The sequence below is a fragment of the Streptopelia decaocto genome, assembly GCF_964273445.1.
Source record: "Streptopelia decaocto genome assembly, chromosome: 22".
In the NCBI taxonomy this organism is placed as follows: Eukaryota; Metazoa; Chordata; class Aves; order Columbiformes; family Columbidae; genus Streptopelia; species Streptopelia decaocto.
In genome coordinates this window covers 2,261,472-2,377,899 of record NC_138677.1, presented here as the reverse complement: position 1 = coordinate 2,377,899, position 116,428 = coordinate 2,261,472, and the positions used below count along the sequence as shown (strand labels likewise).

The window sequence follows — 116,428 nt, the reverse complement described above, 5'->3', positions numbered from 1 at the left end:
GGATCATCGAGTCCAACCATAACCCAACTCCAGCACTAACCCATGTCCTGAGAACCTCATGTCCGTCTGTCCAACCCTCCAGGGATGGTGACTCCAGCACTGCCCTGGGCAGCCTGTTCCAATGCCCCACAGCCCTTTGGGGAAGAAATTGTTCCCCAGATCCAACCTCAACCTCCCCTGGCGCAACTTGAGGCCGTTTCCTCTGCTCCTGGCGCTTGTTCCTGGGGAGCAGAGCCCAACCCCCCTGGCTCCAAGCTCCTTTCAGGCAGTTCAGAGATCAGAAGGTCTCCCCTCAGCTCCTGTTCTCCAGCTGAACCCCCCAGGTCCCTCAGCCGCTCCCATCACACTTGTGCTCCAGCCCCTCACCAGCTCTGTCACCTCTCAGGGTCTCAGGGTGGTCCACGCAGCTGCCTCTTTGGGACGGGGCAGTGGGGGTGGCTGTGGTGGGACAGTGTCACAAACCCCAGCACCACGGGCCAGATCCCGCTTCCTCTGTGAGCCGGAGCCCTTCGTCAGCCCTGGATGGGGGGCTGCCTGAGGGATGGGGCTGCGGCTCAGCCCCTGCACACAGGTGGGTCTCCAGGGTGACCCGACACCTCCACTTGCACCGCAGTTGCTCTGGTAGCACCAGCCGCCCTCCCGCGTTCCAACACTGGCATTAGTGACCTGGTCCTGAGCTTCCCCAAAGCTCGACTGCCGAGCGGAACACGCACCAGGGGCTGGAGCTGCCCCTGTGTGGCTGTCAGCACCCCAGAGCTTTTCACAGCTCATGTCTTGAGACCTGGGGTTGTGAAGGTGCGGAGGATGCAGCTGCCTTGACCTGCTCACTACAGTCCCTGAACCCCCTCTGCCGGCTGCCAAGCTCCAGAGCTGAGGGATGAAAGGCTGTTTCTGTGCACCACCCCAAAACCTGCCCGCTCAGCACAGCATGTTGGATTTCGGAAGGGAGTCCACATTTCCAAAGGGTGTTTTATTTCCAAAGCGTGTCTGGACTTCCCCAGGGCGCAGTCACAAGCGCAGCCCCGGGCTCCCCGTCCCAGCCTGGTTTGTCACCTTTGCCGGTACCGCTCATCCCCGGGGTCCCCATCCCAGCACAGGGCGCGTGGTTCTTGTGTCCGGCCAGTGACTAAAGGCCCTTGTGGGGACAGGGAACAGGAGCTGGGGAAGGTCCAACCCCAGGGCAGAAGGCGCCGTCCTGGGGCAGGGCAGAACCACAACCATCCGTGGAGCAGGATACTCCAGACTCCTGAGATTTCTAGTGCAGATACTGAAATGACAGCAAAAGTTTCTTCCAACAGCACAGAGCTTGTAATGAATGAGATACTTACAGGGGAAAAAAATTCACCACTGGTTTCAGTGCACTAATGACATTTTTCCCTTGGTTTATCTAAGTTACACTCATTTCTCCCTACAAAGGAGTAATTTGGGTATCGCATTGTGCTCCAGCTGTGATGGACACGCTCCTGTCTGAACGCACAGATTGCTGGTCCGGACAGATGCTCAGCCTGACCGATGGGAACCCTCTTGCACGGGGCGTCCCAGAGAGCTCAGCACCCAAACAAACGGTTTGGCCGCAGACTGAGCTGACACGCGACCGAACCTGCGTGAGCACAGCAGAAAATGACTGCAACCCAGTTCACATCTCCGCAGCCAGCGGGTCCGTTGGGTCTTGTCTCTGTGAGCAGGGGGGTTGCTCAGGGTGACCCTCCAGGCCAAGATCCCGACTCAGCCCGGCTTGGTAAGTGACTTTCTTGCACACATGGAACATTTAAGTCATGTACTGTAAGCTCACACAATTTTTATATCCCATACTGACTTTATGTCTAGTAAACGGTAGAGCATTGACCGCCAATCCACTTGTACTTACTCAATATTTTGGGATTTATTTATCAGAGCTCAATAAATTAACTACTCGATCAGATCTGCCCCAGTGATCGCTGACTCTTCCAACAACCTCCGGCCAGACCTCAATAATTAACTGAAAATGACAATTAACAGATCCAGTTCCAGGAACTGAGGCCATGAAGACAACCGCACAACAACCGCTCTTCAACAAAAGCTCATTTATTTCCTACCAGACTAAGTCAGTACAGTTTTGCTTTTAACATCAACGCGTCCTAGGCTCAACTTAACAAACGTTCAGGCAGTGACCTGTGCTGTGCGGATCGTACCTCGTTCTCCTGCCCCAAACTCCCCCCGGCAGGATTTCGGTCCTTTCAGTGATCGACACAGTTTCTCCGCTCTCTGCTGCATTCTCGTTCAGTTTCTCACATCATCTCACGACAATTTATGTGGTGCGATTTCCACGAGTAGGAAGAACACAGACATTTAAAATATCAGGGTATCTAGGCAAGGACAGCTGAATAAATTTAATCCACACATTATAAACGCGATGCTACAAGTGTTAAAACCCCGGATCTCCTGAGCCACATAATGCGACTGTTTCAGATCAGCAAATAAGTTACTTCTATTCCATACAGATTAAGAAATGCAGATAAACACCAAAGATTAAGAGCTGTCGAAAACGCAGAGGTCAACTAATAAGTCTAAAATACGCCAACCAAATTTCAAACCAAACCAGCGAAAAGACTGAACTTTAAGAAAACCCGAATTTCAGAACTTTGTGATACCTCCTCAAATTTTCAAGCGAGGGTATTAAAAACAAGGCTCATTATTTCAGATGCTGCACAACTTTTGAGAGGATCATCCTGTGTGCATGTCATATTTTGATTATGTTTAAATACTTTAAAACAGGTTCTTTTTTGTCTATTTTTCCCCCCAAGAGCACGCCCAAATGATTTGAAGACGTTTACTAACTTGCATGGTTTCACAACAGCGATTCTGCCATTCCAGTCATTCAGCAGAACCTGGTGCATCTCCCTTCCAAAACTCAGATTCTAAAATCTCAAATTCATAAATATTGATATTTTAAATATTTAATTTTACATGAATATTGGGTATTCTTAGCTTTTTTTTCCTCCTGTCTCCAGGTATTAGTTTGATAAGGAAACCATTTTTACATCACAATCTTCTCTGATACCGAGCGGACACCCCGTTACGACTCCAGTCTTTAAGAATCATTATTTTAAAACGTGCTTCCTAAAGCAAAACTAAAACAACTTATTGCAAGAGTTGTACACCAGGGTTCACCTGCCGAAATTAATTAACAACCAAGGTGTTATTTAAGTAATCTGATTATTTTTTAAGTTAACATTCACCAGTTTGCCTTTCCAACATAGCGACGCTGCCTGTCACGCCAACAGTTTAGAACCCAAGAGCCCTTAAAGCAAATGCAACTTTCTCAAGATACAGCTTTAAATAGGAATATTAGTCGTTCAAACTTTACAAGTAATTAAAAAGAATGAGCGTGTCACCTCTCGCACACACAGGCCGCAGGTTGGTTAGTGCTTGCTCGCCTCAGCGCGCTGGTTGATGCTGTTTTCACCCGGTTTTCCTTCCGGCTGCGCCGCTTCCTGAAGAGTTTTCTCCTGCTCCGGTTTCGCGGGCGGAGATTTCGGTAAGGTCATCTGGAACGCGCACCACAGAGTCGTCCGCGCTTTGCGCGTCGCTACGCTCATCTCTTTAATTGCCAAAGCGAGAGCAAACACGTCTGCGGGGAGGAAACGGCGTTTTAGTCGTTATTATATCACAGCGAGTCTGTTCATCAGGGATTAATTCACCTCAAACTGGCACAACTTGTAGGCTCTTTTAGAGTTGGATTTTGTGTCTGGCTCTTTGTAAGGTTATCAAAATTGAATCTAAGAAAGTTTTAGGCCCTTGTACAAAGAGTATATGGAATTTAGGTATTTATTTTCTGAAGCTCCTCGGCAGTGTCACCTGTCAGCAGGAGCTCTGGCTGTGCCGCTGTTCTGTGTTCACACACACCAAAGGCGTCTCCCCCGTCCTGTGCGAACCAAACGTTCCCAGCAGCGCCCCCAGACCCACCCGCCCACCCAGCGGATCCTTTGCCCATCTCACCACGAATTTCTTAAGCCAGGTGAAGGAACAGCTCGTTTATGGCATTTTATTAACGCCTACAGATGTGCAAAAATTTGCTAAAAGCCACTACTTTCAGCTCAAGAGAAGTGGTGCAGTGGTCCAATTATTCAACAGCACTTAGATAATACTTTGATTTCAATTCCAGCCTGTGTGTGAAGAACCAAATTCTTCTTTATCCCAGGTAGGGGCTGGTTTCTGTGAAACCCTTTGGGCCGTCCCTCCCGCCTCCTCCTGCTCCAGCTCCTCTGTCGCTCCCACAGCCAACCAGCTGGGTACAGAAAACTGATGGAGGTAATGCTGGAGAAAATCCACTTGTCCAATACAAATATCAGCCATCCAAAGTATTTGAGAAGGTAATTTGGACAGAAAACTCCAGAGAAATACAGGATAGAGCGGGAAGATGTGATTATAAGCTCCTGTGTATTCAAAATTCCAATTTCTGCACCAAAATTTGTGGAATCGGGAAGAGACCACAGGAATGGTGTCACATGGACTATCTAGAAGAAGCTAAGGAAGAAGCGACGTTCACATAACGTGTATCTCAAAGCTGCAAGAAGTGGTTGAAATTTGGGTCACTACCAGGTGAGGGGAAAACCCCCCAGTAATAAATTAGAATTGTTTTAAAGTCTCCAGCTGAATGCAGTGCCTTAGAGTTACAGACATTACAAAGGTCTTTGAAGATGATCTGTAACACTTACATCCTCCTCAAACTAAATCTAGGGCAGGCTCAGAGCAGAGCTCTGGTCAGGCAGCTCCATGGTTGGCTGGGTGATGGACGGCACTCCCTAAAACCCTTTTCCTGATCATTCTCTCTTCCAGAACTTCATTGGATTTTGTTTAAAACTTCCTGGGTAGAGGACACAGACAGGTCCTGTCTGGTAAGACAGATACCACGAGGTCTGACAGCTTCTCCTTCCCAAAGATCTTACTGGTGTGAAGCAGCAGCACCAGTAAAGCCGGCAACAATTATTTTCATGGGTTTTAACACACCCGCCCGCTCTGCTCTGAACAAGTCACATCATCTTCAATCCAGGTAAAGAGAAACAGGAATAAGGGTGAACAGGTGAAAAGAAAAATCGTTATAATGTATCTTTTGAGGTAAACTTGAGAATTAGAGAACCGTATGATGGGACACCGCAAAGGAGTAAAATAATCCATCAAATTCAGTTGCTGAAGGAGAGGCAGGAAGCGAACAGAATGAAGCTCTGAGAATTAAGCAAGTTTCCAACACAAAGCAGGTCAGAGCATCAACGACAGCAGAATTTATTCTTCTTCACATGTAGGAGGGGATCTGCCATTCTGCCCAAGCACTGGTGAAAGATTAAGCTGAATATTCTGCATATTTTGGGTACCATTAAGAATAAAACCATTCAAACCAGTATATTTTTGTGTATCCATCCCAAAGATTGTGTTTTATGTCGATTTAGGACAGAACATGCTTGAAGAGGAAATCCATCAATAACACAAGGCTGTCGAGTCACAGATGGCACCAAGTTCTACACAGAAATAGGGACAGAGCTGGAGGGTGACGGGAGCAGGAGTGGGAGGGATGGGGAGAAGAAAGAGGCAATAACGTAACATCATCTGCAGTCCCAAACTGCATCACAAAAGAAAACCCCACTCCCTTTTCATTGCTTTCTAACGTGTTAATTTAATAGATGCACTCCAACTTGATTTGACCCATTTATCTCTAAACCCCAGCTTTAGTGTCCTCTCAAAACCACCATCTACACCCCATACACTCCGCCTTCCTCACTGCTTTACACACTGAAATATAGAACTTTAATACAAAACCCCTCACACTTTATTTAACAGACTTGCGATACGTGTAGAATTTTTCAGCTATCTTAAGAAAGTACCTAAGTGTGGTTATACCTCTGTCATCCTGGCACCTGGGCGCTCCTTGCCTCTGCCGATTGGAAGCATTTACGATTTCATCCTTCCTACGCGACTGCACGACGTGAATCACCTCCAGGTGCTTCTCAAGAGCGGTGGAAATGTTGGCGTGAAGGGGAGAACTGCGAAGACGCTCCATTTTTCCCAGTAAAGTCACAACCTAATGAACATTTTACACGTTACAGGAGTTCAAACTACACTCAGCTAGACTTACAAGACAATTAACTAGATTAGAAGAAGAGATTAATGACAACCATTATTTCCTTTTGAGAACAGTTCATAAAGTTACAGTGGAAGGAGTTAAATTCTTACCTAGGATTTCTTCTTCTCCAAACCCAAAGCTGTAGGATACCTGGGTGTGCACAGCACAACAGCAAAGCTCAAACACCCAAACTTTAGCACACCCAGCTTACTAGTTAACAATGGATATATAAAGCTTTGAGACAACCGCCTAACAGGAGACGTTCCATGACAATTTGCATGGTGTGTGACCACCAAGAGGATTTAACTAGATGCTGCACACTATGAAGAGTTAATCCCGGATTCAGCCAGCTCAACTTCCACTTGAACTTTTGTACCAGTGTTTCTCTTTGGCCATCACTGAGCTTTTTGATGTTAGAATCCAGGTTCAACAGCCCCACTGTGCTCCTGAGCATCCCAAACGTTACTTTTTGGTTGCTACCTAACAAGTGTTTGAGGCTCCACACCCCGAAGTTTGGTTCCTCAAATGCCTAGAGAAGATTAAGCCCTTTTTAGGTGCAATTTTAAAGTACTAAGACAAGGACAGGCAAGCCACCTGATAGCGGAATAATCCTAACACTGTTCTTCTTTTGGCGTTCATAAAACAGTAGTTTAAAAAGCAAACACTGAGCCTACCAACACTTTTTTCACCCTACAAGCAAAATCAGGCAGTTGCAGACAGATTTCAGCCATGACTCTGTGGCTTAGTTCACCTGCATGAGGCCAATAGGAAAAGCTGCCGCTCGCACCCCTGCTGCTCACACCCCTGCCCAGGGCAGCTGAGCTCAGCTGTGCCAGCTCCTCCAAGAACCAGCATTTCCCAGAACAGCTGCTGCTTTAATCCCCTCGCAGGGACAGGCCTCAGCTCCGCGCTTCCAGCACATACTTCTCCTCCTGCAGCATGAACACACCAGCTCTCAGCCTCGGAAGAGCCCTATCAGCCCCGGCAGTCTCTGCTTGGTCCACCTGCTCTCTCTGCTCTCCCTCACAGAGTTCTGCACACGCTGCAGCTCCTGAAGCAGCACAATCCTGCACACAGAGCCACGGTGGCTCAGAACACACCAGGCACGCTCGCCCTACAGGCGAGGAAGAGGATCTGGTGGCCTCAGTTGTTGCCCTAACGGCTGTTCTGTGGCTGTCCTGGTTTTCCTCCCCTTCAGCTGGAGCTGCTCATGGTGATTGCTGTGAGCTGGCTCATGGGATGGTGTTCACAGACAAGCGTAGCCACTGATGCCTTTCTAGTTCTTTCACATCCTCCTTTGGGAGGAAGAGGATGCTTGAAACAGGCTGAACTGAGTGGATCTGGATTTATTAATGAGCTTGCCTTTGCACCGCACTGGCATTAGGGAGTAAATCTCCATCCTGATGGGTTGTCTATATCAGTAGATCTTACTGTGCAGAATCCAACCCAAGGGTAGAGGCCACAGGTCTGGAAGGGGGCCTGAATCTAGATGTCTGTCTTGCTGTACGAGTGGAGGTTAGAGCATGCTGGACTTTTTGTACACAGGCAACTTTCTGTTCATTTTTTGAAAGGCTGAGGGAGCTGGGGCTCTAATTGGAGGAGACTGAGGGGTGACCATTAATGTTTATAAATAAGAGTGAGTGTCATGAGGATGGAGTCAGGCTCTTCTCGGTGACAACCAGTGATAGGACAAGGGGCAATAGGTACAAACTGATTGGCTTAAGCAGCAAACTAATAACATAGAAATTCAGGCTGAAGTTGCAACAAATAACCATTCCGCATTAAAAAACCCACAAGATTCTCGAGCAAATATGTATCAAATTGATACAAACTTCCTTTTTTCCCCACAAATACCACCTCTAATAGGGTCTACAAATCTACAGTGAACATTTCTCCGCCAAGCTGGCAAGCACATTTTAGAGCTGTGCAAATGCTGGACTACACAACTGGATTCTGGTGTCTCAGGCAGGTTTTGTGCTGGGAACCCCAGTCCTGGCATGGCCGGTGTCACCGTGAGCCCCAGCGGTGCCGGGGTCTCCCTGGTAACAGCAGCAGCGAACCGGAGCTGTAGATACTCCAACAAGGACTGCTGAGATATTACTCCCTGCAGAGCATTTAAGAACAAAGCTATTTTGGGAAAAGCTGAACATATACTGAACTCTAAGTTCTGTGTGATAAGTTAAAAACAACCCCAAAACTATTAAGTCCTACAACTCACTCTGGCTTGTTCACGTAGCTGATCCACAATTAAGCGATCAACTCTTGAAGGGTTCGATGTCAGCCTTGGAATCGGAGTGTTGTTCGCACTGGAAACCTTTTTCCCTTGGAAATTCTTAGCGAGAGCTGATTCAGTCTGCAGGCAAACAAAAGAATTATCTCCTGAAGAATTTAAAGCTGCCAAATGAGCATTATTACAGAAACCAGAAAAAATATCAGATGTATTATTTCTTTCCCTTAGGGTTTTGGATTTTTTTTAAAGCAGATAATGAGGATTCAGGCATTTAGGATTTAATCATTTGGGAAGACAATCACCTGTTTGAAGTGAACAACCATTTTATTCAAAGCAGTTCAACTAAAGGAATTATGGAATAGAACGTGTTTCAGAAGCGCTATGTCTCCTCACACTCTGACTACAGCCTGTACTAATTTTGCCTGTAAATAAAATGAAGGCAAGTTAGAATTACAAGGCAAAAAAAATGAGCAAAGAGATGGGGACCTCACCCCCTAAATTAGAAGAAAATGGTTTAAGTCAGCAATTAACCTAAATTTTGTAGGGATATAACAACAGGAAGCTTTTTAAAAAATGTTGTTAAAATGAATAATATTTTATTCAGCCATCAGAAAATTACTTCGAAACCCGACTGCACGATTTCAAATTTCAATCTCCCCTTGTTGTTTTGTCACTCTGCAACAGCCCTACCAATATGTAGCTAAATCTATTTTTAATTTCTTGGATTGTCTTGCAGTGGGATCCTCATAGAACTGCGGCCTCATTTTCTCCACCACATCCCCGCCAACTCTTTCTCTGTCACATGTTTCTATGGAACCCTCAACATCCGTCTCCTCAATTCGAGCCCATACACAACTACCTGAAGCTTTTAGCTCAGGTGTTTTAATATTACCCTTCTTCAGCCTCCAATTCTGAGGGAAAAAAAGCCTCTTCAAATACATCTTAGTTTTAAACCTTCGGGGAAACAGGAGGTGAGAAAAACTCATTGAAAGAACTAAGAGTGTAGGGCTTAAGGAATTTAACTCATTATTGAAAGGATTAAAGTTTAGTCCTGATTCAAAATGTAACGACTGGATTTGCTTTCAAAGTTTCCAGATGCATTGTATTTATTGTGTTAAGAACCGTGGACCGTGGCTTTGTCAGTCACACAACACACCTTCTCCAGCCCCTACACAGGGACTGAAAAACTCACTGGATTCCTGCTTCAAATACAACTTTCAATACGTTAGTTGTGTTCCTGACCAGGCTACAAACATTCACACCTTCTGTTTTCACTCCCAAATATACAGGGAACTCCTAACTTTGAAGTCCTATTAAGCATTTCAATTCATAACAGTGAGAATTACCCACAATCTCTAACTGGACTGAGCAGGATGAGATCTACAGCAAATCTGTCACATGGCACGTTAATTCAGTTTATTATTTTATTTACCTTCTTTCTTTCCTTCTCCAGAGCTCTCCACTGCTCATAACATTCTTCTAGTCTAACATGAAGTTCGCTGGCAGGCGCACTACGGGTTTTAACTTGCCTTTGAAATCCAAACGCTGGGACAAAACCAGGGAAAGAACCGTCCCCATATATCTTATCGTTAAAATAGGGGTAGAAGCATTTTAAATCATCACGGGAGACCAAGTCCTGAGGCTCCATCAGCGGGACAACGGAACGGCCGAGCAGGCGAGCGGATCTGAGGGGGAACGTGCCGGAAGCGAGCTGCTGGTTCCGCCTGAAGTCGCCCATCATGCCGTTACTGGAAAAGCTGGGAGGCTGCAGGCAGGCAATGGGATTGACGGCGTTACTGTCCCCACCGCCCTGCCGCAGGTTCAGCTGAGCCTGAGACTCCGCTAAATCTTGATACACATTCTGCAACAACCCCTCGGCGTGTTTTTGTCCTTCCAGGTCGTAATGCTCGCTCTGCGGCTTCACTTGGAAACGGTGTTTGTTCATGTTTTCAAGGATCCCAAACTGCTGAGCTGAATAACTGTCACAGAAGCCATTTGGCTGCTTTAACTTCTTTTCACTTAAATACTCGATGAGGTTCTCTTCTTTGCCCCTGACCAGTGCTTCCATACAGGCCGCAGACCAAGCTCGTTCTGCAGCGTTATAACCAAAATCAAGACTTGAAAAAACTGAAGGATTATCCTGACAGTACTTGTGAAATAAATTACTATTTAAAGGGAAATTTGGTGACGAAAACGGAAAGAAATCATTAGAATGGCTGGAACTTTTTGGAAAAGCAGGTAAATGACTATTCAGTTTCAGCAAATGACTTGGGTTCTGAAATGGGACCGAAGCTACGGTTTTAGTTTGAAGGTTCATCCACGTTGGCCTCACGTTCGCACCTGCTGAAGGGTTTGCTGAGTTTGGCATTAACGGGAGGGATTTACAGTATTCAGAGTTCTGAAGATCGGCCTTGGAAAACTGCTGCTTCTCTGCACCATTTGCACAGTCACTATTCCCTGGACAAGCTGCAAAAGATTTTAGTCCATATTCAAATTTTTGCCCCAAATCCATGCAGAATGAAGCTTCATTTGCAAATTGTTTTTCTGCTAGAGGTCCTGCAGCCTTGGGAAATACAAAGTTTTGCTGATCGGAAATTGTGTCTTCTATTTTTTTCTGAGTTCCTGATTTAACCTGAAATAATTTAGTATAGGGTTCTGTGTCCAGAGACGGTGCCTCAATGGTTCCATTTACTAACTTTTTATTTTCTTGGAGGCTGCAGTTGGTGCTCTTGTTAGGCTTAGCTTTACTAGCATGAGAATATTCGGTGTATCTACTATAATCTGTGTTTTCGTTATATCTGTGAAACTGCGGAAGAAACGCTTCTGCCCGCTTTTGGTGCAACTGCACATCTGCTCCTTTGGGAAACACTTTCTCCCTTCCGTAAGAATAAGCATCGGCTCCCAAGTCTTTGATCACTTCTGAATACCCGACTTGGGGCGTAAAGGTGGTTTTTAGGTACGGATAGTTCTGATACACGGGTGTTGTCTTAATATTCTCACTAGTCTGCATGTTGCAGCAGTTGGCATGATCGTTCCTGGGAGGGTATAAACACTGCTCTTCAAGGTCTGTGCCGGTAAACCCACGATAACAGTCATCTACTTTTTGCTGTGATGTAAGATTTCCACTTGGCGAGTACTGTTTTTCAGCAGCAGACACAGATTCGCTACCATAAAACCCCTGTTGTGAGACAGCTCCGACAACCGGTCGTTTGGTTTCTGGCAACAGGTCGGGGTGGTCTGCGATCCTGCTCGCGTTCACGGGCCACACTGACTTCAAGCTGGAAGGGCAGCTCCTTGGAAAACAAGAAATACACCGTTAGATTCTCATCCATGGTGCTTCTCCTCCATTCCCAAATGCAGAAAAAGGTTTAAAAAGCCAGTTCTTTCCTAATCATTTCTCCTGATTGGTTCAAAGATGCCTTTTTATCCACTAGTGTCATCATCGCAGTTTCCCTTAACTAGATGAGAAAACCAATTCTGTCGTGTCTAAACCCACCCATACGGAACTACATCTGATGCCTTCACACCCCAAGTGATGTGTATGCACCAAATGATGGCCAGTCCCATCAAGAGATTTACCACCTGTCACCACCTGGTTAAGTAACAAGATAACTGTACTTCCCAAACTACCTGCAGCCTTTCCAAGCCCTGATACTCCTGACAAAACGCTGCTCTGTAGCACCTTATTGCTTCAGAACCGCCCGTGTTTTCCGCTGCCTTCCACTGCTTCCTGCAGGTCAACCAAGAATAAGCATCTCGGCACATTTCCTTTCCTTCCACTAATTACTGTGGATTAACACAGGACAAACAATCCCTGATTATCAAGGAAAACTGAAAGTGGACTAAGTAAAAAATAGAATTGTGCCTGAGAGCCATTCCAGTCACTGCCAAATTCGGCAGCGCTGAACAGAGAAATCCAACCGTACCTGTCTGAAGCAAAGGGATTAGTAAGATCTCTCTTGATCAAGACTCTCTCTACAGTTTTCCATCACCTCAACCATGTAACTCAGCCCACATACAAAAATCCTTGGAATTCTTTGGGAGAAGATGGAATAGCAGAGCAGGTGGGAACCTTGAGAACGGGATTCACTTTCCCATCCCTCAGAGCTCCAACACTCAGATTCCGGCAAAAAAAGCAAGTTCTTTAAGTATCCCAAGGATGCTGTACTGGAGCCCTTCTGTGCCAACTTATTATCACTATCTAATAGTTTCTAGAATATAGACATAATATATCTGACATTTACATATGCAAATATTGTTTTGGTAGCACTAACAAGAAGAAACATTCCTTTCACGTGGAATTCTTCTTTCCTGCCAGCTCAGGAAGGTGTGAAAGAGTACGATTTTGTGTTTCACGTATTCTTTATGTGAACTGAAATTAATTAAGAAAGAAACCTAAAGTCTGAATTCGTTCTTGATGTAAAAAGAATAGCCCAAGACATATATTCAAGATTATTAATTTGAACACGGCATTCCCACAATGCTTGTTAAGGACTTATTTAAAAATGCCAATTAAAAAGTCCTGTGAATACCAGAAAGCCAGAAGCTACCGTGTAATTTGAGTACCCAGAGAAAGGCTTTCAAGTATCACAAGCAGAATATGAGAAGATTAGGAAGAAGGAAGGGAAACTGTAAAAAGTGCAAGAACTTGCCAGCAGCAGATGCAAAGCTGAGTAACAGAACACGGACACAGAGCAGCGAGGGCAGTTCTGTCAGAGAACACCAGCAGCATTCACACTGCAACACACTCACCCCTCAGCGCAACACGGCTGTGGTTTCTCTTGTTCATCCAAGATGTTTGACACGAGTCCATATAAATCTGTTTCACTGCCATAATCATTCCTTTCAGGCTGAATCCTGAAAATGAGTTGTATATTAATTAAAACAATTATGCAAAATATTTCGTAAGTTAAATTAAACATCCGTCACCACACATGTTCTCTGCCTGTGTGTACCTGGACTTCACGTTGACCTGGGACACAGTGGGCTGCTTGGGATCGTCTCCATAGGTTGACCACGGCGTGTACAAAAGCGAAGTGTCCACCGGTGCAGAGAACTCAGATGTCGAAAGGGAAGAACTGTAGGTCTGAGGTAGCTCTACGCTTTCTTCATTCTGCATTTTATGTACAACAACGTGAAATTACATTTCGTCGTTCTGCATAGTTCGAACTGAGTTCACCCCGGGGTAACCAGGGCATGAGAACCAAGCAAGTCACATTCTTTTCACATGGTGCTGTAGGTAACTCCTGCTGTTGACCACTGCCCAGTGCATATACAAGTAAAAATTTCAGGCCACATCAGCCGAAAATGTCCGCACTAGTTTGTAATGATCAACAACAGGAGTCAGGAGACATCCCACATAACCAGTCATCACAGGTTATTTAAGCTTCTGAAGAAAACTTACATGCAATTCACAGAATCACAGAATCATTTCGATTGGAACAGACCCTCAGGATCATTGAGTCCAACCATAACCTAATTTAGCACTAACCCATGTCCCTGAGAACCTCGTTATATGTGTTTTAAACCCCTCCAGGGATGGTGACTCCATCACTGCCCTGGGCAGCCTGTCCCACTGCTTCACAACCCTCTCCAAGAAGAATTTTTCCTAATATCCAATCTGAACCTTCCAGAGGAAAAGTCTGCAACCCAGCTGAAGTGAAAAGGAGCGTTTACCTGTTTGGTTTAAACATGATATGCTTTCTGAGCTCTTAGTAAGTGAAAGAAATAACAGTGTTTTCACAGGGTTAGATGTTAAAGATACACGATATACCCCTTTATGAGCAAAGCAGTGTTGCAGCTACAGGAAGTGACACACAAACCCAAGTTTATCTCCCAGTAAGGCTTCTGCCTAACTACAGACAGGTCTTAACGTCCCAGTTCCCCATGTCTGTGAAATGCTTCTGTAAGCACAGAAAGATGCCCAGTTGCTGGACTGAAGGCCATGGAAGAGCCAAACCACACAAGTCTTGGATAAAGTAAGTAACAGGTCTGTTCTTGAACGTATTGGGATTGAGTTTTCATTTCAGTCTTTTATCTCATAGCCATAAACTTTCACCGAAAGGCAAAAAGGAAAAGACAGCCGACATACTTCACTGTCCTGGCATGTTCTGTGGGTCAGACCAAGAGCCCCCTGCTCAGCAGGCTGGTTTATACGAACGTTTGGACTCTATGGCTGGGATGTGCCACAGAAACACCTGTTACAATACCTAAGCTGTTGCTTCTGACTTCACAGTTTTGTAGAAATAGTAATTTGCTCCTCATTTTGTTTCCAGTTGTTTATGCTAACAGAAGAACAAAACATGGTGCAACACTCTAGTACTGAACACCACGTGTGGCTTCATCTGTGACTATTACAAAAAGTCACTGTCCTTTCTGCTGAACATTACGATGAAGATTGATTACTAATTAGGTAAATGTGGTGATTTATATTTGCCAGTATAATCAACCACTTAAGAAATATTTTGTGACCATTTTCATAGAATCATTTCTGTTGGAACAGACCCTCAGATTCATCGAGTCCTGCCATAACCCAACTCCAGCACTAACCCATGTCCCTGAGAACCTCATCTAAACGCCTTTTAAACCCCTCCAGGAAGGGTGACTTTACAAGCAACCCAAACTCTTGCACAGATATTAAAAATGTGTTTATAATCCACTGCACCTGTGATTTGTAGGAACCATAGAGTGAGCCAGAGCCTGTCATTACGTTGCTGAATGCATCTGTCAGCCTCCCGCTGGCTTCTGTGCCACTCCAGCAGCGACTGCCACCTCTGAATGCAACTTTAGGCTGTACAAGAGAAGGAAAAAAAAAAGTAGTAGGACATAAGTATACAATGAATCATAGAATGTCCTGAGCTGGAGGGACCCACAAGATCCTGGATTCCAACCCCTGTCCATGCACAGGACACCCCACAGGTCACCCCGTGTGTCTGAGGACGTCGTCCAGTCTCTTCTTGAACACTGTCAGGTTGGGGCCGTGACACCTCCCTGGGGAGCCTGTTCAGTGTCCAGCACCTCTGGGTGAAGAACCTTTTCCTCATGTCCCACTGACCCTCCCTGGCTCATCTTCTGCCGTTCCCTGGGCTCTGTCACTGTCACAGAGCAGAGCTCACCCTGCCCCTCCTGCTCCTGCTGAACCTGCAGCCCATGAGCTCTGCCCTCAGTCTGCTCTGCTCCAGCTGAACAAACCCAGGGACTCCAGCCGCTCCTCATACGGCTTCCCCTCCAAATCACTCACCAACTTCATAGCCTCCTCTGGGCACTCCCCAGTAGCTTTATCTCCTTTATCCCGTGTCCCCAGCCCTGCACACAGTGAATGCTCCAGCTGAGGCCTGAGCAGAGCGGGACAATCCCCTCCCTGCCCGGCTGGCCGTGCTGTGCTGGATGCACCAGGACACGGGTCCCTCTTGGCTCCAGGGACACTGGTGGCTCATGTTCAACTGGCCATCGACCAGAGCCCCCAGATCCCTCTCCATGGAGCTGCTCTCCAGCATCTCGTCCCCCAGTCTGTCTGTACAGCCGGGGCTGCCGTGTCCCAGGTGCAAAATCCAGCACTTGCCCTTGTTGAATTTCGTGTAGCTGGTGATTGCCCAGCTCTCCGATTTGTCCAGATCCCTCTGCAGGGTCTCTCTGCCCTCCAGAGTGTTGCCCCCAATTTGGTTTCATCAGCAAACTCGCTAAGCAATCCCTCAAGTCCTGAGTCTAAGTCATTTATACAGACACTGAAGAGCACTGGCCTTGAGATGGATCCCTGCAGAACCCACTGGCGACTGGTACACAGACTCACAGGTGCAGATTTTATATCAACTTTTAACTGCTTTAACACTTTAATTTACCTGTGGATTCTGCTCCATCGGAGTTTTTAAAGAATTATTTTTATGCATTGACATTAGAACATTTTCCTATTTATCCTTTGAGAAAAGCTTAATACAACGAACCACAAGAAATTCATTCACAAGCTGTTTGGAAACAGGGGAGGTTCAGCGGAAACCTGCATTCTCTCCATTTACACCAGGATGGAAGAAAACCAACCACAGAATGGTGACAATTATCATCCCTTTCACCACCATTTAACCTCCCACACATCACAGACACCTCTCCTCCCTTCAACACTGTTCCTACTGCATAATTTACATTACGTGAATGCACGTATGTGCATTTTCAGATTTCACGAGCTGGAATTCTGTCATAATACACACACTGGGAGCTATGGGGGAGATCCAACCCATTCTATAACTATGGGAGAAGCAACTTCCACCTGAGAAACGTCCATCTCCTCGCCAACCTGGACGTGCTCAGGAATAGGTGACCAGTGGGAGCGAGGAATGAAAAGAAACAAAAAGTTTGGTGTCTTCCCTTCTTCGGAAACACAAGGAAAATTTAGAGTTAAAATAAAATTGACTCGTTAAAAACCCTTCAGCTCACAAATAAGAAAAAGTGAAGTTATGCCCGTAATACTTAACATATCGCCACAGCAGCTCCTTTGAAATGCTTATTAAATTCAGAAGTTAGAGATTCACAGGACTAGTGTTCTAAAGTATTCTGAATGAACTCTCCTCTCTAAAAAGGTGTTTTTCTATAGCTGAGGAAGAAAACAGACCCAACACCCAGCACAATCTTCCTTCTAGTTTACACTGCAATTACATTGACCCAGTAACATCATTTTTTTCAGACACATTTTGCAGGTAACCGGACATGTAAAGTCAGAATTAGTGTGATGCAGAGCACTATTTTTCATATGAATTAGTTTTCTCCTCAGTTATCTCCTCATTCAGTAGCACTCATGTCATTTGTGATCTCAACGAGACAACCTACAGGTACAAGGAGCTCCTACAGGTTTGCGACACCCCCCAACCACCAAATGCTTCATTTATTCCCCAAACTGAATTTTTTCAGGACACTCACAAGTATTTTCCTCACACTTTGCACCTCAGTTCCACAGCCCCGCTACCACAGGACAGGCCCAACTCTGGGCGGCCCCACACGGGAGGTCGCGGCCGCAGGGGGCGGGGTGGGGGGGGGAAGGCGCAAAGCCTTCCTTGGCCTCAGCCCCCCGCGGTCACCGGCGCCTTGGCCAAGCTCCAACCGCCCGCTGTGTTCCTGACAGGAGGGGTTACCCAGCCCAGCGTGTCCCCAGCCCGTCTCTCACCTCCATGGGCGACCCCAGGCCGGCGGCGGCAGCTACCGGCGGCGCGCGGCCATGGCGGGCCGCTGAGGCGAGCGAGGCCGTTAGCCTCGCGCCGGGGGCAACGGCCGCCCCGCCCCGCGCTCTCTAGGGGATTGGCCAACGCCTCAGCCCGCCCAACCAATGAGAAGCCGCTCGGCCTCCTCGCACCTCCCCGCGCCGCGTGACCCGCTCTGTTCTCCACGCGGTTATTAGACACGGAGAGCCCGCAGCCAAGCTCGTGGCAATGGAGCGTTATTTCTATTGGCCGCTAGCGGGCAACACCTAGCCAATGAAAAATCACCTCGCTCGCCCCTCCCGCCAATGAGGAGCTGAAGAGGTGGTGTTCACCCGGAGACAGCGTCGGGACCATTAAAGCCCGCGGTTGCAGCGGGAGGGGTCGAGGTCGCTTTAATGGCGCAGGCTGCCCTCAGTGTCTGGTACTGGGCCCTCAGTTCCAGCAGGACAGGGAGCTGCTGGAGAGAGTCCAGCGCAGCCACCAAGATGCTGCAGGGAGTGGAGCATCTCCCGTGTGAGGAAAGGCTGAGGGAGCTGGGGCTCTGGAGCTGGACAAGAGGAGACTGAGGGGTGACCTCATTCATGGGGATCAATATGGAAAGGGGAGTGTCAGGAGGATGGAGCCAGGCTCTTCTGGTGACAACCAGGGACAGGACAAGGGGCAATGGGTGCAAACTGGAACACAGGAGGTTCCACTTAAATGTGAGAAGCAACTTGTTCCCGGTGAGGGTGGCAGAGCCTGGCCCAGGCTGCCCAGGGGGGTTGTGGAGTCTCCTTCTGTGCAGACATTCCAACCCGCCTGGACACCTTCCTGTGTAACCTCATCTGGGTGTTCCTGCTCCATGGGGGGATTGCACTGGATGAGCTTTCCAGGGCCCTTCCAACCCCTGACATTCTGGGATTCGGCTGCCACCCGTCCCTGTGCAGGGACAGGGCTGTCCGAGGCTGAACTGCCCCCATGCTCCACAGTCCTGTGCATGGCCCACAGGAGCAAATGAAACTCAGTTGCCCGTCCCCGGTGACAGAACAGGGCCCCGGCCTTGGACTGTGGTCAGACCTGCTGGTCCAAGCCCCCCCAGGAGCCAAGAGCCGGGGGTGACCCAGGGCCCTGGGTTGGAACGAGAAACTATAGGAAACCTGGTGGATGAGGGAGCCTGGTTGGAGCAGCAGCCTCCTTACATTCCCAGCCCTTGTTTCCTTGTCACCCTGCTGCTGCTTTACTCTGCTGAGTGTATGAATATCACTGTTTTCACTAAAAAGGCCTAAGGAAAACCATAAAGTGCTAAAACCAAACGATGCTTGTGTTTCCACTCCCCAAGCTGCTTTTACTGAATCTAGGAATACCACTTTTGTTGCCACCTCTGTATGGATAAAGGCAGTACACAGGTAATCAATGATAGAGGCGTAATTCTTTCAATGAACTGTGAGCATTTGTGTTGTGATTCTTTTATTTCCCTCCATTTGGGGACGTGACTGTTGTGTTTGGTTTGGGGAGCTTTGCTTTCCTTTGCTCTTTCCCCCCTTCCTTTGCTTTTTTCCCATTTATTTTCCCTGTTTTTTTTGATGGAACACAGGAACACAGCCAAGAGACTCCTCCAAAGCCACACAGCAAATTTGGGAAGCTCAGAGCAGTGAGAATCCCCCCCAAATTCCATCATTCAGCCAGAGGTCACTGCTGGGGATGCAGCAGCACCAGACTCCTCCAGGCCGGACGCCTTTGCTGGCTGCAGAGGAAAGAAAACACCCAAAACCAAGGGGTTCTGTGCAATATTTAACCACTTTTCAGAGACAGCGATTTCTGTTGGGGCAAAGACAGACAGACAAACTGCTCAGCTGTGGTGTGCGCAGGAAGAACATGGTCTCACCGGGAGAAACCGCATCCTTGCACTGTTTTGACCTGCCCACAACAGATTGAGGCATCGACCCGATTTATCTACCGAGTCCTGCGCTCACTCTCTGCACATCCGTGGCCTGACGCATCGACCGCTGCGATAAAGCGCCCACCTCCTGCTTTTCCACGAGCTCGACGTTCCCCTCGGGGTTCCAGCTGACGTCGTTACCTGTTCAAGGCAGCAAACCGGCAGTTAAAATCAATATTAATATTTTATTATGTTGCCAAAGCCCCGCGCGGGAAGCTGCTGTAACAGGTTGCTAATGCGCTAACGCTCGCTCCCTGGATTGATTTCCAGGCTGTTGCGGTCGGCTTTGGCGACAGTATTTGTGTGCACATACGCAGGCACGTTGCAAGAAGAGCCAGAGGGCACGAATGCGTTGCAAAGAGCAGGTTTTATTTTAGTTCCCTCTCTTCTGGGGGATCTCCGAGGTCGCACCTGAGCTCCCAGGCAGAGGTGACACCAGCAGGGACACAGATGCTGGTCAGTTCAGCCCTGCTGGAAGATCACTGGGCCTGCTGAGCTCGCCTGTATTTCAAGGCTTTGGGCAGGCGCAGCCTCCCGCTCTTTCTCACAACAAAGCAGGAATCTCATAGTGATAAGGTGCCCGGAGTTTCCCACAGGCCTGTGTTATCTAACACAGAGGTTCTGCTCATCAAGCACACAAGGTCAGTAAAACAATTAGTGTGATGTATGTGCTTTTTCTACGGACAGGTGCAAGTCACTTGAGCGTATTTACATTTAACCAACCTCCTTGCCAAATCTTCTGCTATATCCCCATACAGTATTGAACCCGGCTGTGGAGTGCGGCGTTTGCCGCCTCCCTCCCTCAGAACTGAAGACTGTAATTGGAATTTCTCCTGCAGAACGTTACACAGGGGGACACAGCTCTGTGAACAAGCTATTTCCATCTCTCCGCACCAGTGTGTCCAATATGATCTGTTGCTTTAAAGAGTGAAACACCGTTTTAACCCAACCCCAGGAGCAAGCGCCCATACGGCCCCATATCCCAGGTCTTGCTGCAAATGTTCTGGATGCGCTCGAGCACGACCAGGCTGCACCAGCTCCATGTAGCATCAGGAGCTGCGAGAGCAGAAAACACCCATGTTGGGAGTGAAGGGCTGGGAAGGGGCTTTGGGAGCCCCAAACCTGCCCTACCAAAGCATGGGGTGAACTCCAGACATTGATGTGTTGAGGGACCGGAGCAGCAGCTCTGAGCTCCCATCATCTGGCGCTCAGGCTTGCACACACCTGTAATTTGTAGCACACACCATAAAAACGTGCTATTAGTATAAACCTGCTGCTGTTGGGTGGAAAGCTACTCCCCAAAACAGGGTGAGCCATGGGGTGTGGTGCACACCCCACTTAGAGCAGCTTTTATATCGATGCACTGCCTGTTTGGGGCAGTACCACAGATTTAAACTCCCTTTTATCCCACAAAGCCTCACTGAGCGCTGTGGGGACCCTGCTCAGGGCCAAGAGGTGTCTCCAAGGCTGGACAGGCTGTGCCGATCCAGGGCCTCTCCCCACTCACAGAATCCCAGAATGTCAGGGGCTGGAAGGGCCCTGGAAAGCTCATCCAGTGCAATCCCCCCATGGAGCAGGAACACCCAGATGAGGTTACACAGGAAGGTGTCCAGGCGGGTTGGAATGTCTGCACAGAAGGAGACTCCACAACCCCCCTGGGCAGCCTGGGCCAGGCTCTGCCACCCTCACCACGAACAAGTTGCTTCTCACATTTAAGTGGAACCTCCTGTGTTCCAGTTTGCACCCATTGCCCCTTGTCCTGTCACTGGTTGTCACCAGAAGAGCCTGGCTCCATCCTCCTGACACTCCCCCTTTCCATCTTGATCCCCAGGAATGAGTCCCCCCTCAGTCTCCTCTTGTCCAGCTCCAGAGCCCCAGCTCCCTCAGCCTTTCCTCACACGGGAGATGCTCCACTCCCTGCAGCATCTTGGTGGCTGCGCTGGACTCTCTGCAGCAGTTCCCTGTCCTTCTGGAACTGAGGGGCCACAACTGGACACAAGATTCCAGGTGTGGTCTCCCCAGGGCAGAGCAGAGGGGCAGGAGAACCTCTCTGACCTACTGACCACCCCCTTCTAACCCACCCCAGGTACCATTGGCTTCCTGGCCACAAGGGCCCAGTGCTGGCTCATGGTCACCCTGCTGTCCCCAGGACCCCCAGGTCCCTTTCCCCTACGCTGCTCTCTAATAGGTCATTCCCCAACTTACACTGGAACCTGGGCTTGTTCCTGCCCAGATTCAAGACTCTACACTTGCCCTTGTTGTATTTAATTCAATTTCCCCCCGCCCATCTCTCCAGCCTGTCCAGGTCTCTGGGTGGCACTGACCCCTCACCCGCCCGGCTGAGCCCCACCCCTGCCCGCCGCCCCTTCCTCTGGACACAGCCTGACCCACCCCGCTCCCCGCCAGGAGAGCACCCAGTGTCGGAAGCCCCGCCCGGCTCTCCGGGCCGCCCCGCTGCGGTCAGGCCGCCTCCCGGCGCCGCCGGGCCCGTCACCGCCGGTCGTGAGCCCAGGACGTAGCCGCCTTAGGGAGAACGGCGGCACGGCCCAGCCAGCCAATCACAACAGCGTTCTCATCTGAACGCCCGCCCCTCCCCGCCGCTAGACCAATGAGCGGGCGGCATACCTGGGTGTTGCGGGTGGAGCCGCCAATCCGAGACCGCCGGCCGTGCAGGGGTGGGTCACCGCGTCCACTCAGGCGCTCGCCCCGCCCCCCCCCGCCGGCGCCTGTGCTGCACCGCCCCCTGGCGGCGGCGGGGCGGGACGTGTCTGCGGCAAGATGGCGGGGCGGGTAAGTGAGGGGGGAGCGGGGATCGATCCTTCCCGCCCTGCCCGGCTCCACCGCTGCCCCCTTCCCGCTTCTGCTCCCCGCTGGGCGCCGGGGTGGTTCGCTGGCTTCTCGCAGCTCCGTTGCCGGGGTGGTCGCTCAGCCCTGTGGGCGGTGCGCGGTCTCCCGAGGGTGCTGTGAGGCGGTGGTGGCTCCGGGTGTGCGTGGAGCCCTGAGGGTGCTTGAGGCTGAGGTGGCTGCTCTCCCTGTGGGGCGCGTTTTAGGGTCCCACGGGGGTGCTGTGGGGCAGGGTGGGGGTTCCCTCAGGAGCAGGGTGACCTCTCCCCGGGTGTGGGCTGGGGTTTGGGGTCCCCTGAGCCGCTGCAGCGGCCCTGCGGATGCAGGGCAGGGTTTTGGGGTGTCCTGGGGTGCTGTGAGGCCCTGGTGACCCGTTTCCCTGTGGGCTGTGTCACAGGGTCCCCTAGGGATCCTGCGAGGGTGGGGGGACCCCTTGGTGCCCCAGGTTAAGGGGTTCCCCGAGGCTGGGTGACCCCCTGGCCTCATGGGATGTGTGGCAGGATTTTGGGGTGTCCTAGGAGTGCTGTGGGGCCCCCTCGGTGCTGTAGGATGAGCTTCTAGGGATCCCTCAGGAGCCCCATGGGGCTGGGGTGACTGTGGGGTGTGGGACAGATGGTCACTCAGGGTGCTCTGAAGCCCCAGGGATCCCTCGGTACTGCTGCAGGATTTGGGGTTCCCTGAGGGTGCTGTGGGGCTGCAGTGGCCCTGGGGATGCAGGGCAGGATTTTGGGGTGTCCTGGGGGTGCTGTGAGGCTGTGGGGACCTCTCTGTGGGGATACTGTGAGGCTGTGGGGATCCTTGGTGCCCTGGGGCTCCCTGAGGGGCCTCCCCAAGGCTGGGTGACCCCTTGTTCTCATGGGGTGTACAGGACAATTTTGGGGTGTCCTGAGGGGGCTGTGGGGCTCCCTCGGTGCTGTGGGATGAGCTTCTAGGGATCCCTCAGGGATCCCCGTGGGGCTGGGGTGACCGTGGGGTGTGGGACAGGATCACGTGGTCATCTCAAGGTGCTCTGAAGCCCAAGGGATCCCTTGGTGCTGCTGCAGGATTTGGGGTTCCCCGAGGGTACCGTGGGGCTGCAGTGGCCCTGGGGGATGCAGGGCAGGATTTTGGGTGTCCTGGGGGTGCCGTGAGGCTGTGGGGACCCCTCTCACTGTGAGACAGGGTCTCCTAAGGATGCTGTCAGGTTGAGGGGACCCCTTGGTGCCCTGGGTTGTGGGGCAGGATTGTGCGGTTCCCTGAGGGGCCTCCCCAAGGCTGCGTGACCCCCTGTCCTCAAAAGGGGTGCGGGAGGGTTTTGGAGTCCCCTGGGGTGCTGTGAGGCCCTGGTGACCCCTCGATGCTATGGGGCAGGTTTGTTGGTTGTTTGAGACCCTGGAGACTCCTGCCCTGTGCTCAGCAGCACTGTGTCGTGATGTGCGTCCAAATTGTGTTAACACTCACCTTGTGCAGTGGTTTTATCCCATATTTATTTAAAAAAGGAAAAAATCCCTTATCAGTGACTGCTTAGATAACATCTGCAAGTGGCTAAAAGGCGTTAAGATGTGTAGGAACGGGTTTGTCTGTCAAATCACTTTTTGTATGTCCCCTCTGTTTTCAGGTGTCCATCTATACAAGTGCTGCAGATGCAGTTAAGGTTCCTCTTTGCTATCAGCTCAGTCATGCTCGTGAAAGTCACATTTTCCATTAATATCTGCTCCCGGTTGACATCTTCTGTCTTGGCCAAACAACTCAGTGATCGAGATTTTGGGAATAGGTTGTTTTTCTCCCAGTTTTCCGTGGTACGGTTTGTCTGGCGGCTGGAGCAGCAGATGGTGCAGTGGTGCGGTGCAGCGCCGAGGCATTTGGCCGGGTGATGAGCGGTGCGGCACAGGTGAGCAGATCTGCCCAACTGTCGCCTCTAAAATGCTGATTAATTGAGGAAAAAAACCCCATGTTTTTCAGTCTCTCTTATTGAGAGCTTTTCTGCTATCCCTGTGCCACATATGCACTCATACTTTCTCCCTCGCACCTTTTCTCTTTATCTCACCCTTTGCAGCAACCCAGGAGAGATCTGCGTGTTTTGACGAGTGTTTTTTTGTTGCCAGAAACGGGAGCCCCGTGCTTTTAGGATCATTTGAGCCATAACGGATGTCGTTCTGAGACTCCTTGTAGTCTAAACCCATCTGGCTGCAGTGCTCTTGTCTGACCCCGCGCTTGCCGGCCGATCCAGCGAGCCAGGTGGACAGAGAGAACTGTGTGTAGTTTGATGAGTTCATTGAGTGCTGGGAAGGCTTAAGGAGTGGTCGGAGTGCTGGAGGTGGAGACTGTGGGGAGGAAGGAGGGGGTTCGGCCCCAACTTTTTGCTGCTGCTGTGAGCTGTTGTGTATTAAACACCTGGAAAATTGTCCCTTTACTTGGCCAGCTTGGAAGCCTGGGGGAGGAAAGGGGAGATTCATGCAAATTTAAGAATAAGGCTGGAGCCTAATTGTCTCGTGATCTGGCAGTTTGACGGGGTGATGCTTTCCTTGGGTTACCAGGAAGCTTCTTTACTATTCAGTGTTTTCATGATTTACCTACAAATATAATTGTTGCGGAATTATCAGATTATTTAATGCTGTGAAGAGAGTTCTCAAGCAAGGCGCTTTGTGTCATTTTCTGAGCTCGATCCAATCCTTCAGTGTGTTGAATGCTGTTAATGTCAATTCAATTAACGAACAAGCTGCCTGCGCCCTCCAGCTTGCACGTGGGCTCCTGCGGTTGGGCTGCGGGGTCGGGGTGGGCAGGTGACAGCAGGCGGTTCGGATGTGACATCGGAGCCATCGTGTCCCTTGTCTGTGTAAATAAGGAGCAGTAGGAGGGAGGGTGGGGGTGTGTGATATCTCTGGGTGCAACAGGTAGGGCTGATACTGCAACACTGATGTTGTTCTGTTGTCAGCATCTTTAAAAGGTGCTTAAACCTGTAGAATTCGGAGAGGGAGCTTCGGTGATTCCTTCTGGCCTGAAAAAATGTCCTGCAATGCAATTTAGAGCCTGGCCTCTTTTATTAGACTCGTGTGATTTGATTTGTGCGTGTGCACTTTTACAGAGAGAAATAAATGGCTTCCCTGATGTAGAAGACAAAATCTCTAAACTTCTAGTAACGCTCTAAATAATTTAGGCAAATGCTAAGCCGAATCTTATTAATTGCCTCAATGCCATTTCAGGTATGTTACTCTACTCCCTTAATTGCACTGGAAGGGGAAGGAAGAGATGGTGATTAATGGTGATTGAAGTTTACAGGAAAAACAGTTTATGATGATTAGAAATAATGGCTGTTTCTGGTATAATTTATTCCGTATCTCTCTGCGTGGTGATCCCTGAGCACACAGACACAGCCCTAAGTCTTGCTGAGACATCAGCGCCTGCTGCAGAGAGGGAACGGACTTGATCCCCTGTACCAAGACTGGACCTCTGGAGGTTAATTGGTGCTGTCTGTACCTAATTGATTTGACCCTCATTAGGAATTAGTTCTCAAAGGGATGTAGAAAGGCCGGGTGGTTTCTCTGCCTTGTTCCAGCCGGTGTCGAGCTGTTAATCCTGAACGAGCTGCGTTTCTGCTGGTGCTGGACCAGACTGAAGAGCTCCGTACAGAAGCGACACAGGACGTGACTCAGAGCTGTGCTGCAGCCTCACTGCCGCCAGCTGGCAGGACGTTGGTCGGTCTGTCTGTCTGCAGAGAGGAAATTGTGCACACTGGATGTTGGTTTGGTAGTGCGGATATTGGTGACGATCCCTGTCAGACTGGTGGCTTTTTGTTTAAGGAATATTAAAGTTTTGCAATAGGTGCAGCTTAGAATCACAGAATCGTTTTGGTTGGAAAACCCTCAAGATCATTGAGTCCAACCGTTCCCCACCCCTGGCGCTGCCCCATGTCCTGAGAACCTCATGTCCGTCTGTCCAACCCTCCAGGGATGGTGACTCCAGCACTGCCCTGGGCAGCCTGTTCCAATGCCCCACAGCCCTTTGGGGAAGAAATTGTTCCCAGATCCAACCTCAACCTCCCCTGGCGCAACTTGAGGCCGTTTCCTCCCATCCTAACTTGTCTAACAGTTCATGATGATTAGCAAGAATTGCTGTTTATGTGGTATAACAACCTGAATTTTTCTTTATTCGCTATCTGGAACTCCTTTGGAGTGGTATTGCCGTTAACCCGGTGACAGGAGACACTCACCTGTTTGCTTCTCGAAAGAGATTCACCTCTGCGTGGGGTTGGAAATTGTTCTGGTTTCACTCAGGTACCAGCGTATGTTGCTTTACCTCACAGAACAGCTCCATCCCTCCTCAGAAGAGCTGTGACCTGAGCAGAAATGGCCCAAATTGCCCAATCTGCTGAAATGAGGTGTCACTGGGGGCACAGGCTGCGTCCCTCGGGGTTTCATGCTGCCGAAGACATTGCTGGACTAACGCCTGCTGCCTTTTGCTCCTTACGGTCAATCCTAAGGTGGTTTGTGTTACATACTTTATAATGATGAGGATTGGGTTGTATGTTTTTGGGTTAAACTGATAAAGCCTCATTGCTGGTACCATATGGCATCAGCCTTCATGGGCGCAGGCATCATCGGGAAACTAAAGGAACGTTTGTGAATCAACTCGGTTATTTCTTGCAGTGTGGGACTGGTCCTTCTATCATCACTTGTCTTTTTTTAGTCTTTCCTAATATGTTACACGAAGAAATAGGTTTTTAGCGACGTTCTAGGGAAGGGGGAGAAAATGAAGTCTGAACCTCGGTTTCTGAGATAATTTCTGCAATTGTGAAATCATTGCGAGTGGACTTGTGTCCTTCTTACAGGATTTCCGTGATACAAAAACCCACGCTGAATTATTTAGAATAAAATCCTGATGACTGTGCGAGTGTTTGTGGCCACGGGATATCTGACCTTGTCAGCTTTCATTAACTGCAATGGATTTCTTGGCTTAGTGTTGCAGAAGGAGCGTGTACCCAAAAAACACAACGCAAGAGGGAGATGTCAGTGCTACCTCCCATCTGTAAAACATCAAAGAATCCTCTGGAGGGTCACTTGAAATGTGAATTTCTTAAATACGTTGTTTTTTTGTTTGCTAATAGCACAGCAAGATCTTCTCTCTTCCCATCCCCTGTTCTGTGTCCGGTACCTCAGAGCACTGAGGTCACTGGGGAGCAGACCCTGTGCTTTAGGACATGTCCTTGGTAGAGATTTGAAGGATGTTCTGTCATAAAACCATCTCTGCTGGAGTCCACAGCCAACTAACCCTTAGAAAACAGTCAGACTTCTATTTCTCTAAATAGCTCACCGGGCCGGACATGCTTTTCAGTGGAATAAAATTATCCTTGATTTCTATCTTAACATGAAAATGTCAAAACAAAACCCAAGAACTAAAAATATTGATCCTTAGGATGTGATTTGTTGTTGATTTGATCCAGGTGGGAGCTGGTGGGTACAAGTGTGAGAGGGGACAAGCTTTGGGAAGCCCTGGAGCGGTGGCTGTGAGCAGCGTTGCAGTACTGGGGCCAATATTATTCAATATATTCATTAACGATTTAGACGAGGGAATAGAGTGTACTATCAGCAAGTTTGCTGATGACACCAAGCTGGGAGGAGTGGGTGACACTGGAAGCTGTGCTGCCATCAGAGACCTGGACAGGCTGGAGAGTTGGGCAGGAAAAACCTAATGAAATTTAACAAGGGAAAGTGTAGAGTCCTGCATCTGGGCAGGAACAATCCCAGGTTCCAGTATAGGTTGGGAAATTACATATTAGAGAGCAGCGTAGGGGAAAGGGACCTGGTGGTCCTGGGAACAGCAGGGTGACCATGAGCCAGCACTGGGCCCTTGTGGCCAGGAAGCCAATGGTACCTGGGGTGGATTACAAGGGGGTGGTCAGTAGATCGAGAGAGGTTCTCCTGCCCATCTACTCCGCCCTGGTGACACCACATCTGGAATATTGTGTCCAGTTCTGGGCCCTTCAGTTCCAGAAGGACAGGGAACTGCTGGAGACGGTCCAGCGTAGGGCAACGAAGATGATTAAGGGCGTGGAGCATCTCCCTTATGAAGAAAGGCTGAGGGAGCTGGGGCTCTTTAGTTTGGAGGAGACTGAGGGGTGACCTTATTAATGTTTATAAATATATAAAGGGTGAGTGCCATGAGGATGGAGCCAGGCTCTTCTCGGTGGCAAACAATGATAGGACAAGGGGTAATGGGATCAAGCTGGAACACAAGAGGTTCCGCTTAAATTTGAGAAAAAACTTCTTCTCAGTGAGGGTGGCAGAGCCTGGAACAGGCTGCCCGGGGAGGTTGTGGAGTCTCCTTCTCTGCAGACATTCAAACCTGCCTGGACATGTTCCTGTGCGACCTCACCTGGGTGTTCCTGCTCCATGGGGGGATTGGACTAGATGGTCTTTTGAGGTCCCTTCCAATCCCAAACATACTGTGATACTGTGATATAGTAAGCATAGTATGTTATGGGAAGGACGATGTTCAGAGAGATGTCAGGATGCTGCCTCCAATCAGGGAAGTTCTTTGGCGTAGACGGGAGTTTCGTGGCTGAAGTTCCATATCGCCCATCCTCACAAGTTCCTCTTGATCTCCAGGAGCTGGAGGGTTGTGTTGCAGATCTGTGAACAGATTCAATCAAAGAGCGTGGCCGCTACAGCGAATAGAGAAGGTTTCAGCACAGTGTCCGCCTGTTTAAGCCAACTGCTGATACTTGAGCGTGTTAAATCAAGGCTGGATGTGTCGTTCTGCCCTGGCCCTGCGCTGGGACGCTCCGTTTTGTGTATTTATGTCAGATGCTCCGTTCAGGAAGGTCAAGTGTCTGCACCACAGAAAGATTTAACGCGTTTCTGTCGTCTCCTGGGATGCAATAAAGCAGCGACCTCCTGTCAGAAAATCCGGAGTCATTCATGGCCTGGAGTTGTGTCAAGCGACATGATTTTTCTGTAGAAAATACAGAAGTATTTGCAAGGTGTTACAGCTTAAACATAAACCGCTTGTAACTGGGTAGCGTTTGGCACATGAGTTGGTGTCCTGAAGCAGTTTAGTGCCAGGCTCAGCCCAGCACAAGGCAAATTCCAAGTTTAAAGGGATATTTTTAATTGTGTCGCTGTTATTGGGTAACTTTTCTAAATTAATGGGAAGATAACTGTGTGTCCTCCCAGCCGCTGGGTCAGAACCCTGTGCCTTGTGTCCCCGGCGAACGTCTCAGTCGCGCCGCGTTTCATCCCTTTAAGCGTTCTTAAAACAGGTTTAGATGAGACATGACAAGCAGCAATTCCCTGTAATTAAACTGTTGATCATCTTGGCTCGTGGAAGAAATGTGAGACAACATCCGCTCCCAAAGTGGATGTGTTAATTACAAACGCACGTATTCTGGCTCGTTCTTGCTTAATTGGAAGGTGGAGTTGATGTTCACGCTGAAGTGTATGTCTTAACTGCACTGGGTAGGTGAGCATTTGAATTACAAAGCTCCCATTGCAGCCTTGGATTAATTTAGCTGTAGAGTTTGCAAACGAAGGGTGAGCAGCAGCCACCACCCCAAAAACCAATATCCTCCTTGCTAAGACGGGCACTTCCGTGCTGACAAAGTGGCTGTTATGGGCTGAGACGGAGCTAATTTCCAGATTAGCGCCCAGGCCCGTGAGGGGAGTGCGTCTGCTCTTATAAAGAAAATGGGAAATGTGTTAAGTGTATATTGTATGTAAGGACTGCCAGGGAGGGCTGATTGGTGTCTGTACTGTTGACCCAATATTGGGCTTGACCGACTTTGATGTGTCAATAACTGTTATCGGATGAGGAAATGAAGTTACTGGTGCTGCAGGCACAAAACAACATGGGAAGAATGTTCCCTGTTTCATTTCCACCCCCAGATGATTCTGGAGGTTTTCCCTTGCCCAAATTTTAAACTGTTTTGGCTTCTGTGCCGGCCAGTGGCACTGTGTTCACCTGGTGCCTGGGTGAGTGTGGAGGAGTGATTCCCTACAGCTTGTGTCCCAAATAGTGTGGCCCAGGGTGACCGTCCTGTGCTGTGACCTGGGGAGGACAAACCGCCAATCCTGGGGCAGTTCTGGGCCCCTCATGCAAAGAAAACCCTTGAGGTGCTGGAGCGAGTGGAGAGAAGGGAACGGAGCTGGTGAGGGGCTGGAGCACAAGTGTGATGGGAGCGGCTGAGGGAGCTGGGGGGTTCAGCTGGAGAACAGGAGCTGAGGGGAGACCTTCTGATCTCTGAACTGCCTGAAAGGAGCTTGGAGCCAGGGGGGGTCGGGCTCTGCTCCCCAGGAACAAGCGCCAGGAGCAGAGGAAACGGCCTCAAGTTGCGCCAGGGGAGGTTGAGGTTGGATGTGGGGAACAATTTCTTCCCCAAAGGGCTGTGGGGCATTGGAACAGGCTGCCCAGGGCAGTGCTGGAGTCACCATCCCTGGAGGGTTGGACAGACGGACATGAGGTTCTCAGGACATGGGGCAGTGCCAGGGGTGGGTTATGGTTGGACTCGATCATCTTGAGGGGCTTTACCAACCAAAATGATTCTGTAATTTGTACCTGGGGAAGCAGGCGTGCATCTCATCTGTGTTACTTGTCTGGACTCTGTATTGAGTCTGTCTTGCTCTTGGCTTGCTCAGAGTTCCCTGGCTTTTCAAAAATGCGAGTATTAATTAAGATTTTAGCTTTCCTAATGCATTCCTCCTTTAATGGGATAAGAAAATTGTGATTTATGAGCTCGTTCTGTAGAGAGGCTGCAGCTCCCTCCCCACAAGTATAAAAGCTTCCAGCCAAGCACACTGGAGGTCGGCCGGAGCCGCGGTGGTTGGTGTGTGTTGGGTCTCCTCTTGTACAAGTCGTGCTGCGGAACTTGGAGGATCTTTCTTCAGATGTTCAGAAAGACCTTTTGCAAACTAGTTACTGCTTTCGGATGATTTTTTCTTTTTTTTAGTTGTAGAAACCCAACTTCTAGAGTGTCTGTTGCTGAGACTCATCCCTGTTGTATCATGTTGTAATTCCTTTAACCGAATCCTTTCTTTAAATGAGTTTTGCTCGTCTTTACTGTTTCCCACTATATACTGTTACAGTGCCGGCTCCCTCCGCTGGTTCGGAATCCTTTCTTAACTGCCGGTCAGTGATCATTTTATACCAATTTCTCTGTCCTTTAGCACGGGGTTGTTTTTCAGCTCCGTAGTGTGTATTTAGAAAGTCATTATAATCCTCCGCGGGCTTTCCCTGTGCTGAGAGCTCCATTCGTCTCGCTCCACGCTGTTGCTGACCCAGCCGCCGGTGCTGGGTTTGCCAGCTGCGCGCAGCCCCCGTTTCCAGCTGTAATGGTCACCTCTGGTTCCGCTGTCACTTGGCCCTGTGGCTCTTCAGATATTGGCCGCGCTCTGTGCACGTCAGGAGCGTTGCCCTGGGTAATGTAGGGTCTCTGCATCATCATCAGCTCCCTGTTCACCTGCAGAGCTCCTTCTATATCATAATTCTTCCTTTCAGTAGTCGAACTAATGTTATTTGCAGACTTTTAGTGGTGAACGAGTGTTTGCCATCGAACGCTGTTGTGTCAACCGCGCTGCCACCAGCCCGGCTCACATCTTTGAGACCAAGACAACAAAGTTCCTGACTCTTGTGCAGGCTATAGTCCCTTGCAGGGGAGGACATCTTAAAGAGTAATGACAACAAAATCTATAATTTATGTTGTCCAACAGCTCCGCTGTGCAAAATTCAGAGGCAGCTCTGGAACAGTTTTGGAGAAGAACAAGGGACTATGGTAGGTGGAGAAAGGAAACGATGCCGTCTTTTCAGGGAGTAGTAGACGTCTCATCAAGGTATTCCCTGGCTAGGTATCGACCTGCTGGAAGGCAGGAGGGCTCTGCAGAGGGATCTGGATAGACTGGAAAAATGGGCTGATTCCAATGGGATGAAGTTCAACAAGGCCAAGTGCCGGGTCCTGCACTTTGGCCACAACAACCCCCTGCAGCGCTCCAGGCTGGGCACAGAGTGGCTGGAGAGCAGTCGGGCAGAAAGGGACCTGGGGGACTAATGGACAGGAAGCTCAACATGAGCCACCAGTGTGCCCAGGTGGCCAAGAAGGCCAATGGTGTCCTGTCCTGTATCCAAACCAGCGTGGTCAGCAGGACAAGGGCAGTGATCCTTCCCCTGTGCTCTGCATTGGGGAGGCCACACCTGGAGTGTTGTGTTCAGTTCTGGGCCCCTCAGTTCAGGAAAGAGATTGAAGTGCTGGAGCGGGTCCAGAGAAGAGCAACAAGACTGGGGAAGGGACTTGAACACAAGCCCTATGGGGAGAGGCTGAGGGAGCTGGGCTTGTTTAGTCTGGAGAAGAGGAGGCTTAGAGGTGAGCTCAGCACTCTCTAGAACTACCTGAAGGGCAGTTCTAGCCAGGGGGGGATTGGGCTCTTCTCCCAGGCATCAGCAATAGGACAAGGGGGCATGGGCTTCAACTCTGCCAGGGGAAATTGAGGCTGGAGATTAGAAAGCAATTCTGTGCAGAGAGAGTGGTCAGGATTGGAATGGCTGCCCAGGGAGGTGCTGGACTCACTGGCCCTGGAGGATTTTAAACTGAGATTGGACATGGCACTTAGTGCCGTGATCTAGTCAATGGGCTGGAGTTGGACCAAGGGTTGGACTGGATGATCTCTGAGGGCTTTTCCAACCCAGTCGATTCTGTGATTCTGTGATTTCATCTGCACCCAGAGTTCACACGTACAACAAAGATTTGGTGCTGGTGTTTTCCACCCATCAGCTGAGCCATTCAATATGTTTTATTTGGTTTAAGCCAAGACCATTTTTAGATGATCATTACAGGAGGAATATGGCAGCATAAGAGGTGAGCAGCCCCCACGTGCTTGCTTTTGCCTCTCTCTCTTCTGCATCACAGGTTAATGTCCCAGAGCTGAGCTGGGAGAATGTGTGATATGCCTCATCTCTTTGTATTTTAAGTCACTGTTGATGGTGCTGTGACGTTAACTGTGACAGCTTTGAAGGGACACAAATAATGGAGTTCTTGAAGTTCTGTTCTGTCTGGCGAGTTCTAGAGCTTGATCACCTCACACCTGGGGGACTGACATGTATGTTGCTCTAGCTAGATCTGGAAGTAATTGTCTGTTAGCTATATTTAAACAGTTATCAGTGCAAATGTTGGTTTAGTGTTCTCAAATATATGGGGAGTGTTCAGTGACATGTTATAGGTGCATCACACCTTGAGGTTTGCATCTAGACAAAGCCTAAGTGCTTATACAGAGACTAACGCAGTGAAGAGTTGATCTCAGCCAGAGCTTCTATGCTATTACATAAGAATAAAAAGAGCTAAAATGTCTAGAGAATAATAGAAAAATAGGCGTATTTGTGATCCTCTGATCTCACAGATGCCAGATGTGCTGACTTCGGAAAACTCTTCAAAGAGAGCTTAGTAAATACGGACTGAACTTTCTTTCCCACAATAACCCCTGCACAGGTTCTTTGCCCTCGTTGGGTGACGAAGCTTTAGGTTTGGTGGCCCCGTGGTGCTTGGTGGCTCTTCCAGCCGAGTTTGGATGTTTTTGGCCTGGGATTCGGTTCCTGTGCAGCTGGACTGGGCTCTGCAGAGCAAACTGGGCTTTCTGGTACCCAGAGCTGTCATGTTTTCCTAACACTCGTCTGCCAGCATCTGCACGACAGAAGTTATCACAGTATCACAGTATGTTTGGGATTGGAAGGGACCTCAAAAGCTCATCCAGTCCAATCCCCCTGCTGGAGCAGGAACACCCAGGTGAGGTCGCACAGGAACATGTCCAGGCGGGTTTTGAATGTCTGCAGAGAAGGAGACTCCACAACCCCCCTGGGCAGCCTGTTCCAGTGCTCTGTCACCCTTACTGAGAAGAAGTTTTTTCTCAAATTTAAGTGGAACCTCTTGTGTTCCAGCTTGATCCCATTACCCCTTGTCCTATCATTGTTTGCCACCGAGAAGAGCCTGGCTCCATCCCCATGGCACTCACCCTTTATATATTTATAAACATTAATAAGGTCCCCCCTTAGTCTCCTCTTCTCCAAACTAAAGAGACCCAGCTCCCTCAGCCTTTCTTCATAAGGGAGATGCTCCACTCCCTTAATCATCTTCGTTGCCCTACGCTGGACCCTCTCCAGCAGTTCCCTGTCCTTCTTGAACTGAGGGGCCCAGAACTGGACACAATATTCCAGATGGGGTCTCACCAGGGTGGAGTAGAGGGGCAGGAGGACCTCTCTCGATCTACTGACCAGCCCCTTCTAATCCACCCCAGGTACCATTGGCTTCCTGGCCACAAGGGCCCAGTGCTGGCTCATGGTCACCCTGCTGTCCCCAGGACCCCCAGGTCCCTTTCCCCTACACTGCTCTCTAATATGTCATTCCCCAACTTACATTGGAACCTGGGGTTGTTCCTGCCCAGATGCAGGACTCTACACTTGCCCTTGTTAAATTTCATTAGGTTATTCCCTGCCCAACTCTCCAGCCTGTCCAGGTCTCTGATGGCAGCACAGCCCTCCGGCGTGTCAGCCACTCCTCCCAGCTTGGTGTCATCAGCAAACTTGCTGATAGTACACTCAATTCCCTCGTCCAAGTCGTTAATGAATATATTGAATAATATTGGCCCCAGCACTGACCCCTGAGGCACTGCACTAGATACTGGCCTCCAACTAGACTCCGCACCATTGACTACCACGTGTCCTTATGCCTGTACATGTATATCTATATGTTTTACACAAATTTTAAACATAAAACACTAACAATTTGTCTGTAGAAACCCTGTAGGAATAGCACAGAACAAAACCGGCCTCAGCTTTAGAAGCTGTTCCATAATCTCCTGGGTAGGATTAGGAAATTAAATGAGCGGTTTTGGATGCAGAACATCCCTGCTGTAGCATGTAGCGGTTTAGCTGACAGGTAGCACTGCGCTTCAGTTCTGTACCCGACGTTCCTCCTGTGGGGTCTGCCTAATGGAAACATGTTTTTCTTCAGCTTTCTCTATCATCAGCTCTAACAATTCACTGATATTAAACGTATTTTTGTGCTGTGTGCTTGCCCACGCAACTATCTTGCATAGCGTACTATGTGTAATGTTCAAGAGATGTGATTATTCCTTCTCTTCCCCAGCAGCGCTTTGCTTTGGCTTCAGATGCTTGGCTTGAAATTCAAAAGGAGCGAAGGTGGCGTTTGTATGTGGGTATGAAATATCCAAATAACAGCGTTGTGTGCTGGCTGAGCTCTCCTGAAGTGCAAGGACAACTCTGTCATATTTCAGTGCAGGAACATGCAACTTAGAAAAGAAACCCCTGAAAGATCAGATGTTATGGTGATTGTTTCTGTTGTGAAGCTGCTTGTTCTTTGGGACAGCTTTTGTTTTGTAAAATATGTCAGTGGCGCTGGGCCTCCCGGTGCTGGGTTTTCGTGGTTCACATCAGCTCAGCAGCAGAGGAGTGGGGGCAATGCTATTGCTTCGTAGTAAATCCAAGCCGGGGTCTTCACGTTGTTCTTGCAGCACAGGGTTTGTCAGGGTGTGCTCTCACTTTTCCCTTGACAAACAGAAGAAATATTGGAGTTGATCTCTGCAGACGTGGATTTAGTAGCACGACACAGTCTCCCACAGCATCCTGGCTGCTAAACTGAGGGAGTGCGGTCTGGATGAGCGGGTACTGAGGTAACTGTGAACTGGCTGAAGGGAAGAAGCCAGAGAGTCGTGGTCAATGGGGCAGAGTCCAGTTGAGGCCTGTATCCAGTGCAGTGCCTCAGGGGGCAGTGCTGGGGCCGGTATTATTCAGATATTCATCAATGATTTGGACGAGGGAATAGAGTGACTGTCAGCAAGTTTGCTGATGACACCAAGCTGGGAGGAGTGGGTGACACTGGAAGCTGTGCTGCCATCAGAGACCTGGACAGGCTGGAGAGCTGGGCGGGGAAAAATGTAATGAAATAGAACAAGGGCAAGTGTAGAGTCTTGAATCTGGGCAGGAACAACCCCAGGTTCCAATGTAAGTTGGGGAATGACCTATTAGAGAGCAGCGTAGGGGAAAGGGACCTGGGGGTCCTGGGGACAGCAGGGTGACCATGAGCCAGCACTGGGCCCTTGTGGCCAGGAAGCCAATGGTACCTGGGGTGGGTTAGAAGGGGGTGGTCAGTAGGTCAGAGAGGTTCTCCTGCCCCTCTGCTCTGCCCTGGGGAGACCACACCTGGAATCTTGTGTCCAGTTGTGGCCCCTCAGTTCCAGCAGGACAGGGAACTGCTGCAGAGAGTCCAGCGCAGCCACCAAGATGCTGGAGGGAGTGGAGCATCTCCCGTGTGAGGAAAGGCTGAGGGAGCTGGGGCTCTGGAGCTGGACAAGAGGACACTGAGGGGGGACTCATGCCTGGGGATCAATATGGAAAGGGGGAGTGTCAGGAGGATGGAGCCAGGCTCTTCTGGTGACAACCAGTGACAGGACAAGGGGCAATGGGTGCAAACTGGAACACAGGAGGTTCCACTGAAAGATGAGAAGCAACTTGTTCCTGGTGAGTGTGGCAGAGCCTGGCCCAGGCTGCCCAGGGGGTTGTGGAGTCTCCTTCTGTGCAGACATTCCAACCCGCCTGGACACCTTCCTGTGTAACCTCATCTGGGTGTTCCTGCTCCATGGGGGGATTGCACTGGATGAGCTTTCCAGGGCCCTTCCAACCCCTGACGTTCTTGGATTCTGGGATGGGTGATGGCTGGTGGGCGCCTCTGTCTGAGGGTGCTGTAGGAACAAGATCCTGTCTTACATGTGGGGTCACCTGCCCAGAACTTTGCTGTTCTTGGAGTATCATTCTTGCATAAACCAGAACATGAACTGGAGGCAGGAAAGACTTTTTTTGCTACTTTCAGCCTAATATTGACTGTCCTGTGGAGATGGTCATAACCACAACCTGTGGCGATGTGTATGGGTCACCTCCAGAGCTGTGTGGACAGCGGGTAACTGTGGCAGGTGGTGTTTGCTGGAGCTGAGCTTCGTGTTGCCTTTGCCTAGTTGCTAACAGTAACCCGCTAGTTAGCTTAAAATTAGCTTCTGTTAATATACTTGAAGATTTCTTAGAAATATTCTTAAAGATAGAATCACTGAAACGTTTTGGTTGGAAAAGCCCCTCAGGATCATCGAGTCCAACCATAACCCAGCCCTGTCCCTTCCTCATGTCCTGAGAACCTCATGTCCGTCTGTCCAGCCCTCCAGGGATGGTGACTCCAGCACTGCCCTGGGCAGCCTGTTCCAATGCCCCACAGCCCTTTGGGGAAGAAATTGTTCCCAGATCCAACCTCAACCTCCCCTGGTGCCACTTGAGGCCGTTTCCTCTGGTCCCGACGTGTGATGTGCAAGGGGAGCGTTGGAGAGAAAAGAGGCTGCAGGTTCCAGGAGTCCTGGGAGGCTGAACTCAAAATGCAAGAGCTTGAAGTGTCCTTGGCAGAGCTACGGCTGCCGTGTGACATCTGTCCAGGCGCCGGTGGTGCACGGTGCAGCTTTGAACTGCTGCATTAGTGCCAGAAGAACTAATTCAGGAACAGCCAGCGCTGGTGTCCTGCTGGGACAGACAAGAGGAGGGTCCTGTGAGCCGCAGCACTGGGATGTATAGAATCGTAGAATCGTTTTGGATGGAAGAGACCCTCAAGATCGTGGAGTCCAACCGTTAACCCACCCCTGGCGCTTTTTCTCATGTTTGGTGCTGGCAGAGAACCCGCGTGAGCACTGGGGTGAGGAGAGGGAGAGGACACCCCTGCATTCACTGGGACAGGGTGTTCCTCCTGCTGGTCTGGGTGTTTTCTGCTTTAATCACCATCTCTTAAATGATCAGATTTCCTTAAGTTGTCCCGTGGGCACTCATGAAAACCCATGTCCATTGAGCCGTGTCCTTTTTGTGGTTTTAACACAATAAAGCTCGTGCAACAATCACCAAATAATTGGGGTTGATCTCCAGAGGTCCCTTCCAACCCCAGCCATTCTGTGGTTCTTGTATGAACTCTATTATGTTAAAAACCCTTCTGGATATTGATAATGTAGTGAAGTTCTGCAAAATGGAGCTTGAGGGGAGCATCACCCGCAGAGCACAGCACAGATTATAGACACCATCTGAAATGTTGGGAGTCGCCCACAGAGAAATGGGACTTGGCCAAGCAGAAGCAGCCACGTTATTGAACGTGTCTGGTACCCGAGGAGGTTTTGCTGTGTATCTGTCATAGCATGGAGTGCACAAGCAGCACGTGGTGCTGGATTTGAGAAATATTCTGTTATATTTATGCATTTCCTTAGAGCAAAGTTTGCACGTTCGCAGATGAGAGCAACGCAGGCGAACGCGCGAGGCGCTCGCTGGGAATGAAGAGGAAGCGATTTGTTATGGATTAAAAATGCAGCTGAGGACTAGTGCTGTAAAAAGGTTTAATCCGGGAGCTCTGCGTTTGGTTCTCGCCAGGAATATCCTGCATAATGCGTTTATCAGGGCATGCCCTTCAAAAAACTGTGCCCTTGCAAGTGAAGGAGAAATGATATAATGGTGAACGCCTTTTATTTTAATGTATGTGAAGCGCCCAAGAGGTTGTGTATCTCGGAATTCATATTTATTTTTATTACAAGAATATCTAATGGAGTCTCCGCTTCAGATTCAGGTGGATAAATCTGTATCAAGGCTGAAAATATCACATGTATCAGAGAATCCCAGAATGTCAGGGATCGGAAGGGCCCTGGAAAGCTCATCCAGTGCAATCCCCCCATGGAGCAGGAACACCCAGATGAGGTTACACAGGAAGGTGTCCAGGCGGGTTGGAATGTCTGCACAGAAGGAGACTCCACAACCCCCCTGGGCAGCCTGGGCCAGGCTCTGCCACCCTCACCAGGAACAAGTTGCTTCTCAAATTTAAGTGCAACCTCCTGTGTTCCAGTTTGCACCCATTGTCCCTTGTCCTGTCACTGGTTGTCACCAGAAGAGCCTGGCTCCATCCTCCTGACACTCCCCCTTTCCATATTGATCCCCAGGAATGAGTCCCCCCTCAGTCTCCTCTTGTCCAGCTCCAGAGCCCCAGCTCCCTCAGCCTTTCCTCACACGGGAGATGCTCCACTCCCTGCAGCATCTTGGTGGCTGCGCTGGACTCTCTGCAGCAGTTCCCTGTCCTGCTGGAACTGAGGGGCCACAGCTGGACACAAGATTCCAGGTGTGGTCTCCCCAGGGCAGAGCAGAGGGGCAGGAGAACCTCTCTGACCTACTGACCACATCATGGGAAACTGAGCATTATTGAGTAAAAATAATGAATTAGTCCTTCTCTAAATAGCAGGGACTCCAGGAGACTTACATTTCAACATGAAGAGTGGATTTGATGTATTTTCTCGGATTCTCGTCTCAAATGGCCGGGGGGTCGGGCAGAGGTTGGTGACTCGTGGGAAATCAGCGCGATGTGCGGTGGGATGGGAGCGGTTCCTGCTCCGCTGCTGGGATTCGAGGCTGTTTCAGGAGAAAATCCTTCCTGAATTGCTCTGGGCCACTGGTTGACCCTGACAAACAGTTTCTGTTGCAGCGCCGGCAAATCTGTATCTGACAAAGAAAATAGTTGTGCTTTGATGCTAAATATAACAGCCTGGAAGGTCAAGTCGAGCTTTCCTCCAAATTACATTCTGCAGCCTATAGCTATGACAGAGAAATCCTGACTTTTCCAGCCTTTTCGCTACTTCTGGGGGAATTTGGAACCCAATTTTCCCCCTTTTTTGTGGAATAATTCTGCAGAATCGGGGGGTCGGGGTGTGGGACGGGACTGGGGTTCCTCCCCATACCCCACATGCTGCGTCGTGACGGGACGGGGCAACCTGGGCCCAGAGCGGGGTTTGGGGATTTTAGCTGCTGATTCATGATAATAGTGGAGGGGAAAGAAAATAGAACAGATGGTGTTGAAATGGGATTGATCCTTTGACTTTAGGGACAAAAAAAAAAGGAAGGTGGAGAACACTCCCACAAAATTTGTTGCATTGATTTTTTTTTTTAATAGTGATAGGCTGGAAATGATAATTTAACTTAATTTTCTTCTGTTTGTTACTCATCCGTGATGTTTCCTATACTGTAGGAAATATTCTTTGCATCATGATGTTTCTTTTGAGAAGTTTTATAGAGAGATTCGGTGGAGCTGGAGAGCAGCTGAGATCAAACCTTCCTGCGCCTGCCAGCGCTGCCCTGGGCTGGGGGGTTTGACGTGTTTATACCCAGAATGGACCTGCTCCAATTTCAGTTTTCTGAGCAATATCAGGAAGAAGAGAAGTGACATCTTCATTCCACCCTCATTTCCCCACATAGTCTCTCTAAGCCAGCCCAGCAGGACACAGAACCCCAGGATCCCAGGCTGGCTGGGTTGCAGGATCCCTGTAGATCCCCAGCCCTGCTCACGCAGGGTCACAGAGCAGATCCCACAGGATCCCAGGGGGTTTGAATGTCTCAGAGAAGGAGACTCCACACCCGCTCTGGGCAGCCTGGGCCAGGCTCTGGCACCGCAAAGGAAAGAAGTTTCTCCTGGTGTTCAGATGGAGCCTCCTGTGTTTCAGTCTGTGCCCGTTGCCCCTCACCCTGGCGCTGGGCACCACTGAACAGAGTCTGGTCCATCCCGTGACACCCACCCTGAGATATTGATCCATTGAGCAGATCCCTCTCAGCTTCTCTTCTCCAGCTCCACAGCCCCAGCTCTCTCAGTGTCTCCCCATCACAAAGATGCTCCAGAGCCCTCAGCATCTTTGTGTCCCTCCCTGGACTCTCTGCAGTGGTTCCTTGTCCTTCTCAAACTGGGGAGCCCAGCACTGGCCCCCGTTGTGCAGATGTGGCCTCCCCAGGGCAGAGCAGAGGGGGAGGATTCCCCTCCCTGACCTGCTGCTCACACTCTTCCTCACACACCCCAGGTCCCATTGGCCTCTTGGCCACACGGGCACATTGGTGACTCATGGTCACCCTGTTGTTGACCAGAACTCCCAGGTCCCTCTGCAGAGCTGCTCCCAGCAGGTCCCCCAACCTGTGCTGGTGCTGGGGGTTGTTCCTCCCCAGGTGCAGGACCCTGCACTGGCCCTTGTTGGACTTCATCAGGTTCTTCTTGCCCAGTCCAGCCTGGCCAGGTCTCTGGATGGCAGCGCAGCCTCTGGGGTGTCACCCAGTCCTCCCAGTTTGGGATCAGCAGACTTGCTGGGGGTGCACTCGGTCTCTTCATCCAGGTCATTGATGAACAGGTTGAACAGGACTGGACCCAGTATTGACCCTGGGGATCCCCACTGACTATAGGACCCCAACCAGACTCTGCACAGTTGATCACAACCCTCTGGGCTCTGCCATCCAGCCACTTCATGACCCATCTCACCGCGCGCTCATCCTGAGCTTGTCCATGAGGATGCTGTGTGGGGTGGTGTGAAAAGCTGCCCAGGGTGGTAGTGGAACTGGGTTGTCTCTGGGCTGCTTTGCCTCACCAGCTTGCAAAATATCCCAGTATTTTGTTTCTCAGGAAGATGCGTCTCCCAGCGAACCCTTCGCTACCTGCTGGTGTGCGGCAGGGTGAGGGGGTGGCACAGGAGCACCGGGGTGCATAGATCATAGAATGATCCTGGTTGGAAAAGACCCTCCAGATGATGGAGTCCAACTGTTCCCCACCCCATGTCCTGAGAACCTCATGTCCGTCTGTCCAGCCCTCCAGGGATGGTGACTCCAGCACTGCCCTGGGCAGCCTGTTCAATGCCCCACAGCCCTTTGGGGAAGAAATTGTTCCCACATCCAACCTCAACCTCCCCTGGTGCAACTTGAGGCCGTTTCCTCTGCTCCTGGCGCTTGTTCCTGGGGAGCAGAGCCCGACCCCCCTGGCTCCAAGCTCCTTTCAGGCAGTTCAGAGATCAGGTCTCCCCTCAGCCTCATTAGTAACTTAACACTTGCCTTGCCGGCTTTTTCTAGGTGATTTTTAGGTATTTTTCCTAGATATGCTGGAAAATTGGAGGGATACAGGACTAAAGCACAGAGCTTTGGGTCCAAATATCGGCACCAAATAGAAGCATCTGGAAAAACGCTGAAGAGGGAGAGGAGCTTGTCCATGCAGCGACTGTGCTCCCCGAGTGCGTTAACGCTCGCGAGACCTATTTGTGCTTTATGGATTTCCAAAGGTTTGGAGGCTTTGCCTTTGTAAGCAAAAATAGGTTTGTATTTGATGGTTTCTTCTGTTTCGCAGCCTATGCAAGCGGCGAGATGTCCCACGGACGAGCTGTCGCTGACCAACTGCGCCGTGGTGAACGAGAAGGACTTTCCCTCTGGGCAGTAAGTGTGAATTCTCGCTCATTCAACTTGGAATCAAAAAGGAATTGTTTTCAAAATTTGCATGAAGGTGGAATGTAATTTGGGGTTTGGGAGGCTGAATACCATAGGTTATTAAAAAAACTTCTTTCGAGACCGAAACTTTAAATGTGCCTCTTTCTCAGAGCTGGAGAGACTAAAAACCAGTCAGTCTTTCTCTGAAGCTTTTCTCCTTGGGAACCGGATCTGCTTAAATAATGATAATTACTATTTTAATCGCTATTTTAATGCTGGACTTCAGGCCTTTTGTTTTGTTTTGCTGCTGTTCCTGTTACATACTTAGAATATTTGGACCATTTCAAGTAGATTTTTATCATTTAATTGTGTTACCGGGGGCATCTTCTCGCTTTCCCAGCATCTTGGAGTGAACGGAGTCAGCAGAAACTCTCGTTCTGGGGCTTTTTGTGCACAAGAACAAAACGGGAGGAAAACCAGAGTGTGGGCACAACAATTTGGATTCTTTAATTCCAGTTCAGTGGTGACTGATAGCAGCTGCCTTGGGGTTTTACTTTTGTGAAAAAGGTGGAAAACACATCAATTTTTCAGCTCAGCCCACACAGAAAGGCTTTGTATTAAAAGAAGGCTGTGCTGCCATCCAGAGACCTGGACAGGCTGGAGAGTTGGGCAGGGAAAAATGTAATGAAATAGAACAAGTGCAAGTGTAGAGTCTTGAATCTGGGCAGGAACAACCCCAGGTTCCAGTGTAAGTTGGGGAACGACCTATTAGAGAGCAGCGTAGGGGAAAGGGACCTGGGGGTCCTGGGGACAGCAGGGTGACCATGAGCCAGCACTTTGCCCTTGTGGCCAGGAAGCCAATGGTACCTGGGGTGGGTTAGAAGGGGGTGGTCAGTAGGTCAGAGAGGTTCTCCTGCCCCTCTGCTCTGCCCTGGGGAGACCACACCTGGAATCTTGTGTCCAGTTGTGGCCCCTCAGTTCCAGCAGGACAGGGAACTGCTGGAGAGAGTCCAGCACAGCCACCAAGATGCTGCAGGGAGTGGAGCATCTCCCGTGTGAGGAAAGGCTGAGGGAGCTGGGGCTCTGGAGCTGGACAAGAGGAGACTGAGGGGGGACTCATTCCTGGGGATCAATATGGAAAGGGGGAGTGTCAGGAGGATGGAGCCAGGCTCTTCTGGTGACAACCAGTGACAGGACAAGGGGCAATGGGTGCAAACTGGAACACAAGAGGTTCCACTTAAATTTGAGAAGCAACTTGTTCCCGGTGAGGGTGGCAGAGCCTGGCCCAGGCTGCCCAGGGGGGTTGTGGAGTCTCCTTCTGTGCAGACATTCCAACCCGCCTGGACACCTTCCTGTGTAACCTCATCTGGGTGTTCCTGCTCCATGGGGGATTGCACTGGATGAGCTTTCCAGGGCCCTTTCAACCCCTCACATTCTGGGATTCTGTGAAGCCAATTGAAATAATTAGTTTCCTTGCTTTGCTGCAACTGTATGGCAGCTCTTAAAGATTTCGACATGTAGATTGTGAACAGAAGGAATGAATGTAGCAGAAAGTGCAGCAGAAGGTTTGGGTTTGCAAAATGGGGAAAAAAAAGTTAAAAAAGATATTAAGTGATGCAGTTGGGGCCTTACCGTGAAATATCTGGCCTGGGTGGGTTCTGCTGGGGACGGAGAAGGAAGTGGCAGGGAGGGAGGGGACGATGTGATTTAAGACTTGATGCATTTTTTGCTGCCCTGGAGAGCTGTCCCGGCCCTTAGTGAGTGACTGAGCTTTAATAAAACACCAAAACAAAGAGAAAACACCTAAACCGACCTTAAATCAGCACAACTTTGGGAGTCAGAAGCAGCAAAAAGTATCTGCTTGCACAGAGCAGTGTCCTGGTCTCCTCCTATGATGTAGATTTTTTTTTTAAACTGATTCACTGCGAAAATACCTGAACATTGTACCTCATGCATTATAGAAATGTTAATTTCCTCAGATATGGATGTCCTGGGGACATGCAGCTTCCAGACCGACAGCACCAGCTGCTTCCCTTTCATCGCCTGTATGGAAGCGTGAGGAAGAAACATCCCGTAACTGGGGCTGATTCTCCCCGGGAGAGCTGCTTAGAAATCTAGAAATCTAGAAATCGGGGCTTGGAAAGAAAGCAGCGTATGTTTGGTTGCTATAAATCGCTTGGAGAAGTGGAAGGGTGCGGAGAAACCCAGCTGCTGAGGCTGCAGCGATTGTGCTGCATTGCAGATACGCCGGGCGGACGGGTCTCAGCTCCGCGGTCAGCGGGTTCGGTTCGTGCCGTCCCCACCGCGGCACAGGGTGTTCTGGTGGCGGTTACACGAAGGGCTTTGCCTTCACGCTTCCGTTTGGTGTGCGGCTGGGAGCTTGACCCCGGATCGGGGGGATGGCGCAGCCCCAGGGTGTCACTGTGCATCTTTTTCATGCTTCATTTTCTGCATCCTGCAAGTCGGGCAAGCGTGAGTCAGTGTTTTGTGCCGCGTGATGCAGTGTATTATTATAGTACCGTCTCGGTTTGATGAGTTACACTGACTTAAATTCCCATGACATCTCCCAGTGTATTTTGGAGCGAGAAACAAGTGCTGGAAACACCCAGGTGGGGAAGGGGACAAGTCCGGGAGGAAACCAGCACAGCTTATCTCAATTGCAATGATTTTTTTTATGTTGAGAGCTGACAAATTATTCTTTTATTCTGCCTTTCACGTGGAAAGACAATCCATCTTATCTCATGCCAGAAAAGGCTGTGAGGAGCCTTGCTGAATAATTTATATGCGTTTCCAAACGTGCACGTGGGGCACAACAACCCCATGGACGCTGCAGGCTGGGAAGAGCGGCTGGAAAAAGACCTGGGGGTGTTGGTGACAGCAGCTGAACATGAGCCAGCGTGTGCCCAGGTGGCCAAGAGGCCACAGGATCCTGGCTGGTACCAGCACTGGGGTGGCCAGCAGGCCCAGGGCAGCGACCGTCCCTGTGCTGGGACCTGGGGAGGACAGACCGCCAATGCTGGGGCAGTTCTGGGCCCTTCAGCTCAGGGCTCACAATGGCGGCACCAGAATCACCTCAGGGCTCAAAATGGCGGCACCAGGGGTGGTGGGATCACCTCAGTGCACAAAATGGTGGCGCCAGTGGCACCAAAATCACCTGAGGGCTCAAGAAAGAGCTTGAGGTGCTGGAGCGAGTGGAGAGAAGGGAACGGAGCTGGTGAGGGGCTGGGGCACAAGTGTGATGGGAGCGGCTGAGGGACCTGGGGGGTTCAGCTGGAGAACAGGAGCTGAGGGGAGACCTTCTGATCTCTGAACTGCCTGAAAGGAGCTTGGAGCCAGGGGGGTCGGGCTCTGCTCCCCAGGAACAAGCGCCAGGAGCAGAGGAAACGGCCTCAAGTTGCGCCAGGGGGGTTGAGGGTGGATCTGGGAACAATTTCTTCCCCAAGGGGCTGTGGGGCATTGGAACAGGCTGCCCAGGGCAGTGCTGGAGTCACCATCCCTGGAGGGCTGGACAGACGGACATGAGGTTCTCAGGACATGGGGCAGTCCTGGGGTGGGTAACGGTTGCACTTGATGAGCTTGAGGGTCTTTTCCAACCAAAATGATTCTGTGATTCTATGATTCACAAGTATGAAAACTAACGGACACCCAGGTTAAATTACCTGTTATTTTTTTCTGTCGGTTTGCTCAGCCTGGTCGGGGGATTTACCAGCCGTTTCCTGGGCCCTGTCAGGAGCTCTCCTCACGATCTGCCATCAGCTCTGCTGTGCTGCTCGTTGTTCCAGCCAAGGCTTTACATGTGTTAGAGCAGCTTCCCTTCCAGCTCTTGGGAGGTATCTGGCCCTGGTGACTCATTTTGTTCATTAATAAGCAGAAGCTGTTAATGAGGCTGAGATTTCCTCCCTGTGTCTTCATGAGCTCTCCCAGCTCCTTCCTGGGAAACATCAATGTAGGAAAATGCATTTAGTTTTTCCCGCTGTTGCCTTGTTTTGAACATTCTTATTACTCAGGTTGCTTACAGCTTGTTGAAAACCACCTGCTCCTGCGTCTTGGAGAAGAAACGTGGTTGTTCCTTTGCCTTTTGGAGACTTTTCTCAAAGAACCTCTCAGGATTTGACCTTTCCTAATCTTCCTCCTTGGCTGGAGATTTATTTCAGAAAGATATTTTTGAGCCAGACTTAGTGCACTGCCAGGATCCAGCTCCGTCTTAAGCAGCTTCGATCTTGGGTCTTTTTCTGGCTGACGAGTTGTTTCTAGTAGGATGTTATTTGTTATCCCGCGTATTTCCTGATGACATATTCCAGTAGCGTAACTGGGACTTAAATTTGCCTCCAGGCATGTTTGGTTAACGCTCTGCAACATAATACCTTCCTTTCCACTTGGTTGTATATTGATATTAACTGGAATTACTCAGGCTGATACACTCAGTGGTGAAAGCTCTTGATTTTAGTCCCGGCTTTCTGGGCAGCTGCTCTGGTTTATCTGCTACTCAGTTTAAAGTGGAACGTTCAGGGGAAGGATGGTCTCCCCAGACCTGCTGGTGACACTTTTCCTCCCGCAGCCGATGCCGTTGCCGTCTCTGCTGCAGGGACACGTTGCTGGCTCACGTTCGACTCCTTGTTCTCAGGTCCTTTTCTGCAGAGCCACGTTCCAGCCAGTTGGCTCCCAGCCTGTGCTGCTGCTCGGGGTTATTCCTCCCCAGTTGGAGGACTTTGCGTTTTCCTTTGTTGAACTCGCTGGGATTTGCATCAGTCCGTATCTCCCCCCTGTCCAAGTCGTTCTGAATGGCGGCACCATGAGCACCATAGAATCATCTCGGTTGGAACAGACCCTCAGGATCATCGAGTCCAACCATAACCCAACCCCATCACTAACCCGTGTCCCTGAGAACCTTGTCTGAACGCCTTTTAAACCCCTCCAGGGATGGTGACTCCAGCACTGCCCTGGGCAGCCTGTTCCAATGCCCCACAGCCCTTTGGGGAAGAAATTGTTCCCCACATCCAACCTCAACCTCCCCTGGCGCAACTTGAGGCCATTTTCTTATCATGGATAAGGATATAAGGCTACTGGAGAGTGTCCAGAGGAGGGACACCAATTTGGTGAAGGTTTGGAGGGGAAGCCGTGTGAGGAGCGGCTGCAGTCCCTGGGTTTGTTCAGCTGGAGCAGAGCAGACTGAGGGCAGAGCTCATGGGCTGCAGGTTCAGCAGGAGCAGGAGGGGCAGGGTGAGCTCTGCTCTGTGACAGTGACAGAGCCCAGGGAACGGCAGAAGATGAGCCAGGGAGGGTCAGTGGGACATGAGGAAAAGGTTCTTCACCCAGAGGTGCTGGACACTGAACAGGCTCCCCAGGGAGGTGTCACGGCCCCAACCTGACAGTGTTCAAGAAGAGACTGGACAACGTCCTCAGACACACGGGGTGACCTGTGGGGTGTCCTGTGCAGGGACAGGAGTTGGACTCCAGGATCCTGTGGGTCCCTCCAGCTCAGGACATTCCATGATTCCATGAATACATTCACTGCCAACGTGGGTGCCCAGGACCATGGGCCTTGTCTGGTGTCCCAGCTCATCTGTCCCTTTGGTTCTGGCCGTGGGGCAGAGGGGACACCCCAGGTCGCGTGAGCTGGTGGCTCCTGTACCCAGGGGTGTCAAAGCGCCCGCAGCTGAGAAGAAGAATGAGGTGGAAGCTGATTCCGCTGTCACCTCTGCCACCAGCGCACACAAATCCACCTGCCTTTGCTTTTGCTTTCTTACGCCAAAGGTGAATCCGCCTTTCACGTGGTCAGAGCTGCCCGGCGTAGTCTGGGGAGGACTTTGAGCAGCTTTGGAGCTTCTTTGTTTCTGACGGTTCAGCGTAGAGAGCGACAGGAGGCACGTGCAATTTGTTGTGATTTTATAACAGTTCTGACCTTCAGGTGCCATCTGAGCTGCCGGTCGCTGTTGGAGAGGAGGATCAGCCTCAGCGCTGAGGGGGTTTTATTTATATACAGAAATTCTGCTGCCATCAAACTTCTAAACTACACATTAAATCCTTGTGCAGACTTTGCAGCTGTTTCCTGTTGAAATCACCGCTGGGGTTTACTGCTTAGACTGGGGTAAAATATTAATGCTTTGGTGTTAGATGCTTGAGATACGAAACCAGAGTGGATTTTTAGGTACAGCAGCCTTGACCTTTATGCTTATAGTTTGGTTATCTCATGTTTGCATATTGTAATTCTTGAGGTAAGGGGAGTTATTAGTACAATTATCAGTACAAGGTAATTATTAGTACAGTGTCTTCAGGTCACGCTGTATCTCTGCTGGGCAGACTCCTGTGCACCAGCGTCGCGGTGCAGCTCTGAACCCTTTATTTTTGCTTTTATAGGACCAGATACGTTTTCTTCCTTTGAATTATCGCGGCGCCGGCAGCGATGCTCAATATCAGACTGAAATCCCCTTTGCTCTCTCTCCTAGACACGTCGTTGTGAAGACTTCTCCCAACCACAAGTACATTTTCACGCTGAGAACCCATCCCTCGGTTGTTCCTGGCAGCATCGCCTTCAGCTTGCCCCAGGTACCATTCATATATGGTTTAACTTACTGTTTCGCTATAGAATAAGGAAAATCTCTTCCAAGATCAGGCTTGAAGGTACCAATTCTGACCGGAGGGAGATGTCTGTATAAACGTATCCTACAGACTGATTTCTGACAGCAAAAATTCAAGGAGACTTTTACTATAGCTGAAGCAACTTGCTTTTATTGCTTCGATCTATTTGTAGCGCACAGTGGGATAAAAATACTAGAAAAGGTGTAAATCAACCTTTGAAAAATACACTAGAAACAAACTATTTCAGAAAGAAAAGCCAAAGCGGTGTCTGCTGTTCTTTGTGATTTGTATTGTTTCCGATTTCCTTGGACTTTAACAGGTTTTCTTTGCTATTCTGATCTTTTAAAACCCGCAGGAGTTCCATTGTTAGTGTTGCCAGATGGAAAGTGCAACACAATGCATTAAATAGATTGAACTTGTCTTCTCTTTCTTAATTAAGTTGAGTTATCACCTGTGAAGTGATGGTTAGAATAAATAACTGATACAATTAACTTGTAGATAGCAAAATGAACCTTGTGGCCTTTAACTGGCTTAGGCAGTGGGTCACAAAACGTAAAACTGCGACAACCACGGTCCCTGATTTAATGCTGTTGTAATTTCCTGCATGGAAATGGAGTCTCTGTATGTCTGGGCATAGGCCGCAAAACACCTTTTTGTTTCTTCACATCTTGTTCAAACGCAGATTTGTCCAGATCGATGGGTGAAGAGGATGTTGAGTGAGGCCCAAAAATGAAAAGCAGAAGATATTTGTATCATGAGGTTCATGTAGATGCATTTGTGGTCTGGGGTTGTTTTTGGTAGGTTCCAGTAGCTATTGTAGAGCCAGGAAAGCTCTTTTGCTACGACTGAGGTGGGTTGCTCACCCCTAAAAAGTGACTGTGGTGTTAAGTGTTAGAGCTGCTGGGAGGTGAGTGTTTTATTGCAGTATTCCTGGCACCGGGATTCAATTTCCAGTATTTCCCGAAGCCTTAAATATCTGAGACCCCAAGAAAGTCTGTTGTATGTTTATTATGCGCATGAGGTTCTTGACCACCTTCATTCCGTAGCAATCTCAGCTCTTAGGCCTAAAGACGAAAAGCTGTGACAAATGTTGAGTACTGCAGGGCCCAGAAGGTGATGGGCCGTGCAGCGGTGACAAACTTAGCAGAAAACACCCCCGTGAACACAGGAATTGAGCCACAGGGAGGATCCCAGCTGATCTCTCTGTGAAATTTGGTGATAGGCTTAACCTGGCGGGTTTAAACCCAGCCCAGGGTTTGCGGGAGCACCAGTGCCTGTCACCATTCCTGCGCCGGTGTCACCATTCCTGCGCCGGTGTCACCATTCCTGCGCCGGTGTCACCAGTGCCCGTCACCATTCCTGCGCCGGTGTCACCATTCCTGCGCCGGTGTCACCAGTGCCCGTCACCATTCCTGCGCCGGTGTCACCATTCCTGCGCCGGTGTCACCAGTGCCCGTCACCATTCCTGCACCAGTGTCACCATTCCTGCGCCGGTGTCACCAGTGCCCGTCACCATTCCTGCGCCGGTGTCACCATTCCTGCGCCGGTGTCACCAGTGCCCGTCACCATTCCTGCGCCGGTGTCACCATTCCTGCGCCGGTGTCACCAGTGCCCGTCACCATTCCTGCGCCGGTGTCACCATTCCTGCGCCGGTGTCACCAGTGCCCGTCACCATTCCTGCACCAGTGTCACCATTCCTGCGCCGGTGTCACCAGTGCCCGTCACCATTCCTGCACCAGTGTCACCATTCCTGCGCCGGTGTCACCAGTGCCCGTCACCATTCCTGCGCCGGTGTCACCATTCCTGCACTGGTGTCACCAGTGCCCGTCACCATTCCTGCGCCGGTGTCACCATTCCTGCACCGGTGTCACCAGTGCCCGTCACCATTCCTGCGCCGGTGTCACCATTCCTGCGCCGGTGTCACCAGTGCCCGTCACCATTCCTGCGCCGGTGTCACCATTCCTGCGCCGGTGTCACCAGTGCCCGTCACCATTCCTGCGCCGGTGTCACCATTCCTGCGCCGGTGTCACCAGTGCCCGTCACCATTCCTGCACCGGTGTCACCATTCCTGCGCCGGTGTCACCAGTGCCCGTCACCATTCCTGCACCAGTGTCACCATTCCTGCGCCGGTGTCACCAGTGCCCGTCACCATTCCTGCGCCGGTGTCACCAGTGCCCGGTGCATCAGGTACAGGCCAGTTTGGGTATCGTTTGCTAAAGACTTGGAGCATCCAGGGAAGGGGGAAGATTGTTCCTGGCCTTGCAGGTGAACAGTGAAAGTGGTAAAGTCTGAGATTAAATATGGAAACGTAACTTGTTTTCAGCCTCTTGGCAATACTGGTAAGTACACGTAGGAGTTCCTGCGCTGGGCTTTGGTTTCCAACAGGTTGCTCTCTGTTGTGCCAAGGGGATTATTTCCTTAAGCCTGACTTCTGTCTTGGACAATAAACATATTAGAGGGGGAGTAAAGGTCATTGTATTCCTTCTTTCTCACTTGTCCCTGCCAAATAAAAAGCCAAACATAAATGACCATAAAGTACAGCATTTCAAACGCGATCTTAACCCGAGCCTTGTGTAATGATACTTATATATTTTGTGTGATTCATGCCTCTCTAAGGCTCAGATATTTGAGAGACCATGAACAGTGGTGGGCCTGTCAGTCCCCGCCGGCCCGTCTGTAGCACAGGAGCCATTGGAGAAGGACCATTCTTCCAATATTCAAGCCAGAATTTTGCTATAGTAAAGGTCACAGATTTTCACATCACATCATTATTGAACCGTTTCTCACTTCTCTTGCGGTTCCGTGCTGCACAATCTATTTAGAGGAACCTGAAAGCACCTAAAGGATTCGAGCAGTTCCATTTTCACTAGTTCTATGAACAAGTTCTGGTTTCGGTAACATTATAACTTAAAGCACATTACAACAATTTCCAGCAACGAGTAGATAGATTGAAGCTTTTAAAATGCTGTGTGATCTGAGGTCAGAGAAAGGAATTGTTAATAGAAATCATTCCCCGTTTACTTGTTTCCTGTTAATTTGAGGGTCTCTGTAAGATCCTGTTCTGCCCTGTTCTGCCCTTTTTTTGCTGCTTTTCAGGGTTCTCATGGATGAGCCTGTTTTTCCGAGCGAGGATGCGACTCTGGGAGGGTATTTGTTCTAAAGTCTTTGTCTTGTTTTCGCAGAGAAAATGGGCTGGACTTTCCATCGGGCAGGAGATAGACGGTAAGTCAGACGGCAGCACGGTCACGATGTGTATTTATAAAAGCTGAATTCTCTGTTTCCACGCGGAAGTCAAACTGAATTGGAAAACTTAGATCTTCAGCCCTTCTTCAGGTAACGTGAGGCCCTCGTTAGCGAAAGGGAGTCGCTCTTGTGTCTGCAGGCATTCGGTCTTTTCGCATTTTCAGAACCTGGAGGATTATTTTGACTGTTACCGTCAGACATCTGCTGGTGCATGAGCACAGCTCTGTGTGCGGCATCAGTGTCCACATGCAGATAGAACCACAGAATCATTTTGGTTGGAAAAGCCCCTCAAGATGATCGAGTCCAACCATAACCCACCCCAGGCACTGCCCCATGTCCTGAGAACCTCATGTCCGTCTGTCCAACCCTCCAGGGATGGTGACTCCAGCACTGCCCTGGGCAGCCTGTTCCAATGCCCCACAGCCCTTTGGAGAAGAAATTGTTCCCAGATCCAACCTCAACCTCCCCTGGCGCAACCTGAGGCCGTTTCCTCTGCTCCTGGCGCTTGTTCCTTGATGTGAACACCTAACACGTCCTGGGCAGCTTGTTCTTGTGGCTTTGCAGAACATTTACCAGCTAACAGAAAACAGCTCTTGTCATCGGGGATGTTCTTGCCATCTATATTTGAGCGTTGAGACTGGGGAAGTTTTAGTGCTAAGAGTTGCCCGATGCAGCAGCGCGCTGGGATGGCTGGAGGGATGAGCTTTGTGAGCAGCGCTGATGTTTTCACTAATAACTGGTTAGAATGTTCTGTGTGACGCTTGATCCGTATTGAGTCTCATGTGTCTGTGGATCTTTTCCGTAGCGACAATTGGAGCGGCTCCGTTTGCCTCCGTGCACAGATCTTGCTTGGAAGCCGTTTCTTCTTGCTGGCTGCTTTTATTTCGTTTTTTAAACTGAAGAATCACCTGTAGACCCATAAATTAATTTGGTTCTCACCCTCGTTTGGTTGCTGATCAGTAACATGTGCCAACTGGCTTATAGAGAAATGCTCTTTGGTACCAAAGTTATTTGGGGAAATAAACACTATGTTCAGCGTGATAACTTGTTAGAGCAGATTTGGGGTTGTAATTGTACTAGACATTGCTACAAACTTAACGACTATGTGCAAACGTTATTAAAATAAATAACGCAGTAATTTTATGCAGGATGACTAAATGTCGCATGACTCCCTGCTGAGTACAAAGGATTCATAAAACTGTTGTGCAGGTAGGGAGAAGTATTCATAAAAGCAGTGATTCGCCAGGGTGCTCTCTTGGTCTTGTTCCCCTAATAATGTGAAAACTACGCTTTAAATGTCAGTTTAAACACAGTCACTGCTTGGTGGTGCAGAGCTGAGCGCGGCTGAGGCGCTGATCACAGTATCACAGTATGTTTGGGATTGGAAGGGACCTGGAAAGCTCATCCAGTCCAATCCCCCCATGGAGCAGGAACGCCCAGGTGAGGTCGCACAGGAACATGTCCAGGCGGGTTTTGAATGTCTGCAGAGAAGGAGACTCCACAACTTCCCTGGGCAGCCTGTTCCAGTGCTCTGTCACCCTCACTGAGAAGAAGTTTCTTCTCAAATTTAAGTGGAACCTCTTGTGTTCCACCTTGATCCCATTACCCCTTGTCCTATCATTGTTTGCCACAGAGAAGAGCCTGGCTCCATCCTCATGGCACTCACCCTTTATATATTTATAAACATTAATAAGGTCCCCCCTTAGTCTCTTCTTCTCCAAACTAAAGAGACCCAGCTCCCTCAGCCTTTCTTCATAAGGGAGATGCTCCACTCCCTTAATCATCTTCATTGCCCTACGCTGGACTCTCTCCAGCAGTTCCCTGTCCTTGTGGAACTGAGGGGCCACAACTGGACACAATATTCCAGATGTGGTGTCACCAGGGCGGAGTAGAGGGGAAGGAGAACCTCTCTCGATCTACTGACCACCCCCCTTCTAATACACCCCAGGATGCCATTGGCTTCCTGGCCACAAGGGGCTGAGGGCTCTGGAGCATCTTTGTGATGGGGAGACACTGAGAGAGCTGGGGCTGTGGAGCTGGAGAAGAGAAGCTGAGAGGGATCTGATCAATGGATCAATATCTCAGGGTGGGTGTCAGAGGATGGACCAGACTCTGTTCAGTGGTGCCCAACGCCAGGGTGAGGGGCAACGGGCACAGACTGAAACACAGGAGGCTCCATCTGAACACGAGGAGAAACTTCTTTCCTTTGCGGTGCCAGAGCCTGGCCCAGGCTGCCCAGAGCGGGTGTGGAGTCTCCTTCTCGGAGACATTCAAACCCCCTGGGATCCTGTGTGATCTGCTCTGTGACCCTGCGTGAGCAGGGCTGGGGATCTACAGGGATCCTGCAGCCCAACCAGCCTGGGATCCTGGGGTTCTGTGTCCTGCTGGGCTGGCTTAGAGAGACTATGTGGGGAAATGAGGGTGGAATGAAGATGTCACTTCTCTTCTTCCTGATATTGCTCAGAAAACTGAAATTGGAGCAGGTCCATTCTGGGTACAAACACGTCAAACCCCCCAGCCCAGGGCAGCGCTGGCAGGCGCAGGAAGGTTTAATCTCAGCTGCTCTCCAGCTCCACCGAATCTCTCTATAAAACTTCTCAAAAGAAACATCATGATGCAAAGAATATTTCCTACAGTATAGGAAACATCACGGATGAGTAACAAACAGAAGAAAATTAAGTTAAATTGTCATTTCCAGCCTATCACTATTGCATGAGCAGAGCTGGGCTGGGGATCTACAGAGATCCTGCAACCCAACCAGGCTGGGAGTTGGATTCTGCGATGCTTTTGGGCTTTCTGAAGCTGTCATCCAAACCCTTAGATGTAGATACAGCCTGGATGGTGTTTGAGCTGTTTTAAAAGAGTTTTCAAAGAGGTGCAGGCATTCCCAGTGGAGATACATGTGCTGTATCTTTGCTCTTGTAGGGAACATGGAAGCGTTGGAACAGGCTGCCCAGGGCAGTGCTGGAGTCACCATCCCTTCAGGGGTTTAAAAGGCGTTCAGACGAGGTTCTCAGGACATGGGTTAGTGCTGGAGTTGGGTTATGGTTGGACTCAATGATCCTGAGGGTCTCCTCCAACTGAAATGATTCTGTGGATGTTAGAGAAATAAGGATGTTCCCTATCAGAATGTTCTCTATCAGAAATAATATATTCAGTTTTATTAAGTACTCATTCAAAATGGAAGAACACATATTGCCAAACCTACAGCATGTTTAAAATATTAGGGGCTGACCTCACTGTTCTGAAATGCCCTTTTTTTTGTTGTTTTTTTTAACAGTTTCCTTATACACCTTCGACAAGGCCAAGCAGTGCATCGGCACCATGACCATCGAGATCGATTTTCTGCAGAAGAAGAGCATCGACTCCAACCCCTACGACACGGACAAGATGGCAGCGGAGTTCATCCAGCAGTTCAACAGCCAGGCCTTCTCCGTGGGCCAGCAGGTGCGGCTGCTTCTGATCCTAAAATGTCCCTAAGGACCGTGGGTGTGTTCATACTATTTTTCCTGTGCGTGAGATACTGAGGAATGTGTCAGTGCTGGCTCTGACAAAGGACGCCTGTGAGTAATAGGTAGAAATGGTTTATTGGGAGGATGGTTTATTTAGGAGCAGTTGAACCATTGTGACTTTCACTGGGGGGTTTAAAATCTTCCCTGTCTAAGTAGGGAAGGAAGGCCGGGCCCAGAGAGTGAATGGGGCTGCATCTGGCTGGCGACCGGTCACTAGTGGTGTCCCCCAGGGGTCAGTGTTGGGTCCAGTCCTGTTTAACATCTTTATTGCTGATTTAGATGAGGGGATTGAGACCATTGGGATCTTGGGGATCCCATTGACACCAAGTTGGGAGGGAGTGTGGACCTGCTGGAAGGCAGGAGGGCTCTGCAGAGGGATCTGGATAGACTGGAAAAATGGGCCGATTCCAATGGGATGAAGTTCAATAAAGCCAAGTGCCGGGTCCTGCACTTTGGCCACAACAACCCCCTGCAGCGCTCCAGGCTGGGCACAGAGTGGCTGGAGAGCAGCCAGGCAGAAAGGGACCTGGGGGACTCATGGACAGGAAGCTCAACATGAGCCACCAGTGTGCCCAGGTGGCCAAGAAGGCCAATGGTGTCCTGTCCTGTATCCAAACCAGTGTGGTCAGCAGGACAAGGGCAGTGATCCTGCCCTGTGCTCTGCACTGGGGAGGCCACACCTGGAGTGTTGTGTTCAGTTCTGGGCCCCTCAGGTCAGGAAAGAGATTGAAGTGCTGGAGCGGGTCCAGAGAAGAGCAACAAGACTGGGGAAGGGACTTGAACACAAGCCCTATGGGGAGAGGCTGAGGGAGCTGGGCTTGTTTAGTCTGGAGAAGAGGAGGCTCAGAGCTGAGCTCAGCACTCTCTAGAACTACCTGAAGGGCAGTTCTAGCCAGGTGGGGATTGGGCTCTTCTCCCAGGCATCAGCAATAGGACAAGGGGCCATGGGCTTCAACTCTGCCAGGGGAAATTGAGGCTGGAGATTAGAAAGCAATTCTGTGCAGAGAGAGTGGTCAGGATTGGAATGGCTGCCCAGGGAGGTGCTGGACTCACCGGCCCTGGAGGATTTTAAACTGAGATTGGACATGGCACTTAGTGCCATGATCTAGTGAATGGACTGGAGTTGGACCAAGGGTTGGACTGGATGATCTCTGAGGGCTTTTCCAACCCAGTCGATTGGGTGAAATTAACCTTTGTGAGGAGAATCCCGAGGTGTGAGAGCTGGCGGGTTCTCTCTGTTGTGCTTTGGGTGGATGTGAGCAGGGCAGCTCCTGCCATCTTCCTATAAGTGACTTTGGTTTTCCTTCTATAGAAGATCAAAACAAACACCAGTTTTAATGAATTCTCAGCAGCACCTTTTGAGTGCAGCCTATTTTATTGTAACATTTATCCCGTCAGTAAAACAGGCATGGAACATTTGACTTGGGGATTTCGGAATGCTGATGTCCCTATAATTAAGCCTTTTTAGCTCTGCAGCAGTTGGGCTTCTGCCTTTGCGAACATCTGCAATTTGCCATATTCTCAGGCCAGGTTTTGTCTCTCTCAGTAGTTTACAGGGTCTGAATCTTAAATCAGTTGAAGGTATCATCTTGCAGGAAAGAGATTGTGTAGGGCAGCCTGCGTTTCTGTGGGGTGCACCCAACTTCTCGTGCTGTTCGTGCTGCCCCTCGTTACTCTGGCACTGGTTTTGGGGTGTCCTTGTCAAACTGGAATGCAAAAGATGAGAAAGGTTTGAGCTGAATTGTTCTCCTTGCCTAACACCAATATTTCAAGTGAGAGGAAGATGTCGAGAGATGCTCTAGAACATTTAGGTGGGGAGAAAAGTGGGGGAAAGAGCAGCTTTTCTTGGAAGGAGAATTATGCTTTGAGTTTTTCCAACTGACTTCATGTTTTGCTACTTTTAATCTGTTACTCTTAAGTATGGGACACATAAAGGACACATTCAGTACACCAGACCAGGTAAAAACTGCGTGGGATTTGTTGGATGGGAAACCTCAGACCTCTTCAAATCTTAGTCGCCTTGTCAAAACCCTCTTTAGCTTTTGAATGATGTCAAATCCCCTTCTGCTTCTCCTTTCCACAGCTCGTGTTCAGCTTTAATGACAAACTCTTTGGCCTGTTGGTGAAGGACATGGAGGCCATGGACCCCAGCATTCTCAAAGGGGAGTCGGGAGCAAGCAAAAAGCAGAAGGTGGGTTTCTTTGCTCTTTGTCTTCCCCAGTTTGCACCCATTAAAGTGCAGAGCTGGGGAAGATAAAGACCAAAAGATAATCCTTGTATGTGCTAATTCATGGAAACATCCTCTCTTGAGCCTTTTGATTTGCCCAGTTTTGATTTTTCCATCTGTAGAAAGGACAGGATTTTATCACACAGTATCACAGTATTTTTATTTTCTTTTTTGCTTGCCACATCTCATTGAAATAAAATAATAAGTTGGTTTTGAACTAAACAAATAACTTTCAAAACCCAATTTCTTACACCTGATGAGCTTGTGCATTCAGTGATGTTTGTTTTAGAGGTGTTGGTAGTTCACATTCTTCCCAATTACTTTTGCAGTGGAGCTTTTGCTGCTGTTTCTCACCCTGTTAGATGTGCTTGGTGATACCTAAGGAACAATCTGAAGTTGAACCTAACAGCTTAATGTTATTGTTTCCCTCCCTTTGCAGATTGAGGTTGGTTTGGTTCTTGGAAACAGTCAAGTTGCCTTTGAAAAAGCGGAGAACTCCTCTCTCAATCTGATCGGTAAGTGCCACTGTATCCAAAGCCATAAACGATGTGTGAAGTTTCATAGAGTCATAGAATGTCCTGAGCTGGAGGGACCCACAGGATCCTGGATTCCAACCCCTGTCCCTGCACAGGACACCCCACAGGTCACCCCGTGTGTCTGAGGACGTTGTCCAGACTCTTCTTGAACACTGTCAGGTTGGGGCCGTGACACCTCCCTGGGGAGCCTGTTCAGTGTCCAGCACCTCTGGGTGAAGAACCTTTTCCTCATGTTGCACTGACCCTCCCTGGCTCATCTTCTGCCATTCCCTGTGGCCTGTCACTGCTTTTCAGCCCTCAGAGACTTTTACGCCTCGAAATCTGGTTTTCTGGTTACATGAGTTGACCTAATCCATTGAAAACTGCACCTCAACAGTGTCCCAGGTGTCTAAACCAGCAGATGACACGACTGGATGTGATCCCTTAGGAACCTGTCACACCCTGTAGAAAGCAGTTTGTAGATGCTCAAGACTCTTAAACATCCCCGTCCTCGCAGTGTGAAGCTCCACAGCTGTACCGGAGCAGTTCTGTGCGTTATCACCACATTTATCACCGCAGCGTATCTATAACAGACAGGGGTCTGAGTAGAAGAGCGTGACTGGGAGAGATTCCAACAACAGCAGATGGAGCCGGATGAGCAGAGGAGTTACCGTGCACCCCAGGCCTGGGCGAGAAAGGCACCATGGAACAGCAGCATCAGCAAACATCAGCAGCTCGTAAGAGCTGAAATATTTTGGCTCTTTAAACATCAGAAAATGGTATTTTCAGAGACGCTAACATGCCAACACCTCTTTAGGTAAATCTAATGAAAACCCCGTGGAAATAGGAAATTGAGAACTTTTTTGAAAGTGTAGTGAAAATTTCAGGGTGCAAAGCACCTGAAAATCCCGTCTCTAGCGAGATCTCTTCTTGAGGGCGAGGGGTCAGATCTGGACAGCACTGCAGCGTCCTTGGCTTCTCAGAGTCCTGCTCTTCAGGAACCAGTAACAACTACAAACCGTTTACACAGCAAGATCGTTAGCAAAACGATGAGCTTTCTTTTCAAGAGACAGTTTCTAAAACCTCAACAAACCGAATCTTGATGTGCAAAGACACCAGGGAACCATTGGTGCGTCCTGCTCTTTTTTCTTAGTTAACCTTTCCTCTCCTGTTCTCTCTCCTTGGGTCCGTGAGCTTTTGCTGCTGCTCTCGCACAGACAAGGGGGACAGGTGTCCAGTGGGCCTGCCCAGCTCACCTGAGCCCTCACTTGAGCTTTAATACTTGTTCTTGCAATGGGCTTCAAAGCACAGCTCTGCTTGGCTATGAACGCTCAGTACGCTGAGGATTTGGCACAGAAATAGAAGAGGTGAGCGGCCACTTGGGAGAGCGGGATTTGTCTCCCTCAGCGTTGCAGGAGCAGCAGAGGCTCCTCAGATGCTGAGGTTTGATGGTGCCCTCAAGTGCCGTCCTCCCTCAGACTGGGGCTGGGACTCTGTGGTCTGTTCTGTTCTGTTCTGCTTCACTCACTCCAAAAAACAGGGAGACATGAGGCTGTTGTGTCGCCACGTATCTCACGTCTTACACAGATGTTTTCATCTGGAAGTACAACCAGACATTGCACTGAAAACCCCCATCAGAGCTCCATGGGCTGAGCTGTACATGACTGTAATTAAGCATATTAACAAGGATGTGGGTTTTAAGAGCACCAGACACAGACAATTAGTTCACACCTGTGATTACAGCCCATTTGTTTTTTTTACTGTGTTTTGATGGGACAGCTTGAGGTGAGTGTCAACATAATCCAACTTATTGCATAGAGCAAGCAGGGATATTTCACTTAATTAATATCAGAACGATATAATGACCTGTGATCTTCCTCCTGGCGTGTGTAGGTGTGAAGAGTTGTCCTGTGCGAGAGATTGATGGGAAACAGGAGAGAGTTTTCTTGTGCTTGGATGCTGCCAGAAGGGGGGGGTGCAGGCTCAGCTCTGCAGGAACGTCTGGTCTCAGACTGGAGTGGAGAATGAGGCATAAATACACTGAAACAGGGAATCCACTGCTCAGGGACGGTAAATACACTGAAACAGGGAATCCACTGCTCAGGGACGGTAAATACACTGAAACAGGGAATCCACTGCTCAGGGTGGTAAATACACTGAAACAGGGAATCCACTGCTCAGGGTGGTAAATACACTGAAACAGGGAATCCACTGCTCTTGGTAAATACACTGAAACAGGGAATCCACTGCTCAGGGACGGTAAATACACTGAAACAGGGAATCCACTGCTCAGGGATGGTAAATGCACTGAAACAGGGAATCCACTGCTCAGGGTGGTAAATACACTGAAACAGGGAATCCACTGCTCAGGGACGGTAAATGCACTGAAACAGGGAATCCACTGCTCAGGGGTGGTAAATACACTGAAACAGGGAATCCACTGCTCAGGGACGGTAAATACACTGAAACAGGGAATCCACTGCTCAGGGTGGTAAATACACTGAGACAGGGAATCCACTGCTCTTGGTGGTAAATACACTGAAACAGGGAATCCACTGCTCAGGGACGGTAAATGCACTGAAACAGGGAATCCACTGCTCAGGGATGGTAAATGCACTGAAACAGGGAATCCACTGCTCAGGGACGGTAAATACACTGAAACAGGGAATCCACTGCTCTTGATGGTAAATACACTGAAACAGGGAATCCACTGATCAGGGTGTTAAATACACTGAAACAGGGAATCCACTGCTCAGGGATGGTAAATGCACTGAAACAGGGAATCCACTGCTCAGGGTGGTAAATACACTGAAACAGGGAATCCACTGCTTGGGGTGGTAAATACACTGAAACAGGGAATCCACTGCTCAGGGACGGTAAATACACTGAAACAGGGAATCCACTGCTCAGGGATGGTAAATACACTGAAACAGGGAATCCACTGCTTGGGACGGTAAATACACTGAAACAGGGAATCCACTGCTCAGGGATGGTAAATACACTGAGACAGGGAATCCACTGCTCAGGGATGGTAAATACACTGAAACAGGGAATCCACTGCTTGGGACGGTAAATACACTGAAACAGGGAATCCACTGCTCAGGGATGGTAAATACACTGAGACAGGGAATCCACTGCTCAGGGATGGTAAATGCACTGAAACAGGGAATCCACTGCTCAGGGTGGTAAATACACTGAAACAGGGAATCCACTGCTTGGGACGGTAAATACACTGAAACAGGGAATCCACTGCTCTTGGTAAATACACTGAAACAGGGAATCCACTGCTCAGGGTGGTAAATACACTGAAACAGGGAATCCACTGCTCAGGGACGGTAAATGCACTGAAACAGGGAATCCACTGCTCAGGGACGGTAAATACACTGAAACAGGGAATCCACTGCTCAGGGACGGTAAATACACTGAAACAGGGAATCCACTGCTCAGGGACGGTAAATACACTGAAACAGGGAATCCACTGCTCAGGGTGGTAAATACACTGAAACAGGGAATCCACTGCTCAGGGTGGTAAATGCACTGAAACAGGGAATCCACTGCTCAGGGTGGTAAATACACTGAAACAGGGAATCCACTGCTCAGGGTGGTAAATACACTGAAACAGGGAATCCACTGCTCAGGGTGGTAAATACACTGAAACAGGGAATCCACTGCTCTTGATGGTAAATACACTGAAACAGGGAATCCACTGCTCACTGTGTTAGTGCTACACGTTGCACCTTCCACCGGGTTGTCCCTAACGTGTGTGTTAGAGACATGTTCTTGTTTTGCTGCGGTAGGAATTGAAGTGTTGATCCCATGTGTTTTTAAACCAAGATGAGCAGCGGTCTAATTCAACCGAGAACTTTTATTTAGTGTCTTTACTGATGTCCAGATTCTAACTCATTATTTGGCTCAACTTGAAGTATCTCGAGAATTGCTGAATCAGTAAAATCCACAGTGGGGGTTTGGCAGGACTGACTGTTTAGGGGAGATCGTGGTCCCCAGGGCCAGTTCTGTAAAGCACCGTGTAAGTATGAGAAAATACAACAATATCCCATCACTGCGTGAGTCGAGGATCATCTCAATCTTTGCTTTCTCTCTGGATTTTTATGTTATTGCTGGCTTTGTGGTGGCTCAGCAAGGTTGTGCAGAGGAATCTATAGTGGGTTCTTATCAGCCTCGCGGTCGCCTCGGGAGGGCCGAACGTCATTTTCAATGACGTTCGGCCCTTCCGAGGCGACCGCGAGGCTGATGGGGCTCCGGTGAAAATGAATTGGACACCGTGTTGTAGAGCGATGTTTGATTGCTGTAATTCTGCTGCGCAACATGTTCATAACAACTCCTTTTATTCTTTTGTAGGTAAATCAAAGACCAAGGAGAACCGCCAGTCCATCATCAACCCAGACTGGAATTTTGAGAAGATGGGCATCGGGGGCCTCGACAAAGAATTCTCCGATATCTTCCGACGAGCTTTTGCTTCTCGAGTTTTTCCGCCCGAAATCGTGGAGCAAATGGGTGAGTGCGACGCGTTGCGATCGTGATGCCATAATGTGGTGGTCGCTTCGGGGTCGGCCTAACAAAGCCTTTTCCTCTCTGTTTGCTCCCCGGTGTCTTTCATACTCTTGTTATTTGGCTAGAGAGGGACAAAGAAACACTGTGAATACCCAACGCTGTACATGAAGTATCTGAAGGAATGAAATACATGGTTACTGGGAGGAGTGGCTGACACTGGAAGCTGTGCTGCCATCCAGAGACCTGGACAGGCTGGAGAGTTGGGCGGGGAAAATGTAATGAAATAGAACAAGGGCAAGTGTAGAGTCTTGAATCTGGGCAGGAACAACCCCAGGTTCCAGTGTAAGTTGGGGAACGACCTATTAGAGAGCAGTGTAGGGGAAAGGGACCTGGGGGTCCTGGGGACAGCAGGGTGACCATGAGCCAGCACTGGCCCTTGTGGCCAGGAAGCCAATGGGACCTGGGGTGGGTTAGAAGGGGGTGGTCAGTAGGTCAGAGAGGTTCTCCTGCCCCTCTGCTCTGCCCTGGGGAGACCACACCTGGAATCTTGTGTCCAGTTGTGGCCCCTCAGTTCCAGCAGGACAGGGAACTGCTGGAGAGAGTCCAGCGCAGCCACCAAGATGCTGCAGGGAGTGGAGCATCTCCCGTGTGAGGAAAGGCTGAGGGAGCTGGGGCTCTGGAGCTGGACAAGAGGAGACTGAGGGGGGACTCATTCATGGGGATCAATATGGAAAGGGGGAGTGTCAGGAGGATGGAGCCAGGCTCTTCTGGTGACAACCAGTGACAGGACAAGGGGCAATGGGTTCAAACTGGAACACAGGAGGTTCCACTTGAATATGAGAAGCAACTTGTTCCTGGTGAGGGTGGCAGAGCCTGGCCCAGGCTGCCCAGGGGGGTTGTGGAGTCTCCTTCTCTGCAGACATTCCAACCCGCCTGGACACCTTCCTGTGTAACCTCATCTGGGTGTTCCTGCTCCATGGGGGGATTGCACTGGATGAGCTTTCCAGGTCCCTTCCAACCCCTGCCATTCTGGGATTTAATAGAATATTTTCTATTTGGACCCAAGCAGTCCCTTATTCTCTTAAGTGCTCCCTTTATCCCCAGCAGTGAGCCTGAATGTTCCTGTTCCTGACTTACCGGCAGCGGGCTGTCTATATAGGTCAGAGGAAATTCTCTCTTAATGACCCTTGTATATTAAATATCTGTTGTCCTGGCAGTTCTGCTATAAACCCGTGTCCTTCTCGCAGCGTTAGCCCAATAAATCCAGCATCTGGTGCGATCTGTGCTGGGTCAGGTTTGAAATGCTGGAGAGGACGCACAGGCACGTCTTGGAGTTTGTGAAATAAAAGCACAGATTCTAAATATAACTTTGTTTTGGGCTCGTGGAAGGGAAAGCAGCCCCATTACTTTGTAAACATGTGCTGGCAGGCAGAGAAATGGTACAGGTTTTAATTTTTACTAAGTAATCTGCAGCTGCAGGTATCTTATTTTGTCACGTGAAGTGTCTGGGGATGTTATAGCTGGTCCTCGTTCTCTGAACATAATCTCTGTGGGGTCGTATTTAACCTTGGAATGCGGAGCTGTGTAATTTCTGTGTGTGTTTACATTTCTCCCCACAAATGAAGCAATCAAGACTTTGATTACAAACCAGATTTTCATCCGAAGATCCGTCCTGTGTGTGTGTCGAGTGTCTCCGTTTCCAGGGCTCGTGGAATTGATGTTGAGTCAAACAGCCCTGTGAGTACATTAGATCTGTTCTCAGACGTTTGGACACTTACGGAGAAACGCTGAAGAAACCCTGGGGGCCGAATCCAATTAGTGCACAATTTTCTCTCTCCTGCCTTTTCACTTGGTATCGATCCGGTAGCCAAGACCTTCTGGGGGCTGATCTTGGTTTCTGTGGCCGTGAGCAGTTGTAACTTCTCTGCCTCAGCTTGAGAATATAAAATCTTCAGTTTGTTAAGTGTTTAGCTGCTCTGCAGAGAGAGAAAAGATGTTTGCTATAGGAATAAAAGCTTTTACCTGGACACTCGTATCCAGTTCAGAAATGTTGCTCCCCGCTGCTCTTTGGAGGGACCGGCGTCCCTGCTTTGAAATATTTTTACCTTTTGAAGCAACTATCAAATCTGTTCATGGCTGCGGTGCCGAGTCCTTGGCTGTGACCATATGTCACGGGGAAAGATTTAGACTGTGGGAATTGGTTCCATTTTAAATTGGGGAATGAACCATTAGAGAGCAATGTAGGGAAAGGGACCTGGGAATCCTGGGGACAGCAGGGTGACCATGAGCCAGCACTGGGCCCTTGTGGCCAGGAAGCCAATGGGACCTGGGCTGGGTTAGAAGGGGGTGGTCAGTAGGTCAGAGAGGTTCTCCTGCCCCTCTGCTCTGCCCTGGGGAGACCACACCTGGAATCTTGTGTCCAGTTGTGGCCCCTCAGTTCCAGCAGGACAGGGAACTGCTGCAGAGAGTCCAGCGCAGCCACCAAGATGCTGCAGGGAGTGGAGCATCTCCCGTGTGAGGAAAGGCTGAGGGAGCTGGGGCTCTGGAGCTGGACAAGAGGAGACTGAGGGGGGACTCATTCCTGGGGATCAAGATGGAAAGGGGGAGTGTCAGGAGGATGGAGCCAGGCTCTTCTGGTGACAACCAGTGACAGGACAAGGGATAATGGGTACAAACTGGAACACAGGAGGTTCCACTTAGAGATGAGAAGCATCTTCTTCCCGGTGAGGGTGGCAGAGCCTGGCCCAGGCTGCCCAGGGGGTTGTGGAGTCTCCTTCTGTGCAGACATTCCAACCCGCCTGGACACCTTCCTGTGTAACCTCATCTGGGTGTTCCTGCTCCATGGGGGGATTGCACTGGGTGAGCTTTCCAGGTCCCTTCCAACCCCTGACATTCTGGGATTCTGTGAATTCTCACTGGTGTCACGTGGCTGTGATGAGAAATACGTTAATAGACTAGAGATAATTAGAGCTTCTTTGCATTTTGCTGCAGCTTCCCGTATTCCACATCCCTGGCAGTTAAGAAGTCGCGTGTCAGACTCTGATTCCGCTCCCTTGGTATTGTCATTAGCCGAATTAACCTGAATTAGCCGAATTAACCTGGTGACCGGACGCTTTGTCCCGCTGTGCGTTGGTGACTTTGCTGCAGAGGAGGGTGAGGCCGTGGAGCCACTTTGCCGCTCAGAATGTTCCTCTCGTTAACTGGTGTTGCTTAATACAGGAAGAAAAAGCCTCTCTGAAGGACTACGAGTATTTTGATTACCCTGGGCAATGAATTAAAGGCGTGCCATATTATTTGTATAAATACATATAGCCTTACTTGTGCGTGTTTACACACATACTACACAAAGAAACACTTTCCTGGGAAGCAGTTTGACTCCAAACAGGGCTCGGGAGCTCTGGTTAACCCCAGGGCTAAAGAGCTTATCTGAAATGTGACAAAACACAACTTTCTGACATTCATTTTCTTTGTCTTAGTTATAACTTGTTCATAACTATATTTCAGATCTGAAATGTCAGTGTGACAGCTGTTCACCTTTGTGTGTAATTTATTGGGAAAAGGGGAAAACAAAAGGATTTTGTTGCTCTCTGGTGCAGCCCCTGCAGAAATCGCTCGCAGTTTGCATGTGGTTTATCGAACTTCCAAGGAATGCTCTGGGTTTGGAGCACGGCGTTAGTTAACCATAGTGTTCGAGGGTGTAAATGCTGCTCCGATCCTACAATCTTTGGTTTAGCCAAGAAAGGAAATCTTAGCTCCGCTCCAGCTGGTCATTAAACCTTGCGCTGGAAAATGGGACAATTGACTTTCCTCTCTGCCCACGCTTTTCCCAGACGTGGATCTGCCGCCTCCGCCGCGGGGGTTTGGGCTTGTGAGGCTCCGGAGAGAACGGATACCATTGGAAGTGAAAAATACTGCCACTAAAACCATTTACAGGGTTTGGTGTTGAGCGAGGTCAGGTCCCTGTCGCTGGATGTGCTGCAGGTCTGGGAATGCTGGGGACGGTCACTTCGGAACCATGACGGGACCTCCATGGATTGAAGCTGGTGGCTTTTCAGGCTACAGCTTCACAGTCATCGACTGGAGATGCTGTAACACCCAATACTTGACTCTTAACAATCTTAATAACCTACCAAGTGGAAATAAATCCTTCTCTGAGGATTGAGGAAGGTGCCTTGAAATAAAAAATTCGGTTTTAGCGCCATCCAGAAGACCTCGCTGCCGCAGGGCATGTGGAATAGTGATGCTGAGTGCGTCTGGAATCTTGTGTCCAGTTGTGGCCCCTCAGTTCCAGCAGGACAGGGAACTGCTGCAGAGAGTCCAGCGCAGCCACCAAGATGCTGGAGGGAGTGGAGCATCTCCCGTGTGAGGAAAGGCTGAGGGAGCTGGGGCTCTGGAGCTGGACAGGAGGAGACTGAGGGGGGACTCATTCCTGGGGATCAATATGGAAAGGGGGAGTGTCAGGAGGATGGAGCCAGGCTCTTCTGGTGACAACCAGTGACAGGACAAGGGGCAATGGGTGCAAACTGGAACACAGGAGGTTCCACTGAAATATAAGAAGCAACTTGTTCGTGGTGAGGGTGGCAGAGCCTGGCCCAGGCTGCCCAGGGGGTTGTGGAGTCTCCTTCTCTGCAGACATTCCAACCCGCCTGGACACCTTCCTGTGTCACCTCATCTGGGTGTTCCTGCTCCATGGGGGGATTGCACTGGATGAGCTTTCCAGGGCCCTTTCAACCCCTGACATTCTGGGATTCTGGGATTTAACTGAATATTTTCCATTGTTACCCAAGCAGTCCCTTATTCTCTTAAATGCTCCGTTTATCCCCAGCAGTGAGCCTGAATGTTCCTGTTCCTGACTTACCGGCAGCGGGCTGTCTTATAGGTCAGAGGAAATTCTCTCTTAATGACCCTTGTATATTAAATATCTGTTGTCCTGGCAGTTCTGGTATAAACCCGTGAAATGGAACCCGCATTCCCCATCCTGTCCTGTTACCATCAGTAGCTTAAATGAGACTTTTCCAAGGTAGTTTCTATATCCGAGTAACCATCTTGTGCTCTGACCTTTTGGGATCAGTTGTGGTTTCCGTGCTCTGTTCTTGCTGTATAAATGTGGAGTATTAACAAAACACAAGATGAACGCTCAAAATACTCAGGTATTATTTTCTTCCTTGGCTTCTGCCCGCGGAGCCTTGTCTTTTAAACCATCTTAAAAATTAATACATTAATGTTCTTGAAGTACTAAAAGAGAAGATGGAAAGGATCTCATCCGCTCTATTCTTAGGATAATTTTAATGAAAAATCCGTGTCACGCGTAACCGAGGTGCCGGAAGGTCCCACGGCAGCGATTCCACTGCTCGGAGCGTCTTTACCATCGGCGTTTTCCAGGTGTTTGTTCCCAGTCTTGCAGCCGTTCCTCAGGTATTGTTTATTTCGGGAATGGTTTTGGATGAGGCTTTTCCACACGTTTGTGTTTCTCAGGTTCCGAAACCATTTCACGTCACCTCGAGGTCACCGACCGGTGTCGTTTCTTTTCCCTTGGCCATTTTTCACTGCTCAATTGCCCATCAGCTCCAGGTCTGTTGGCAGGTTTGGTCTGTCCCTTGGGCTGTTTATAATCCTCAGTGTGATGTTTCTTTATTTGTTCTGCAGCACGCAGTTAATTATTCCTACCCCAGCGCAGAAACTTGTGCATCGAGTTACGTTGTTTTCAAATGAATTTAGTCCTGCCCGTCAGTGTGTTTGTAGATCTTGGCTTCGGAAGGCGCAGATGAGGAGGCGTGTTCTGTTCCATCTCCCACCGTGTTAATAAAAGCGCCGCGTACCAGGAAATTCAGGATGGAACATTTCTCGTTGTGCTTTAAAGTTTGTGGGACTCTTTTCCATCCGCTTTTCGTCTGCCCTTAAGGTCACTCAGCCTGTTTTTCCTACATGTTTATGAAGATGTTTAAGATGTATTTATATCTTTATGAAAGTCTAAATCTCCCTTTTTTGCTCTGTTTGTTTTCTCAAACCCTCTGTGTGTGCCATCCTGCCCTTGCCTAGAGGGAGGCGAGTGGCTCAGGCTGATCTAATCACAGAATCACAGAATCGACTGGGTTGGAAAAGCCCTCAGAGATCATCCAGTCCAGCCCTTGGTCCAACTCCAGCCCATTGACTAGATCATGGCACTAAGTGTCATGTCCAATCTCAGTTTAAAAACCTCCAGGGCCGGTGAGTCCAGCACCTCCCTGGGCAGCCATTCCAATCCTGACCACTCTCTGCACAGAATTGCTTTCTAATCTCCAGCCTCAATTTCCCCTGGCAGAGTTGAAGCCCATGGCCCCTTGTCCTATTGCTGATGCCTGGGAGAAGAGCCCAATCCCCACCTGGCTAGAACTGCCCTTCAGGTAGTTCTAGAGAGTGCTGAGCTCAGCTCTAAGCCTCCTCTTCTCCAGACTAAACAAGCCCAGCTCCCTCAGCCTCTCCCCATAGGGCTTGTGCTCAAGTCCCTTCCCCAGTCTTGTTGCTCTTCTCTGGACCCGCTCCAGCACTTCAATCTCTTTCCTGACCTGAGGGGCCCAGAACTGACCACAATACTCCAGGTGTGGCCTCCCCAATGCAGAGCACAGGGGAAGGGTCACTGCCCTTGTCCTGCTGACCACGCTGGTTTGGATACAGGACAGGACACCATTGGCCTTCTTGGCCACCTGGGCACACTGTTGGCTCATGTTGAGCTTCCTGTCCATTAGTCCCCCAGGTCCCTTTCTGCCTGGCTGCTCTCCAGCCACTCTGTGCCCAGCCTGGAGCGCTGCAGGGGGTTGTTGTGGCCAAAGGGCAGGACCCGGCACTTGGCCTTGTTGAACTTCAGCCCATTGGAATTGGCCCATTTTTCCAGTCTATCCAGATCCCTCTGCAGAGCCCTCCTGCCTTCCAGCAGCTCCACACTCCCTCCCAACTTGGTGTCAGCAGCAAATTTGCAGATGATGGTCTCAATCCCCTTTAGGCTGTTTCTTGTATCCTGGTTCTCTTCTACCTATTAAAAAAGACATTGTACCATGATTTTCCAGGAGTTAAGTTGGTGGTAGGTCTGTACCACACGATCAGGAAACAGTTGAGGTTGAAAAGGACCCACCGTCATGGTCCTGTCCCTTCGTACCGGTGTGACGTTCTCGTTCTTCCCCCCAGTGTCTCACCCACTCTGGACAGGTCTTGGTGGCTTTGAGGTGGTTTCAGCTGCTCCGAGTGCTCTTGGATGAGATTCGTGTCCAGATAATCCGCAAACATCTGGTACCCTCGTGGGCTCTGTTGTTCTTTTCCTGTTCCCTGCTCAGATCTCGCCCGCTTGTCACTGATATTAATATTATTAGCTGCCGTATAACACATGAGGTTTGTGTAAAAAAGCATTTGAACGTCGTGTTTTCTGTTGTTGGCTCTTCTTATTTCTGGAGAAGTAGACAAACGCTTTCCTGGATCTTCTCCTCCTAGTGCAATTACAAAATGAAGTGAAATGAATTGCTCTTTTCTCTCTGAAGGATGTAGAATGTCCCACAGGATCATGGGCTCCAACTCTCGTCCCTGCACAGGACACCCCACAGGTCACCCCGTGTGTCCAGCGGTTCACATGGTTCCCTGTGGCCTGTGAAGCTGAATTTGCTCAGTTAACTCTTCCTCCACGTATCTAAAAGGACCTTTGGGTGCGTTTTCCCTGGCGAGAAGAGCTGAGAGCTCCCTGACATCTGTGTTGTCCCTCACCATATAACCGTAGAGATTGACTCCAACCCACCCAAGCGCTCCCCATATTGTAGAAAAGTGAAGTGAAGAAGCGAATAACGTGAGGAGAGGTCCCGTGTGGCTGGATAAATGGTTGAGGGAACGATTGTAGGGAGAGCTGGTTCGCACCCAGCGGGGAGGAGGTCACGGTGACGTTCTGCAGAGTTCTCTGCTGTCCTGTGTGGTCATGGATGACTTGGGAACAGAGAGTGTTGAAATGAAGCTGAACCAAAGACTGAATTGGGGTCTGATGGATGCAGCTGTGGGTGCTGTAGAAGCTGCTCCAGGTCATCGTGAGGCTGCTCTCAGTTCTCTCTGAAAGATTATCGCAATCAGGAGTTCTTGAGGACCAGAAGAAAGCAGCGTCACTCCAAGCAGGAGAAGCCAGGAACTGCAACCCTGTCCTCACCCTTGGTGTCTGGGAAGGTGATGGAGCAACTAATGATGGAGACCAATTCCAGACAAATGAGGGGCGAGAAGGTGATCGTGAGCAGTCACCATGGTTCCACTTAAATTTGAGAAGAAACTTCTTCCCGGTGAGGGTGTCAGAGCCTGGCCCAGGCTGCCCAGGGGGGTTGTGGAGTCTCCTTCTGTGCAGACATTCCAACCCGCCTGGACACCTTCCTGTGTAACCTCATCTGGGTGTTCCTGCTCCATGGGGGGATTGCACTGGATGAGCTTTCCAGGGCCCTTCCAACCCCTGACATTCTGGGATTCTGTGAAGCTGAAATTCTGTTTAACCAACCTGATAGCATTCTACAATGAAATGAGTAGCTTGTGGGGTGAGGGGAGAGCTGTGGGTGTTTATCTCAAATATATTAAGTCTCTCAACACTGTCTCCCATAAAAGCTGTGGAGAAAAACTGATGGAAGACAGACGGGGTAAGCGGGCAGCATGGTGGGCTGGAAACTGGCTCAGCTGTTGGGATCACAGAGTTGTGAGCACAAGGCACATAGAATCACAGAATCATTTTGGTTGGAAGAGACCCTGAAGATCATTAAGTACAACCATAACCCACCCCTGGCACTGCCCCATGTCCTGAGAACCTCATGTCCGTCTGTCCAACCCTCCAGGGATGGTGACTCCAGCACTGCCCTGGGCAGCCTGTTCCAATGCCCCACAGCCCTTTGGGGAAGAAATTGTTCCCAGATCCAACCTCAACCTCCCCTGGCGCAACTTGAGGCCATTTCCTCTGCTCCTGGCGCTTGTTCCTGGGGATCAGCTCAGTTCTATGCAGGGGGTTGGACCAGATGATCTCCAGAGGTCCCTTCCAACCCCGGCTGTTCTGTGGTTCTGCAGGACTTGCCAAGACTGAGCGACTCGGCAATAAAACCACAGATTAAACCCCTGGTTGATCAGTGAAGAATGATGTGCATGAAAATCACAGCTTGTGAAGCGCTGGCTGTGCTGATTTTTCCACTCAAGCCAAATTTTGGGGTTATAGATCTGCAAAAACAATTGCTCGAAGGCACAGTAGGGGTCAGTCAATTCCTACTTGAATTCCGTCATTATTAAGAAGAATTGTATAAAACACCCCCCAGAACAGAACAAAACGATGCCACTGTGAATCCGTGGGTTGCTCACAGATTGAATTTCTGGTCTTTGCATCAGAAAGGATGCGGTAAAACTGGAACAGCTTTGGAGGAGCCATCAGGATGGCCAAACCAGAAAAGCTTCTGTACAGAGTGAATTGGCTTGAAGATGTTCAGCGCTGGAAAGAGACGAGCGGGAGGGATGTGAGAGACACGGCTCCGACACCCCGCGTGGCCGGGGACGGAAAACGCTTCCTATTCCAGCACAGGAAGGTGGAAACGTGCAGGAGTGGAATGCGCTACGTGGAATTTCTGCGTTAGTGGCCGGAGTTGTCACCAGGTACCGAGGGGGCTTTGGCTTTTTCTTCACGGCGCTGCGGTTGTGTTGTTAATTAACAGGAATCTCAATCACAGCCGGAAACCCCGGCCCTGGGCCACCCCGGGGACCCCAATAGGGTGCCGCGTGTTGGCTCTGGAATGCTCTGTGGTAAGTGTTCCCTTCACAAATCACATCACGTCAACTTTCTGAGCAGACAGAAGTGATGCATCTTCATTCCAAAATATGGAAGAACCGGAGATTGACGGCGTTAACATCCAGGTGGGAAATGGCTGTAAACATCAGCTGCTGCGTTGCACAATTGGCCAACAGCTCTGGATAATCTTAGGCTTAAATTCACTACGTTTTGTAGCTCCGCTGTTGAGAGGCAGAGGCATTTACTCGTCGTTGGTGTGTATTTTCTGCGGTAATGACTTCTTTTAAAGATTGGTTTGGTTTGTGTATATTCTTATCAAAATCCCTTTCCCCGAGAGTTGTGTTTTTGTTCCGTTGGGAGCTTCTCTAAAGCAGGTTTATTTTCATTCTTATCACATTCCATCTGAAATCGATAGACGTCCTGCCATCCGTCGATCGAGTGATCACCTCCTTATATTTGTGTCTGTTGAAGACCCAGGAACAACTTAATGACTTGATTTTCTTGTCTTCGCAGTGTCAAGTGATTTGGCAGATCAAGAAAACTGCCCTAAAACTAAACTGTTCTGGTTTAGGCGCAGCTCTGTGCCTGTCTCAGCTTTGAACTCAAAGCAGCAACAAGTTCCTTCAGTCGGTGGTGGGTAAATGAACCAGAGGCAGCGACGTCGACTGCAATGGAGCTGAGAGGGGGAAATCCCACCCAATGGGATTTTTGGGGGATTTTACCCATTTACCAGGTGGAGTTTGGGACCCCTGTTCGAACCGCTTGGAGATTGATGTGCAGAGATAAACATCTCCCGCCGTGCTCAGGATCCACCGCTCCCCATAGGTGCCTCTGAATGATACAACCGCACCAGAATGCTTTGATGGTAATTAAAAGGGAAATTACACTCCCAAGTAGAAAATCCCTGTTGTACTGAAACATTTCTTGTGTATAGAGCGAGTTGAACAAATAAACTTCGTAGTCCTTGGGTAAGTTACATCCTGGTTCACAACAGTGATGGATTTCTCTAGGTGACACTAATAATTGATTTCTCTAGGTGACACTAATAATTGATTTCTCTAGGTGACACTAATAATTGATTTCTCTAGGTAACACTAATAATTGGTTTCTCTAGGTAACACTAATTACTCTCCATTCTTACCAGTTCTTACAATTTTACTAAAATATTTTGTGCAGAATGTTGCCCATATTGGTATATTTTAGTTCCCATTAACACACCTATTCAGCTTCTAACTGTACGTCATTAAATTGCATAATTAAGCATCACATTACAGGAATGACCTTTGATTCGGAGCCCTAAAGCTTAACGAGTTAGACATGTCTGCACTGCTAATAATTGGTGTTTATAAGGTTCTCATAATCATATTGACATTTGGGCTGCGCTGGCAAAATCAGCGAAGGGGAGATAAACTTAATCAAAATTCCTGCGTGGTGCACAGGACCCCACTGTGATTCAGGCTTAACATTTGGAGTTTGTCATCACCTGTCTATTTTAATAAAGTCCTGCTTGTGTTTAAAACTAGAATTTTAGCCAGGTGAGCATCGCTATATGGGGAAATCTCAGCTGGTGTAGCTCGTGGCAGTTTTATTTGAATAGGAACTAATTGCTGTGGTTTGGGGAATGTTCTTCCACCTGCTGAAGGCCCAGCGCTCAATGTTGCCCTTTGTGGCAACTGAGTCTTGCAGCAGGTGGCCAGTGACGTCCTTGATGTTCAGATTTGGGGGCCACACGTGTGTGGTGTTATTAATAATTGCTAAAAAGGGAGCGTGGAGCACCCGGCTGAGCTGGTCTGGGTGCTTGGGTGGTCGGCAGGTTGTCTCGGGATCTGGCCGGCGCCCAGAGCCAGGATTTTTGCTCTAGTGGGATGAGTAGCTGAGCTTTTTAATTGTAGTTTTATTTATCAGGTGAGAGATGATAGAATCAAAGGATCACAGAATGTCCTGAGCTGGAGGGACCCACAAGATCCTGGATTCCAAGTCCTGTCCATGCACAGGACACCCCACAGGTCACCCCGTGTGTCTGAGGACGTTGTCCAGTCTCTTCTTGAACACTGTCAGGTTGGGCCGTGACCCCTCCCTGGGGAGCCTGTTCAGTGTCCAGCACCTCTGGGTGAAGAACCTTTTCCTCATGTCCCACTGACCCTCCCTGGCTCATCTTCTGCCATTCCCTGGGCTCTGTCACTGTCACAGAGCAGAGCTCACCCTGCCCCTCCTGCTCCTGCTGAACCTGCAGCCCACGAGCTCTGCCCTCAGTCTGCTCTGCTCCAGCTGAACAAACCCAGGGACTGCAGCCGCTCCTCACACGGCTTCCCCTCCAAATCACTCACCAACTTCATAGCCTCCTCTGGACACTCTCCTGTAGCTTTATCTGCTTATCCATAATAAGAAAATGGCCTCAGGTTGCACCAGGGGAGGTTTAGACTGAATATTAGGAAAAAATTCTTCCCCAAAGGGCTGTGGGACATTGGAACAGGCTGGCCAGGGCAGTGCTGGAGTCACCATCCCTGGAGGGGTTTAAAAGGCGTTCAGACGAGGTTCTCAGGACATGGGTTAGTGATGGGGCTGGGTTATGGTTGGACTCGATGATCCTGAGGGTCTGTTCCAACTGAGATGATTCTCTGGTTCTATAAACCCGTGTCCCCAGCCCTGCACACAGTGAATGCTCCAGCTGAGGCCTGAGCAGAGCGGGACAGTCCCCTCCCTGCCCGGCTGGCCGTGCTGTGCTGGATGCACCAGGACACGGGTCCCTCTTGGCTCCAGGGACACTGGTGGCTCATGTTCAACTGGCCATCGACCAGAGCCCCCAGATCCCTCCGCAGAGCTGCTCTGCAGCATCTCGTCCCCCAGTCTGTCTGTACAGCCGGGGCTGCCGTGTCCCAGGTGCAAAATCAGCCACTCCATACTTTCTCATGGCAAGGGAGTTTGAATAGGAAGAGAGGGAAATCTAGATGACTTTCTAAGCACATTTGTCCAAAGTCTCATTTCCTCAGTAACCCAGTTCTCACCCAGTTTGCCTCTATGGGAGGTGAGACTGTGTCACCCTTTGCTGCGGCTGTTTCCACGCAGAAGAGGGGAGAATTTTTGCGCTTTCAAGAATTTAAGTTTTCTTTGGGGCTGTAGAAGCGACGGGGGCTCACCTGGAGCATTCACTGTGTGCAGGGCTGGGGACACAGGTTTGTAGAACCATAGAATCATCTCAGTTGGAGCAGGCCCTCAGGATCATCGATTCCAACCATAACCCAACGCCAGCACTAACCCGTGTCCTGAGAACCTCATCTGAACGGCTTTTAAACCCTCCAGGGATGGTGACTCCAGCACTGCCCTGGGCAGCCTGTTCCAATGCCCCACAGCCCTTTGGGGAAGAAATTGTTCCCACATCCAACCTCAGCCTCCCCTGGCACAACCTGAGGCTATTTTCTTATCATGGATAAGGATATGAAGCTATAGGAGAGTGTCGCATATCATCACTAGGTTGTACCTCCTTCTAGTAGAGAGACTGCGAACTGCAGGAAAACTGGAACAAAACGAGGCCTCTGTGGTTGTATTTCATTTCGGAAGGTGTATTACGGAAAAACGATACTTTGCGGCACGATTTTCCTGCCTGTTTGAGGATGCTCCCGGGGCTGTTTGCGCACACGTGCCCCGACTCGCCCCTCGGTTTTCTGTGCCGCCCCAGCAGCGCTTTGCTCGGGATTTCCCTTCCAAGCATCACTTGTTGGCGCGGTCCGGCCGCACCGTGCACAGGTGATCGTGTTCCCCGCCCAGCACGTCGACAGCCCTCGTCGTGACACCCGTTCGACAGGCGGAGCTTTTCATTTCTCCATGCATCGTTGGTTCCTGGCTGGAATTCGTCTTTACTGGCAGCGTGGGGTGTTGGTGGTTTTGACTTCTAGATGCCTGAAAGTTGACTAATGAATTTTTCTTGATTTTTGTTATAGTAAATGTTTGATCTGCAGAGGAGCCCAGAAGAACTGTTCAGCTTTATTCCCGTGCTGTGTCAGTGCAGCCGTGTCACTCTCTGGGGTTTTGGTCGGGTTCAATACTCCTCGTAACAAAATTCTTCTTGAAACTTCATTTCAATGCTTGAACAACCTGAAAAAGAGAGAAAGGAGCGCACGTGGTCAATAGAAATTATCTTGTATTGAGCAGTTGTGCTCTGTGGGGTGTTTTTCTTGGCAATTTCACAGAATCACAGGATGTGAGGGGTTGGAAGGGACCTGGAAAGCTCATCCAGTGCAATCCCCCCATGGAGCAGGAACACCCAGATGAGGTTACACAGGAAGGTGTCCAGGCGGGTTGGAATGTCTGCAGAGAAGGAGACTCCACAACCCCCCTGGGCAGCCTGGGCCAGGCTCTGCCACCCTTACCAGGAACAAGTTTCTTCTCATCTTTCAATGGAACCTCTTGTGTTCCAGTTTGTACCCATTGCCCCTTGTCCTGTCCCTGGTTGTCACCAGAAGAGCCTGGCTCCATCCTCCTGACACTCCCCCTTTCCATATTGATCCCCAGGAATGAGTCCCCCTCAGTCTCCTCTTGTCCAGCTCCAGAGCTCGTTCCCCAACTTACACTGGAACCTGGGGTTGTTCCTGCCCAGATTCAAGACTCTACACTTGCCCTTGTTCTATTTCATTCAATTTTCCCCTCCCCAGCTCTCCAGCCTGTCCAGGTCTCTGATGGCAGCACAGCTTCCAGTGTCACCCACTCCTCCCAGCTTGGTGTCACCAGCAAACTTGCTGACAGTCACTCTATTGCCTCATCCAAATCACCGATGAATATATTGAATAATACCGGCCCCAGCACTGCCCCCTGAGGCACTGCACTAGATCCAGGCCTCAACTGGACTCTGCCCCATTGACCACGACTCTCTGGCTTCTTCCCTTCAGCCAGTTCGCAGTCACCTCACTCCCCGCTCATCCAGCCCGCACTCCCTCAGTTCAGCTGTGAGGATGCTGTGCAGACTGTGTCAAATGCCTCACTCAAGTCAAGGCAGATCACATCCACCGCTCTGCCATCATCCATCCATCTTATGTCCTCATAAAAGTCAGTGAGGTTGGTCAAGCACATCTTCCCCTTGGTGAAGCCATGCTGACTGCCCCTAATGACCCTCTTCTCCCCGATACGCCTTTCTAGATCATTGGAACGGCTCTGCTCCAGTTTGGCAATTTGCATGTCCCTGGTGAAGGCACCGAGCAGCGTTGGGACCAACGCGCTTCTCCCAAATCACATCCCTCCTGCCAGCAGCGTTCCCCTCGTCCCTATATCGCTGTTTCCATCTCAAATTGCTCTATTAACCTCATTCTCCCTTGTTCCAGGCTGCAAGCACGTGAAAGGAATCCTCCTGTACGGACCTCCGGGCTGCGGTAAAACCCTCATGGCCAGACAGATTGGCAAGATGCTGAACGCCAGGGAACCCAAGGTCGTCAACGGGCCCGAAATCCTCAACAAATACGTGGGCGAGTCCGAGGCCAACATCCGCAAGCTGTTTGCTGATGCAGAAGAAGAGCAAAGACGGGTAATGCAAACAGAGAGAAGTAGCACGGGCGGCATGGACGTGCCCGAAGAATGACCGGAAAGGAGGTTTATAATCAGAAAATTGCTGCTTGCATTCAAAGGCTGAGTCACTGTGATTATAGCTGTTCGCTGGAAGTCAGGGGGTATTAGTGTTGCTCAAATTCCATGCAGAATTATTTTGATGTAAGCCAGCAGGGCCCGTCCTGCTGCACTTGGTGTTCTGTGTTTCCGCTTAGAAAGCGCTGGAAAACGGGACTGCTAAAATATGGTGGGTTCTCTTGTCTCTTTCTTTTTGTGGGAGAGACAGTTTGTCTGGATTTCTGCTCCTAAATTCAGGTGGCACATAACATGGGATGAATTTCAAATAAGCTTTCGCAGTTCCCCATTTTGGCTTACGGGCTTATTAGTATATACTATATTTTCTATAGTATATTATATTCCTTGAAGTGGATTATAATCAATACATCATTAATTTAGCCAAAACCTAAGGGATGAGAATAGTCTCTCAAAACTAGACAATATAATCTTTGAAACTAGAAGCGGAGATAAAGATTCTGTGTTTTTCCAAACTCTCATGGTTTTAATCCATTAGTTTACCTGGCTTTCCAAAGCCCAGTCTTTAGTTTGAAGGTGTAAATATTGCTGTAGTTTTAATCTGCTGTGGTTCACTTAATCTCGATAAGATTTTCTAGTAAAGAAAATAGGATTTCAGGCAAGCCACAATTAAATATAGGGACATCTTTTCAGACTACTTCAGCCAAGGACATTGTATCTCTTAATTTTATTTACACCTACCAAGCCTGCAGATTTTGCTAGTGGCTTAAAATCATTTAATTTTCTCCTACAGAAGATTTATTAATCAATAAGTCAGCTTTGCATGGGAGCCCGTACAGCTGTAACCAATCTCCTTCTGTCTGGTTGTTGCACTATTACTGAACGCCCTGAGCTGCTTTTCCCTCGCAATAACACACCTGTTAAAATAGAGTTTGTGTTGGCTGGAGGGGATGGTCCCGATGACAAGTTGCGAGATTAAAAAGGTCTCGGAAAGGTTGGTATTGTAATGACTTGTGGCGGGGGCAGATTGCCAGCACATTCACCCGGTGCTAACGTGGTCTCCACTGGCCACGAAAGATGTTTGAGAGGTGAAATTTGAAGGGAAAAAGCTTCATAAGACGGTCACAAAAAGTATCCTGTTCTCTTAGCAGCTGCGATAGCCTCACCTTTGAGCGAACCTGGCAACGAGCACTTCTGCTCCCCGTTGGCACTGAATGGACTCCTTAAAAATATGAAGAACAAAGCTCCTCTGGCGATGTTTTCTGAGCTCAGCGCAGCCAGGGGTGTTTCCCGTCTCTCCACAGAAGCGCTTTGTTCTCCTCTCCCTCGCAGGGGTTTGCCCAGATCCTTTGTGGTCCCGCTCTGGGCTGGTGTTTCTCTTGCTCAGCCCCATCCCCTGGTGCAAAACCCCGCGACCCTTCCCAACATCAGTCCCGTGCTTGGGCCAAACCCACCCGCCACCTCCTTTTCTGATGTTCCTCAAAACCAGGGTCCGATACATCTCTAACTTGTGATGCTGACCCTTGGAGGTGTCAGCGTTCTGTATCTCCGTGGGGGAGCTTGTTGAGATGCTCTTGTTTTGTTCATTCGGTGACGTGTGCCGTTCCTGACGTGTTTTTCTCCCCGGCAGCTCGGGGCGAACAGCGGCGTGCACATCATCATCTTCGACGAGATCGACGCCATCTGCAAGCAGCGAGGGAGCATGGCAGGCAGCACCGGCGTCCACGACACCGTCGTCAACCAGTTGCTGTCGAAAATCGATGGCGTAGAGCAGCTCAATAACATCCTTGTGATCGGTACGATGGCACTTGAAAACTTCTTATATTTTGCTCATTGAGGGTCATCCGTCTTATCGTTGCTGGTGTTGAATCTGTTTGGACTAACCTGGACGGAATGACTGCGGTTTAACACGCGTCAGTAGCAGATTTTGAGGGAGGCGATGCTGTAATCAGCAGATAATGCTGCTTTCAACGGTTTCCTCCTTTAGCTTTTGATAGCGAGTGTTTCGAAGTTTGCGAAATCTTGGAAGGAATGATGTGCGTCGGTGTGTCTACATGTGAAGGAGTGAAGGGGCTTCTCTGGCTGTTGTGACACCGGGAACCCTGCAGATATAATCACACATCCAGCTTTGATCCCGTCGCTATGAACTAATCAAAGCTTTTCTAATATTTCTGGAGATTAGCACCTTTTATCTGTTTTCTTGAGACTCTTCGAGGTGTTTTGTTAACTCTATGGGCTGTATTCAGGAGTGGAAGACCCACTTGGTAAGCTCAGATAATGCTGATTTTTGGTTTTACCTTTGAATTTAGGGATGACCAACAGACCTGACCTGATTGATGAGGCTCTGCTGAGACCAGGAAGATTGGAGGTGAAAATGGAGATTGGTAAGCAAGCTGCGGATTGCAATAAACCTGACAGTTATAGGCAAATGTATATATTAGTGTGATCAATTCACCAGGTTGGCATGGATGCTAAACTTCGTGAATTAAAGGAGCCAGGTAGCGGCACCACATCGTTCCTGGATGGAAACTGTGGAACTGTTGAACCTGTAGAGCAAGTTCTTAGTGAGGTGACTGTGAACTGGCTGAAGGGAAGAAGCCAGAGAGTCGTGGTCAATGGGGCAGAGTCCAGTTGAGGCCTGTATCCAGTGCAGTGCCTCAGGGGGCAGTGCTGGGGCCGGTATTATTCAATAAATTCATTAATGATTTGGATGAGGGAATAGAGTGACTGTCAGCAGGTTTGCTGATGACACCAAGCTGGGAGGAGTGGGTGACACTGGAAGCTGTGCTGCCATCAGAGACCTGGACAGGCTGGAGAGCTGGGCAGGGAAAAATTGAATGAAATAGAACAAGGGCAAGTGTAGAGTCTTGAATCTGGGCAGGAACAACCCCAGGTTCCAGTGTAAGTTCGGAAACGAGCTGTTAGAGAGCAGTGTAGGGGAAAGGGACCTGGGGGTCCTGGGGACAGCAGGGTGAGCATGAGCCAGCACTGGGCCCTTGTGGCCAGGAAACCAATGGTACCTGGGGTGGGTTAGAAGGGGGTGGTCAGTAGGTCAGAGAGGTTCTCCTGCCCCTCTGCTCTGCCCTGGGGAGACACACCTGGAATCTTGTGTCCAGTTGTGTCAGTTCCCTGTCCTGCTGGAACTGAGGGGCCCCATGTCCCTGAGAACCTCATGTCCATCTGTCCAACCCTCCAGGGATGGTGACTCCAGCACTGCCCTGGGCAGCCTGTTCCAATGCCCCACAGCCCTTTGGGGAAGAAATTGTTCCCACATCCAACCTCAACCTCCCCTGGCGCAACTTGAGGCCGTTTCCTCTGGTCCTGCCATCTTCATCCCTAAAGCACAGTTTCTTTACTGAGTCCTTCAATTCCTTGTAGACGCTCTGGAGCTGGTCCAGAGGAGCTACAGGAATGATCCAAGGCTGGAACAGCTCTGCTGGGGGACAGGCTGAGAGAGTTGGGGTGTTCAGCTGAGAAGAGAAGCTCCGGGGAGACCTTATTGTGGCCTTTTTGTGCTTAAAAGTGGCCGATCAGAAGGATGGGGACAGACTTTTGAGCAGGGCCTGTTGCGATAGGACAAGGGGTGGTGGGTTTAAACTGACAGAGGAGAGGTTTAGTTTGGATATAAGGAATAAATGTTTTAGAATAAGGATGGTGAGACACTGAACAGGCTGCCCGGAGAAGCTGTGGTTGCCCCACCATTGGAGGTGTCCAAAGTCAGGTTGGACAAGACTTTGAGCAGCCTGGTCTGGAGACAGATGTCCCACGGCACGAGGGGTGGACTCGATCTTTCACGGTCCCTTCCAAACCAAACTAGTCCATGATTCCACGATTCTATGATGATTTTAATGTGGGTTTAGGGCTTCCAAGGGACTGACCACATTGTCTTTGCATGAGGTGAATTCTGGTGTGCAAGTCTGAGAGCAACCAAGGCGGAGGAGCCCTGAGGAGAGAAACCAAACGTTTCACTTTTCCTCTGCAATTTGGTGGCGATGCTAATCAATTTGGGCAATTAGTGTGATTGAATGTGCTCAAACAAAAAGCATTGTCAGATATTCTCCTTGCAAGAATGAATTGCTCACAATGAGAAAGAGCCTTTGGAGGTGGAATGGTTGAGGAGGGGGAAAGCCTTTGGCTGCGCCGAGGCGCCAAATGACGCGAGTTCTGTTTAAATCTCAGGCTTGCCAGACGAGAAGGGCCGATTTCAGATCCTCCACATCCACACGGTGCGGATGCGGGAGCACCAGCTGCTGGCTGAGGACGTGGACATCGCTGAGCTGGCCGTCGAGACCAAAAACTTCAGCGGTGCCGAGTTAGAAGGTTTAGTTCGAGCCGCTCAGTCGACTGCCATGAACAGGCACATCAAGGTCAGTGCTGGCGCCTCTCACTGGGGCAAAAAAAGGGGAAAATAATCATGTTTGGAGTCTTTTCTTGAAAGTTTCCTTCTGAATGGGTGGTGGTGTCTCAGCACACTGTAGGAGGTGGAATTCCTGTGGACAGCAGCTTTTCGTTGGGCTTTAACGTGGTTCTGATTTACCTCTTCCACCTCCTGCCCACCGACTGGCTCTTGTGGGAGCGGAAGGTGATGGTTTGTCAGCCTATTTTGATAAAAACTTAAAGTCTTGAGCTCAGCTTATGGGTTGGACCCAGGAGATGAGAAGTGGAAGTGAGACCTGCCCGTCACACAGGGATCTCTGCAGCCTGTGCAGCTCAATATGTTCAAAAATGATGTGTAAAGAGTGAGGAATAGTGAGGTTACAAGCTCAGCACTGGTTTGTGGTCATAAAGACAAAGGCCGCCTATGGAAAACTGCAGAAGGAATCTGAATTAATGTGAGTGCACAAGATGTTGTCAGTGAATCGAAGTGGATACCAGAGAGAGAAACTTCAGGAAGGTAAAAGCAGCGATGGGGGTCAAGTCCTTGGAGTTACGATGATCCTGAAATATCAGCTCAGTCCTTATCGCTGACAAAAGCAAATGCAACGTTAGGATTTATGAGGAGAGGAATGCAGAGCACAGGTGAGGCTGTGGATACGTCGTGGGCGAAGTCCTGGGTGTGTTTGAACTCGGATGGTCCTGGGAAGGCTTTGGTAGAACCAGGTACGGAAGGGCAGCAGGAGAGCTCGGAGCTATGGGCGGTTTCATTGGCAAGATGCTTAGACCAGGATTTCTCAGCCTGCAAAAAATACAGTGAAAGGTCCTGAAAAGTGCGTGAAATCAGGAGTGGGCTGGAATCCGGGACTGGGGAGCGACAGGTCAGTACAACTCAGCAACGGCACCGGCGGGACCAGCAAAGCAAAGCAAAGGCGACGTGCGTTGTGTGGAGGATCAAGCCATGGAAGGAACCTTTGCTCCAAGACGTCGCTGACGCTGAAGTCTTGGTGGGACTCAGAAGGAGCTTGTGTGATGTTTTCCGTTTCAAAGCAGAACTCGCTTGGCGATGGTCTCAGTGCCACAGAGACGTGTTGAGTTCTCAGCTCCTGCCGTCCCGACGAGCATCGTCTCGCTTCCCCGTATCCACTGGAGACGGGGTGGGTGGATCTTCAACCAGACGCGAGTTAAGCACCGGGAAATGTCAGGTTATTATTAATCCAGATGCAAACCACAGTATTTGATGGTGTTGAAATACAAGCTGATTAGTTTGTGAAGGAGGAGGCTGAAAGACACAGCTCCGGTGGCCAAGAACTGCTGAGAAAGGTCTTCAGCATCAATTCCGCAGCGCTGGGTTGTTTTTAAGTTAAAAGCCTGTTCAGCCTTGAATATGAAGCTAATTTTTGTTTTATAGCCATAATACTTTAAAAGTTATTGTTTCCCATAGAAAAAAACCAAAGACATCAACAGTTTCCAATTTTCATGTGTTCTGTCCCCCCCAAAAAATAATCAGCACCTCTGGAGGTATTTTCATCCCTTTGCAACATTTTCCTTAAGTAATTAATTTTGCTTATAGTCGATGTTATTTCTGTGCTGGAATTCTGGGTGCGTTTGGGGCCCGTTGGTGTTCTGATGTATTTATTGCCTGTCGTGGGAGACGAGAACACAGCAACGCGGGGACACAAAGAGCAGCATCTCCTTCCGCTCGGCGCGTGATCGACGGCTTCGTTATCTATGTATGTACGTTCCAAACGTGAAGCAGCCACGCTTTGTTTCTCTCCTCAAACGCTTTGACATCATGTTTTTGGGTAGTCTTATTGCTTATTCTGCAGGCGCCTTCAGCCAAGTGATGCACTAAGGTGTTTCATTCTCTCTGTAAAGTTTAAAATATACATCATAGGCCTGACCTAGTTTCCAGAAGCACCTGTGAGAAGCAGAAGATGGGAAATCAAGGGGCATTATTCTTCTGAATCATTTAAACTCTCTGCTAGTCTGTCAAGGCGCGTGTGTTAAAAATGAAGATGTGTAACTCATTAAAGGTTAGGAAAGGAAAACCTCCTATTTTGAAGCGTACAAACAACTTCAGGAATATATTAGTAGAGTTTCAAGTGCCTTCACTTCCCTCTGCAAGGATCCACTGCTTGGGTATCCCTGGCGTCCTGTAGTTCTGTTTTTGCGATGCGACTCTCACTTCAGCATCTCTGGTTGTAATTCTTTGTCAGGGTGTTACTGGCCGGTCTGGGTTCCTGAGCTGCTCATTAGAAGCTGCGTTTGCTGCTCTACAAGACAAGCGTAATGTCATTATTTTAATCATTATTCTTCCCTTCCCGTGCCCAAGCGCTGTCCTCGTCGATCAGGACGGGACGTCTCCGAGACGCGTCTTCGAGGGTCAGAGTTATCGACTCGCCCATCACCTTGTTCTCAGGCAAAGAAACCCCTTGACACCCCTTATTTTGTATCAGATCATGTAGGGCCGTTATGGTCTCAGGTAGAAGCAGGTGGTGTTATAAAACTCAGGGAACTTTCTATGAAAATGACTCTTGGAATCTAGAGAAGCTTGCTATGGTATAATTGGGAAATTCAGAACTTAACCAAAACCTTTCCAGGCTGCACTTTGCAAAATAATTAAGATCTTTTGCCTCATTTCTACGCTACTTAAAAATTGCCGTTGAGCTGGATTGCTTTGCACAGATCAGCTTCTGCCCCTCTCGGGACTGATCCTTCTTCCGGTATCTCCGGCTCGGGATCCTCAGCGGCCGCCCGGCGGGATGAGGTTGTGGGAGCCGGGTCTGTGCGCTGCTGAGCGGGAAAGTTGCTTCGAAATCCATTTAATTCCTGATTGCTGCCCAGGGCAATCAATGGACTTGTGGATCTACAAATAATCCCGGTGAGCGGAGCTGCTCGGCATCGCGGAGCTTCGGCCACACTCAGAAATACTAAAGCCTGCAACATCTGAATAAAGTCGCCAGCTTTTCACAAACTCGAACCCTCTCCTGGCTCCGCTCCTGGTGGTGCCTCTGTTGTTGTGACTGAGAGGTGATTTACAAGAGGACGTTGCGCTGGGTCTGTCCGTGCTGTGGATTTGCTCCCCGTTCTTAGTTTTTAAGTGTTACTGGATGGTTCGGGAATGGCAGAAGGAAAAAGGTGCTGCTTTTCATTTGGAAAAGAGTGCGGGGTGGGCTGAGGAACTGCAGGTGTTTTGTTAGAGAGCAGTGCAAGGGAAAGGGACCTGGGGGTCCTGGGGACAGCAGGGTGACCATGAGCCAGCACTGGGCCCTTGTGGCCAGGAAGCCAATGGTACCTGGGGTGGGTTAGAGGGGGGTGGTCAGTAGGTCAGAGAGGTTCTCCTGCCCCTCTGCTCTGCCCTGGGGAGACCACACCTGGAATCTTGTGTCCAGTTGTGGCCCCTCAGTTCCAGCAGGACAGGGAACTGCTGGAGAGAGTCCAGCGCAGCCACCAAGATGCTGGAGGGAGTGGAGCATCTCCCGTGGGAGGAAAGGCTGAGGGAGCTGGGGCTCTGGAGCTGGACAAGAGGAGACTGAGGGGGGACTCATTCCTGGGGATCAATATGGAAAGGGGGAGTGTCAGGAGGATGGAGCCAGGCTCTTCTGGTGACAGCCAGTGACAGGACAAGGGGGCAGTGGGTACAAACTGGAACACAGGAGGTTCCATTGAAAGATGAGAAGAAACTTGTTCCCGGTGAGGGTGGCAGAGCCTGGCCCAGGCTGCCCAGGGGGGTTGTGGAGTCTCCTTCTGTGCAGACATTCCAACCCGCCTGGACACCTTCCTGTGTAACCTCATCTGGGTGTTCCTGCTCCATGGGGGGATTGCACTGGATGAGCTTTCCAGGGCCCTTCCAACCCCTGACGTTCTGGGATTCTGTAGTTCCAAGTAACACCCACAGCGCTGCCTTGGGAAGATTCATGGGTTTGGTTGCAGCAAAGCAATTAAAGATAAAGCAGAAAGAAATCTGATATTTACCAATCCTTTCTTGTAGGGAGAGAAGAGTGTGTGGTTTGAATAGAAAACTAAACCACCTGAATCAGAGATGTGCGAATGGTTCTTATTTTTGGCTCGGTTGCCAAAGGTGGGATGGGTGGATTCCGAGTTGAGTTTCCCCAAACTTTAATTTGTCTGTCTGAGCAAAGTCACACCATGAGGGAAGCCTCATACCTTTCCCACGCAGCACCCAAACAGCAGAACGAAGAATCATTTCTACAGACTCTCAATGGAAAGAATGGTTCCCTATAATAAAGGGAACCTATATATTAATAAGTGGTCGTGTGCGGTTCTGCTGTGCTTCAATTTTTTTTAATTGCCTTTATTAGGCCAGCAACAAAGTGGAAGTGGATATGGAGAAGGCAGAGAGCTTGCGTGTGACGAGAGGAGACTTCTTTGCGTCTTTGGAGAACGACATCAAACCGGTGAGTAGGCGCCGTGTAACTCCCGTAGTAGAGTCGCCCGGTGTAGTTAATGACACGAGGCATCAGGATCAGATGAGCAGTGCTCAGTGCGCAGTGCTGAGGCTCTGCTGCGGGCCTTGTCTGGCACGGAAGACTCATCAAAAGGAGTAGAGCAAATAAAGCAAGCAACTTGGAATTTCATCTCCGTGTTGTGTGTGCGCTCTACCTTTTAGGCTGCTCCAGGATGGCAGTTTTAATGTGGACCTGAATAGGCTTGAGCCTCATTTTTGAGAATTGTTTTTAAATGGCGGGAATTCAGAACTCGTTGGCAGCTTGAGCTGGTTAGAATTTGTTTAGAGGGTGCATGAAAAGATGCTTCTGAATGTGCACGGTCCCCAGCAGCGTTCAGTCCTTTGAACTGGAATGGTAGAGTAGAGTGGAGTGGAGTGGAATGGAATGGAATAGAATGAATAGAATAGAATAGAATAGAATAGAATAGAATAGAATAGAATAGAATAGAATAGAATAGAATAGAATAGAATAGAATAGAATAGAATAGAATAATTTTGATTGGAAGAAATTGTCAGGTCCAACCATACACCAACTCCAGCACTACCCTATGTCTCTATGAACCTCGTCTAAACACCTTTTCAACCCCTCCAGGGACGGTGACTCCAGCACTGCCCTGGGCAGCCTGTTCCAATGCCCCACAGCCCTTTGGGGAAGAAATTGTTCCCCACATCCAACCTCAACCTCCCTGGTGCAGTGGTTGTCACCAGTGGGTCTTCCACTACCAACTGTGTCACTTAAGCATCTTCCAGACTCTTATTTCATGTTCTTCTGATGTGTTGCAAAACTTCTGGGTAAACCAGCTGTTCCCTCTCTTAATGTAGGCGTTTGGAACCAACCAGGAAGACTACGCGAGCTACATCATGAATGGAATTATTAAGTGGGGCGATCCGGTAACGAGGGTGTTGGATGACGGGGAGCTGCTTGTTCAGCAAACCAAGAACAGTGACCGCACTCCTTTGGTCAGCGTCCTTCTGGAAGGTGAATTGAAGGAAAACATACATACAAAATACCACTAGTGGCTTCTTTAAACTATTCCTGTCGAGTGTCCAAGCGGTCATCTCTCGTATTCTGTGACTGCACATGGGAGGAAAAATAGAATTGGTCTCTTTCAGTTTCCTTGGGTGAAATCGCTTTAGATATTTAAACCGGCTTCTCAGCCGAAGAGAAATCTTGTTCTTGGAACGATGGAGAATGTGCCCGGTTAATAACCCACAGGTGGGTGTTTACGGTGTGAACCCCTCTGGCCGAGTTACACGTCTGAATTCTCTTGGTCACTGGAGAGCTCATCAGTGCAATAAACTGAGTTCAAACAGCCGCTGGTCTGCGCACACAGGTGGGGGGGATTTCCCTCTGTCTGGGCTGCTATTGCCTACGAAGAGCCTGAAAAGCTAGTTCAAATATCTACATTATGGATACTGCAGTAGAATTTGTTATTTAGCGCTTCCATCTTTCTTCTCCTGAACTCAAAAAATTGGGGGTTCCACTATTTCTCAGTGGTCTGTAGCTTTGAAATGAGCTGTGGATTGATCCCCTGAATAATTCTGAGTGGCCAAGATACCACTGGACGCAATATCTGCTTGTGCTGCAGGTTGGTTTGTATTGGGTGTGTGGATTAAGATGTGTCTTTGGCCTCTGACTTATTCTGGTGTGAATTGAGGCAAATACCAAATTGTCCGTGTCAGTATTGACCTGGCGGTCGTGCTGGTGACTCGTTTGCCACCGTACCTGCAGAAATCGTATTTAGAAGGGGCATCAATGTAGTTCGAGAAGTTTCTGCCAAATACAGACACATGCTGGTTTTGGTGCAGCGGCCCCTCCGACAAAACGTGTCCCGTTCTCTTTTGTGCTGGTTTCACGGCAAATCCGTCTGTATGTGGTCAATGGTTGCATTGATTTCCTTAACCCGGAGGAGTGGATTGCACTGGGAGTCGTGTGTTCCTTCTGCAAGTAGGAAAAAGCTCATTTCCAGAAGCAGATCCCTCCGGATGAGGTCAGAAACATGCTGAAAATACCATCCACGCTGAGCCTGACCAGAGCTGTTTTCTCCCCTGTTCTTTCATTACACTTGTCCTTTATTTCAGGTCCCCCCCACAGTGGGAAAACTGCTCTAGCAGCAAAGATAGCAGAAGAATCCAACTTTCCCTTTATCAAGATCTGCTCTCCTGATAAGATGATCGGATTTTCTGAAACGGCCAAGTGCCAGGCCATGAAGAAGGTACTGACGTGTCCTCCTCTTTTGCTTGACCGCAGTCCCGTTATATGTTGTCTAGTGGACAGAAAAGTGAATTACGCTTGTGATCATGTTTTCTGCCCTTTGTAGGCCCTGAATTTCTGTGCCTACGTTTATTTAGAAAGCTGAATTAATTTTTTTGATGGGAAAACACAAAAACACCACAAGGCTTTGCTGCCATCCAGTGAGACCTGGACAGGCTGGAGAGTTGGGCGGGGAAAATGTAATGTAATGTAATGTTCCCGCATCTGGGCAGGAACAACCCCAGGTTCCAGTGTAAGCTGGGGAATGAGCTGTTGGAGAGCAGCGTAGGAGAAAGGGACCTGGGGGTCCTGGGGACAGCAGGGTGACCATGAGCCAGCACTGGGCCCTTGGCCAGCTCATCCAGTGCAATCCCCCCATGGAGCAGGAACACCCAGATGAGGTTACACAGGAAGGTGTCCAGGCGGGTTGGAATGTCTGCACAGAAGGAGACTCCACAACCCCCCTGGGCAGCCTGGGCCAGGCTCTGCCACCCTCACCACGAACAAGTTTCTTCTCATCTCTAAGTGGAACCTCCTGTGTTCCAGTTTGCACCCATTGCCCCTTGTCCTGTCACTGGTTGTCACCCAGAAGAGCCTGGCTCCATCCTCCTGACACTGCCCCTTTCCATCTTGATCCCCAGGAATGAGTCCCCCCTCAGTCTCCTCTTGTCCAGCTCCAGAGCCCCAGCTCCCTCAGCCTTTCCTCACACGGGAGATGCTCCACTCCCTGCAGCATCTTGGTGGCTGCGCTGGACTCTCTGCAGCAGTTCCCTGTCCTGCTGGAACTGAGGGGCCACAGCTGGACACAAGATTCCAGGTGTGGTCTCCCCAGGGCAGAGCAGAGGGGCAGGAGAACCTCTCTGACCTACTGACCACCCCCTTCTAACCCACCCCAGGTACCATTGGCTTCCCGGCCACAAGGGCCCAGTGCTGGCTCATGGTCACCCTGCTGTCCCCAGGACCCCCGGGTCCCTTTCCCCTACACTGCAGAATTTTGTAAGAATGGGTGAACAACGTAACTTTAGAATTGTAAATGTTGCCTCTTATGGTGATCAAGGATTTTTGTGGTTGTCTCATACTCCAGCAAAAAGTAGTTTTATACGCAGGCTATAGGAGTCTGTATAGCTTAGCACAGATAAAAAAGGAGTGAAGCTGAACCAATGAGTTGTTTTGCTGTTTTTCAGATCTTTGATGACGCCTACAAGTCCCAGCTCAGCTGTGTCGTCGTGGACGACATTGAGAGACTTCTGGGTGAGTTGGGGTGATGGGAGCGAGTGACGGCGCCATGCAGAAACACTGAGATATTTGCAGTATTGAAAGGAATGATCTGGCACTGTTTGGAGCCTTGAACTGGTTTTGATGCGGTGCCTTCAGTGTGCACGTGCTGGGCGTTAAAATGCGTTTTTCATTGCAGATTACGTCCCGATCGGACCGCGGTTCTCTAATCTGGTGTTGCAAGCGCTTCTCGTGCTGCTGAAGAAGGCCCCCCCGCAGGTGAGAGCCATCGGGGGCCAGATGCCCCGTTTGTGTGGGGTTTGGGTCTGGCTGATCGCGGCTGTGCTGCCCGTGGTATTAGCGCCGTTGTCTCTGATTCAGTCAAGTTAATCCCGGCCTGCCGCCATTCCCTCCCTTAGACATTTCTAGGATAACCACAAAGGGCTCAGCTTTCATTATCCAATTACTTAAGGCTGAATTTGCTGCAGTTAGCCCTAGAAATGCTGACTAAGGAAATGAGTTTAACCTTCACCAAGTTTAACCTTAAGCCTGCTTAAGCCTGCTTTCTGCTTAACTAAGGAACGGGTCGGTCCGAATCAATCCCTGGCCCAACCACGTGCTCCCTCCTTGTGTAGAAATCTATTTCTCAGCAACGTACGATTGTGGATGGTTTTAATTGGAAATTATCAGGCGTTAATTACAACCGGTGAGGAAAGCTCAGGGTTTTACCTCTCTCGCTGATCCTGTCTGGTCGCGCTTTCCGCCTCGGTGAGGTCTATGAACATCACAAGTGATAAAGAGACAAAGAGGCACCGTTTGCCGTCTTTGCTGTCGTTCACTGGGATTCTGCTGCGTGCTGCGAAGCACCCGCGTGAATAAATAACACCCTAATAACTGGAGAACCTTGGAAGTTGGTGTCAGGAAGGGCAGAGAAGCACAGCCTGGGTGAACACCATTTTTGGTCACTTTTAACATCCTGGAAACATAACGTACGAGTATTGTTACCGTTAGAGGGTTTGGTGAAAGGACCTTTCAAATACACAACTTTGAACTAAACCGTGACACCACAAGCTCTGAAGTTCCCTTGTGACTATCAACTTGGTTTTTCCCGGTGAGTTTTCTGTGCCACGTGAGGTTTGTACCATAACCCTGGGGTTCTGTTCTCGCATGGCTTGGAACAGAGCGGCGTTTCTGACCGTCACCGTCTCATGTAATCATTGAGATACACCTTATATTCTCATATAACTGATATAAGTTGTGTTCTTATATAACCTCTATAGGTTATATTCTCATATAACCTATTGCTGGGTGTTTTCCAGTAGCAGGCGATGATTGTTCCCATTAATCCAGAGGGGAAAAAACAACTGGATTTGATTTGGTTGTCGAAGGCTCTTAAAACATGAAATTGTCCGTTTTATCGTTGTGTCCTCTGAATGTATTTCGCTGTGAGATGCTTTTTCCCGAACGCAGGACTGAGGCTCTCAGATATTTGCCAAGTTCATGCATGTTGCTGGAGATTTGTGCTCTGCAATGTCTGAAATGCCCTTGAGGCTGGAAGACTTTGGCTTGACAGCCAATATTACGGTGACTTAAGCCATAAATTGTTGGAGGGTAGAGAGTTTTCTGAGGAAATGTCACTGTTTGATTGATGATGAGAGGGTTTTTTGTCTAAGTGTCCACTGTTGGTTACTGTGGAAATGAGCACAGTGTGTTAGACCCTTTGGGCTGACCTGCTTTGGCAGCTCCGATGATCGAGTTCCCTCTTGCCTGTTGGTGAGTTCCCTGTGATAATCGTGGCACGTGGGGATCTTTTTAATTAAAAAGACCCAAGGGTGTATAAGAGGTTGAGTCCTGCAGGAAAAGGCCTTTTCCGCTGTATTTACTGCAAAAAAGACTGAATTTGGGCATGGAGACTCTTGGGGATTTTAAGCTTAAGTGAGGGACCCAATGGGAGATAAACCAGTGGTTAATCAACACCCTTCCGAATTCCCTCAGGGATGAGTTCTTCCCTTGGGAAGCAATTTATTAGGAAGTGATGGCTGTTTTCAGGGGGTTTGCTGGAATTTGAGGTGCAGATACAGGCCTTAAATGTGCATGAACAGCGTCAGGGGTACTAACGTGTTCCGTGAGGTCAAACCAAGTCGAGTTTCTGTGGGATTTGACTCACGGTTTAAGTTCATTCCTTGTAAATATTGAGCGTCCTGGGACACTGGACATGTCCCTGCGTTAAGAGATGTCAGGGAGACAATCCCTGTTCTACACAGCTTAGAATCACAGAATGTCCTGAGCTGGAGGGACCCACAGGATCATGGAGTCCAACTCCCGTCCCTGCACAGGACACCCCACAGGTCACCCCGTGTGTCTGAGCACGTTGTCCAGTCTCTTCTTGAACACTGTCAGGTTGGGGCCGTGACACCTCCCTGGGGAGCCTGTTCAGTGTCCAGCACCTCTGGGTGAAGAACCTTTTCCTCATGTTGCACTGACCCTCCCTGGCTCATCTTCTGCCATTCACAGAATCCCAGAATGTCAGGGGTTGAAGGGCCCTGGGAAGCTCATCCAGTGCAATCCCCCCATGGAGCAGGAACACCCAGATGAGGTTACACAGGAAGGTGTCCAGGCGGGTTGGAATGTCTGCAGAGAAGGAGACTCCACAACCCCCCTGGGCAGCCTGGGCCAGGCTCTGCCACCCTCACCAGGAACAAGTTGCTTCTCATCTCTAAATGGAACCTCCTGTGTTCCAGTTTGCACCCATTGCCCCTTGTCCTGTCACTGGTTGTCACCAGAAGAGCCTGGCTCCATCCTCCTGACACTCCCCCTTTCCATATTGATCCCCAGCAATGAGTCCCCCCTCAGTCTCCTCTTGTCCAGCTCCAGAGCCCCAGCTCCCTCAGCCTTTCCTCACACGGGAGATGCTCCACTCCCTGCAGCATCTTGGTGGCTGCGCTGGACTCTCTCCAGCAGTTCCCTGTCCTGCTGGAACTGAGGGGCCACAACTGGACACAAGATTCCAGGTGTGGTCTCCCCAGGGCAGAGCAGAGGGGCAGGAGAACCTCTCTGACCTACTGACCACCCCCTTCTAACCCACCCCAGGTCCCATTGGCTTCCTGGCCACAAGGGCCCAGTGCTGGCTCATGGTCACCCTGCTGTCCCCAGGACCCCCAGGTCCCTTTCCCTACGCTGCTCTCCAACAGCTCGTTCCCCAACTTATACTGGAACCTGGGGTTGTTCCTGCCCAGATTCAAGACTCTACACTTGCCCTGGGTTCTGTCACTGTCACAGAGCAGAGCTCACCATGCCCCTCCTGCTCCTGCTGAACCTGCAGCCCATGAGCTCTGCCCTCAGTCTGCTCTGCTCCAGCTGAACAAACCCAGGGACTCCAGCCGCTCCTCATACGGCTTCCCCTCCAAATCACTCACCAACTTCATAGCCTCCTCTGGGCACTCCCCAGTAGCTTTATCTCCTTTATCCCGTGTCCCCAGCCCTGCACACAGTGAATGCTCCAGCTGAGGCCGCGGAGCAATCCGGGTCTTCACCGTTTTCCTGCTCTGAGGTGCCTGAAGCACAGAGTTGGTTTAAAAAGCTGAAAACTGGGAACAAGGAAGTGGCTCCACCGCTCCCGTCCTGGCCCAGATTTTGTATTCACCCGGTGTCGTCACATCGCTCGCAGAATGTTCTTAATTTGCAAGTGGCTTCAATGTACAATCACTGCAGGCTGCGCGTGCAAGAGGAGCGTTTCTGGGCTGAAATCTTATTAATTATGCATCGAGGTGTATGTATCTCTGAATTGGTGTATGAACGATGCTCCCCAGACTCCCCTCTCCCTGTATGGCTTTACCAGGGTGTGCAAAGGGCAAACACCTGAAACTTCTGGTTTTCTGGGTTGTTTGTGCCGTGCAGAAGTTTTGAGAGTAGACACATTAGACTGTAAAGAAACGAGAAACATTCCTGAGTTTGCTTTAAATTCCCGGTCACAGCTCACACTCCGCAATGCTTAAACAGTGGTGTCTATTACTGCTCGTTCAAGAAGACTGAAAACGCGCTGCGTTTTGTTTAGCGTCTTTTTTAAAACCAATTAAAAAGCTTTTTAAAAAAAAAAAATTGGAGAGAAAGAGAATAAACCATGTTCTCTTGGGTCTTTATTCCAATCAAGTTTCCCTGTGTTGTGCGGGAGAAGAGACTTGTTGGGGGATGGAAATCCTGAAAGGGCCGTCGCAGCGGGGAGCCCGGCGGCAGAAAAGCGGCTTCGCTGAGAACTCGGCGGCGGCGGCTCCGAGAGCCGAAGCTGCTTCATCTACATGCAGAGTCACACGGGGCCGGCGCCGCTCCCGCCCGGTTCACATGTGCTTCCCGCTGCTCCCCTGAAAAGCCGGCAGTCGGCTCGGGGCCCACGGAGCATCCAGCGCTGGGCTGGACGTCCCGCTTGGCGGCGCGGGGTGTCGGGCTTAGCGAGGTGCTCTCGGGGTGCCCTTGGGCTGCACCAGAGGCCCCCGACCCCTTTCCCCTCCGGGATTTTGCCGATTTTTGAGAAGTTGACGGTGGGGAGAAAGGGAATAATGTTGTTTGGGATAATCCCAGGTGCCGTGCTGATTCCGCGTGGCTCGGTGTGAATTGGCAGCGACTCCCATCAACAGTGATGTTATGTTTAGACTTGTAAACCTGGGGAACTGCGTTTTCTCCCATTATATGGGAGGAATTGTTGATACCCCAAAAATGTATGTGGGTCCGAAGCTGAGTGGACTTTGGTGTCCACCAATGCTCGGTTATCGCATAGTTCCAGCTTCCCTCTTCTCCCCTTGCATAGGGCTGGTTAGATTCACTGAAATTCTGTACTTTGAGCCTCCTCTGACATGTTGAGACTCCATTTGCTTGTAGCAGAGCCTATTTAATTCTTTTATGTTCCAGTTTCTCTTCAGTAGTCAATGCAATAACATGGCGCCCATTAGGAAGTGAATACTGTGCTAGAAAAATCAATCTCATCACGCTTGAAAACGTAGTTTAAAACTATTTCCTCTTTTGCTCTTTGAATCCCATCATGATTGTGTCCTTTATTCAGATTAAAATGTATTAGTGGAGAGGTGAAATGTGGGGTTAGGCCACTTGTAGAAGGCGATGGGGTGAGAGCTGCACCTCCACTGCTGTCCCTGTCATTAGGGGGACCTTGGGCTCCAAACTGGGGCGATTTTATTGCCTAAAACCCAGCTGGATGAATCCAGGTTTGAGTGATGTGTCTGTGTCTGATCTCTGGTGGAAGAACTGGGAGTAAGCCAGAGAGTGGTGGTCAATGGGGCAGAGTCCAGTTGATCCTGTATCCAGTGCAGTGCCTCAGGGGCAGTGCTGGGGCCGGTGTTATTCAATATATTCATCAATGATTTGGATGAGGGAATAGAGTGACTGTCAGCAGGTTTGCTGATGACACCAAGCTGGGAGGAGTGGTGACACTGGAAGCTGTGCTGCCATCAGAGACCTGGACAGGCTGGAGAGCTGGCAGGGAAAATGTAATGAAATAGAACAAGGGCAAGTCTTGAATCTGGGCAGGAACAACCCCAGGTTCCAGTGTAAGTTGGGGAATGACCTGTTAGAGAGCAGCGTAGGGGAAAGGGAGCTGGGGGTCCTGGGGACAGCAGGGTGAGCATGAGCCAGCACTGGGCCCTTGTGGCCAGGAAGCCAATGGGACCTGGGGTGGGTTAGAAGGGGGTGGTCAGTAGGTCAGAGAGGTTCTCCTGCCCCTCTGCTCTGCCCTGGGGAGACCACACCTGGAATCTTGTGTCCAGCTGTGGCCCCTCAGTTCCAGCAGGACAGGGAACTGCTGCAGAGAGTCCAGCGCAGCCACCAAGATGCTGCAGGGAGTGGAGCATCTCCCGGGTGAGGAAAGGCTGAGGGAGCTGGGGCTCTGGAGCTGGACAAGAGGAGACTGAGGGGGGACTCATTCCTGGGGATCAAGATGGAAAGGGGGAGTGTCAGGAGGATGGAGCCAGGCTCTTCTGGTGACAACCAGTGACAGGACAAGGGGCAATGGGGGCAAACTGGAACACAGGAGGTTCCACTTAAATGTGAGAAGCAACTTGTTGGTGGTGAGGGTGGCAGAGCCTGGCCCAGGCTGCCCAGGGGGGTTGTGGAGTCTCCTTCTGTGCAGACATTCCAACCCGCCTGGACACCTTCCTGTGTAACCTCATCTGGGTGTTCCTGCTCCATGGGGGGATTGCACTGGATGAGCTTTCCAGGTCCCTTCCAACCCCTGACATTCTGGGAATATCTGATTCTGTAAATCCCCGGTAACGAGTCACACGCCAAATGATCTTTAGCTGTTGAAAAGCCAAGATCTTCCTCGCCTGGTAGTTACTCATGTTGTGGCTGATTTTCAGAAGCTGAGCTTGATTCCTCATCTACAGACTGAACACGTGGCCTTTGTGGTGACCACTGTAGAAATCAGGGATGAAAAATGGGAATATTTCTGGAAACGGGGACACGTTAGCAGGACATCTCACACCAGCAAGAACAAACCCGGTGGGTTTGTGTTGTCGGATTTGACTCGATGGCTTTTCGTGCTTTTGTGCTGACGCCCGGGGCAAAACATTTCTGACTCGTACCTTTTCCACCCGTTTGCTAAGCAAGTTGCCTGAAACCTTGAAGAGTATGAGGGGCTCCTGACACTTCATTTAGTAATTGATACAGCAAGGATCAGGCTTGTTTTATGGTAACTGGCTTTCCAGCGGGTCAGGTTTAAAGGTGGCAAGTTGAAGCGCATCTTTTCTTTTGAAGAAAACAGGGAATAAAGATCCGTGTGTTTTGGGTGGAGCTGTTGAAAAACATTCAGCGCCGCTTTGCGGAGTCGCCGCCTGTTCTGCGGGGTTTTCAGCCGTTCGGTCCTCGACTGTTCAGGTCCTGAGCGCGGATCCTAACGGGAAACCCGAAAATTGCTGGTGGATCCGACCTCTCTGGACCCGGCCTGCTGCTTTTGAACCGCAGTCAGCTTTTGCTGTTCCTTGTGGCGAAAACAAACGCCCTTTCTTAGTTTAAAACCGATTGTCACGGAGGCCCCCTGAGGTTAGTTTAAGGGACAGCAGGGTCCAAAACAACTTTTATTAAACCGGTGAAAAACAGGGTTTTAGCACTCCAAAGTGACTTGAATACAGGTTCGGGTATCAGTTGAGGAAATCATTAACGGGCAGCAACTAATACAACAGGAGGTCCACAGTGAGCATGCACGTGGCTTCACCAAAACAGTGCCGGAGCCGGCCCTGAGTCCGGGCAGAGTCCACACTGCATGAACACGGTGTGGGGTTATTTTAAAGGGATACACGTACTCATATTGAGCACAGAAAGTGCACACTCGTGATTCTGCGAGGGCAAATTTATAATACACTCGCAATCCTGCGAGGAGAAATCCACGTGCAAATGTGCACGGAACATTACACGTGCTTATGTGGAAGCACGGGAGGAAAATACACTCAGGATTCTATGAGGGTAAATTTACACACGTGCTCGTATTGAGCACGGAAAGTACGCGTGCAAATGTGCACGGAAAGTATAAATACACGTGCAGATGTGCACAGAAAGTATAAATACATGTGCAGATGTGCACAGAAAGTATAAATACATGTGCAGATGTGCACGGAAAGCAGCTACACTCGCAGTCCTGCGGGGTTCATCTCCTCACCCCGTGGCGCGAGGCCAGCGGAGTCTCCGTCCCGGGGGAAGCGGCTCCTGGCCGCAGCGGCTCAGCTCGGAACTCCCAGAGATCCGCACAAGGGGCGGAACCTCGGCGAGAATCCCGTTTTATAGCCTGATCAGACCTGACTGTGGGCGTTCCAGAAGCTTCTCTGCACCCCCACACTGGCTGTGGGTGCCCCCGAAGCTTCCAAACACCCCCACACTGGCCGTGGGCGCCCAGCGGCTCCCTGGCGCCTCTGTGCTCCCTTCTCCTCTCTGTTAACGGCCCTGGCCGGGGGCTCTGGGGTCAAACAGAAGAAGCTGTCGGCCTCAAGCAGCAGAGAGAGGAGATGTGTCTACTCCTTCCATATCGAAGGAGGGAGGGGGAGAGAGGGGGGTTTGCATTCTGCCACACCAATGGTTGATAATTTTGTGCAGTGCTCCCTAGTTTTTATCTTGAGAAACAGCAATTATTCCCCCCTCATTTCCTCTACACCATCTGTGATTTCATGATTGTGAGTCACCAATGTGCCCGTGTGGCCAAGAGGCCAATGGGACCTGGGGTGTGTGAGGAAGAGTGTGAGCAGCAGGTCAGGGAGGGGAATCCTCCCCCTCTGCTCTGCCCTGGGGAGGCCACATCTGCACAACGGGGGCCAGTGCTGGGCTCCCCAGTCTGAGAAGGACAAGGAACCACTGCAGAGAGTCCAGGGAGGGACACAAAGATGCTGAGGGCTCTGGAGCATCTTTGTGATGGGGAGACACTGAGAGAGCTGGGGCTGTGGAGCTGGAGAAGCTGAGAGGGATCTGCCCATTACCAAGAGTCTGTTTAGCGAATTTATTCTGGATTTCTGACCATCCCTATTCCTTTCCTCTGATTTCTCCAGCTGGGTGATGTATTTCATGTTGTGTGTGAAATGACGAGCTCTTACAGAGCACCCCGGATTTGTACAGTAGAACAAGAACTTTTAATCCTTTCCCATTCTAAAACTGTTCGAGTGTTTCCCTGTTGAGGAAGGTTTGGTGTCGAGCTGGCGTTGTCACAGAGCTCACCGCAATGCCCAATTCCTGTGGCTTTCCTAAACAGCAATAAGTCATTTACAGTCATTTTCGTGTGTGTGGTGATGGCCCGCTGGCCTGATTTACAGCAGGTTTGGGATTTATCTGACTAAACGTGGCTGTTGGCGGGTTGGTTTTCTACAAGCGAGCCGGGCGTTTAGGAAATGTTTGCTGTATGAGTCCAGAGCGTGGGCGGCTTTTCTGGGGGGAGGTTTGAATCATCCGGGCTCCGTTAACTGAGAAGGAAATGCAGAGAATGAGATTGTACGTGGGCACCTGAAGTTACGGGAGGTAAAACACACTAATGACATTTCTGTGCTGCTTGTTAATAATCCTCTCCTGGCAAGATGTTTTTGTCTCTGATGAAATCCCAAACTTGTTATAATCAAGCATGGATTCACCAATGCAGAAGCTGCTCAGGTCGCATCACAGAATAACAGAATGATTGGGGTTCTATAGGAAAGAAGTTTCTCCTCGTGTTCAGATGGAGCCTCCTGTGTTTTAGTCTGTGCCCGTTGCCCCTCACCCTGGCGTTGGGCACCACTGAACAGAGTCTGGTCCATCTTCCGACACCCACCCTGAGATATTGATCCATTGAGCAGATCCCTCTCAGCTTCTCTTCTCCAGCTCCACAGCCCCAGCTCTCTCAGTGTCTCCCCATCACAAAGATGCTCCAGAGCCCTCAGCATCTTTGTGTCCCTCCCTGGACTCTCTGCAGTGGTTCCTTGTCCTTCTCAAACTGGGGAGCCCAGCGCTGGCCCCCGTTGTGCAGATGTGGCCTCCCCAGCGCAGAGCAGAGGGGGAGGATTCCCCTCCCTGACCTGCTGCTCACACTCTTCCTCACACACCCCAGGTCCCATTGGCCTCTTGGCCACATTGGTGACCTTCACACAGCTTCTCTGCAAGTCGTTATTCCCTCCATGGTGATTTATCTGCTGCACATGCTGTTCGCTGTATTTTGGGAACAGATTCTGCCTTGCTGGCTGTAGCTGAGCTTTTTTTTTCCCCTAAAATGCTTCAAATTCACAGGGAAACTTATTAACACAATCCCTTACCCAAGCTGCATTCTGCATTTCCAGAGTTACATACAATAATAAACAGGGCTTAAACAGGGCCGAGAAGAAAGATGGGGACAGACTTTTGAGCAGGGCCTGTTGTGATAGGACAAGGGGTGATGGTTTGAAAGTAAAGGAGGGAGATTCAGGCTGGACATGAGGAAGGAATTGTTGTCCCTGAGGGTGGTGAGAGCCTGGCCCAGGTTGGCCAGAGAGGTGGTGGCTGAACCATCCCTGGAGACATCCCAGGCCAGGCTGGACGGGGTCTGAGCACCCTGAGCTGGTGAAGATGTCCCTGCTCATGGCAGGGGGGGCACTGGGTGGGCTCTGAAGGTCCCTTCAACCCAAACCATCCTGTGATTCTGTGATTTCTGCTGTCAGTCCAGAATTTGGCTGCTTTTCCCCATTGAATTTCCCAGTTTCTGAGGATTCACCCTCTGAAGCGGTGGCTGAGCTGGTGATTTTGGTGCCTCCAGAGCTGCAGACGATGGTTCACAGCCCAGGCCTTGGAACCTCTGGTTCCAACCATCGCATCCTTCTGCTCGTTTGGGCTAAAAACTTGAGTTTGTTACCACTTCTGGTGCTTTCTCCTTGTCATCCTTGTGTCACCAAACACAACAAACCAGTGAACACAACGGCACTCGAGGAAAACCAGACAAACGCTGCCAAGATGCATCGTCTTCATCCAAGATGTGTTAAGTTTGAATAGGTTTTTATCCTTTGCCAAAAGAATGCGAAGCACGTAGGAAATTAATTCTGGCTGCTCTGTGGGGAGAGGTTTTGGGTTTTTTGTGACCATGATGAACAGTTTTGTGTTGAACAGTGCGAATGGCTGGACGGTCCGGCAGGTCAGGAGGACGCTTGGTCAGTTCCCCGTGTTCTGAGCTGGAAAAGGGACCGATCACGGCTGAGAATCCCAAAAGCTCCATCCATCAGCCAACGTTTATCAGTGTCTGAACCCTGCGTGGTAAAATTTGAATAGCATTGAGATGGCACCTGCAAGATGGATGAGCAGAAGCTGATTTGTTGGCGGTGGATGTTTCCCGTTCGTTGCTCTGTTATTGATAAACCGGTTCCTGCGGTTGCTGCGGGTTTGAGATCAGGGGCTGCCGGACGTGCGACTGTCTCTTGTACAACCGCACCGGCTGTGGGAGGTGGGATTTACAGGCAGCTCTGTCAGGTGTGAGCGGTGGGACCATCGGTGCTGTCTGTGCAGTGGCAGAGAATTCACTGTACCCACAGGGCTCCTAAACTCCCCCATCTGGAATTCAGCTTTTGCTTTGCTCGTGCTTTTCAATTTAATGAGGCCTCAGCTGTTCATAATGCTGAATTTGGAAGGAAAGGTGAGGTGGGAGAGCTGGGAGTGTGGGTGTATCCGTGTACCGTAATTTTGGGGCGTTAATCTGACTTAATCTGACATTCACAAAAAGGCATTTCTCTTTCCGTGCCAAAATCGTATTGAGTGAAACAAAAACTATGGATTTAATATAAATGCTTATCACCAGTACCAGCAAGATGACATGTTTACTGATGTCTGTAATGTACTGATAACATTAATATGTCAGTATTTGTAACTGGATTGTATTTTCCTAATGGAGAGCCCGGCTGAAGGATGGACCCAGCGCTTGAGATGCCATGGGCAATACAGGTCCTGTTCCAAAGCTCACACTCGCTCATGAGACAAAGGGATTGCGTTTATTTGTTTCTTTGGGGCCACAACTTCTCATATTTCCATGAGTTTGTAGCCTTTTGTAGCTGAGGACTCTAAAACACAAGTAAAGGACGGATCGTGGTATCAATGCTGATGAGCACAGCTTGAACAGTTTTGTGTGGCTGATTTTTAACGACTTCTATTACTGAGATATTTAATCCTATTAATTTCAGCTGTATTTTTACACAGCCATTTACCATTTTTCATTTGTAGCTAGCCGAAGCTTCCCAAGGCTGGTTCCTCTCTCGTTTTCCCTCTCCTGACGCTTATTCTGTTGTGTGGACAGGGCCGCAAGCTCCTCATCATCGGGACCACCAGCCGCAAAGACGTCCTGCAGGAGATGGAAATGCTGAACGCCTTCAGCACCACGATCCACGTGCCCAACATCGCGACAGGGGAGCAGCTCATGGAGGCTCTGGAGGTGACACGAAGTTCAAGTCTGAGAAAACAAGCTCAAAATTTGCTGGGAATAGGGATTTTGCAGTAGCTCTGTGTTTGGGAACACCGTCCCACTTAAGTGTCATAACATAACAGTTCTAAGGCTTCTCCGGATTACTTTTTCATACAATAAATTAAAGACTGGTAGGTCTAGGGAAAAAGTTTGTGGAGTGGATTGAAAGATTCCCAGGGCATGGAAGTGAGTAATGAATATAATTGGGATGCTTAAAGTGGATGTGCCTGGAGGGTTCCGGTTGGAACGGCATCAAATGAAGGCGTTTGGTGCTGAAGAGATGACAGGTTCTTCAGAAATTTGTGCCCTTAATGGCTTCTTATTCTGCGCCATAGTGGAAATTGTAATGGGTATTGAAGGCTGTTAAAATAAACTTCACAGGCAAATCTTTTGTGCGAACTTACAATGATAATTTCACCAAAGCCTGAAAGACACAGCAATTTTGAGAACTTCTTGTGGCTTGAGCCGCTGTGTTCCTCCTAAACTTTGATCTGGAGAAAACCTGGAACAGATGATAAAAGTGAATCACTGACTGTTCCATTAGAGATGTTATGGCAAGAACCATGATGGAATAAAATAATCTTGCCTTGTCTAGTTATATTGCAACAGATTTTCTTTCTAAGCTAGAAAACGCTTTCTGGCTTCTCATTCCTATTTCCCTGAGCTAGATAGCACTGTTCCTACTGCCAACCTCCTGTTGTTGATTTAGTTCTGACTCTTTTCCCCCTTCAGCTCCTGGGTAACTTCAAAGACAAGGAGCGCAGCACGATCGCACAGAATGTCAAAGGGAAGCCCGTCTGGATTGGCATCAAGAAGCTGCTGATGCTGATAGAAATGTCATTACAGGTAAGAATGTTTCTGGTCCAGGAAGGACGGGGGTAGGTAGAACAGTCCGAGAGGTTCTCACTTCTGGGAGCCTTTGAATGGGTTTAATTGAGAAAGGAGCTACGGTGAGACGAGATTTTCTGAGCAAAGACATCGCCGGGTCTTGGTCTGCAGAGGGACCTTTAAAACCCACGGCGCCCGTGGGCTGCTCGGACCAGGCGTCTGGCAACCAGAGGGATTGGATTCACTTACCCTTCATGAAATGCGAAATCTCTTCTCTACCCCCGGCATGTTAAGGTTGCAGATAGCAATCACTTAGGATTTATTTAAAAAAAAGGTGCCTGGGCAGGTGTATGTGCCCTTTCCCTGAAGAAGATAAATCTGTCAGGCTGTTCAGCTGCTCTTCTCTTCATTTTCCACTTTCAGCACTTTAAAGAACATAATTGCAGAGGGTAGAAATATGCGGCTGCTCCCCTCCCCTGCAGCCGCCCCTGCGAGCTGCGTCGGCTCGTGCTCCGCAGCGTCTGCCGCCCGAGCGGGGCCGTAGCGTGCGGCCCTAATCCCCCCCTGACATCCCAGCGCCCGGCTGCTCCCCCCCGCGCTCCCACTCGCTTTGCACATCAAATGGATTTAGTGCAGCTGAGTGAACCGTCCTTAGATCTTCCCGGAGAGGCTGAGCATAAGCTAAGAGGCATGTGGTTTAGCAGCATATAAGTCATGTATCCCTCTGTTTGCTGTTCGCGATTCTGTTAAAACTTGCACAGCGCCGAGGATGTGCTCTGACTGGATGTCACCTCAGGGAATAAAGTCATTTATCTAGATTACTTTTTCCTCTTCTTCCTTGCCTTTTAATTCCATACCTACAGGCAAGTCGGTAAGTCATTGCTCACATGTATTAAATGTATTTCGGGGGTGCAGGCCTGCAGGGACGGCCTGGCGCTGCTGCAGAGCGGGTCCCTGAGCCTTGACAATGGATTCCTGCTTCTGACACAGGACGTTTGCTTTTGCTGCTTTGACCTTAAATGTTGGTTCTTCTCAAAGCTGAAGGTGAAGGTTGTGTAAATTATAGGCAGCTCTGAATCTGGAGCGTGGGTGCAAATGCTTGACCCAGCCTTGTTCCCAGCATCACCCTGCGCGGGCAGGTAAACGGTCTTGTGCATTTTCTTTATTTTAATCAGACCAACCATTTTCATAGAATCACAGAATCATTTTGGTCAAAAGAGACCCTCAAGATCATGGAGTCCAACCATAACCTAAATCTAGCACTGCCCCATGTCCTGAGAACGTCATCTCTGTCCAACCCTCCAGGGATGGGGACTCCAGCACTGCCCTGGGCAGCCTGTTCCAATGCCCCACAGCCCTTTGGGGAAGAAATTGTTCCCAGATCCAACCTCAACCTCCCCTGGCGCAACTTGAGGCCGTTTCCTCTGCTCCTGGCGCTTGTTCCTGGGGAGCTGAGCCCGACCCCCCTGGCTCCAAGCTCCTTTCAGGCAGTTCAGAGATCAGAAGGTCTCCCCTCAGCTCCTGTTCTCCAGCTGAACCCCCCAGCTCCCTCAGCCGCTCCCATCACACTTGTGCTCCAGCACCTCACCAGCTCCGTTCCCTTCTCTCCACTCGCTCCAGCACCTCAAGGGTTTTGTTGGCGTGAGGGGCCCAGAACTGCCCCAGGATTGGTGGTTTGGCCTCCCCAGTGCCGTTTTGTAGGTGAGTCAGTGGCCGATAAGGCTGAGAGAAGACAGAAATGTGACTTTGTGCCGTTCCTGACAACTTGAAGAAATGAGACATGAAGGGCTGCGACCGCCAGTGTAAATGATCGATGATCCACCTTTGCCGCTCTGTGTTGGTCTCAAGGTGACTTATGTTATTACCCTCAATTCAGGTGATTGCGTAATAGCAGATGGCAGCTAAATATGAAGAAGTTCTGCCTCAAAAGGTCTGGGGTGTTTACGTGACTCCATCTGCTGAACTGCTATAAATACAGGAGGGCGATAAAGGCTCTCACTAAATAGGAGAACACTCGTATCTGAGTGCGTCGAAAGGCCACAGAGACAACTGGTTTGGCTTTTACAGGAAAGCAGAATTGCACCAAATGACAAGTCCAAGACTAGTTTCTTCTTTCACCAAGCTGTACCACAGCTTTTTAGAAAGATATTTGAATCCGAAATCCCTTAAAAATTCCAAGTGATGAATGAAATCTCTCAAACTCAGCTGCTGATTAGATCCCATAGTGAATTATTTGCAGAAAGCGTACACCGAGTGTCTTTCTCTGCCGTCACTGCATCATAACTGTGTTCTTTGTTTTATTAGACTAGTAAAGCCAATATATGCTAGACATAGGTATTCTGAAGCTGTTTGAATGACTTTCAGTCTGTTTCAGGCTCAAGTCTTGCTGAACCAGTCTCGCAGTGTCGAAATTCCTTCTCGGAGAACCGTGAACCTGTGCCTTGCTCTGCTGTCTCGGGTCACTGTGTTGCCTTGTTTACGAGCCTTGCAAACCCACACTTTTTAGCAGCTTAATTTCCCCTCAAACTTATTTTTGCTATTCCTGTGCCTCTTTAATGCCGAACTCCTCATATTTAGTGTCACGTACTCCGGTCATCTCGTATACGCTGGGTGTCCTGGTGTGATGTTTTGTTCTTGCCGTTGATACATGGACGCACTCACAACTTGCCACCTGAGTCCAGAGAAGTTTAGTTTTGAGCTGCAGCTCCTGGGTCACCTCTCAGCACTATCGGGTGCCGCTGGGGACATGAGCCGCCTTTTTCCATCGCTGAGGGCTGGTCCCCTCGGCTCATTCTGTTGCTCTTGGACCTCACTGGCCACACTCCAGAGCGCAGGGTCTGGCATTGGAACCTGAATGAGCCAGGCAGCTTTCCAGAAAACCCCTTTTTGCACCTCCAGTATTTCCCGGTTTGGTAACTTCTGTTTAGCGTAAATAAAACTTAATTTAAGTTGTTTGTAATGCATTTTAACTTGCACACAAACTTCTTTTGAAAGGTCATCACATAACTGTGCTATTTTAAACCGAACACTGTATCTGGACATACTAAGAGGATTTGCTGCCAGGTTTACAGGAGCGCTGTGCTACGGGCCATGCACGTTGTACAGGAGCATCTCCTCTTCTCTGGACTGAAGATAAATGAAGTCACTAAAGTTTTACTTTAGTTTAGGGGACACTGCATCACCTAGAAAGGAACAGCTGTCTATTTGATCAAATTTGCCTCTTCGTTGCCTTTCGGCTTCCTGCTGTCGTCTTTTGGACAAGATGGTGTGTCTGCAGGTAGATGCTGTTCCCAAAGAGTCTGTAGAGACCGTGTCAGTACAGATTATGGACCAAGTGTTTTACCGTGGCCACTTTCTCACGTCCGAGTAAAATGGGGTGAGGAGGCAGCACCTTTGATCTGGGAAACACCACACTGGCCTTGGCACGTTTGAATTTTGGCTTGTTGCATTAGTACAAATTTTCTAGGAATGAAAGGAAGAGATTTGTTCATATATATCAATCTTGTTGTTTTTTTTAGCAGATCTATCTGATTGGTCCTTTGATGTTATTTCCTGCTTGTGATGAATTTTCCGTGGGTTTCTAAGGTCTCGCCAAGTTCCTGACAACAGAACCATCTTTACGGGCAGGTAATACTCTTGATCAGGGAGGTCAGTGATCTTAGAATGAGCCAGGCCCTTTGGCTGTTCTTGGTGACTTTCTGTCGATGGCCAGAAGTCACACTTCGCTCCATCTCAGTGCTCCTTGGGTCAATCTGAGATGTGAAAGATTCTTTACTGAGTAAACTGCTTGGTTTTGTGGCCTTTGTGAAAAGCGGCTTGACCTTTGACTTGCTGTTTCATGTAACAGCCTGTTGGTATCGGTGTGCTCAGCAGCACAACCGTTTGATATACTTGTGCAGATTGTGCCTTTGGGCCTCAGCAGTGATTCTGCACAGCGTGGGTATGTAAGGAGGGAGCTGTGGTTCCTCTGACCATCAACCTGCCTTTCACTGGTTTGCTTGATTCGCAGAATCCTTAAGGTGTTAGACTCACAGAATCCTTCTTGTTGGAAAGGACCTCAGGATGTCATCTAGTCCAACTCAGACCTTCAGAAAGCATGTATGTAGATGATTACAGACATCTCACCACCCTCTTCAACACCAGCATTGGATGGGAGCCACTGCTTTCCAGCTCGGACAGGAATGGGTGAAGTTTGGGGTTTGAACTGTTGCCAGCAGGGTCCACATCTCGGCCCTTCATTTCCCAGCTCTCTCTTGGAGCATCTGTCTGTGAGTTTGGACCACAGAGAAGTCAAATCTGAGGACTTGGTGGGCTGCCGCTTGAGTAACTCCTGAAGAAGTCCTTTGAGGAGCAGACGTCTTTATTGCCAGTATCTACAAAAATGTCGTGTGTCTTATTTGAGAAGGCCAGGGATCCCCCTCAGAAGCGTTTTTCTACTCAGGAGCAAAGATGAAATGAATTTTGTTCTTTTCCTCCAATCCCTTTCTTCTATGGGTTGTCTGGAGCTTGTTGAGAGTGTGTACACTAGTGATGCTTTTTGCTTAAGCTCGGCCTTGGCAGCTCTGGTTCCTGGGCTTGTTTCGTCTGTCTGGGTAACTTGAGGTTGGCGTTTCAGCCACTTTTGAACCTCCTGGCCAGGACTTGCTGTGATCGAGCGCTTCATCTAGCTCACCGTGCAGGTGGTCTCTGGTTCTGTAGGGTAGACTGTGACCTCCTTCTCTTTGGGTGAATGTCACAGAGAGCAGGAAGGTACTGAACAGATCCACTCTGCTCATTGCACCCATAGCATTTTTTTGGTCTTTTTCTGTGCAACCCCTTGCACAATCAACTAGAGCTCAGGGGCATGTCCAGTTGGGTCTTGAATAACTACAAGATTGGTGACTCCATAACCTTCACGGGCAGTCCCTAACAGTGTGTGACCACCCTCGCGATGAAAAGCTTTCTCTTCTGTTTATGTGGAGCTACATTTCAGTTTGTGCCTGTGGCCTCCTGCCCTGTCCATGGGCACCACTTGCAAGTATCTCTCTCTTCTTTACTCCCATCAGGTATTTATACACATTGATGAGATTCACCCTTCCCTCCCCAGGCCCAGATCCTCTAGTCCAGACCAAGCAGCCTCTCTTTGTGTCACAGATGCTCAAGACCCTTCATCATCCTTGTGACCCTTTGCTGACTCTCTCTGATCTGTCACAGAATCCCAGAATGTCAGGGGTTGGAAGGGACCTGGAAAGCTCATCCAGTGCAACCCCCCATGGAGCAGGAACACCCAGATGAGGTGACACAGGAAGGTGTCCAGGCGGGTTGGAATGTCTGCAGAGAAGGAGACTCCACAACCCCCCTGGGCAGCCTGGGCCAGGCTCTGCCACCCTCACCACAAAGAAGTTCCTTCTCATCTTTAAGTGGAACCTTTTGTGTTCCAGTTTGCACCCATTGCCCCTTGTCCTGTCCCTGGTTGTCACTGAGAAGAGCCTGGCTCCATCCTCGTGTCCCTGTCTCTCTTTTACTGGGGCACCCTGAGCTGGACACTGTCCTCCAGGTGTGGTGTCACCAGCGCTCAGAACAGCGGGAGGATCATCTCCCACCGTGTGGTACCAACGTTCCTCCTTACTTAGCCCAGGGTTCTGTTGGCCATCTTGGCTGCAAGGGCCCATTCATTGGTGCTCCACCTTCAGCTTGTCCTCCAGGACCCTCAGGTCCTTTTCTGCACGGTTCCTTTCCAGCCAGTTGTCCCCCAATACTGGTGCCTGGGCTTGTTCCTGCCGAGCTGCAGGACTTTGCATTTCCCTTTGTTGAACTACGTGAGACTCGTGTCGGTCTGTATCTCCATCCAGCCAAGGTCTCTCTGAATGACGGCACCATCATCAAGAGCGTGAAACACACGTCCCAATTCTGTGTCACCTGCAAATGTGCCGAGGGTGTCCTCTGTCCCCAAATCCTGTTAATGAAGAGGTTAAACGATACTGGCTCCCGTTGGCACGTAGTGCTGGTGATTGGCCTCCAACTGGGCTTCACGTCGTGGATCATGACCCTTCAGCCCAGCGGTTAAACCAGTTTTTGGTCTGTTGTGCTGTCCCAGGTATTTAATGTGTTCTTGCCAGTAAACGATGCTTTGTTTGGGTGGTCACACCTTCATCAAGTACCGGCCATTCTGGAAACATCCAGAAATAAAGGAAGAGAGGTGGTTGGGCTGTCATAGGCCTGTGGGATGAATGAGGTCAGAATGCACCTCAAGATGCCATCTAGTCCAACCTGTTCAGGCAGGATCAGCCCCCAGGTCAGACCAGAGACCTTTGGATGGGGAGGATGTGAGACCCTTGGCCGGGTGAGAGTCACGTCCTTACTCTTAGTGTGGGTGACACCTGTGGCTTCCCCGGGGAAAGGGACTCCCAAGCGGTTGGTGTTGGGGGCGTGTGGCCCTCCTCTTCCAGTTTTCTTCAACCTTTCTGATAGAAACGTAGAATCATGGAATCATTTATGTTGGAAAAGACCTTTAAGATCATTGAGTCCAACTCTTAACCCAAGTCCACCGCTCACCCATATCTCTATGTACCACATCTACACATAGAAAGGGGAGAACATACTGACAGCTCCGCTTTTCCTGTGTATCTGAGTGTTGACTGGGAAAGACTGTGGAGAAGATTTAGCCCAGCGGGGTGCTGTAGACACTGTCCTTGTGGTCACCCGTTATGTGGCACAGGAGTCCCTCAGCACCTCCGCGTCAGGCATTCCCAACACTGCGCTGGGTGGTGTCTCCCGGGCTCCGGAGCGTGACCTGTATTCCTGTGCGTGTTGAAAACCAAAGTGAGAAGCTCAGAGATCCTCAGTAAGTTCCTTTAAATCATCCGGTTTCAATGAACTTATTTTTCTGGTCTAAAAATAGCGCAGTAGTTGGTATTGAGGTATTTGCCTCGCTGACATATTTCAAAGTGATAGGGAGTTATACATTTTCAGGCTTTTCTTAGCACAAAGCAGAAGTTCTCATGATCTGTTTCTTCCCTGCATGTGTCACTGCTGATACTGTTGTTGTTTTAGGATTCATTTTCTTCTAAGCTGCTTTTGAAGACGTTTCTTCTGCCCTCCATTGCAGCGGTCATGGTTGTAAATAGGTGGCTTCCTCACATGTGGAACTGATGGAAATTTTCCTTTAGGAATATAAAACATGGTAGAGGAGTTCAAGAGCCCTTGTTCTGCCCCTCTGGGGGGAGCATAGGCTGAACTTTTGCCTCCCCTCCAAGGACAAGCCCCAGTTTTATGCCTTAGTACAGCACTTGCCTGTTTCTTACCAAGTGGGTGGTAGAGCTGGGGATCCCACAACCAGCCGGCTTCAGAGCAACATTTACAGAACGTTTGCAGAATGAACCCACTGTCTTTTCAGCAGCGTGTTAAAGGTACAACGTGTTGATGGAGATTACAGAAAGAAGATGGAGTTTCTAGGCCAAATGAATTGTTGTAATAGAATCATAGAATCATTTTGTTTGGTAAAGCACCTCAAAATCATCGAGTCCAACCATAACCCACCCCTGGCACTGCCCCATGTCCTGAGAACCTCATGTCCGTCTGTCCAACCCTCCAGGGATGGTGACTCCAGCACTGCCCTGGGCAGCCTGTTCCAATGCCCCACAGCTCTTTGGGGAAGAAATTGTTCCCAGATCCAACCTCAACCTCCCCTGGCGCAACTTGAGGCCGTTTCCTCTGCTCCTGGCGCTTGTTACTTCGGAGAAGAGACCAACAGCCTCCAACCTCATTTCAGATAATTGTAGACAGTGATAATGTCTCTTCTCAGCCTCCTTTTCTCAAGGATAAGAAAATACAACACAAAGGTACTCTGAGAATCAACAGTATCCAATTTTCCGATGTTCATGGTCCTGACTTGCTGTGTCTTGGTGTTGTGACGGCAATTTGCTTGGGGTCTTTCACATTAGGGAGGGTCAACCAGCTTGTGCATCAGCACGAAGTACTGATGCAGTCACACCAAGTGTCTTCTGCTGGTGGCCTGAGTCTGTGTCCTTCCTCCCGCGTCCCTGTCATCTCCATCCCAGTGCTGGGGAGAGTCAGGGCTGGTCTGGGGGTGTTGCTGCCTGACGGAGCCACAACACAAGTTGGTAGTGGGAGTTCTGGACACCTCGTGCTGTGATTCCCCTTTCTCTTGTGTGTGATCCCACCAGGTGCAGCTCCTCCCGGGCTGCTGGAGCTGTAAGGGGTGAGTTGGACAGAGGAAAACCACCTTTGAGGACATCTGCAGTCTGTTCCAGGCTGGTCTCTGGCCAGGCCGATGCTCGGGCAGTGAACACACACACACACACACACACACACACACACACACCCATATCTCCAGGTGTCTTTGTGGCCTCATTCCCCTGTTGAGCTCCTTGGAAGGTCGTGTGGCACTGATGGAGATCTGTTTTGTTTGGTGTTTAGATGGATCCTGAGTATCGGGTGAAAAAATTCCTGGCTCTTCTGAGGGAAGAAGGAACGTAAGTACTTTTATTTTAAAGCACGGTTTAAAATTCTCTTCTCCACTTAGAAATGAGCGTGTCTTGGAGGGGAAGCTGCAGGGTAGCGGATCTGATCTCGTCGTCGGCCTCTCCTGTATTTACAGAACAGTTCTTACAGCTTGTTTTGGGAGGGGGGAGGTCCTGATGGCTTCTTGAGAACCTGCATGCCTGAATTCTCTGCTTTTTCAGTTTACCTGTGACTTTAACATTTAAATGAGACATTGGACCACTTAAACTGAAGTAAATTAGAAGAGACTCTGCTAGAGATAAAATCCAGCTGTCTATCTCAAATCTGGAACTTTGATCTCTTGTATGTCTCCTGTCTGAGAGAAGCATGTCCTGCTCTTTTCCCTGTAGGTATCACAGGGAGTAGTTGAGCCCGGTCTTGACAGTGGCATCTCCTAGAAAATGACTTTGTATTACATGTAGGGCAGAATCTGTGCTGGGGAAACTCACAGCAGGATCTGTCCTGGCTCCATGCGAGTGGGTTCCAGTGTGTGCTTGATGCTTTTATCCATGTGCATGTTTTCTTGATGGATTTGGCTTCTTTTGCAAGAGTTCCTACCCTAGACTGAAGGTGGACGAAGCGCAGGATCAACAGCTGGAAAAGTGACCAACCTGGAGAATATCCACTGGGATCTTCACCCTTCTGTCTTCAACACACTGGACAAAGTGAAACACTCCCCTGGTTCCAGGAGCCCAACGTGGAATCTGCATGTTTAGTGCAATACAGTATCTTTATTCTTCGTCTTTAATATACTGATGTCGTGTGGAAGTGTCTTCTAGAACACCGTGCTTCTGTCTCTGTGCAGGCCAGGCCGCGTTCGCTTTTGATTTTCGCATGGGGGAAATGTCCTGTAAGTTTCGAAGCTCACGCTCACTTGTGTCCAGCACCCAGCTGCTACGATAGGAGAAACAACCCTGATTTCCAATAAAACCTGACAGTCTGTGGTGAAGCTGTGTTAAAGTCCTGCTCTCTTCTCCTGATGTGACGAACACTTCCTTGCTGTGCCATCCTCGGCCTCCCTGAGCGCTGAGCCGGGCCCATAGCCGAAAACCAGCGCCCACCATAACTGAGCTCCAGAACCTCCTGGATGCTCACACCTGTGCTCATGTTTCCCCAGGTGTTTCATGGCCCCATGAGAGCGACCGCCTGGTGGCGTTAGGGACGGGAAGGGTGTTGATCAGAAACTTCCAAATCCAGTATTTAAGGCATCAAAGCTTGTTGTTCAATCAGCAGCAGTTCCAGAGATGCTGGTTGCAGCCTGGAAGCTCTTTGTGAGCAGCTTTGGTGTGAACCAGCCTCGTTATATCCCATTTTTCTGCTGTGTCACCAAAGGTTGAAATTCCTCCTTAGAGACAGAGAGGAAGGCGAGCTCTGCCGATGCACGAGGTGCGCGTTGCCATGTTTTTGCACAGAAATAAAGGAATGTATCCAACTTTGCTACGTGGTCCCTCCCCAGGACACGTCTCACGTCAGTGAGATGCTGCTGACGGCTGCATGAGGCTGCTCCCCGCTGGCTCTTTGGCTCCACACGTTTAATAAGGTTCGCGGAACATACCTCAGTTTGGTGGGGCGTGAGATCAAAGCCATTTATGAGCTCTTAGTCAGTGTAGCTTCCTAAACCAGAGCCGGCACGCTGGCCGGGGCAGCAGCTGGCGCCGGCGCGGTGCTCCCGCTGCCGCGGCCGCTCGGCCCGCGGGGACGGCGCCGTCCTCAGCGCGCACGGAGCGTTCGGTCGCTGCGCTCTGGTTTCTTTTCCTTTGGCAGTGCTGTTGTGTTGTGATGACGTTACGAGTCCCAGTGGTTATTATTCCCTCTCATTTCGTGTACTATCTTGTGGATTTATTTGTTCCTTTCTTTCCTCTGCCAGTCCTAGTGACAGCAGCAGACTTTAACTTATATTTCAGAGCGAATGATGTAAACCTTATTGTGTCTTTGTCCAGGACTATATTGATGAATAAATATCTGGTTTAATTGCACATTCAATGGATACAATAAAAAGCACAACTACTTGTGATGATCTGGGAGACGTCTGTGTCTTTGGTGCCGGTGGGGCAGGGGTGGGTGTGTGGGGTGATGGTGGCAAAGCTGTTCCTGGGCTGCTGGTGGCCAGAGGGGTGTTCAGGTTGTACCTGAGCAGGGATGGATCGAATGGACCCTTGGCCTGGATGGGTTCACCAGGGCTCATCTTCACAGGATCCCAGGCTGGTTGGGCTGCAGGATCCCTGTAGATCCCCAGCCCCACCTGCTCACGCAGGGTCACAGAGCAGATCACACAGGATCCCAGGGGGTTTGAATGTCTCAGAGAAGGAGACTCCACACCCGCTCTGGGCAGCCTGGGCCAGGCTCTGGCACCGCAAAGGAAAGAAGTTTCTCCTTGTGTTCAGATGGAGCCTCCTGTGTTTCAGTCTGTGCCCGTTGCCCCTCACCCTGGCGTTGGGCACCACTGAACAGAGTCTGGTCCATCCTCTGACACCCACCCTGAGATATTGATCCCATTGAGCAGATCCCTCTCAGCTTCTCTTCTCCAGCTCCACAGCCCCAGCTCTCTCAGTGTCTCCCCATCACAAAGATGCTCCAGAGCCCTCAGCATCTTTGTGTCCCTCCCTGGACTCTCTGCAGTGGTTCCTTGTCCTTCTCAAACTGGGGAGCCCAGCACTGGCCCCCGTTGTGCAGATGTGGCCTCCCCAGGGCAGAGCAGAGGGGGAGGATTCCCCTCCCTGACCTGCTGCTCACACTCTTCCTCACACACCCCAGGTCCCATTGGCCTCTTGGCCACACGGGCACATTGGTGACTCACGGTCACCCTGTTGTTGACCAGAACTCCCAGGTCCCTCTGCAGAGCTGCTCCCAGCAGGTCCCCCAACCTGTGCTGAGTTTTGAAGGAGCTGCCTGTGAAGACCTCTGGTCCAGTTCAAGAGGTTTCTGGACCTCGTGGTGCTGCGGAGGCCCCACAGATGAACACGTGTGCGTGTGGGTGAGTCAGGGATATCACACTTGCACAAGGACACGCTGGAAAACCCGGTCACACTGCTGGGTGTGACATCCCACCCGTTCCAGCCTCCCCGAGGGCTCCACCCAAGGTGTTTCCTGCAGGTGGCACAAGAGGATGACTCTGGCACCCCCTCCCCGCCACGTCCTCCCTACGACACCCTGCGCTTTGCAGTGAGAACTTTCGCCTTAAGCAATAAGGACCAGATTCTCCATCCCCTTCTGTTGCTGCTTTTTCCCAAACCTTCCAGAAACGTGACTGTGCCACGAGTTGAGCTGTTCACCAGAGACAAATGTGTTTGAGAGCGCTGGGGTTGGGTTGGGGTGAGGGATGGACACGGGAGCTGGTGAAGCCGTTGAGCTCCGGGCTGGGTTTGTGCTCCTCTGGGTGTTCAGCAGCGCGTGGGGTGAAGCGGAGCTGGAACGTTGCGCACGAGCAGCGCGGTGTGTGGGGCAGCGCTCCGCAAGAAGGCCAGTGTCACTTTTGTGTAGAAATTGGGGATTGGTGTAGAAATACAGAACGATTTTTAGTTTGTTGGTGGTTTTTTTACCCTTCAGATGGGTGTATTTGCTGTGGAAAACGGCGCTTAAAAGCGTTGTTAATGTACAGGAGATGCTGCAAAGGCTCCCACAGAGTTATCCATGGACAGGAGATGTTTTTCTATGAGAAAATTTGGATCACAGAATCCCAGAATGTCAGGGGTTGGAAGGGCCCTGGAAAGCTCATCCAGTGCAATCCCCCCATGGAGCAGGAACACCCAGATGAGGTTACACAGGAAGGTGTCCAGGCGGGTTGGAATGTCTGCACAGAAGGAGACTCCACAACCCCCCTGGGCAGCCTGGGCCAGGCTCTGCCACCCTCACCAGGAACAAGTTGCTTCTCATCTCTAAATGGAACCTCCTGTGTTCCAGTTTGCACCCATTGCCCCTTGTCCTGTCACTGGTTGTCACCAGAAGAGCCTGGCTCCATCCTCCTGACACTCCCCCTTTCCATCTTGATCCCCAGGAATGAGTCCCCCCTCAGGCTCCTCTTGTCCAGCTCCAGAGCCCCAGCTCCTCAGCCTTTCCTCACACGGGAGATGCTTTGCTCCGTTAATCATCTGTCCAACCATCACGGGATTCAGTGCCAGCCTGCGAGCGCCAGCGGGGCGAGGACACGGAGTCCAAAGCCCCTTTTAACGCACTAATCCCGAGTTGTACGCACACGGTGCGGTGATGCTCTAGAGATAAAAATCTTAGCGTTCGGATGTCAGATCTCCCATATTTGCTGCGTTTTGCCATCATCGTCCTGCGTTCCCGTGACCGTCCCTGTGCCTGAGAAGCTGATGCCGACCCAGCGCCCGCAATGTCCAGCAGGACTCAAAGCACCTCCAGAGGCAACACACAGCCGGCAAGTGCTTATTTTTGGTGGGTTTTTTACCTTCTCTTTAATGACGTACCACAAAAAG

At 49.8% G+C, this 116,428-nt stretch overlaps 2 protein-coding genes across 3 annotated transcripts; one reads left to right on the top strand and one right to left on the bottom strand.

Moving 5' to 3' along the window:
• Positions 1–3,401: 3,401 nt before the first annotated feature.
• On the bottom strand, positions 3,402–20,314 carry MEIOC (meiosis specific with coiled-coil domain; the record flags this gene model as incomplete). Its single annotated transcript, XM_082070958.1, has 10 exons — positions 3,402–3,610; positions 5,875–6,055; positions 8,316–8,450; positions 9,760–11,620; positions 13,080–13,184; positions 13,283–13,440; positions 14,992–15,117; positions 17,479–17,601; positions 19,465–19,571; positions 20,278–20,314. The coding sequence occupies 10 exons, from the start codon at positions 20,312–20,314 to the stop codon at positions 3,402–3,404; spliced, it is 3,042 nt and encodes a 1,013-aa protein (XP_081927084.1).
• A 1,872-nt stretch (positions 20,315–22,186) lies between these two features.
• On the top strand, positions 22,187–114,009 carry NSF (N-ethylmaleimide sensitive factor, vesicle fusing ATPase). Of its 2 annotated transcripts, none has more exons than XM_082071130.1 (21): positions 22,187–22,220; positions 42,445–42,530; positions 48,968–49,067; positions 52,283–52,322; positions 55,624–55,790; positions 57,939–58,046; positions 58,522–58,597; positions 62,957–63,112; positions 78,173–78,372; positions 80,056–80,221; positions 80,735–80,809; positions 82,605–82,792; positions 87,125–87,220; positions 88,093–88,249; positions 89,353–89,486; positions 90,709–90,775; positions 90,939–91,018; positions 102,498–102,632; positions 103,395–103,508; positions 111,909–111,964; positions 112,542–114,009. In XM_082071130.1, exons 1-21 carry the CDS (start codon positions 22,209–22,211, stop codon positions 112,558–112,560), a joined length of 2,232 nt encoding a protein of 743 aa, XP_081927256.1. In that variant the 5' UTR covers positions 22,187–22,208; the 3' UTR covers positions 112,561–114,009. The 2 variants fall into 2 exon arrangements, with proteins under 2 accessions (XP_081927256.1, XP_081927257.1); XM_082071131.1 differs by having other exon boundaries at positions 112,343–114,009.
• Positions 114,010–116,428: the final 2,419 nt, after the last annotated feature.

Excerpts from the sequence above, each read along its gene's own strand:
- NSF (XM_082071130.1), top strand. Across the intron at positions 78,373-80,055 it reads CAGAAGAAGAGCAAAGACGG|CTCGGGGCGAACAGCGGCGT; the intron begins GTAATGCAAACA and ends TCTCCCCGGCAG. Across the intron at positions 87,221-88,092 it reads TGGAGAACGACATCAAACCG|GCGTTTGGAACCAACCAGGA; the intron begins GTGAGTAGGCGC and ends CTCTTAATGTAG.